Genomic DNA, 143,206 nt, shown 5'->3' on the forward strand with positions numbered 1-143,206 from the left:
CAAAAGAAAAGGTGCGCTAATACAGCCTTAACCAGTTTTCTAGCAGAAGCTACCCAACACTGAGTTCTCTTCAAAAAAAATTTACTAGTTCCATAGTGACATTACCAGGAAGTGAAGAATTCTTTCTATTACAGTGCTAAACCAGACTCTGGTCCACATGTGTTCTGCTGCTCCAGATCTACTGTGTAACCTAACCCTGGAATCAGTCATTTAATCCTTCAGTTCATCTGAACTATAAAATGAAGATCCCAATTTCCATCAATCTCACATTTCCAGGTTGTAAGTTCAGCAGGGCAGTACCTACTCCTTCCAAAGTAGTGCTTACAAAAGGCACTATGACAAGAATGGAGCCTAAAACCAGTACAAGAGCACAGGCGCCAGGACAAATAGTTCTGTGCTCCACAGGGTCCCAGACATCCACGCAGGATTTGAAACATTTAAGTTACCAGAAGATTTGGGGTATTTTGGTGAAGACAATCTTCAGCAAATAAGAGAGATCCCTGGGTTCTAGACAGAGATCCTCCTGCAAGAGCAAGATCCTTTCCACATAATAGTGAAACTCTGGAAATGTATATATGCTTTTATAATAACCTGAAGCCTTAGGCCATCGCTTTTTATATGATTTGCTATTCCCATACTTTTTCTCCCTGCATGGCAAAGATCATGCAACTTGTTCCCAGCCTAGAATCTTGGCAGTTAAAATGTATAAACAGAATTCACTGGTTTATCATATGAATTGCCAGGTATTGGTGTCTTTATATCAAGGAAGGCTTTTCCTGCTGTGCCAAGGTCAACCTGAGATATAATGAGAACAGATGTGATCAGTGAATCTCTGAACACTGACACAACACAAAAGGAAAAGGCGTTATATGCCCACTGAAGTACCCTTAAAGAAGGGACAAGGGCAGTGCAATGGTGGGCTACCTTTTCCACTGCAGAATATTTATTTGTATCCCACAGAAAGCAAAACTATTTCTTTTGAACTTGAGCATGCAATAGCTTGGGAAGAAAACTGTTGGATAAAAGTAATGGATAAGATAGAAAATTGTGATCAAGAGGGAATCATGATCAACCATTCACAATAATACCATGCAGGTTAATAACAGATACTCTTCTGTTTTGCAACTAGCTGTAGGAAAAGATGTTTATATTTAATCCCAATATATGTGAAACTCTAGATCCTGTCTAGGCAAGTACTCTGACCTAATATGCCAGATCAGGTTGCTGCTTGAATTTTCTGCAGTAAGCCATATTAATTTCGTTTCCTTTTAGAAAGAAATTTTATATTCTCCTTGTATTACTGAAAGCAAAGAAAGTCTACACCATTAGCTCTAACAGTGCTGGGCTGCTGTTGCAAAAAAACCCAAACAACAAACCAACCACAAAAAACCCAAGAAACATTTCATGCAAATATTAAAACAATTTAAGAGGTAGTGCTGAAAACTTGAGACCTTCTTCCATTAGCTTGTGAGCTGCATAAAAGTTTACCCTGCTTTTACTGAATTTTCTTTGACATCATTAGTACATTTGTTTGTGTGAGGTTATTAAAATTATAAAATATACACACAATTAATTTAACACACTGTCAAACTCACCAACTATTTAAGTCCTGTCATTACATAGCTGGAGATTTCAATTTTAAGATTCCCACTGGCTTTAGGAAACAAAAGTTTGAGAAAACATTCTTATGATTAAAACCACAGAATATGAAATATAATATTGTAAGACTTCAGAAAATAATTAGATTTACAGCTGAAGTAAAATGATCTTTTGGCTTAGTGGCTTCAGAGAACAATTACAATATACTCTGTGACTGGAATTTCAAATGCAGTTAACAGTAAGTGATCTGGTCAATGATCAGTCCTACCCGAAAATTGAAACCTATATACACTACTTGCAATAAGTAAGTTTTGGGTTGGTTGGTTTGGGGTTTTTTTTTGTGTGTGTTTTTTTGGGACCGTTTTTTTTTGGTTTGGGTTGTTGTTGTTTTTTTTTTTTTTTTTTTTAAAAGAAGTATAATGGTTTTCTACTCCTATTGCTTAACTTTTGTGGTAGTGTTCCTCAGGTTTTTAGTATCTTCAAGACACTCCTTCCTGCCATCAAACCACATCTTCAGTTTTTTCTGCATTAGAAAAAAATTTCTTTTAAATTACATCTGTAAATTATTGTAGAAGTTTACCACAACATAGTATTTATATATATGGAATTAGAGGAAAAAGAGGAAAAACCCATAATCTTATGGGGAGCATCATTCATGTTCAGTAACAACATTTGACCTGAAGTGAACACAGTGACTGCCAAATGTTATTTACACTGGTAGCTCAAATTTCAGTAGGCTAAAATACTGGTGCAGCAATATTGCTGCAAGGAAGCTTGCAGAGCTTCGGTGTATCTCTTTCTCTTTAGGAAAGAAATAGTGTTTTTATGTCTGAACAACAGCTAGCATGATCTCGTTTCTTTCAGTTCTATAACAAAGCTGGCACATCTTTCAGTGGAACCGACCTCTCCCAATTCACAATGCAGGATTTTTGAGAGGAGACAGAAAAATGTAACAGAACCCAACACAGAGATTGTGGAATCAAATCCCTACACAGAATTTTTTTCCAGCCCAAAGAGTTCATACAAACTATGTGCGTAGTTGTTCCCAGTCCATCCTACAGGGACTCAAATGTCAGCAATTCCAGATGGTCAGAGAATGATACCCACAAAAGCACTACTAGTTGTTAAAAAGAAATCCTTCATCCAGCAAATAAAGACCTAGCACAGAATGCCAATCAAAAACATGCTAGGCAGAGAGAACACTGTGCATTTCTTTCACTACAAGCATTTACAGCATTGCTATGTCGACTGTATTTCACACGCTTCCCGCTTAACACAGCGCAGAGGTGGCAGTTTTTTCAGAAACAGAGGTGGCAATTTTTATCATGCTACTTTAATCGCACAAAAAAAAGGGCAGAGGAAGAATACTGAGAAAATGCTAGTAAACCGTATGTCTTATTCTCTTTATGCTATGATAGGTCTGGAAGCAAATGACAAATTTATGTAACCTCGTTTTTTTCATGCAAGGTGTTAAGGTTCAGAGATAAGTGCACCATTGTTATAGTTGTGTGTCAAAGTCAGTTTTAAACTTCTCAAACGCATCTGAAATGGCAGAAGATACCTGAACATAAGCTTCCAATACTTGTTGAATTTTACAGTAGTTTGATGATGAATATTTGTACAGTAGAAAAGTTTCCCAATCACTTTTTTACACTAGTCTTCATGCCTTACAAATTTTGTTACTCGTTTCTGAAGAAATAATTATACTCAACCTGGTCTTTGTCACATTATGTATTCCATCGATGATACCCTGAATATCTGGTATACAGGTTCATTATATGCCCGTCTAGAGTCAGATGCCACAGAAGTCTTCTAGAAATAAAGAAGCTATGCAGCTGCTCCTGCATCACATTTTGATATGCTATTACAGCTTTAATTCAGCCAGATAAACTCGTTTTCATCTCCTGGGGCACAGAATGCCAGCTGCCACCACCACCGTACTGCAACTAGTAATAAGTTATAACACGTACTGGTGCCATAGTTGTAGTGCCGGGAGTTGGACTCGATGATCCCTCTGGATCCCTTCCAACTTGAGATATTCTATGCTTCTATGATATCTTTCAGGACCTTTTCCAGTGGCAACTCTATACCAAGCTAGAAGAAAACATTTCAAGACTCAACTAGTAAGATGCTCAGTAAGGACGAAATGGTCAAAGCTGAAAAGACAGTCATTACCATCACCTACTCCACTAAAATACTAACACTGCAGTTAATCATTGCATATTTATTAGGCTAGTTACCTCTGTAACAAAATAATTAAAAGTACATTTAAAATTCTTAATTATGCAAGTGTCTGTGAACAACATTAACTTAATTTTAGAAAGATGCTTTAAGCCCTTAAGTCAAGATGTACATTCATCCTATCCCATTCCTACAATTTACCTGGAGTGAAAGCTGTTTGCTACTTCTCATTCTGAAGAACCACCACATTTGCTAGAAACTGGAAATCTGGCAAGTCTAAACAAGTGCATAGGAATAACAATTAATGTCTCTCTTTCAATTTAGCATTAGCAAGAACAAAACCTATACTATTCAATATATATGCAAGCCCCATTGTTAATGCAGTCACCTGGAAAAAATAATGTAATTAATATTAGACTGTTCTCTAGCCTGTATATAAGGTTGACCTCTGTGCAGTTTTTACTTTAAGACCTTCAATTTGCAAATGAACATTTTCATATGTTCATGAGCACAATTCAATTACAAAGAAAGAGAAACTGTGGCACCTAAAAAACAATAGCCCATTATAGTATCCTATGATGGCTATGATGGACAATTTTAACTGTATTTCATCTATTGAAATGTGATACTACATGCTATCCTGTTGCATGCTTGGAAAATACTGCAGGCCTTCGCTCAATTTCACTGAAGTCAGCAGCAGGGTCTTATCCACCAGTGCAATCCTACACAGTAAACAAATAAAATTTGTAAACTTTAAAAAGAGAGCTAAGAGTGGTCAGTGAGCAAGCCCAGTAAGTCAAAGTACTTGCTAGCTGAGAAAGCATGTTGTGCAAGAGAAGTTTGTTACTTTGCAGCAAAGACTTTTTTTTTAAATAAAGAGGAAGTTTCATTACAGTTTTTTTCATAGCATCAAAGCTGTCAATACCAACAAACCATAACCACACTTACGACTTTACAGAAGCAAGGTCTGACTTCTGTTGCAGTCTGGATTGCTGAGCATTTTTGAGCAGGAGACTGGAAACTGACACTAGCTGAATTAATAATGTATGTTATTAACATATTAAAAGATCCAAACAGCTTAATAAATTCATTTTACAGTGCTTTATGTCATGACAGCCAGTGTTGCAACCATGATTCTTTCAAGCCAGCTATATGTTTAGTTGCCAGGAGGAAATGGGAGTTTTGGCAAAAGAACCACCACCAGTTAGCATACTAGCACTCAAAAAAACCCCAGTCTGGGTTCCAGACTAAAATATTCAGCTACAGCACTTTATCTGATAACCAATTTAGAAAAAGATATTTTGGACCATCTTTAGGTTTCAAAACAAATCGTCTATTAAAATTAACTGAATCCACGCTACAGAACTATCATTTCCAAGATCTCCACAGACATCCATTTGTCAGGTTATCCTTGCTTCATGTACTCAAGGTTACCTTCTTAACACCAGGGGGTTGGAAAGATCCTTGAAAAAGAAAACAGCATTTTTTGGGACTTAATTCTGCAACAAGGGACAGGTTCTCACAGAACACACAGGGCTCCAAAGGCAGCTAAACAAGATGCTAATTAGGTGGATGACATACACAATGGGGGGGGGGGGGGAAATCATTGAAAAGTTCTCTATTTTTCATACTGAAAATTCAATTCATCCCTACAATGAAAGATATGTTCCTAAACTGATTTCTGCAGTAAATTATACCAAAGCCTGATGTGATAAACAATTGAGCAAAATAAAACAATGACTGTTCAGAGCAATTCCTTACTTTCATGCTGTTTCTAATCAGAATAGTCTCTCCAACTTCACACACAAAAGGACTGTAATGAACAAAAAACAGCACTTCATCTACAGAGACCAGAATTTTGGGGTCACTTCAACTGCACCTGCTTACATCAGCAATAAACTCTTTATTTAAGCTGAAAGTTCACTTACAAAACTGAGAAACTTGAAGAATAAAGATATGACAACATTATATAGGACATAAGAATTTACAGCTTGTCAGACATGCTTTGATTTCAACATGAGTTTTACTTGCAGAAAAATGGAAAATATGACTTTGTTGATAGAAGCACAGTTTATATGCATTACAGAAAAATGTACTCAAGTCAAAGGATTCCTTAATAGAAGGCCAAAAACATTTTACAAAGTTATAATTATGCACTCATTTTTAAAGGTAACTTCACCAACTGAACTCTAATTTATAAACACGAACAGAAGTTTGACAGTCAGTACTGTTTGCACTTTGATACTTACGAGAGACACACCACATCAAAAGAACACCTTTTACTCTTGTCCAAACAATTAAAAAAAGGCATTATCAGAAAGCCATGAAGTTGCCTGAGGACTGATGTTTTTACTAGAGATCTAGAATGTTTATTCCAGAGCCTTCTCACCTGCAGTCTGAAATTCAGTAAACCGACTTCTGATTCCAAGTTGTTTGTAAGCTAGTTTGTTTTGTTTTCACTCTCTTAACAACTGAACAGCTTACTATTTCTAAACATATGTAAGCAGTACATTTTTGCAGACTTATCTGTGGTCTAGCCATCTACAGTCAAATTAAAGAAAACTGATGCAAGTCTTGTATTTTCACACATGTACTCAGACTATCAGAAAAAAGGCAATTATGTTAATACCAAATGGATATTGTGGTATGTTCTGCTAAAATATAATTTGGTCAATTTATCTGTCTCAAAATGGAGATGAGTGAATACTGGTAAGATTTTAAATAGAGCTGAAGAACTATTTCATTGAAGCAATATTTAGAAGTCTGAATTACTCCCGAATTAAGATATTTAGTAAATTCATCTTTGTCCTTTCTTCTTTTATTACGAAAACACTTCAACTAAGAGATATTTGAGCACTGCTATTTTCTCACAGTACTGTTTATGCACTTCCTAACTAAAGTATAATTAAGATACCATATTCCATCCAGTATCAGTTAAGCCTCTCATTAGAGTTATGAAGAGCTGCCACACGGTGGAGGTAGATGCCTACAACCTGAAATGAGAGGCAGACATGACGTACTCTAACATTTGATCTTCATTTTATGTTAGTGCACATGGATTACACAAACAAATATCACTCACTTTGAAAGTTACTAGAAAGCGAAATTGAGGAGGGGTGGGAGGGAAAAAGGAGGACAAAAATAAACACTATCTCCAAGTTATAAAAGTCTTTACCAAAAAAATCTGTTAAAATTGTAGTGAAATTACGATTGAAACAATACAACAAATCCTTCTAGAATTTAAAACTGTGCAGATCTATATACTAAGAGAAGTGAATTAGATCCCCGAGTAACATGCTTGTGATGGAGGTAGACAACAGAAAATAAGTTTTCGTGAGTTTTACTTTAAACTAAAGCCATAATCCTATGAAAAATGTAGTCCACAGTCTTACAAGAAACCCCATACAACTGAAACCAGAACTGAGTTTCATGAGTATGTTACACATCATTATCTGAAGTCCATAACTTTGGTTTTAATGTAAATCACACCTAGCTACAGCTAGAAGAGAATCCTTCCTTATTGCAAAGCAGCAGGTACATAGTTAACAAACGGGAAGAATTGGATTTTTAAATGCAATGCTACCTAACAACAGTAGCTAGCCTTGAAACTGTTTACTTGAAGACCTTCCAAGTGTTTCAGAGATTCTTCATACATGTACTTCTCAAAATCCCCTGCCCTTTCACACTCATATAATTAATAACAAGATTATCAGGAACACATTGCAACAAAGCTGTGCAGTGGCTTGTGCAGTGTGGGACTGTAATGTTCTCATACTTCGTAAGCCCAAAACATTGATACCAGGGTTTAACTAGTTCTTGACACAACATACTAAGTTTTACCAGTCGTCTTTACCAGCAGAAGCCATATGAAGATAATTTCTTAATGATACTGCCCAGAAGTACAGAGATTTATGTTCTAAACTTTCTTCTCCTATTTACTACCTCCAGAGCAAAGTAAACAACATCCGCTACTCCCAAGTGCTTTTACTCTACAGGAAGCTGCAATGACCTATTAGTAAAATCATTCCTAAAGTTATGAGAAACAAGAGACTAAGGTAAACAACTGGGGGAAAAAAAAACAGCTTAGCGCTGTTTTAAATCTAGTACTTATTGGTAAAATAGGTCAGCCAAACTACTGACTTCGGCTCCAAAGTATGTATTTAGCTTCAGACTTACTTGATCTAAGTTCAATCTTACTCTTCATCACTAAACTAAATCCTATACACATCATTAAAAGTCTGAAGCGCACCAGAAGTGTATTTTGCAGAGCAACTAGCCAAATAAATTTAGCTGAACTACCCATTTTCTTTCTGAAGTCGTCTGCATAACAAATATTTTTCACCAAGAAAAAGCCAGAGAAAACACATGCAGATATTAATTAGGTTTGAGCAGCTCCCTTTGATCAAAAGCAAATGGATGAGTAGCAAGCAATATTCCAGAAGCATAAGTCAGCAAATACAGTAAAATGCATCTCAAAAATCTCTGAATCTGCTTGCACGTAGGTTACTTCTAAAGCGTACAACAAAGCACAAAGTGCCCTGAGGTAGAAACCTGACTTCTCTCCAAGTGCTTTGGGGATTTTACTCAGGACTATTTCCAGCTTAATCCTGTAAACTGGATGCCCATTAGCATCTGAGGGACATTAGGCATGCTCCTGGACTAATCTTTCAATCTAGTTTCATCAGAGAAGTGCAGTTGAAGAACTTTGAGACCACACTGCAGTGTGAAGCAAAGCATGGAAATGGGTATGACTGGATATTCACCTGACCAACACACTATTGACCCAAACTAAAATGCTGATGTTGACCGACACCAACACAGCCACAAAATCAAAAAAGTAATAGTTGCATTTAGTTTCCCAAGTATTGCAGGAAAAATTGCTCTCTTCCCAGATGAAAGAGACCTTTATCTCAAAGACTATGAGCTTACATGGCACACATGATTACTTGAGAGGCTCACATCCAAAAGAAAACTTCAAGGGGGGGGGGGAGGGGGGGAGTTAAATTTAAAAAAACCCAAAAACATCATTCAGCCAATAACTTGGAGAAAATTTCTTAGAAGAGTCTTGAAATGAAAGCAGCTCTGGTCACTAACACATTGCATTTTTCTATTCAGCTATTTCAACTCAACATTTCGTAGCTTAGAATGCTACAGTTTGTTACCTGTTAAGTGCACACTGCTATAAAATACCCATGGAGACAACATTTAAACATTAGCTAGTTTTAACGCTGGTTAGTACTACTTCAGTAAAAATCAGCAGCATCGGCTCTGCTGATAACACTTTAATAAACATTAGGCAGCATCATACTTAACAGTTAAGAGTACTGCAAATAGTTTTTCCTAACAGAACTCATACTTGCTTAAAAAACAACCTAAGAGAAACTTAACTTTATTTAGCTTTATTAATAAAACAAAGAGTTAAAAGGCTACTGTGACATTTAGAACATGATGCCAGAGATAATTATAAACCAGCAATGAATCCTAATAAAAAAATTAAAATCACATATACTAAGAACAGTCCCTGTCCCTGGGAGCCAGCTGTGCATAGTGTTCTTCCTGCAAGTAGCCCATCACCTTTCCAGAAAAAAAAAAAAATTAAAGGCATCAGTAAATAAAGCTGCCATTTTAAACATTTCCAACTTACTGGGAAGTAATTCACAGAAAGTAATTACAGAGGAAAAGTCAGTGCTGATATTTTTTCTACAATCATGCAATCAGAGCACAAATGGGAAAAAAGCACTTATATTTACAGGTACTCAGTTTTTAAAACCGTGTGTACATTGCCATCATTTAAAGTGCAAGCTACATGTCTGCTGAATTAACTGAAGGCATAACAGGTGAGATATAAGTTAAAATACTGCCACCAGTAGTTATACAACTAACCACAGATGCCAGTAGCATGTTTCAAACCCTGACCAAGTTAATGTGTTACTTCCTCTTGTATATTACCAGCCGAACACATATTCCATTGCTTTAGATACAATACTTTCATCTTTCCTAGGAGTTTGCCTGTCAGAAACCACCTAGAAGGCACAGGGGAAGAGGAAGAGAGAAAATAAAGAGAATCAGTCAACATATAGTTAATTCTTTTTATACTAACCAGGTTTTTTTCTTTTCTTTTCCGAAGTGCTACTATATTTTGACAAAATATGTTTGAAATATTTTCAAAACAAGCCCTTAACCTCTGGAAAAGTGACAAGTCTTTTTTTTTTATTATTATTTTAGAGACTGAACAGACTGAGTTTGTACTTGAACCACATCTTTAAAGAAATGACAGGAAAAGATAAAGGCTAAGGGCATGCTGAAGTTTGTGTGTGTACAGCCTCATACAACTAAGGGGAGATAGCACAAAGAAACACATGCTTCTCTTTCCCTTAAAATACCTGATAGTCACTAGTGGAAGCTTTATATGCTGTTGCAAGAGGTCTCATTGTAGAAATCCTTGTAGTATTATTTGCAGGTTGTACTGGTGTGCCAACAGATTTTGTAGGTGGAGTGAAAACTGAAGACATTGAGGATGTAGAGCTTCTTTCATAGTTTTCCATCACACTCTTAAAAAGAGGGTTAATATAATGTAAACAAATACTAAAAAGCAGTATTTCAACCTTTATTATCTAGAATTATGTATTATCTAGAATTGTTTGATAAAATATGTTCACATCTCAAAGTAAGCAAAGACCACAGGTAAATTGCCTGTCAGCACAGAGCACACAAGTACACACCAACACCAAGCATTTTCCTCACTGCAATCATTTATATGTTGGATTATGCCATTGCAAAGTAGTGGAAACCTGTAATCTGTTCACTGTACATACTAAATATCAGCCAAGTTTGAAACAGTATAGAGAAAATAAATTGTAAGACTTGCAACAAACTTCAGGTAGTAACTTTTTTCAGGCCCAGTTGAACTGGGTAGCATAACATCCTCTTTCTAAATACTTCTGAAATATGTTACCTTATCCACACAAGACAGTCTCCAAGCCCTTACCAACCTGCAGCTTTTTGCTCAAGTTCAATTTGGCAAGGAGTTTAACTCAGTCTCCTTAGCAAATGCTAGAAAAGGAGTCAGAAGGCTCCATTTTCTAAGCTTACGTTTAGAAAGGAATGCATGTAGAATGGAAGAGGCAGAAAGTTCTGCAAGAACCCAGAGAAAACAAAATGGGAAATGACAACCAGCCTGGGAGACCCAGTTTGCTGCATTTAGACTCAGTGGAGCACAGCATTCAACCAGCCCAAAGACAGCAGAAATTCAGAAGCACATCTGGCAGGAGACAGCTATCCAAAATACAGGATACGGTTGGTGTCCAGCGTGGGTGGCAGCTGACACTCTGCTCAGCCCGTGGGGAACCCATGGAACTAACTGCTACTTTTAAATCAGAAGCCTAAGCATGATGTCAAATCTATCATATCTAGTTTTCAATTGCAAGGAAGTGTTTTACAGGCTAATGCCAAACCCTCAATGGATTAGTCTCCAGAAATCTCTCTTGCCCTCAACAGTACAGGTTAATGATTATGGGTTTATTTATTGATATTTGAAAGTGGACACTATCCACAAAAAACATAGTGAGAATTCAAAAGCAACAAAGATCAGATGCCTGACAATTAAATGTCTTAGATCATTACTTCTGGAGTTTCAGCTTATAGACAATTCAGTCATTGATACAAACTGGACACCAAAATAGTAAATAAGGTAAGAAGAGACTGGAAGCCTTACCATCAGAAGCCCAGAGAGGAAAGGGGCACTGAAGTACATTTGTTTCTGAATTTTAATCAGTATAAGAAATGTTTGAACTGATAAAAATTGAAGTAATTGCTAACTCAATTTCTAGGGCTGCCTTCCCCAGAATGGTTTACATTTGAAAGCTTACATTGCTCTTTAGTATCACTTATCCTTAGAGGAAACCAAAAAAAATAATCTGTGAACTATAAAAGAATGATTGTCATTTGCTTAAACTAATGTACAGTACCCAATGCAAAGTGCTGCAAGAATTAATGGTCAGGGCATTGTCAATGCCTAGAAACTAATAGCTCATGATAAAATTAGACTGAAATACAGCCATGCCTACCCCAACCACTACTTTCAAGAAAGGGACATGTTTCTGTGGGGGCAGGTGGGAGAATAGGATCAGGACTGTCTTGCTAACAAATTTTCAGTCTGATGTACTAAGATAAACTGAAAAGCCAGAATCAGATAAATAGTCACATAAAAAAGAGGGACGATTAGGAGCAATAACAGTCTTAATCTGCCTTCACATATCTAGGGTTCAGGCAGCCCCTAAATGCCACAGATTCCAGTCTGGGAAACTCTTATCTCAGTTGTCTCTTATGTTATGGTTTCACTTCATATCTTGTGCAGCAATATAATTCTGTGCATTCCTTCCAAGGAGCACAGAGATTTCCCATAATGATCTTTCTCAGCAGGCAATTTTGTCAAATACTTAAGAAAAACTCATGTAAGGTATAACAGAGTGTACTTATATAACAGTCTATGCTTTGCAATTCAAAAAGAAAAAAAAAAAAATCAAAGAGGTCAAGGAAAATAAAGAGGATGCCCAAAAGCAGAGTATTTTATATTTAAATAAGAGCCGCTGTTAACTTACTTTATCTATACATGGCTTGACACCAATCATGATAGATTCACCAAAAATTCTTCCATCTTTGCTTAAGGCTTTCCGGGCTTGAAGCTTAGACTGATATCGAATATGCATCCAGTTTCCTGTGTTGGACATCTGTATGAGATTAAGTGAAAATTGTGAAATTTAGCTTTTTAAAGAATGAGACAGAATGTTTTTAGAAATAAGACTCAAACTAAGACATACCACATGCTTTAATATGTTTCCATACTGAGCAAACTGTAGAAGAATATATGAAGCTGATGCTTGAGGAAATCTGAAAGACAAAAAAATGCTCAAAAAATTATAATGAGTAGTTTAAGAATTCTGGTGCTAAAATATAACCCTATGAATGGCTTTTAGAAATCCAAGAGAGATCAGTGTGCTACTGCCATTTTAGAAGCAGTGACTTGAGGAATATTATCTTCTAGGCATTTTTACTTCACCACACACCTCAATGGTAGAATGCTGCCTTTTTAACTTGAAAAAATTAAAATGTGGCTCAAGTAAAAGTGCTTCACTAAAATATATGCTTTTCCTGGCTTTAACCACAGTTGTATTTCCTGCAGAACCTAGGAACGCCAGTCAACAGCAACATCCAAGTCCTTCTTTCCATATGCTGCAAAGACTTCACCCATGGCTTTTCTAATACTTTGGAAATCAACTTACCCAAATACAGTTACCCATGTGTCATCAAGTTGATCTTCTGAAGTCAGGGAATCGCCCTGAGTATAAAAAGGATCTAGCTGAGCAGGAGATAGAGTAGTCTTCCTAGGCTGCCCAATACTTGCAGGACTGAACATACTTGAAGCTGTTAAATTGAAATGGCATTGTTTAACAAATTACTTTTGCAAGACAGATAAACTTAAGAGCCTATAAATTCAGTATCAAACATTTCACTTGTATATGGAAGAGTTTGATGGAGATTTATTTGCAGACACAGACAAACAGTAAGTCAATCCAAACTTCATGTCTGCAAGCATGCTAGTAAGTTTTAGGACTAGCAATGTAGCTTTCTCCTGGAACTCTACACACCAGCAGCTTAATACAGAAGCTAAATAGGAACAAGACAGCAGAATTAAGCTTAGCAAGAAGCCATGGTTTCATACAAGAGACAGGAAACCTTATGAAGATGGAAGGCGACCCATCAATCTCAGCTGCTTCACTCAAGTACAACTACCTCTGTGCTCAGTTCAACAACAAATTTTGAATAAGAAATAAGTAAAGTTGATTGAAATTCAGTCAGTCAGAGTGGAAAAGTATTTCCTGTTCACATACCTCTTGAAAAGCTAGTAAATAAAGATGCAACTCCTTCGCAAATTAGCAAGGAGTTGACTAGCTGGAACAGTGATGATTTTTGTGTATTAAGGAAAGCAGTAAGAAAGTAGATTATATATTTTGACAGGACATCTACCTGTTCCAGGTGTTGATGGCATAGTTCCAACCAATGGGCTCTGTGTCAGAGAAAAGCTGGCCTGCATTAAAATACAGAAAGTAAGAAATCATTCTTACAGGTACGCTTCTCGGATCAGAAGAGATCATTTTCAGGTAACTTAAGCATCAGGCAAGAATAATAACTGTTTGCCTTAAGTTACTCCTAACTTTTAAGAGTGAGAACAGACATTTACATGTATATTTAATACAAGATTATTAAAAGTTATTAATGAGAAGTTATTTGACAATGTTTTTACATTCTAACACACAGCCTAGCAGATAGCCTGGACATCCAGTAGGCCTCAACTATTACATTCTGGAATTTCCAGCTGATTAGTAAGCCTTAGAAGAGAATGCAGTTAACTTTCCTGATCAGAGGCTTAAATGCAAGTATCAGAGATAGTCTGGGAATGTAGAGCAAACTAAAGAAGGGAAGCACCACAAGCAACAGGATTCAGGGCCTGTCTACCATATTTTATCATCTAACAAGGAAGAGCTACTGGTATACAAGAAGAAAGCATATTTAGGCTTAGGGTGAGCTTTAGGTAATATGAACTGAAAAATCCATTACCTAATACCAATCACATATGCTTTGTGAAACCAGGCAGCTTTAGGTATCAACACTCAGAAATGTTAAGTTTAACTTTTTCAAAATAGGCATCTCACTATTGGTGTAGTATAGTAATTCACACATTCACATGCACACGCATGGAAATGATGCCAGTATCATAAGTTACTAGCATCTGATTTTCACTGTCTAAAAGGCTTAGAAATCATGGGAGCATAACCACTACTTGTATTCCTCATCACTAGACTTACTTTCCCTCTCAACTACTTAGTGCAACTGCACTGAAGGAAAGTATACTTTGAGTTTTAGCTGCTAGTAGTTACTTTCTTTTTAACATAGAAGAATTTCAATATCCAATTTTAATGTACTTTTAGCCTGAATCATGGTATTTCTTGGATACAAGATCAAACAAACCGGAGCACCTGCAGGTCTAGCAACATGCGTTCTGATAGCTACTCATTGTTTTTTTTTTTTTAATTTTAAATACCCAGTCCTTTAAGACAGTATTGGATTCTATCCTTCACAGAGAACCTGAACTTTCATAATAAACTTTTCAGAAGGCAACACTCAACAAAAAGACTGCTCATTCAATGAAAGGCCTTCTCCTCGCATCAGAAGAATCATGTTCACTGAAAAAGAACCTACTAATGCTTGACTGCTCAGTTGAGGTACGTAACGGAGCTTATTATTAGAATGACCTTCTAGAAATTTTACTGTTACTCTTTCAAAAGTAACCCTACCTCCCTGCCCAAATTTTGATTAGATATTTTACTCAGCACAAAATTCCTTCTATTTCAGTAAGTGCCTCTATTGCTGTCCTGGTTTTGGCTGGGATAGAGTTAAATTTCTTCCTAGTGCTGTGTTTTGGATTTAGTATGAGAAGAATGTTGATAACACACCAATGTTTTTAGTTGTTGCTAAGTACCCCGCTAGTCAAGGACATCCAGCTTCCATTCTCTGGAAGAAGCTGGGAGGGAGCACAGCCAGGACAGCCAGCCCAGCTGGCCAACGGGGTATTCCATACCATGTGACGTCATGCTCAGTATATAAAAAAGAGGCGTGTTCCAGGAAGTAGTGATCACTACTTGGTTATCGGTCAGCGCGGGTGGTGAGCAATTGCATTGTGCATCACTCATTTTGTATATTCTATCATCATTATTATTATTATTTTCCCTTTTCTGTTCTATTAAACTGTCTTTATCTCAACCCACGCGTTTTTCTCACTCTTACCCTTCTGATTCTCTCCCCCTCCCAGTGGGGTGGGGGGGTAGTGAGCAAGCACCTGCGTGGTATTTGGCTGCCTGCCAGGTTAAACCACAACAATTGCCCACTAAAAGAAAAAATAACACATATTTGGACCCTTCCGGCAACCAGCAGCCCAATAAATTTACAAGAAGGTGAAAAGCTGCAACAAGTCTGCATTTTTCATGTACAAAGCATAGCAGAGGCATGATTTGCACTCTTCACTCTCTACAGTATCGAAAATCAGTAATGACAGGAGATAGCTCCACGACTGCAGCTCTCATTTAGACAGGAACAGGCACACCAAACACCCAGACTAAGAAACAGCATGCTCTGAAGACTCACCAGTCATTTTGCTACAGCAGTTTATACAACCGAGTTAAAAAATTCACTGAAGCAGTGAGCTACCTCACATCTGCTAAGAATAGACCAGTACCTAAGCCACTTACTGGTCTTCTTGAGGTTAGAGGTGTTGATCCAAGGCCAGGACTAGATAATTCATCATATATGCTTCTAACTGGTGGAGCACCACTTTTATCTTTATGCGTAGGGACTACTGGTTGTGGGGGAGATCCTCCTGCAATTAAAAGGAACAAATGAAGAGCAAGAGAAAACCTGTAATTTTACTCTACTGCTACTTGTTCTTGAAACTTCAACAGTAAATTCAGCCATGAAAGACTGTTGGTCGTTTCACTGGGAGTTTGCAAAACTATCTGGCCTACCAAACTGTTCAGGTTTGAATGTTCGACATAAGAATATCACGTGTCAGAAACTGCATCCTTACACAAGTATCATCTAAAAATTTTAGACCTCTTATTAACCCAGTATATTCACTACTTTCATGCACTCGTTCTTTTTATGAAGTTCTGAGCATAGCTACACCTTTCTATTTTAAGGCAGGGTAGTAGTGCATTTTAATTGTTTCAGAGACTAACTTCCCTGTAGCAGAGATGCAAAAGCAAGGTTTTTAAGACTTGAGACATTATACATGCTAAAGAACCATACCAAAATGCACACAGACATTGCACATGCCGTCACATTCCCACTGTCCAAATTCCTTTCCTTCCCATGTAATTTCATATTAAATAAAAATGTAAGCTCTTGAGAGCAGGGACGAGCTTGCATTTAGACAGGATGAAGTTAAGCTAGCTGCTCTCCCATTTGGTAAACTTTGGGACTTCCAGTATAACAGAGAATTAAACTGACCGGAAGATCTTGACATATCTCTGAACTCTTTGTGTGGGTTTACCCCAGGGAAAAAAAAAAAGAAAAAGTAGTTGACTTAACAGTTTTCACTTGCAAAACATTTGGAAATTAAGCTTTTCTAGGGTACTTTTCCATCCTAAATTCTAGGCTTCAGGACTCCTCTCTGAACTGTTTAACACATCCAAGAACTGTTACAGTGTATTATATAAAGCACTCTCCCATCAAGGTTTTCAGTTTAAGTGATGTACTTAACCACTCATTTTGGGAGGCCTGTGTTAGTATGTTACTGTTTCCCCTTTTCTAGAATTGATACTCTGAGACTGTAATAAACCCTCTTAAAAACAATTAGGTGAAATTCATATGACTATTTTCAATTTCATAAATGTTTTCCTAAGAGGCTTGTATGTGGAGGGGAGGCAGGGGGGACGAACAAGAGCAAGAAGCAGGAGACCAAGAGACCACCAATCACAGCATATCTAAAGTCGGAAAGGACCTATAGGGATCATTGAGTCCAATTCTGCTTGAAATTGAAAGAAAAGAATATCTAAAATCATCTTGCAGTGCTTTAATCCTCAATTTCTCCTTCAAAATGACTAGCACACTAACACCATCAGACATTTGGATTACACCAACTGATTAATACAAAAGCCAAGATCACCCATGACATGAAATGAATCAATGAAGCTGTTAACTACTCACTCATACTTCTCAGAGAAGAAAACTGACGTATAATACCACCATCTTAAAAACATGGGTAAGGACTTTTTCTAGTCGGATCGATTAGGTGGTTGGAAAGAGATGAGCATCTACAGCTAGGAAAAGTCACTACTGCAGCCCAATTACAGCAGACATCAAGACTGTAAATACTTCTTAATTAGTGCCTAGTGGTTGTATTTTTTAGTTTTCCTCCATCCAGTTTTTAGAAGTCTGACAATCCGTAAGTGACTTTTCAGAATTCATTGCAATGAAATCAGCAGCTTGCACAAGCTGCATTTAGTTTGCCAGCAGACATCTCTGTTTTAAACAAAGAGAAAACATTGATGGCTCTATGTGCAATTGACTGGTAAAGAGCTGTAGAAATTGATTTTATATTAGGAAAGATTCATATTACCTTCCCTGTAACAGCAACCTTTCCTGGTAACAAAACTGCCATGTTTAAAACATTTATTAAACTTAAGTCTACTTTGAAGAATTTAGTCAAACTCCATTGAACACTCTCGAGTACACTGTTTATTCAATCAGTTGAGTTCATTTATACAAGTTATAAGAATTCAAGTCTGCAACAGTCATGTAGAGCAATAAGACAAACCAAAATTTTACTTTCAATTTACTTTCAATTACATTGAAATTTTTCAGCATTTAGTGAATTCTGACCTGCAAGTAGCGGAGACCTCATTTCCATGACACCAACTGAAGGGCCGCTTAAAGCACGTGGCTGCGGAGTCACTGGCGCAGGTAAATCGCCCATCAAGAATCCAGGAAGAAACTGAGCACTAGTTCCTGGTTTTGGAGATGTCGGGGAGCCAAGAGTCATTGGCTCAGCTCCTGGGTTAATGAAAACGAAATTTAAAAACATGGAAGATGCCAGTGATCTAGCCTTTTCCATCGCTTAAACAGCGGTCCTATTAAAGAAACCTAAAACAACATACAGTGAGTGACTAAGACCGTTCTAATAATTTGTTTTCCAGTAAGGAAAGTTTATCACAATCTTGCATTTTTTGCAGCTACAAGAACTGCCACGCTGAGACTTCATTCTTAAAACGCACTACTTTGGTTACAGCTGGATTTCTGGTTTTGAGGGCAATTATGGGTTTTGGGTTGTTTTAAAGGCCTTTCTTATGCAAAAGCAATCACGCCAAGGCGGGATTCTCCTCCCCCGCCGGCCGGTTCCGCGCCCCAGCCCGCAGAACGCGCTCCGAGAGAGCCCCGCGGGCTCACGCCAGCCACCCCGGGGCTTCCCCCGGCCCTGCCGCCACACCCCGGAGCTGCCCTTGGGTTCAGGCGCGGATCCTGTGTCACGGAGCACGGGCGCGGCGGCTGCTTGGTTTAAGCCCAGAGGAAGGCGCTCCTCCCGCGGTCTCCCCAGCCCGGCGGCGTCCGGACTCCCCCCAGCGCGCCCGCCCGCCCGGAGCGGGGGCCCAGCCCCGGCCCCAGTCTCCTCAGCAAGCCGGGGGAGCGCGGGCAGCGCCGCGCAGCCTCGGCCGGGCAGCAGCGACCTCTGAGGCGCCTCCCGCCGCCCAGCCACCCGGCACGCGCCCAACCGCCGCGCGGCGCGGCGCGGCGCGCGGGGCCAGGCGGCGCCCGGCAGCGCCGAAGGGGGCACGAGGCCGGGGAGCGGGGGCGGCCCCGCGGCCCGGCTCACCTGCGGGCGGCGGCTCCATGGCGAAGGCGGCCGTGTCGGCCCGGGCGGCGGGAAAAGGCCGCCACCAGCTCCGCCGGGCGCTTTCAAACGGGACGGAACTTCCTCCCGCCGTCACTTCCGACCCGCCCTCCCGCCATCTTGTGAGCGGCCCCAGGCGGGAGGCGGTGTGGCGGCACCGCGCCGCGGGGCGGGAGGTGTGACCTCACAGCGGGGCGGGGCGGGGCGGGGCGGGAGCGCGGCCGGGCCTCTCCCCCGCGCCGCCTCCCTCACCCGCCGCCGGGCACCCGAGGAGCGGGCCGGGCCCGCGCCTCACGGCCCCCCGGCGAAGGGCCGGCCCGGCTCCCGTCCCGAGGGTCAGGTGCCGCCAGCTGCGACGTTAGCAGGCGCGGCTGAAAGCACCGCAGCTGTCCGTACAAACAGCACGGTCCTGGGTGGCTTCTGCGGGCGGAGAACTCGCCAGCCTGCACCGGGATGAAGCGGGAAAGCTTGCTCGCCGCGGAGGGGACCGGCAGTCATCGCCCACGTCTGAAAGGGGAACGCGATGGCCCGTTCCCCCGGGAAACGATGAGCACGGACCAGCAGCCGGATGCGGGGGGTAACCCTCACCTTGCCTTAGCGCTCGGCGTGAGCAACCGAGACGGAGCACCGGAGACGGTGCAGGTGACGCGCAGTGACATGCCGCAGTTCAGACTAGCGGTACGGGAGAGAATACCGTATCAGTTCTTGAAACCAAACCTTTCCAAGCACTTCAGCACAAAATTTACCCAAGGAGGGTGTTCTTTTTATTTGATTGTATATTAATATATCAAACCATTTAGAACTGGCATGAAGGCCACAAAAATACTATTAAAATCTTCTACACATTTTTTTTTTTTTTAAAACATGCCATCTTAAGACAGTAATTCCAGCCCGAGATCTGTCAGGAGGGTCAAAGTTACCTATCCTGTGATGTCTGTTCTTTATACATGATGCGGAATGGAGTGAGGGGACAGCAAATGGGGACCGAATGCAAAGAAACGGCAGTAGCAGTCAGTGAGAGAGACGTTGTTATAAACATTTTTCATATCTCCACCAAAATGATCTACCAAAAAACCCTGATAGCCTGGTTCCAGCACTTTGAAAACATCTTGTTAGTGCACTTGAATTCGCTACTTGATGAGAAACAGTAGAAAGACATGAAGCATTAAAGCGTCCTACGCATTTTCAGCATCCTCAAAAGACCATCTGTTTTAATTTCCAAAAATATTTAATGGCTGGCTAGCCCACAAAATTCAATAAAATCCTCTTTAGTTGCAATATAAATACAAAATCCAATATCAAGGTACTTTGTTATATGAACATTTTATTACCTAGATTTTACAACCAACTAGAATGCATAGATTTAGTTTAGTATTAAAGTAAACAGGGCAACTTATCTCAGTTATTTCCTTTCTCTATTGCCTGCATTTTCTGATGGTTCAATAAAAAACCATCATTCTGTTTTTTTCTAATATTTCAAGGAAAATTGAACTTTATCTTTTTATTAGCACTCTAGGAAGAGCTTGTTCTTGGGCAAAATAATCTCTGAAGTCAGTGGAATACCATTTGGCCTTTACATGCTGAAAAAAAGGGGGTCAAAGGGGGGTAAGAAAAAAATATGTAGAGACTTTAAAATGCACATGTGAAAGGGGACTGCAAAATGACAAATCCAAGTACATACAACATCTGTTACTGTAGAGTCAAAACGGATTGTTTCACTTCTCCCTTTTGATCAGTCGTGATCATTTATGCTTCCATTTGCCTTTATATTCTGTTCTTGGTACTTGTGAAGCTGCTCCATGAAGCCAGGATTTGGACAAGCCGCAGGCCTTGCGTTTTTCACCAAGGAAAAGGCTCTAGCAAAACTCAGTCCTTCTGAATTCATCAGAAAACCAATGACTACTGCCGCTGCACGGGAGACTCCTGCATTACAGTGGACCATTACCACACCACCCTTCAAGAAACAAATGAAACATAAGTTGGGATATTCATTAAGTAGATAGCAACAAGTATTAGAAACTTTACACAAAAGTCTATTAAGACTTATTAAAAGCTCCCTGCTGAGCTCAAAGCAAATATTTACACATACAAGTAATTCCAAACACAGATATATAAGCCTCAAATTGAGTATTTTTCTAACCAAAGCCACTTCATAATTATCAAATACTTCAAACCTAATTCATACCTTAGAACTAAAAAACATTCCTCTCTCCCTTTCCCCAACACCGTGAGGAGCCCCCTCACATAAAAACCAAATCACAGATGTCTGCGATACTAAGACAGCTGATCTAACTGGGTGCCACTTTTAAAATAGATTTCATTTGCAATACGGAAAGGAACTTGACTGTATCTTGTTACGAGGTTAAAAACATAGCAAGGCAGCAAACAGCTAGGCACAGGGGCAGATTTTAGAACACCTTGTAGTTTCAGTCGCACGCTTCTTGCGTACTCTGGAGTTCCTCAGTGAAGATTTTGGGTAAGCAGGATCGTGCACAGGAACAGAAAAATCAGAAAAGATATCGTGTGATTTGCAACAAATCTCTACCTCCCCATCACACCACTGGTAGAACTGTAGCTGGTACAACTAAGGTCCCTTAACCGGGGGATTAAGGTGCAAAATCCAAAACTACTGAATCTCGCATAAAATCACAGATGTTTCTCCTGGGGTTTAAATTCAGGCTTATCCTGAATTATCTATAAAATCAATGTTACTATCCTACTTAAAACATTTCCCACACAATCTTTGAGATACCTGAATGACTCTTTAAAAAGACGCTGCAAGTTTCATTAAGAAATAACGGGCGTGATTTAACACAAAGACTAGACAATCTAGTATGTCTGAGGCGACATTTGCAAGGCCCGGGCTTCATGATGTTGTCATGTTTGTACGTCAGACTACAACCTGGAAAAGGCTCGGTCCAAACTGCCTGCCAAATGCCACTTTCACAAAAAACAACCCCCAAGCCCCTAGCATCTCCATATTCTGAATAAAGACACTGAAACATGACACAATGTGCTCCGATACTTGAGGCTAAACAAATGTATTCTAGATATAAACAGCCTGCTCTCTCTGCCCTCAACAGGCACAAATTATTCAATGGGCATTTTACCCAGAGGAAAAAAAGACCTTAAAACCGCCAGGGTTCCTCTTCAGGAACTTGATGGCTTGTGTTACAGACCTGGCAGTTGCAATTATCTGGTATATTAATAAACACATGGAGCAGAAAATGGTTCCTGCTCCAAAAATCTTCCAGTTTAAATAATAAGACAAAGAAGTATGAAACTGAGTGTTATCATCCTTGTTGAAGAAATGCCAAGCTGAGACTAGAAGAATGACTTGCTCAAGTTAACAGAACAGGATTATGGCAGAGCTAGGAACCGAATCTAAGCTCCTGCATCCCAGCACAATGAGTCACAATACCACCCTTCTTTGCAATGGAAATCACATCCCCTTTGCACTGCCTGCTGGAAGTTGTAATCTTCATTCCCTTTCTCACATTCACAGGGCCATGCTTCCTGATCACACTGACTACAGCAGAGTGCAAAGCAGACTTGTACGTGTATTTCAGCTACCTGGAGAAGTGCCAGGGGTGACCTGTAAATCCATTATCTCCTTTATAAATAATAATGACATTAAAATTATGACATTAAAAATTATACTTGTGCCACGGCTAATAAAGCAATTGCTGAAGCTTATCCACTGTAGATCTGGAGTAGTTTTAACTGATTTAATGGGAGTTATTTCAGACATAACATACCATAATCAAGATGAATATCTAGGAGTGGCACTGAGGGTAAAAAATAAGCATTGAAAATGATCCTTTTTTTTTTTTTTTCCTTTGTACAGTTCATGCTTTATTTTCCTCTTTTATATTTCTTTTAAGTTTTGGGGTTTTTTTAATGACTGTTCTGTTGTACATTGCCAAAAATTATATAGCGATATCCACGGAACAGACCTGAAAATTACTGAACATGAATGAATATGGGCAATAACATTAAACCAAATTTAATACTGAGAACATTTATCTTCCCTTGCTAATCCCCATTGTTTCTTTATACAAAGATGAATTTGGCATGTAATTCTTAACTAATTTTGTATTAGATATGAATACAGAATAAAAGTGAGAAACAGATTGCAGATATGAAATTAATCTCTATTTACCAAGAACTCCTTGCTCTGATCCTGACAGCCTAACTTTCGCCTACCCAGAAATCGTCCATGGTCTTGCAAGAACCTCTTAAGATTCAAGACCAAGTTGTTTTTTTAAAGTTTTTATACAGAGGGAAGTAAAATCACCTTCCACCAAGAGAAAAGGTGATCATACAGTGGTTATACACAGTGGGCAAAAAGCCTCACCGAGGAAAGAAATGAAAAAGAAGCATAAAGCTTTTGGTGAAGAGCCATGGGCTAATGTAGTTCCTTAGGGATCCGCTTTACTTTGCAGTGGTGCCAGGGCTTTTTCTTTAGGAGTTACAGAGGGAGCAATAAGGAGAGATGTTCATGAATGAGCTAAGATTTCCTCCCTGGAAAGCCAAGATTTTAGAGATTTTATAATCAGATATTAAACAGAAAAATAAAAAAAAAATCCCTCATTCTCAGCACTACGATCACCTAACATGTCATGGAAAATATGCCTGCCAACATGGAGCCTGGAAGAAAAGGTGAGCTCTGATCAGTATCAGAATTTGTACCATGGTGTCTGCAGACTCGAGCAGCTACAGTTTTAGGGAAGTCAGTCCTGTTACAAGTACCGACTGACAGTGACTTACTGAACAGTGCAGGCTTTACTTGCGTTCTCAAACTCAAGTGCTCTCATACTCCTTCATCAAGTTAACCCCGTTACAGTAATCATTTCGCATATATCACGCTCTCTCACGAGTGAACATCTCTCCCTCCTCCACATTAAGGAGACGAAACAGTAGTGTCTCTTTGTGATTACTTAAACAGAAGAGCACTTCATGATACAATTTATCATAAGCTCTTTTAACACTATTTTGACAAAGCGAATAAAGTGATTCAAACCACCCAGAGATCTATCTCTGCATAATACTATCACACGGTTCATGAACTGATCATGGAGAACAGCTATTCCATCAATTACCTGCTCTTTTACGCAACTTTCCCATTAAAAAAATATTAATATTGCTGTAAAGTTTTCAGGAAAACTCCTTAGCTTACAAAATAGTAACTGGAACATAAACACCAGAAAGCCACACTGCAGTTATGAATGGCAAGTCTTGTTTAGAAATGAAGTGGAAACTGTAACTAGAAACCTTGAAAAGGTCATTAAGTGACAATGCGTATCACATAGCTTGTAAATGATAAATGAGAGAAGGAAAGAACATTGTGTGACACAAAGAAAGCCGGGGCAAGACTACCTTCTTTTATCCCAATCTACATAAATAATGAATATGGTAGATATGGTGGAATAACGTGCAGTAAGGTTTGGTTGTCAAGTCACGGTGTTGATACCAAAGAAATGGTTGTCAGGAATTACACACTAAGCCCGAATTTAACAAATAGGGGTCTTGGTTACAGACAGGGCTGCCAAGCAACCCCAGAAGAGTCCCTTCACCCCATTCCTATGTCATGTCTTTTTCAGCATTGTGTTAGCAGTTAAAAATCACTGGTTGGCTCCAAGACTTCTAACACATTCTCTGACAGTCTTGGTACATAATTGCACGTGGATTCGTAGCTCAACGTGTTGCCTCTTCAATGGATGATCAAGGAAAAGCACAAGGATGGTGGATGGCTGCTGACAAACCACACAGATCTGGAAAAGCCCTGTTAGGCTTGCTTCTAATCCAAAACAACATCCCCGATGGATGAATTATAAAAAGTAAAGTTTCTCCTTTTCCTTCTGTCAGATGTAGTGACTTGGACTTACGATGGGATTTCTTTATCTAAAGTCAGCCACCAGTCCAACTGTATTAAAGAAGCATTTCCCTAAAACATGCAAGGTGGTCATTCTGAAAAAACAATACTGGAGGGAATGGGGACTAACAGCGGTGCCAGGTCTCGAGGAATGCCTAGAAATTGCTTGGATTCTCTATTTAAAATTTTAAAAGGCAATGGCAAAACTGTTCATTTGGTACCATACTTTCTTTTGACAAAAGAGGCTGCTTTAGATTTTAAATAGTGTAATAAATAATCTAAACAGGATAACTACTAACATTAATTATTGATATGCCGTACCTGGATCTTGGCTTTCTCAATAAACTCAAAACATTCTGGGAAATAGGAGGTAATATCAGTTTCTGGGAGGTCCAGGATAGAAATGGTCTTGTATATAAAGTCATCGAGGAAGGCATTTTGGACTCCGTATGCCACATTTAGAACATGAGTAACCTAAGTCCAAAAAAAAAAAAAAAAGGAAAAAAAAAAAGAAAAAGGCATTTTCTGAAGACAGCAAGCAAAATGAGCAGTAGCAAAGGTGAATTATTCTTTAGGCATATATAGACTGTACCTTACACAACTGCAATGTTCAGTTTTACACATGTACGCTGTCTATGGTATGCTTTTCTCCAAGTAAAGTTTTAATGCGTGTTGAAATATATTGTGATAAATTTCAGTTTCCTTGTTTTTTTGAGAGGAAAAGACCTGTGCTCAACCAAACACAGACTAAAGTAAGGATTTTCAACAGAAGAGGGAGTTATCAGCGCACAGATGGAAAATAAAAGAGAACGCAACAGGAATGAGAGCACAGACCACCCAACAATCCTCCAAATGTCAAGCCTGCCCTAACCCATCATCTTAATGTCCCTCCTCCTGAGTTACCAGCACCATTTGCTGGAGCAGAAGGATTTCAGAGTAAACTCTACCTGCACTCGGCAGGCGAGACCACCCCTGGCCTCCTGCCACCTTTGCTCGGTTCAGGCTACGGCCAGGTTGTGGGTTATTTTAACCTACAGCGCAGTGACATTGAGATGGCACCAGATGCCAGACTGGTGCACTCCCTGTCCTGCAGAAGCACCACTGTCCGAAGGCCTTATCACCCCATTACTGTAACAGAGAAGAGTAAAAAGACCAATCGTCGGGACAGACTCAGGGCTGCTGCTTTCTTTTTCCGTTCCACCCGTCCCCGTAGGCGAGGAGGCCTGTGCTGCTCGGTGGCTGGAACGGAAAGGTGTACGGCAGTGCGGGAATCTGTGCCGGGGAACAGCGCCAACCGTCAGCGGTCCTGCAGCGAAGTATTCCAGCCTCCTGTGACGCTCAAAGGCACCCACCCGTCTGCCAATGGAGCAGCCTTTTAAATGTGCGAATACAACACAACTTTTCTTAAATTGAGAATATTCTAGACTTTTTCACTTGAAAAGGAAATCCACTAGCAAGCACTACGCCAGCTGCGTTTTTACTTCCGTGCAACGTTACCTTGTGCTTCCTCATCGTCCCCAGGTCGTGAGCAGCGTCCTGCGACCCTGAAGAGAGAGCGAGCCGGCTGCCACGCTGAGCCCCCGCCCGGCGGGCAGCTCCCGGCCCCGCCGCCCCCAGCCGGCGCCGGCCCCGCGGGACGAACCGCGGCCTTCCGGGCCGCAGCGAGGCGCCCGGCGCCCCCCGCCGCCGCCCCCGGCCCCGCTCACCCAGCAGCAGCCAGGGCTTCACGACGCCGACCTGGAGGTCGGCGCTGAGGTCCTGCACGAAGCCGCCGCCCGGCGCCGCCGCCGCCTCCTCCACCTGCAGGCAGGCGCCGCGCCACGTCTCGATGACCCTCCTGCCCGTCAGCGTCGTCACGCGGGTGCGCTGCTTCCGCAGGTTGGCCCTGGAGAAGCCGCGGATCTCCCGGGCCAGGGAGTGCATGGCCCGCGCCGCCGCTCGCCCCGCGCCTGAGGGCCCGCCCGGCCGCCGGCCGGGCCCCTCGCCTGCCCCCGGCCGCTGCGCCAGGCCGCCCGCCATTGGCCGAGCGCGGCGGCCCCCATTGGCTGCCGGCCCCTCGGGGGCGGTGCCTCGGCGCGCGGTGGCGGGGGCGCGCGATAAAGGTCCCCCGGCGCGGTGAGGAGGCGTGAGGCGGCGGCGTGAGGCGGTGGGTGCACGGCCGGTTCGCGTCTCGCCTGGCTTCGCTGTGGGAGGGCGGGCCCGGGCCGGCCGTTACCGGAGCTGGGCACCGCGGCCTCGAGCCCGCGGGACGACAGGTGTGGGAAATAGCTGCCTGCGAGGCGTGCGGGTGGCCCGAGGGAGAGGGGAGGGGTCTGGTCCCTGGTCAGAGGGGTCAGCCGCAGGGGGTTTGCCGCCCTTTTTCGAGGCTGACGAGCCGGGGAGAAAATTCTGGGTTCACCTAGAACTTCGGGGTTTTAATTGTTTGTTATTATTTGTGGGGTTTTGGTCTGCCAGTGAAGAATGCAAGTGTAATTAAAGGAGCCTTTCAACTGAAAATGCCTGCTTTTGAAATAAGTGTTGCTGTTTTGAAAAACAAATGCAGCAATGTCTGTCTGACTGTAATTGGGACTTGCTTCATGGAAAAATACTGTAAGCAGTTAAATGGAAAATATTAGAATTAAATACTTTTTTTTCCCCCCAGAGTCATTGGGCTAGTGACCAAAGGCTAAACAAAATCAGCTGCTTATGTTTTACCAAAGAGGCAAAATAGGAAGAAAAGGGAGGTAAGGTGAGGCTGTTTTTTCCCTTATTCCCAAGCCACTTAATGCCCATGTTTTCTATAGACTACTATTTGTAGTGTTACACAGCTAGTATGTAAGTATGTGAAATTTCTGTTTGTGAAGTTAAATGGTAATACTGTTAACTTAAATTGTGCCAGAAATATATTTCAGTGTTTTAATAATCCTCCATGCCGGTTGCAGTACTTCCCCTCTGATTTTATAATATTCCTCAAACCTGTGCTGGCAGGATATGGTGACTCTGAAAAGATCCTTCTGATGGTTCCCTAGAATGCAGTATGAAACAAAGGCAACTTAGTTCCATGTAAAGAGGTCTACAAATGCCTTGTCAATTCAAGAAGCAGAGAACAGTGTTAGGAACTGCAAGAGCATAAGTTATTTCTAGGAATGCCAGAGGCAATCTTCTGACAGGAATTAGACATAAAATCAAGTTCATCTGAAAAAGGCAGAATACCCCATATGCTGTCTGGAAAAGCAAGAGTTTAAACCAAGAGAGAAAATCAAGGAAGATCCTTAAGACAGGGAGAGGAACAGAACAGAGATCTGGGCTGGATCAGGGATCGAGGTAACAAAGGTGCCAGACAAAAGGCTCCAGGACAAAACATAATTCTTAGCAATCGTCTTCTGCAACAAAAATTAAATTTTAAATACAAGTAGGAGGTTTCGTAACATTCTGCATGGTAGATGTGTATTCAGTAGCCTCTCTGAAAGTGGACTGTGGCTCATACCAGTTAACTTAATAATGATGTAGAAGTTGATTCATTCATTTTTGTTAAGGCCTACTCAATAATTTTGATGCAATTGATCATGAGAAAGCAATGGAGAGCTCTAGGTCTGTGGGTTAAGCCAGCAATTGCATAGTATTTCATGGCTTTTTTTTCAAGCTGCATTGGCTTGCTACAGCTGCCCTTGTGAAAGACCAAGAACAGTAAGGTAGCCTACAAGAATGCGGAGAGCCTCATGTGTCAGGAAATTGGCAAGACCTGAGCAAAATTTGCTTGCAGTCCAGACCCAAAGCCTGCCATTAGAGTAGCAAGGCTGTAGGATGTGCTTTGTAACCAACTTCTGCCCCGTACAAGTATGGGCCATGCTGCATAAGCGTTTGCAAGACTAAGCTGTGACAGATCTGTAAGACACTTACAATTAAATGTAATAATACAACTACATGTTGTTCCTTAACCTCTGAGGAAGTGTCTGCAATATATGTGGACATGGAGAGGCAGCTGATTGCAAAAATAATCGATTCATTTTCTGCTAGGGATGTTGATCATTGTTATAACTTGTTATAACCCCCTTAAACACTAGGGGTCACTACTGGACAAAATCTGTACTATTGTTACCTCTCTGAAATCCAAATATTCTGCAGGTGTTTATAAGCAGAATTAGTATATTATTATTTAATTAATGTGTCCATATCATAAGCATTAGATCTAGCCTGGATATTCATAGACACTATTTTTTTGTGATGCAGGCATTTACATGCTGCTGTCAAGTTCTTCATACTTTCATTTACAAGATAGAAGATAATAGATTAGAATTTAAAATTGGGATCTCAGTTCACAGATGAACACTTCCACTTTCACGTTTTTTGGGTAGAAGACTGCTCTAAAGACAGGGCAGGAGCTGGGTGCTGTCTCCGCTTCATTGGTTGAATGCATTTATGGTATTGCTAGATCTTCAGGTTTTGAATAAGCTACCTACCAATGCAAATGCAGTAGAGTTTTGTCATTTTTAAGTTCATGGTTCTTCTGTTTTGTCTGTCAAGAAATTCAGCAGAACCTGTTCTAGTGGGAATAAACTAAGAAATGTTACATAGACACTAATTATTACAGAAAGCAGCTTGTACACATTCAGAAAGCTCATATGATGATATGTCATCTCTCTGTTGTATTTGTTTCCTTCCACTATTTTCGTCTAGGTACTGCTTGTACTTACCAATGCAAAAGAGCTAGCTTCTATCAGAGAAACGATAACCAGACATTCCGGATAGCTGACTTTCAGAAACCAGCCTTGCATTCTGAAGAATGCATATGTTAGAGGGCTGAACCTGATTGTAAAATGCACCAAAAATTGAGAGTCGATTGCTTATGTCAGTAATTTAACTGGAGAATCAAACCCTAATTAGTACACTAATTACATCACATTTCAAACTGCAGTAACCAGATGACTTTTAGGAGTAAGAGAAATGGGGCAAAAACCAAAATATTGTCAGCTAATATCTAACTATCTAATAAAAGCCTCTGCTGCAGACTGTGCATTCATTAGTTGAAAATAACTGTGTACACCAGTTGGTCACAGGATGACTGTGAATCATGAACGTAGTGTGGTGATGAGAAAGGCAAGCGTGACCGTAGAATGCATAAGGAGGTATTTAAAATAGAGAGAGGGAAATAATAATGCTATTGTATAAAGTTCTAATAAGCCTTTTCGGAAGTGCATTCTGCTATTTGGGGATGACAGTATTCAAGAAAGATGATCTTGTACTTGAAACAAGTGCAAAGAATAGCTTAAAGCTTAAATTGCACTACATGTGTTAGACTCTCATCAAAGCACTCCGTGGTACTTGGACCCCTTGGGACAGGCAGCTCCTGGCCATACTGACTTGAGTGGGAGTAGCCCATGGCATAGTAACTATTTCACCATTTATGCCAACGGGCATATAAGTACTTCTAGCAATGACTTGTCTGCCTCATACGCTCCAGAATGGTGTGCCCCACACAGCGTGGAGACCCTTACCTGACACAGAGTCTCAATTTCAGCTTTGCGAAGTTGTCAAGACATGATGCCTACTCCTGCTGTCTTTCCTATTTCTGAAGAAGTGAGCAGTTTGGAGGCACAAGCTCAGGATCATTCACACCCTAAGCAACAGGGAAGATGGTACATGGGAGGATGGCTGGAGCATGACATGCTAGAGGGGGGGGAAAAAAAATCATGCCCTTCAGAGGCATTTGCTTTGGCGTGTGTCTGTGCTCCATGCCATTTCCCTCTTCTAGAGAGGTTTTGGCTGAGAGACAACCACTCATTTGTTTTTATCCATTTGTTTTCCATTCTTCAGACTTGTCTACATCTGGTAGTCATGGAAAGAATATTCTGGAAGAAAACTAGAGTCCCGGCCAAGTGAGAGTGAGGTTGGTGGAGAATGACTTGTCCTCTTCTACAGCCTGATGGTGTACCTTTGTCCCATATCCTGAATAAGGATGCAGATACTACCTCTTTTGTCCTGGTATCCAGTAGCATGCCTCAAAAATCTCTCTTAAGTGGGATCCTGACTGGGAAGTGAAACATATGACCTTAAAAAGCTATCAAAGTGTAGACAAAATCTTGAAATGTCATTTTATGGGGAAGAATGAATTTTCAGCAAGGCCTCTTCTGGAACTGAGTATAGTGAAGAGTGAAAAGTCAGCAAGGATTCTCAGTTTTGTGTACTGAAATGACTACATTGCTGAGGTGAGCCATATAGGCCGAAGAAACTGTAAGTTTGCCAATTATTGTAGTTTTTTTTTTTTCTTCTAGGATGGCAGGAAGAAGGGGTGAAGGCAGGGGCAGATTGTTAAGTATATGGCATTTTAAAAGTGTTGCTGTAGTAGTTTGTCCAAATGGAAGCACGACCACGCTGAAGGCTGTATACAGAAAGTTATCAAAACAAAAAGTTGACAGGGCATTCCTGCACATATTGCTGCAGTTACACATACTGTGAGCTGGTTGTCAGCGAGCCAAGCTTCAGTGTAAAGTGTTAGCTTGTTTCTGGCTCTGCCAGTTTGTAGCGCATTAGAAGCACTAGACGCCATCACTGGGCAGTTACTTGTGTGTGGGAATGGGGTGACGCCAGAGGTGGTGGGAGTCATCTTGAAATTTTTTTGTGCTTTGGTTCTACGTAATTGTGGTGCTCATTTACTGCTGCAGAGGGTTTCCCCATTGTAGGGGCTAGTATATATCCTAAGCACACATTTACATATCCTCTCTTCCCTTACCCCTTTAACATACAAATCAAAACATCCATTAAAGCTATGCTTCTAATGTATGCTACATCATGCTTGACCAGCTTTACCTATGTAGTGTTTCTTCAGGTGAGAGCAGAGGATGCCTCTTGGTCAAGCCCAGAAATAGAGCCAGCTCTTCAAGTCTTTCAGTCTGTAGCCTGGGAGACTGAGTTGGTGATCTGACTCTGACAACGTGCATATGAAAGCCCAGTCCATGCTGCAAAAGACTGACAATCAGAGGCCCAGTGGTTGCTCATAATAATATTAGTAATGTGGACCTCCTCCAAACACTACCTTCTATCTCTGGCCTGAAGGGTAGGCAGCTTCTCTTTATTTATTTATTTCAAGCAGCATTGTTTGATCGTTCTTACAAAGCTAGCCTGAACCAGTGACGTTTCCACTGGCATATCTCCTCATATGGCTGCAGGGAAATTTCCCCAGAAGCAAAGCCGTGCCCGTAACCAAAGGCATGGCCCTACAAACACTTATCAGGGCATTCCTCTCTGCTCTCGCCGCACTTTGTGAGCAATCCATGCAAATGAGCAGGCTGATTCACTGATCTAAAGATGTATATTTTGTAGTGTGTCACGGATTATGCTGAATAATGAGCACTGCGGAATAGGTAGAATGCAAAGCCGAAATGTTTAATAGCCATAGGGAGTATCCCTGGGGACCTGTTGGTGTGAGGAAGATCTGGCACAACTCATGTCTGTGTTACGTAAGTGGGATCTGAATTCCACTCCCACTTGTGCTCAGGTTTCTCTTCTCCAGGAGCACTTCAACTTGCTTCAGTTGCAGTCATGTGTGAGCAAAGATATATATGTGTGTGCATATATATACATTACATATATATATGTAATGTTCATGAACCTTGGTGTAAAAGCAGGTATGTCAGCTTAGTAGTAGAGACACAGGCAGAGTTAATCAGGGAAAGGAACGGTCTATTAAGAGACTACAAAAACATGACCCATTTTAACAAAAATGTACACATACAAAACACCTTCCGTTCAGGCTAGCTGCTCTGCAAAGGAGTCATGGTTAACTATACAGTTAGCACAGACTGTCAGTCACCAAGGCAGTTGTTCTCCACCATTTGTGTGTTATTTTGGTTTAAGAATACCTTCACTTCAGAAAAAACGAGTTAAGAGAAGTTAACTTTGCAGTAAGACCTGAAAAGAACCTGTAAGGCTCTTCAAAAAGAGAAGAGAAAATCTGAGCTTTTCAAGAGAAATTATGTTAACATAGGTGAGCTGCTGTAATGTTTTCAAGTCCTTTGAAACCCAAAGCATGGTTTTCTTTTTCCATTTTAGGGGGCAGGGGTGAAGTAAAAGGTAAAATTGTGATTTTTTTCAATGGCTGACCGTTATGACTACTCATGATTTGTTTTTTATCACAACACTCAAAAGAGCAATTTCCATTCTGCACTTCAGCTTCTGGCTGAAGCCTACTTCTGCATAAATGCAGATAATGTCTCCCAACCTTCCTGTTTCTCTACAGGTATATTTCAGTGGTCATTCAAAGACATGAGAGCTACCTTAGAACAGAAGTCCCTAAAAGTTTCTCTTGCAGCAAAGACCAAACCTACAGCCTCGAAAGTTAAAATTAAAGAAGGTAAAATCAAAGTTTATTTCAGAGTTCTTGTAGCATCTTATGTGTAGCTTTTGCTTATGTGTGGCTTCCACAGGCATAATAAAATATTAATGTTACAATTTGTACCAGGATGCATAGCAAGTTTTTCTAGCTTCACAGAGTTCAAGAAGGAAACCATTATAGCTTCTAGTCAGAATCATAAACCGAATGCAGTATGAGAATTATTTTGTAGATTAGCTTAGTCAGACATGGAAGTAGGACCTAGTCTTGCTGTTTTCCATGAAGGGAGGCCTTCTGTAAGTAGGGGTTAAGGTGAAGTGGAACATGCATAAGCATAGCATCTCACTTCCTGCAAAAAAAAAAATTGGAGAATACGGATCCTCTGCCTGCCCTTTTCTTGCCGTAGCATATTGCTTATATTGCATTGTGCTTGCATGCTTGTGTGTGGGAAGAAGTTCCCTGCAGGCAGGGAAGGAAAATGAAGCTATCTGTGCCCTATCTCATTCTACATCTACAGCTTGATCCAGCCAGCCCAGAGCTTCCTAATAACTTCTGCCCCACTAACGAGGACAGATCTAATTTTCCTTTCCCTCTCAAAATACAAATGTATTCAAGCAGGAGCTGGCCTACGTTATTTCTTCAAATTCCTATATACAAGACACAATTAAGCTAAGTGAGCCTTTGCTACAGAATCCTAAAAGTTTGCATGGGTTCAGAAGGCAATGGATGCATTCATAGAAGAGAAGTAGATCAACAGGTATTAAATGCAAGACAGTGTCTGTGGCTCACAAAGCCCCTGTTGGAGTCTGGGAGTATATACTGCAGAAGCAGTGGTACGTGCTTAGTCTGTTCTCACACTCTTCCTTAGTGCTCCATTCTTTGGCCACAGGATAGAGACAGGACGCTGAGCTGGATGGGCTTTTGGTCCGATCAAGTTCTTATGTTTTTATTTTCTCTCTGGTCAAGTGAATAATAAAAATGAGTAAGCTTAGATCTATAAAGTTTAAACATTGCATAAAATCACTTCATATTTTAATTACATAAAATCCCTGACCCCAGAGGCTGTATCTGTGAACTGTAAGAGAATACAAATCGCAGGTGACAGAGTAAAGCCTTACTAGTCAGTAGTGTTGATGGGATAAAAACCACTATCATAACTAAGTTTGTAATGTGATATTGCAATGTGTATCAGCAAAGAAAGCGATACTGCTGGGATTTATTTTTGCTGTGAGGACTGAGATATGTGCATCTATCAATATTTGGGGGATAGCTGAAAGTATTTGAAAACCAGGGCTTCAAAAACAAGAAGAAAGCTGATAACTTAAGGGAAAGACTTTTCTAAAAAAAGAGGTGACATCCTGGAATATACGCATACACACACACATGCACTCTCAGAAAAAAATAATAATTTTTGGTATAGTGCAGTCAAAGAATGACCCAGATTGACCTAAACTGTCTCTTAGTTTTTAATATTTTATTCTTCAATAAGCAGACAGACTGAAAGGTCAGGGGTTTTTAACTGTCTTCTCTTTGAGTATTTCAGTAAAGAGAAAGTACAGAATCATTTTGCTTCAACTCAAAAGTTACTCCTAACTTTATCTTATTTAATCATTCCTTTTAAAGTAACCAAAAGCTTCCATTCTGTCTGCTTATTAAAATAATTGATTATGTGATTATTTTTATATGGAATTCATTTTTACATGTAGACCATAAATGAAGTTCAAGATGACATAGCAATGTTTTCTGATTTACTTTAGAAAAAACATGTAATTCATTTAGACTTAGACTAATGGTAGAAAATTACAAATTTGGATGTCAATATGAATACATTTGATGTAATTAATTTACTACTTTGATAACATCTTAATTAGGAAGATTTCTTACCTTTGGGACTATCTTGTCAAAACAAGTCACGACCAGCATTTCCCTTTCTTCCTTTTCCCCCGAGTGTTTTAACCACACCTTCGAAATCACCAAAAGCTTACTGAATAACAGTGTCCTTGAATGTGAAAGATTTCCATTCAAGTTTGATTGTCAGGACAAATGTCCTACCAAAAAGGCTGTTTAGTATTTCAAGTACCAGTCAATGACTTTTTGTGAGCAGCACTGAGAGTTCTTGGCTTCACCTTAATTTTGAAACTTAACAATTTTTCATAAGATGGAATAGCTGTTTTCTGTCCAACCTTAAAACAATGAGCTTCATTAATTCAAGCAGATGAAATCTCTGATGCTACTTTGCTAATGGCATCCCTTGTTACTGGAACATAATTCAGCAAGTTGAACGAGAGACTATTTCTGACATGAGCACTATCTATGAAGAGAAAAGATTCTCCTGAATTAGAGATGATTATTTGTTGTGAGTAGCACATGCTTCATTATCAACGTCACAAAATATTGCAGGGAAAACAAAACCAAAACCCAATCCTGGAAGATAGATATAATAAGTTATACCTATAAGCCAAACTTTTTTCAAACATGTCAAAAGATATTTAGGGGAACATCCTTTAAAAAAAAAAATTAAAAACCCCCATACACTACAACAGCAAAAACCTGAAAATCTTACCACCAAAGGAGAAATGTATGTGAAAAGCCCTAAATGGAATAGAACTAATTATCTATGGAGATCCACTAGGAATAAATGGTATAGATCTTATAATTAATGATTTTATCACCTTTTAGACATCCTTAAAATTGTGTTTATATTACTTCACATTCTGCTTTATAACTCTTTAAAAGTATTACTTAAATTGAAAAAATATTTTAAAATACACAAAACTTTAGTTGTTCAACTAATCTATGCAAGCAAATACTTTGATATCTAGTCGTCCACTTCAGTGAAGGCAATCATGCAGTGTTTCCCTAGAGAACAAATCATGAGGAAATAAGTACTTTCGAAGTACTTATGTTCCCTGTAGTAAAATTACCATACCTGGTTTCCCCATAAGCAAGATTTTCTGTATCTTATTTCAAAGAAGAGCTCAACAAACTAGGCTATTTGAACAGCAAATGTTAAGATGCAGAGTCACCCCATCTGTTTTTTCAAGTGATGTAAATTTGAAGTGATGACCACATTTAATTTTTATCATAGCAATCTTAATAACCACTGAACTTTAGTTCTGAGCTACAATTATTTGAAGTATGAGCACTCCTCAGTGTTCACAGCCTTATTGTGTCCTGCTACCCTTTTCCACATATAGGGATTAACACTGCACACCAGAGATAGACTTTTGTCATACCTATCACGGTATTGTTTCCATTTCTGTTTTAAGCTGTATGTTTCTGTGCTGCGTGGAACAACTGTTGGGGTTTTTTTTATTACCCTCAAATGATTCGTATTTCTTTGTCAAGTGGAGAAAACATTACAGATGGAAATGTGGAAGATAACTGTAGTAGTTTTTCAAATTTTTTTTCCCCGGTTTGATCATAGCTCATGGGTGTGACAGTTTGGATGATGCGTGTGTCATCCTTCTCCACTAGCTTGCTTTTCTGCACACGTATTTTATCTATAAAAATCTACAGTTGGACTGTTCTGTCATATGTAAACCTCCAACTTTTAAAGGAGACATTTTAGCTTGATTTTTACTATAATCAGCATTCAAGATCCCCACTGATGGGTAAATATGATTCCTAGAAACAGTAGGGGAAAACCCTTCATTCTCTGGGTGTTCCTTGGCTAAAATTTTCTTCCCCTAAATGTAGGGTAAGTTTAAGGCAGAGGGCTTCTTCACTGGATGGACCGTAAAAGCTATTGTATTTAAAGAGGTATGTGCTATTCCCCTGGATTCTTATGCAAGAAAGGGAGAGGAAGGGAGGAGACAAAGAAAACTATAATAGGTTATTTTTGTACACTTATAACTGTAGCCACACATTAGTCCCTGGTGCTACCCCATTTATCTAGGACAGGAGGAGAAGTGTAAGAGAGCCTAAACAAAGTAGGTCAGAGCACATAAGCTTGTATGTGCTGGCCAACGAAGGCGCTGTAGGTAGATGAAGATACTGAAAAATGTGGGGCCAACAGAAGCCCCACAATTTTTCTGTGTGCAGGACCACCTTGATGGGTCCTGTTTGACTAGCTGGCATCTGTATTCCAGCATCAACGCACAACTTTCTGACCACATCCCAGTTTCAAAGAGGACAGAGATCATTCTTTGATCACTCGTCATTTATTCTGGCCAGTGGGCAGTTAGCATAGGCTAACTCATCTTTATGATGGAGATTTGCAAGCCCGTTAAGCATTCTGTCTCTATTTAGTGGCCTCACAGACATCTCGGAGATCACTGTTGGTTCTTCTTGACGACTCAGCCTGCAAGGAAACTGCAAATAAAATGCCCTTTCTAATCTAGGTGGACTCCTAATCCAGTGCCCTTTCTGATTTCAGTATTTACCAGGATGTTTTTAAAGCCGGTGATGTAACCCCTGCCTAGAAACCTAACTTAAGGTCTACACCCATATCAGTTCAAGACCTTAATTTAGTTGGGTGACTCATTCTGACAGCCCTCCTAAACTTTGTTTGATAGCCAGTGAGAAAACTCTTTAATCCATTTGCTCAATGGTTTCTGCAAGAGGTAATTGTAATCCTAACTCTGAAACTGAACAATTGGATCAAACCTACCATCTTGATTCCACCTCTGTTCTAAAAGTAATCAGTGCTTCAGGCTGAAACAAGCCAAATCTTAGCCCACCAATACTTTCTAAGCTTGTTCTGTTTAGCCATGCTGATAGCTCACACATAACCAATTTTCTTCCTGCTATCACAAACTTCCATAGCCACCAGGCTGATATTTGGTTTGCCAGTTAAGCATTACTGGTTAGTCATGGACCTGGGACACACCGAGAAAGCTAGCTCTCAAACGTTGATAACTGATTAAGGCTCATTCACATAGTGTCGGACTAGAAGTTCTGGAGCAGGCTCATCATACTTGTCCCTCCAGTATGAGCAGAAGTGCTCATGTGTTCTTAAACTGGCAGGTTTCTGCAGCGCATGAGAGAATAGCTGCTATAGTATTCATCATCTGTTTCAAACGGGCTTTGCTTTTATGTCCTCCCTATCCAATGTTCATGTTCTTTTAAGTTCAAAGGCCTAGTATCTCTGAGCAACTGCTGTATGTCATATACAACCTTGGCTAGAAGGACTTTAGAGACATGCACAAAATTGAACAGGGAGCTGGCACACATATGAGCTTGCACGTTAGTGAGGGAATAGATTAAAATAATGCCCAAATAACTTTAAAGAGAGGACAAAAAGAGAACACAGGAAATTGCAGACATGTTGGCTTCATGACTGATTAAATAATGAAAAACGTTTGGATTAATCAAGAAAATTGTAGATTAAAATGTAATTAATCTGTCAGCTTGGTTTAGTGAGGATGATAGGTCTTTTGAACCTGTTGCTCCTTCAGGTAAGATTAAAAGTCTGTCTGAACAAACACAGTTGCCTTTATCAATGCTATTCATTATTTTTATAGGTCATCTAAACAATGGTAATAGCCTTTGTATGGTAAAGTTTTCAGCTTGTGTGCTTTTTCATGCAAGTTTAAGAATGTAATAAATATTTATGTATTATTAACAAATAAATACTATGGCATGACCCAAATAATTGGGATTATGATGACCATTTAAAAATTCTGGTCTGGTCAAATAACAGTTTGGCTTTGTGTTTTGAATTGTTTGTACCTGAAAAGGAAATATTGAACAAAACGAGTCTGTAAAAATTGCTTCTTGGCTTCTGTTGGCCAAATGGGCAGAAGTCATGCAGTGGACTGTGCTAGATCACTTATGGAGAGTGCAGCTCCTGACGACTACCATTTCACTGGAACTCCTCGTCGTGGAGTTTTGAATAGTCCCCAAGTCAGAAGTTGTTAAACCAAGGAAAAAAATGCAGATAGGAAAGGAAATATACATATAGAAATACTTCTAAAGAAACGTAAGTTAGAAGTGTAGCAAAGACTTAGGTGGTAATACAGTCTACTCTGCAGTAGTAAATTGTCTATTACATGTTTTATAGTAGCAATGCTAGAAAAGTATGCATACCATTCACACGCTTCACTGAACACCAGGTGAAGTTGATATATATGGAGCTACTTGGTGATTATTCTTTTGAAGCTTCTCAAACAACATTTTCATTACTGTCTGAAAGCCCCATAGTGAATAGCACAATTAAACCCTGAACTGAACAGAAAATTGACTTTAAAAGGCCCAGAGCTGAGCTCAAGCCAAACCTAAAGTGCTGTTTGAAACTTGCCCTAAACTCGTAATTTTGGAATAAATATAGAAAGCCGTTTAAATGTTAATCATTAATAAATCATCAAGCAAATAGTAATTGTGTGTTTTAAAATAATTGTTAGCCTTATTCTTCCCTTCATTTCATTTTGCCACACCTGTAAGAGCTATGCTGTTACTGACAAAGCTTGTATTTCCACTTTATTGTTATGCTTGCTGCTAGACTGGTGAACCCAGATTGTACAATGCAGACATTTTTATAGTCTAATATGCAATAAATCTTCCTGCCGAAAGCCTATACATATTCCTGCAGTTTCTACATAAAGTTGCAGCAAAAGCAGTATGACAACATGAGCTTTACCCTGCCGCCATTAAAATCAATGACAAAACTGTTGACTGCTTAAGTACGTGCATTCACCTTAACCAAGTTTGATCTCTGTGACATCTGCTTTCTGTCGTTGTGATTTCTCCATTCACATACAGCAAAGGTTTCTGAGTCTTTTTGATCTGGCTTCTATGAAACCTAACTTTTCAGCTATACCCTATCTTCCCTAGATGTGCACATTTTCTCCTTCTAATAAGCAGTAAGTGTTTAAAGGCAAGAGGAAAAAATGCATGTTTTGTAGTTCCAAACTTGACACCAGTCCTGACACTCAGGTTAGCAAGATGCTGCCAATTATGTGATCAGCGGTATCTTGTGTCTGCGTGGGCAGTAACATCTTCTATCACTGAGTTTTGAACTGGCCTTTCATGTCTTTCTCTGAGTTGAGATATGGTACTCTTCTCTAATCGGGTCTTGGCACCTCGCTGATACCTTTGCTGAAAAAACCCTCATTTTGTGGAGGGTGGTAAGGGACACTCTGTACTTGAAAACATCTGGTCTACTTTGTCAGGCTCTACTTAAAAAGGAGATTATTTTTTGATTTAATGTATCTGCTTGCATGTTAGAAGAGTATTGTTAAAAGTCTGTGACTAAGCACATTGCAGTGATAATTCAGATAATTGATTTAGTATTAGGTCTGTATGGCTGCATGGTAGTAAAGATTCCTTGTATCAGAAATTCTTGTTTACTGATATTGATCCTTTCCCTATTCCGATATTCAGTATGTTTTCAAGAAATGCAGCTAACTCAGCATCATTTGCGTTAAAAAAAATTATAGCAACCAGAGGTGCTCCTTATAATACGATCTTGTTAACAGCCTCATAAATAGTGTGGGAGTTTAAAAACAGGATGCTCCACCATTAATCCAAAGGAGAAAGAGTCAGTCATTTTTCCCTTCTGTGCCTCAACCTGCTATCTGTGCAGTGCGGAGAGCAACTGCGATTGCTTTCATGTTGAAAACTACGTTAGTAGTTACAGAGAGCTTGAAAGTTCTCCAGCGAGCTCTGTAAGCGCAAACTTTACCAAAACCAAGTGACTTTGACTCCATTGTAATCCATAGTTTTTCTACTAATTCCAGAGGAAGAAAGATTGGGGTATGAGATCATAGATGATTCAATATGACGCACAAAAACTCCCAATGAACTGTCATGATGTTTATATCATTCCACTTGGTTGGCTCTATATAAATTACAAATTCTGTGATTATTAATGTTTGAAACTTCCAGAAGACTCAATATGGCTGAAAAATAATTGAATATGGAATTAAAAATGGGCTGCTGTTGTTTTAGCTGTAGGTGAGAAACAAAAAAATTGCTCTCGGCAATAGTATTTGTTCTTATTTTGCAGTGCAACTATGTGGGAAACATCTTTATTGCAACTAGAAATACTATATTTGATATTTTTTAAAAATTAATTAATAATAGAGGGAAGATACCTTGTGTAAAAATATTACTGGAGATATTATTCATGAAATACTTTGAAATTACATAGCATTTTATGCTTTACAAATTTAAATAGCGATTTGAATGTTTCTGATGTTTTCCAAAGACTCCAGTAGTGAAAGGTCAGGTCTAACCTAATTAATCATTTCGACATTGTTGCTAGGTATTCCTGACGCTTGGACACAAAGCTGAGGCAGAAAATCATCTGATAAAGGCCAAAGAATGAGTCAGTAGCAGACTTAGGACTGGAACTCTAAGTTCTTGCTTCCCAGTTTCATTCTGAATCATAAATTATCTTGTAGCTGCTAAAGTGAAGAAGGAGGTCAGTAACCATTTAATTACATTTAGGCTTCTCACATTCATTTCTATGCTTTCTAAAATCTATTAGTTTAAAACCGCTAAAAGACTGAGATTGTCCGATTCTGATTTCTAATGTGCAAATGCAAACTGAAAATTAAATAGAAGTATTAATATGCAAAAGAGGCACAGATGGCAGTGCCATTATAAAAAAAAGAGATTAGAAGGTCAATTCTTAAGCCCGTCTCCCATTAACTAGGCTCGGGAGCCCTGCATCCCAGCTGGTTGTGCTGGCCGCTCAGCAGCGCGACCCTCCCAGTAACAGGTTGCAGGAAGGGATAGCTCTCGTGGAAGCCTCTCGTCGACATTCACGGCACGGAATTCCCACTATTCCTTAAAAATACATGCTTTCAATTCCCGTGGCTTCAAGAGAAACAAATAGCAGGGGTGCGAGTCATCCAATCGGCGAGGCGGTGTGTCTGTGAACTGGCCGTACATGGGTCTAGAGCAGGGGCCCAGGGCAACGGGGCCCTCGTCAGCGGCTGGGGCCGCGGGCTCCCCATGGCCCCCACGCCATGGGTGTCCCTGCTCCCCGAGCCCCGCCGCAGGCGCGCCGGTGGAAGCGCCCTCGGAAAACGGGGGTCACCGGCGATGGTAATTGTGTCAGTATACACCGTGCCAGGCTCCTCCGCGCGCCAGGCCTTGATCTCAGTCGATCAAGTGAAAACATGGGGTTTTGTGGCAAGCCTTGGAGACAAATGAACGGTCTTCGTGCTTTTGAAGCACGCCTTGGGATTCCACCTGAAATGCAGCCCAACGGGTCTGCTCTTCAGCACACAGCAAAAGGAACCCGCCAGAAGACCCGCCACCGCCCGCAAGCGCACCTCACCTCTGCACCCGCGCTGTTCGGCGGCGCGGCTGCGGCAGAGGGCGGCCCGCAGCCCCCGGACGCCGAACTCCCTCCCGCGGCGGCAGCCGCCCGCCCGCAGGGGGCGGCAGAGAGCTGCGCCACGTGACGCGCTGCGCGGCGCCGTGGCCACGCCCCGCGGAGGCAGCAGCGAGCCAGGCCGGCGGCGGCGGGAGGCAGCGCCGGGCCGGCGGCCGCGCCACGGCGGGGCTGCGAGCGGCGGGGCGCGGGCCGGGGGCGCGGAGCGCGGCGGGACAGGATGTCGCGGTCGGTGCTGCAGCCGAGCCAGCAGAAGCTGGCGGAGAAGCTCACCATCCTGAACGACCGGGGCGTCGGCATGCTCACCCGGCTCTACAACATCAAGAAGGTGCGGGGGCCCCGGCGGGGAGGCGGGGGGAGGGACCGCCCCGGCGCGATCCCCGCCGACGCCCGCCCGGGCCCCGGCCGGCCCGGCGCTCCGCCGCCGCCGCGCGGCTTGCAGCTCCCCCGGCCGCGCCGCGGCCTAGCTGCGGGGCCCGAGGGGCAGGGCGGGGAGGCGGCGGGAGCTGCGCCGCCGCCGCCGCGGTCAGGCGCTCCGGCCCGGCCCGCCGCTGCGCCTCCTGTGGGCCCGGCGGCGGGCCGGGGCTTCCCGGGCGGCCGCCGCCTCGCTACCTGGCGGGAGGGAGGGAGGCCCCGTGCTGCGCGGCGCCCGCAGGCCCGGCGCCCCCCGCCGCAGGGCCTAGGCCCGGCCCGGCCCCCGCGGCAGCCGGTGCCGCCCGGAGCCGCTCCCGCCCCGCCGTGCGTGAGTCACGGGAGCCGGGAGTGGGCTGCTCAGCCCGGCTTTCGCACGCCGAATTGCGAAACCTGTCTCTACCGAAGGGAAGGGTTCGGGGTAAAATTAGTAAGTTTAATTTCAATAAGTTCGAGGCGCGCGGTTGCTTAGCAGCCCCCGGCGCGAGATGGAGCAGATGTTGGAAGCTGTCGTGGGTGCCAGAGCTGCTCCCCGCCTTCCCCAAGCGAGGAGGATGGGTGTCGGCAGCGGCGAGCGGTTCGGCGGCGCGGGACGCTGCAGGTCTCGGTGCGGACGGGCAGGACGGGTTACGCCTCCGCGCGCGGCTAATTTCCCTTCTGGAGGAAATCGTGGTGCTTTCCGATGTGGAAGGACGTCGTTCGTGGCCACCCCCGGCTCCGGGCGCCTGTTGTATCCGTACCAGCTTAATTTTCCGAACGTGCGGTACATCATCTGAACGTGTACGGCTGCTCAATCCACTTCCAGTAATGAATATTAGGATTTTATTGCTTTGTCTTGAACACAATTATTTCTGAGAGGTTTTTCTTATTTCAAAGAAAACGTTAGCTATCACATTCAAGCAATGAGCATACCTTTGCAGGTTTAGCACGTTAAAATTTCTGTGCCATTCGTGTGCTGGGTTCAGCTGACCTGCGCTGCAGCAATAGCAGAGGGAGTCTGAGAGTTTTAGGTGCTTACTTGATCACTCGGACTTCTGAACCCCGGTTTCTGTCAGGAGTCATCCTGCCTATCAGATCTGAGCTAAAGGATGTGTTTTGTCAAATTGTTTTGCTCATATGGGAGATTTGTACTCTAGAAGTAGGAAGGGCTACTTGGCTGTGCCAAGTGCAGTGTTGATTTTAATTAAGGTCGTGTTTCGAGGAAAAGAACCAAATGATTGGAGTATTCAGAAGTCAGTGTTGATCCAAAGCAATGTCAGTAGATACGCATTCGAGTGTTTCTGCAAATCTTCACTGGTGTAAATAAAGCATTCTAACTAAACTATTGGAAGTTCCTGTATTTCCAAAATAGAAGTGAGGTTCCTTTTAGTTTGCAGTTTTGTATGTTGGAAAATTGCTTCAGCTTAGTAATTGTAACAATATAATCACACTTTTAATTCAAAACAGAAATTCCCTATTTATGGGGAAAAGCATCAAAAACGGGAAGGTGCTTGTTACGCTTTGAGAGAAGTATACCGGGGAAAAACAGGCTAGGGGAATTTCGCCTGAGCATAGCGGTGTGCTTTGGGGGCAGAAGGCAGGAAATGAGACAGGAAAAGTTAAACCTCGTCTTGACATACAGCTATGCCTTACCCATTGTGTGTGCGGACTCTGTTTTCATTATCAGTGTTCCGATTTGGGGACACTTACTCATGTTAAGCGGTCCCGTGCCTACAGACACGGTTCCGCTGGCATGTTTAGATGGCAGAGTCCTGAGCACGTTTGCCCATATGGTGGTGGTAGCTTCTGCCATTACTTGCATTAGCGAAGTGATGCAAGTGGCTAGGTTCTCGGTAGGGGAGTATCAGCACTAGAGGCGATGCCAGTTTTTCCTGCAAATGCCATGAACTGAGTCCAAAATTGCGTAGGTCTTATATACAGAGAGAGAGGAGGCATGTCCAAGCGGCTTGATTATTGTGTGACGTATGGTTTTGTAAATCTGGAGATGTCCCAGACACAACTCTGTATATTTGTATAGTGATTTGTGACTCAAATAGTTGTTTTCTTAAGCCGCAGCAAGTACTGCTTGACAGTGGTAACTAGCTAGCTCTGGTGAGCCCCAAAGTCTTGGGAGTGACTACTGTGTTTTATTGCGGATCTCTCTTCAGACCAGCTGCAGCATAGCTGGCTGCTTGGAGCACTTTATTTTTCCTTATTTCTTTTTTTTTTTTTTAACTTTTCCCCTCTCTGAAAACAGTCGATTCCAAACCTGCTGTTCAAGATTCTCATAGCTTCCTCCATTGAAGATGATATCGAAACTCAGATTAGTAGAGATAACCACACAATATGTGGTATTGCGGTTAAAGGAAATGGTTAAGACTATTTTTTAGTAAGAGGAAGTGAGAGGTGAAGTATTTGTAGCTGCCTTGCAGATTGCTGTAGATGCTGTCTAGGGAGTAGAGATTTTAAAGGATTAAGAATTTTCTTGACTCTTAGAAACAAAGCAGGAAAATTTTACTTCCCAAGGAATTACAGAAGTTGTTAAAGGCAGTTAGAAACTTGATATTTATACTTCATCTTCCTATATAAATTTCAGTTTTGATGCCATTGTGCTTATAGCTGTTAATTGTTCATCGTTTCCTGTTTAATGACCTTCTGTGCTGTTGTTGTCTTCTGAAATAGTTTAAAGTTTGTTGTTTTTAAGATAGAGTATCTGAATGTATGGGGTTTTGCCTCTGAGAGTGACATGGAAAATACGAAAAGTGGAGTTACCAAAGTCGTAGTGGATGATGAGACAAAACTTGCATTTGATCAGTATGGAGGTGGATTTTTTGTTGCTGCTATTATTTTGAAGGATGATCATTTTGCTTGCTGCTTTCAGCCGTCTTTTGTACTGGGACCAGTATTAGTCCTGAACTTGGAAATCTTACCGTTGCGTTTTCTTTCCTGGTTTTTCTTCTACTTTTTAAGAATTTATCCTCAATTATCCAGGCTAGCAGTTGTGTTATTCCTTTTCCATGTAACTCTTTTGTTATTACTTGCCTACAACTAAACCTCTATAAATCAAAGACAGCAGGGGTTTTTTCATGCCATCCTGGCTCACGTGAAGCTTGAATTTTGTGGTTACCTTTCAGAGCAGACTGAGACTGTGTTGGTAAGCTTTGTGTAATGCTGCCAGTACTGTCAGATAACTGTATTGTTCAAGAGTGGTGGCAGAGAAATAATTTTGTTTTCTGTGGGTGTGTCTTTTGTTTGTTTGTAAAGCCCTTGGATACCGGGAAGTATTTGCAATAAGAGTTTTCATCTTAAAATACCTGAAGTATAGATTTAGCCAGAGCAAATCAAGAGAGTGTGATTTTGATGAATGTCGAAGCAGTGCTACTGTAAACAGAACTGCTAGGGATAAAAGTTAAGGTTTTGAATTATTTAGAGTATATGTTATTCAAACATGAGGAGACTGTTATTTAGCATTAATTGCCTTGCTAGCAGTATTCTGTTGTTCTTCACGGTACAGGTTTTACATTTGTGTGCAAAATTTTTTCTTTGGTGATTACATAGTATCTGAAAAATAAGAATTTTAAACCAATTCTTAGATACGAACTGCATAACCAAACCAAAGTCACAGATAAGGAACAGAGTAAACAAATTCAGCTAAAGCCCCTGCAAATATCTTTACTGTTCCAAACTAAAAATGCGGTCCCAATCCTTTTGTGAGCACCACATGGCTTAGTATGAAGCCAGATTTAAAATCACTTAGCAGGTGATTCATTGCCATTTAGTTCTTTAAAGGTGCAATAGTGGGAATATTGGATTTTTACCTGTATTGAGCACGTTACTTGCTACCATTTTAAAGACTGAGTACTTTTTATTTTCCCTATTTTCTCTTCTACAGCAGTTAAAGTACATACTCTTTTCAAAAGAGCAAGAGAAAGCATATGCTGTGAGGGAAAGAGGAGGTCTGCATCAAGTCTCCCATGGTAAAACGATGACAAGTTGACCAGATCAGCCAAGGCTGAATAGAGGTCAGATCTTACTTCATCAGCCTTTTACGCTGCTCATGAGATTGTGGTGAGGAAAAAGATCCCAAAAGCTCTGAAACTGGACTGGAGAAGACTTGACAAAGTCTAAACATTGCAGGGGAGAGTTGTAAAAGCCAATTGATAAAGTGTACTGTTTTGCTCAGGCAATACAGCGGTTCTTGAGGAAAAAGTAGGAGAGATTTTAGGTGACTGGCAGAACATGGAGAAGTTTCCAATCTGAAGTTTGGAAGGGTGTAGGATTAGATCACCCTTTTGACACTGAGCTCTGTGCTGGAGTGCAGAGCTTTGAGCTGAGAGGAAAAGCTCACAAATAATCTCGTTTTGAATTTTAAGTTTGGTATCGGAAAGAACAGATAATGTCTTCAGGTCATCAGGAAGTATCTTGGGGTGGAGCAGTATTGCTTCCAGTGCTTGATAGATGTCAGCAGTTCTTTAAAGGTTAAGATGACAGTATATGTTGGTCTATTTGTGTTTGTGATCTTGGAGGAATGTTCAGAATACTGTCCCGCTGATAAGAAGATGAGGATACCCCAAACAAACTTACAGTCAGTGCTGGCAATAAAAATAAATTAATAAAATTCCTTTGCTCAGGAAGCAAACACAAACTGATGATACCATGTCATGTTATTTTTTTTAACTCAGAAAAGCAACTAATTTTGTAAAGAAACAATGAGACTTCCTAATACAATATAAAAATATCCCATGATATCTTCTAAAATATACAGAGAGAAAGCCAGGTGGATTTATCCTTTTGCATCAAGTGTAGACGCCCAGAATTATCTTGCATTGTTTCTCTGTTTACAAATATGAATTGCCTAGCCCCAGTTCCTGTTCGTTTGCCCTGCCATATGTTGACACAAAAACAAATCCAGTTTAGTTGCAAGAGATTTTTAAGATTGTGTGCAGAGGAGAGGCAGCTAAAAAGTCTTAATAGCTCACATTTTAGATTCAGAATAGTCAGGGAATTCCCATGGCCTTGCTTTCTTTTATTAAGATGTTACTTTATAAATTACATTTAGGGAAAGTTTTGTGGCAGTGAAACTTCTCTGCATTTTTTTTTTGTGCGTTTCACCCGCCCCATATTTGATTAATAGAACCAAGTGCTTACTTAAACAGGTGCTACAAACACAAGAGGACAATGTGAATTTATCACTGTGCAGATAGTGTCAAACCAAGCATATTTCTTTCATTGACGAGGTGACAGGTCACTCTAGTATGGACAACTTAGTAGAAATTTTACACCTTGACCTTGGCGAGGCTGCAGACATTATCTCATCTGATTGTTCTCGTGAACAATCTAAGGAGGTACAGTCTGGGTGAAATTGTAATGATGAAAGCAGATGGATAACCATATTAGGGAACGGTTACGAAGACCTCATCGTCAGATCGCGGTTCAGCAGGGTCTCGTTGGGGCGTGTCTTACCTCTGCTTCCAGTCACTCTTTGTAGTGACAACCTAGATAATGACTACAGTGTGCTTAATAAATTTCTAGGTAGGAAGCTGGGAGAAGCTACAAAATAATGAAGAACCTAATTGGAATTCAGTTTGAGCTTAACAAATTGTAGGTATGGTCTAACAAACGTGGAGGTGGCTGAGCAAGTATGGTTGTAAGCTATTTTGTGATTAGTGAAATTTAAAATACAAAATGAAAAGTAATGAGATGGCAGGTCTGTAGAAAATAGAGGTTAGGGACATGCCAGGGCAAACTCAGTTTTGCTGAAAAAAAATCAGGGACGACATGAGGTTTTATAAATGTGTGAGCAAGATAATCTGAAAGTGAAGGAAGTAATCCTTTTGCTCTACATGGCATGCATTGAGACTCATTAGAAATGTATCTAATTCAACACACTTTTCAAGAAAGATGCAGACAAACTGGAGAAAGTCCAGAGCAGAATAATAAGAAAGACCAGTGGTGCAGAAAATTTCACCCATTAAGAAAATGGGACTTTTTTTTAAAGTCAATTAATAAGTGATACAAGTTTTTAAGTATTTAGGACTGCTGTAGAGAGAAGGGGAATAGTTTGTGCAATTCAGTATGGCCACAGAGTTCAAGAAGTGATGGATTAAATTGTAGCAAGAAAAGTTCAGTTTAGATCTTAGAACTTTCTAACGAAAAAGATAGTTAAATATTGGAGAACACAGTGAGAATGTTTTTGAATGTAGCCTGTTGGAGACCTGTAAGTAAAGATTTGGCAGACATCTCCCAGGAGCGACATAGATCCTGCTTTGGAATAGGAAAGTAGGGTAGGCAATTTCTCAAGGTCCTTTCTAGCCTTTCCTTCTGATTTCACATGAGTTTACATATTAATGGGTTGGATCTCTGAGTAGAGATACACTAGGATTTAAAATAAAGTATATACTTTGGGATTCAAGACCCGCCAAATAATGAATAATGGTGGGGAAGATGTCTTGCTTAGCTCTAGGAAACATTGGACTGGCTTTTAACACCTTTAATTGTAGTTTTGAATTAATATGAAAGTGCATTATCTTTCAAACTTTTGAACCTTCATGCATGAAAAATGCAATAGCTGTTAAATTTATAGTAATTTTGAGCCATATTTTGGATCTGTCCAAAGCCTTTAGAAGCTGTCCAAAAATTAGTTAACTAGATTTCTTCTGATTCCCGATCCTGATTGGATCATGGGAACAATACAGTTCTGAATCTGTTAGCATAGTCTATGTATAAAAAATACAGGTTTACCTTTTGTGCAAGTGTCATTTATGTAACCGCAAACATCGGTAATGTAATTTACTTGGTACAAGATTACCCAGGTGATACTGGTGTAGGACAGTTAAATTTTAGCCATCGAAAGTATTAAACTATACTCCAATAATTTGTCCATGTGTGACCAACTAATTCTTGCATCTGCTTGCATAGCTGTTGAGAGGGACAAGGCTTCATTCACAAAGCTTATCTGGGACCAGCCTGTACTTAGACTTCCACAAAACCTAAAATACAGCAAAGCAGCTGTGGTAGGCTTCATCAGAGATGTTAAGGCAAACGTAGTCTGAACTGTTTCCTTACGTATTCGCCATTCAAAGCAGCGCTTTATTGATCATTTACCTCTCTCTCCTTCTCAGGAGTTTTGCTTTTTCAAAATTAGAGTTTGTCAGTTTGTAATCTCATTATTTTAAATACATGACAGAAACAAAGAATATATAATACGTTTTATCCTACAGAAATCTAGAGTTAGTGATGAACCTGTCTCTTTGAATGTTTCTTTGCCGTGTATTATTTAGTATAATTTATAGGATGCATAGCCGCAAACCAGGCATTCAAACTTATAGATACATTCTAGGGTGAAGTCTTTAATGTCAGCAGCTATTACAAGGGAAGAAGATCGGTTTTACTGTGCATGCCTTTCTTGCATGTCAAGAGAATGTGCTGTAGTAAACTGTAAATGGTACATACAGGAGTTTTTCCCATTTTTTTAATACGAGAAAACTTAGTGTATTTCCATTTACTAATGAAAGTTAACTAGCTCAGGGGGATGGCATATTTTTTGCTGTTGTTAAAATTCCATCAATTTTCTGGTTAAATTAACAGAGTTTTTAAGTGCACATTCATTTGTAAATGAAACTTGAAGGTGAGGTGATTTGTTGACTAAGATCTATTTCAGTATGTTTTGTCACAGTCCAGTGGAACTGTGCTCAGCAGAGTTTTATCTCAAGTCCGCAGTAACAGTAAATCAAGATCTCTTGAAGTAATAAAAACATGTTAAATTGCAAAATATGGCTTGTTTTATGATCATCTTCTGGTGCAGGAGGTGTTGGGGATGAAAATAGGAAATTACTGATTCAGGTGGCTCTGTTTCTCTTGTATTGGGAAACAGCCCTGCTAATCATTTGGAATAGGTTGGGCTTAGCATCAAAAAGAAGGATGTAAAAGGTATTTCCATAACACAGTAACATATTTAGGCTTTTTTTTAATCATCCTACACCATGTAACTCAAATAATATTTCCCAATGTTCTTACTCAAGGACACCTGGCAGATTTAGGTAAAAAGCATGAGTGAAGTTTAGGTTTTCTAAATGCAAGTTTGCACCCTGCGCATACTGTGCAGTGGCACTGGCTCTTGACAATGATTGTACCTGAACAAAAACTTCCCTTTATTCATGTCACATCAGCTGGTTATATGTAATAATTTTGTTGATGGGTGTTTTTTTGTTCTCATCCAATATCCTTTGTCCTCAAGTAGGAAGTAAAATGTTAGGCTTTGATTTTTGCAGTGATAGCTGTAACTGTATTGGGGCAAAAGGTCTCTTTGCTGTATCTCTTAATGTTGGAGTACTCTGGGCCAAAGGCAGTTGTACTGGATTCTGTGTTCTTCTTTAGAGGCTACTTATCTTAAATGTAGACCTTAAGCAGGTTTTTGTTGTTGCATATTTTCTTGTTGGCCGCTTCTGAATGAGTACAACCTAGAAAGTGAAGCTATGTAGTATTCTTCATTTTCAAAGTGGAAATAGCATAGAAGAACCTCATAGTATCAAGTGAAGACTGGAGTTTGCATTTTTAAAAATAATAATAATCTGGTTATCTAGATTATTAGGGTAGGTAGGAAAATGCTGCTTTAATTCAAAATGTATGGCATAGTGACGCATCTCTAAACAGTGCATGTAGTCTGATCTGTCTTACCTGAAGTTTGATGGCCTGTGCATGTGATAGCAAAGATGTATTCTGAATAAGGAACCTCTTAGCTACAGAAATCATGTTGTTCTTGTTAGAGTTGGATGCACAGAATCAGATCAGGAAAATATGTTCACTTAATTGCAGGGTACCATTCTAAAGTGCTGAGGAAAGAAATGCTGTGTAACTTGGTAGAAATCCAGTGTAGGAGTCCTTTTTAGGTTATTTTTTTTAATTACTTAGATTAGTCTCTAATGGTAGCTTTGCATCATCCTTTTCAGCATAACTGCTTGACAGCTGTTTAGTAGTGTACAAAGGAATTTAGAGATGACTGCTGGGAAATTCTTTCAGTATAATATTTCAGGGCTGAAGCAGCTGGAATCCCATAGTTTCAGAGCTGTTTTCCATGAATATTGCACTAGTAAGAACATTTTTAATTCTTGAATTTCTTTTTAATGCTCAAAAAATGTAGCCATTCTGTGTTGGTTTTTTTTTTTTGAAGATAAGAAATGAAAAGAGGTTATTGCAGCCCATTTAGGGGAAAAAGTGATATTTGAGGCTGATTGAGAAAGGGCTGCTGCATTTGGCTAATTCTCAAAAATCTATTTGAATGCTGGAAAGCTCTATATGGCAAAGTGATCTTTGTATGTTGTACCACGATGTTCCTGCCTATTACAGTACTGACAAGGGATTTTGTATTGACTAGTACAACAGTGAAAAGCAAAAGCTATCTTTCTTATCTGTATTCTAAGACCATTGCCCTCAATGTCTTTGTTCTTTCTACAGTGCAAAATTGTGGTTATGTGCCTTATCACACTTTCACACTTGTGCGAAAGCGCTAGGATTGGAGTTTGTATTTTCATTCTTCTATGCTTTCTAGAGTAAACTGTGGTGAGCTTGAGCTTCATAGGTCTGTTTGCCATTTTAGGAGAGGATTAGCTTACGTAGACTGCTTTACACGCGATGCTGAATGCAGGTGACAGTATGGATGAAAACTGTATTGATGCAAGAACAGCTAGTAATCAGATAATACCAGTTCTTAGAAAGGAGCCCAGATGTGTGTAATACGGGAGAGGGAAGGAAACAGCATTGACCCACTCGTTCGGTGGTGTCTGTTGTCCTCTTTCTGTCCAGTCCACATAGGTAGGCTTGTACAGCTTTTTAGAAGCTGGAATTTTGAAATGTATGAAGGATACCTTTAACACTTCATATCTTGCAGCAATTTTCTTTCTTATCTAATGATCAATCTTGTGTAGTTTATTAGTAGGAAGAATTACAGTTGCTTTAAGTGTGATGTTAGCAAACAAACAATGGGAAGGAGCAAAGCTCTCTTGCATGTTCAGATATATTCAGGGGGATTGCCAGTTAGACTGAGGATAATATTCGTCATCTCTGGGAATTGAGTTCCTGAAGCCAAACGAAGATGTGCATGTTAGTGTTTTCAGACATCTGTTTCTGTGTGAATGATCTGTGTGTAAGGGCCTGGGTAGAACATAATTTTTAGTAAACATTTTGGAGAGCTGATTTATAGGAAGAAAAACATGTGTTCCTAGGAAAAATAAGGAGTGTATGTGGAAGTAATGTTTCAATTCAGACTGAAAACATTGGGAAGTCAATGGTGGCAGATATCTCATCTCCTATATAAGAGCAACCATATTGGATTTTAATAGGCCACAAATATATGTTGTCCATTAAGCTGTTTTCTTTGCTTGTAATCCTTCTGTTAGTAGAGAAAGTTATATAATGTGTGGCAAGGACAGAAAATTGAAGTACTCTGACACAGATTCTGACAAACCCATGACATCTAGTTAGTTAAAACTTCATAAATTTGAAGCGTGCATTGTTTACTTTTTTGACGCCTGTTTACAGTCTAATTTTTACTTTTGAAATTGTATAAAGGCTTTAAGGTGTGTACAGAATAAAGCTTCTGTGGCACGTGTTGTTTGCTGCTGTAAGAATGTCGAAGCAACTATTTAATATCTAATTGATAATGTGGATGTTGCTGAATTTATTTTCATTATAAATTCCTCTTGGAGCATTATAGATGTCACGTTTTAATAAAATTTAGTATTTTTGTGGGAAAATTAGGAAATGTGAGAGTTTTGGTATTAGAGTAGTACTTTAGCATACATCATGATGGTCATATACTGCTGGTAGGAGTTTTAGAAACTTACAATAATGACTCTTTTGTTTTTTTTTTTTCTTGGCTACCGTTTCTTTTTCAGGTATGTAAAACTTCACTGAGTTTCTCTCCTTTTTTCCCCTGTAGTTGCATGTGATGTTTGTTAACTCCTTTTTTTTCTCTCCCTACCTGAACTTAGTTTGGAAATACTATTAGAAATTACATGTTTCAGCATCTAAGCAGCACTTTGCGCAATACTAAAATTCTAATAAGTACGTGTAAAGTTGTTTGTGAGTATTAGAATAATCACCATCCAGTAGAAAGTATGCTGCCTAGAGTAACAGATGATGGTAATGTTCTCTTGGATCTAGGTAATAGTGTATTAGTTCACTGAAATGTAACATATTTTAGAAATTAAGAGTAATTTGTTCATATGTAATTTTTCTCTCTTTTTATTACACTGCTTTCCCAGCAAGGACAAGTTTGGAAGGTTTGCAAAGCTTTTCACCTTCCCTTTGCCCGCTTGCCCGCTTTCAGAATCGGTCTCATACTCCATGACCTCTGTCTCTACAGTCCACAATTCAGTCATAGAAATCAATGTGGAAAAGTTTTTAAATGAGCTGTCATTCAAGTTCACTATGTTGCGTAGAAATGCCTAGCATGTAATTTAGTTTTGCATGAGACACGAAACTCCTTTGCAAATCCCTATGAGGACTATAAAGCTAAATGAATATTTGAGACAAAATACAATTTGAGCACAAATTTTGTCATGTAAGTAATGCTGCTTTTAGTATGTTTCTCCAAACCAAATGGTGTAGCATGGCTCGCTAGTCAGAGTAGTTGAGAAGGAGTAGTGTGTCTGACAGCATGCACTGTAGCTGGCAAAAGTAGGTGCTTCGTCAGTCGTTCGTCCACAGAAGCTGTTCTGATGTGTCTATGTAAGTTATTTGAGAGACTTAGCGCTTAGTTGCGACTTCTGTTCAAATCAAAATTTAATGAAATTTCTTGATTGCTGCTTTTAAAGCACAGCCTATGCTACTGTAGGAGTAAAGAAAACGATCAAAACTTGAGTTCTTAATCTAAGGAAATAGGATACTTCACGCAAGTACTGGTGGTTTTACTGTGGGATGGAAAATTGTCTTGCAGTTAACAATTTAAAGAAACATTAAATGCAGATTGGTGGTGGGGCTTTTAGTTTTGTTTCACAAAGGATAGTTTAATCATTTGATGTGCCCAGCACTGTCCTCCACAGATGATGACATGATTGAATTTTCTAACAGTTTATTAACTCCAGATGAATACAACACTACCTCAAACCAGGAATAGCATTAAAAGGAAACCATTTTTTTTCTCCTTCTTTTAGGATTGTGTTATTTCCCTCACTGCTGTTCTGCACTAACTGCTTTGATACTTCCATGCATCTTTTTCAGTAGAAGAGCATCTTTGTACTGTTTCCCATTGCATATTTCAGCTGTGACAGTCCCTGCACTTTGCCTTTCATTTTATCACCTGCTTACTAAAAACAAACAAGCAAAAAAAGAATCTTTCTAGTTTGTCTTCAGATTTGCAACTATCACTTAGCTTTGGATGGATGATTGTGTTTTTACTTCATTTTTTATTGTATTTTTTTTATAGGCATGCGGTGACCCCAAAGCCAAACCGTCCTATCTTATTGACAAAAACCTGGAATCTGCTGTCAAATTCATAGTCAGGAAGTTTCCAGCAGTAGAAACACGCAACAACAATGTAAGTAACTAAATGGCTATATAAGTATTTTTCTCAATACCCTTCAGCACTCGTTGTTCAAATCTGTGAGGTTTTATGTGTTCTTACAAAGCTCATAAAGTATTGATGCTGACAGTTGCAGTTGGAATATAGTTGTTGATTCAAATGTCTGACAGGATACTTCAGAAAGAACTGTCTCCAAAGAGACAATATTATACTCTAATTCTGGATTGGTTTTGTTATGATAGGACACTTTCTGTTTTTCTTTTTGCCTGCTCTCTTCTGTTCCATTTCAAAGAATTGTCATTGGGAAGTAATCCTCAAAAAAAATCATGCCTTACTTTGATAGCAGAAATTCTTGGTGACCAGACTGATTGCAGAAGATGGAAGTTGCATAACTTTATTTGTGATGAGACCTGACCAGCAGATCAATAAAAGGCACCTGACTGCAAAGTGGGAAAATTTGTACTTTACAGGTGCTCGTACCTTACAGGTGCCCTTGCTGCTGGGGTCAGTCCCTGTGGGAATAAAGAATGCTTTAGTATATAAGGAGAAACCTTGTGAAGTACAAGAATACGGAAATATAATTGTTTCCTCTTGAGATGTAGTGAGTTCAGTTGCAGTAGGAAATTATTTTTCACCTGAGTGATCCAGTATTGCTGAATTTGACTTTTGTAGCCTTTTAGAGATAATTAAGATTATTACAGGTAGGCTTTTTGGCAGGTGATGTACACTTGTTTCTCTGTTTCAATTTGAAAGTCAAGGGAAAGATTTTTGTTTTACCTGCTTATATTTCTTTCCAAAGGTGGAAAGTGGAGGTAGGTGTTGGGTTTGCATGTTCCCGCATGCAACTACTTGCATGTGTGCTTGAGACGTTTAGGCTTGCTTTAAGCATTCAGGTTTCTGCAGAATGGTAGTGGTAATAGCAGTGGGAATAACTAGTTTCTTTTGCAATGCCATCTAGAATTTCTATGTAATGTCTCCAGTAATACTAATGAAAAAAGAAAATCAGAAAAACTTTCCCTTACAGAGGAAACTATTTCAGTAACAATGCTTCCTCACTTTAAAATTTGTACATGTTTTGTACTGTTTAATGTTGCTCATCTTTGTATTGGATTTGATTATGTTAGTAACAACTATGGCAAATTCTTTATCAAAGTTACGTAAAAATAGTAAATCCTTTAAACCGAATTTGGTAAATGCTTCCGTATTCTCTAAACTTCAGTGGGAGATCTACTATTAAAAGTTAAAGATTATGTACGTAGAATTTGTTTAATGCAGTTGCATGTACGCTCTATATGTCTTCCAGTTGTTGACTATGAATTTGGAGCTTAAGTAATGATAGGTATTTAAGGATTTGGTACTGTGAAGTTTATGGAAAGAGATCAAAGCTAGCTTGATATGTTTTGACAATCACAGTTTCTAAAATAGGACGTGCTCATAATGTTTTGTCATTGCCTTGTGTTTATTTACCGTCAGCCAGCCAGGCCTGTGTTTATTAAGCACAGTTATCAAAAGCCTACCCTCTTTATGTATGAGCACAGTTTAAAGTAGGGATTTTGAGTTTTAGCAATAGGCAGCTGGGGTTTCCCTCCCTGCGGGCAGAGCTGACGGCAGCTTGCTTGTCTTAGTTATTTACAGATGTTTTTCTGTAGTGTGTCGCATCTCCCAAGAGAAACCTTTACCCATAACAGACAAAAGCCATGTCATGTGCAGAGAAAGTTCTAGTTCGATGTAAGATAAATTTTTGTTTGTAAACCTTAGCTTCAGAAAGGCATAAGCATCTGGCTTCTGGTCAGGAAGATGTTCCCCTCCTTGCTCTTCCTCTGTCTCCCTCCTCCCGCTGGCCAACAACCAGCTCACCATATATTAGGAGGGCACACCAGTGGAGTGTGAAACGGGTGATCAGAGATTTAAAAGGGCAAGAAGCTTATTGGAACAAGGACACATCAATTAATGAAATATTACAAAGAGTTAGTACAGGGGAAATAGTTGAGAAATCATAACCTGTGCTTCCTCCTTGAAGTGAAAATTCCAGGACAGCCTTTCAGGGAGGATTTTGGATTTTGTATGTTCAGCTGCAGCGGTTGCCATAGCTTAGCATTGTGCATCTATACAGTTAGTAATATCTGTTGACATGGCAGTAGGTGACGTTGCTAAAGAAGCTTGCATGCAGTGAGGGAAGCAGTGGTGCTTGCTTGTTGGATTTTTTTGACCTATTCTTAGCTGCTAGTTTGTTTTTTCAGGTGCCATCGTTTACATTGTTTTGTGTCTCAGAGGTGAACAACACATTTTATTGAAGAGTATGAGCAGCCTCTGCTGTAATCAGAGAGATACCTGATCTTGAAAAGCCTGCATTTTTAGTCTTTTGAATCAAGTGATTCTGTTGTGTTTGCTATTGATAGCTTTATTCACCGAAAATACAGCTCCTGGTTTTGTTCCTCCTTCGGTGTTTGACGTGCTGAGTCAGACTAGAGCGATGTCTGACAATCGCTGATTCCCAATATTGTAGCAAGAGTGAAAGTTTATGAGCGGTTCAAACAAAAATGAAATGCCCGATGAATCCTTGCTGACCAGGCTGAGAAATAAAATGGAGTAGTTCATCTTCCAAAGGATCGATTGTAGATAACTCTGGACCTCATCAGTTCATAACTCACTCTCTCCCGTTGTCCGAGGGCAGTCCCTGTGATCTCTTACACTTGCCCTTTCTTCTCCAATCACCATCATGAGCCATATAACCTTGAAAATGTGCAGTTTGAAGATTGAGCTCTTAAATCAACTATTAATGATGTTGGCCAGCAATGTAGTACTGCTTAATAGTGTATGAAACACCTGCAAAGGAGGGAGTGTATGTAAACAAAAAATTTGAAGGATTGACAAAGTGAGAAACAAACATTTTAGAGTCCTATTTGAAAAGGAAACTATATAATAATAAAAAGTATCTATCTGCTGTGTTTGGGAAACCTTAGTATTTATATTTATTTTAAATTGACTAAAGCTTTGCTTTCAAAAAGCCTTCTAAATTGGAGAAGCCTTCCAAAAAGCTTTATAGCACCACCGTTCTTGGTCAGATCAGTGATCTATCAGGATAACATTTATTTTTCCTGAATTTCATTGTCTAGCTGCAGGAAGTACCAAAATAAGGGTTGCAGAAGCAGCCTGATTTTTCTGAAAGTTTTTTAGACCTCATCCTCTTACAAGGCATACAGGCAAGGTTCTCGCCACAGGGAAATCGAAAGAGAATATACCGAACTCCGAAGAGATGTAGTAGGACCTAAAAATTACTCTCTTCTCAGTCAGTGCTAACATTTAATGCCATTGTAAAACCAGAATAAAATACTTCACGATGGGGAATTGGAGATGCAGGGAGAAAAGACACAGATTTCTGTAGATTGTGGGTGGGGTCTGAAAAATCTGCTGCCTGCACAGGTAAAGCTCTGTGTCCGTGTGTGATGGAGCTAGCCTCCTTTCTACTTTCCAAAACACCACATACGGGAAGTAGTGAGAATATCTGCCTTCCTTTTTGAACATATGTTTTTCTTTTACTCAGATTGCTCCTCAGCAAATTCCCTGTAGAAAAATTTCCTATATTTTTAAATGTCTGCTGGAGAAGTTGAGGCTTAGTCATTGCTTAGCGGTAAGCAGACCGGTGAAACATTACTCAGAAGTTTGTAAGTGTATGGTTAGTGGGAGAAATGTCCACGTTTTCCACATGCTGCTAATCTTCATCTTTTAGTAGCTCTCTTCTCAGTATTGTGCGTATTAATTCCATTGTGTTTTGTATTGACTACATATTCAATTTCCTAGGAGATAGTATTTTGGGGGGTTATTTCCCTGATTTAATTGTAATAATTTTCTGCTGTATTATGTCAGCAGGGACTGGAAATAAGATCGTGTGAGAGGAGAGTACAAGCGATGCGAGCATTTCCAGCCTGCCTGGGTTAGAATCTGTAGATACGAATTAGCTCACGTTACATTTTTACTTTTTCTTCATGGGTGTGTTGGCTTTTTCCTCTTAGATCCCAGTATGTATGTTTGGTCTGCTTACTGTGTCCTTCACAGTTTCACTTCATAGTGAGCTGGTTGCATAGCAAATTAGCTGGATGTGGGAAAAGTGGTGTGGGCACAGTGTGGCTGCACCTCCTTGGCCAGAGCTTATTAGAAGACATCAATGAATGCTTTTATTAAGTGCTTTCTTCTATAATAAAAATATTGAAATATGCAGTTTATAACCAACCTTAATTTTTAATTTGTGATAGGTGCTTCCAATAATTAGATTTTTTTCAAAACACTTAACTAAATACAAATAATCATTTGCTTTTTGAAGTATTCCTTTCAGCCCTTGCAAGGGGTACAATGTCAAAAGGAAAATGTCGTTCATTTGTTTGCTTATTTCTAATGAAGCTTTTAGTATTGTAGTTTGCACAGTGCTAGTGAAGATAATTTAGAAATTCTCTTCCAAGGAAAAATCAGGGTCTCAGCCATGCTGCCTCATGTATTGGTAATTCTTTTTCTCTAAAAAACTTTTGAGGAAATGATAGGGTAATTAACACCTATGGCAGCAGATTTCTTAAGATTAACTTAAGCAAAGTAACTTAAATCCCCAAATTCAGTAAATTTAAATATTTTTCCCCAGTTTTCTGGAGTTCTAGATCCCCCGAGTCTGGGAGACTCGATTTTTCAGACACCGTATTGCTTACCTAAGCAATAAAAACCCAACTCCCTATATTCCACCACAAAACTAACTGGGCTGCTTTTCCAGGTAAGAGGATGCGGTGCTTTCCTTGCACGGCTGCCTGTTCAACTCTGCTCACTACTGCTCAAGAACTTAGAGTGCTGAAGGGGCTGCAAATGAGATAGGTTTTCCAAAACTCAGCAGGGCAGTAGTTTGGTTTACAGGAGATCCCCCTGCATGAGTAAAGCCAGCCGACAACTAACTAGTCTCTGTTCAGCTTTGTACAAGCAGTTGAGATTTCTTATGCTTGAGAATAGGATGTACTAAGTTTATTTCAGAAGAAATTGCAAAATATCTGCAACAAAATTTTACCTACATTTTTACTAAAAATCATTCAGAATTGAAATTGCTTTGGTAATGCCTTGCTCCGATACAACCATGCTACTGTTCTGATTCTGTACGCAGTAATATGTCTGATGACTTCAGTTGTTGCTTGCATAAGACTGACTTCACAGCTTAAAATGACTTATGCTATAATATAATCAGAGAACAGTATTTAAAATTTTTCAGCCTAACAGACATTTGAAAGTGAGCATTTTTTCACAGCGATTCCAAAAGGTAACGTGAAACCTTGAAATCTCTTTAAAATGTCACCAAACAGAACTGTCATAACATAACTTGCTTTTTTCAAAATCGTAAGCGCTGTCAGCAGTGATGTTTATATTCGTGGCTTAACCCTTGATTGTGCATGAATTTGAGGTGGAGTAGCATCCAAAAACAATTTAATTTTTATCATTATTTGTAATAAGTCATTGTAGTACACTGCTGTAAGTCAGGTCCGTCCATACGAGTCACTTACCAAGGTAAACCAAACTAGTCATGTGCTTGGTAGTGTATGCGATACCTGCAAAGGAGTGAATGTTTGCAATACTTAACCTGTTTTCTTCATCCATTAAAACTGAAATCCTCTTTTGATTTGATGATTGACAACTTAAGAGCTTAAAGAAACAAAAAATAAATACCTCATTAATACCTAAACAGTATTTTAGTTAAGCAGTGTTACTGAGGTGGCATTCCAAAATTAGTTTTCATGCATTTTAAGTAAATAGTTCTTTATGATTTCATGACATAAATGTAAGTATGCAGGCAGCTAGAGATACATGTCCAAAACATTTTTATCTATAGAATAGCACAGGCGAGACTCTTATTCTGTAAATAGGTGCCTTGGAGATGTTAAGACCTGTGGCCAAAGCTTGTATGATACAATAATATGTAATTAGCCTAGTGTAGGAATTACCGTATGAATTTATGTAGAAGAAAGTGAGAGAATGAGGAATCTGTTCCTTATGACTGACAGGTAGATCAGTTTTTAAGAGGAGCCTCACTACTCCCGATTGTTTGCCATTATTAATAACATGGTCAACCCTGGGGACAGTAACAGTTGTGGAGGGTTATGGGTGGGTATTTCCTTTTCCAAAGAGTTAACTTAGTGCTAGAAACTTGAAAACAGACCAAAAATAGATCTTGCAGTAGACACATTAGTTAGTAAACGTGTTAAATATTCTATTACGTCTTTTTATATGCAGCGTGTCACTTCAGAGGCTGCTTTTAATTGGAAATAACTAAACCAAGGACATATTCATCATTCTACAGTTAATTTACAGAACTTAAAACTAATTTTCTTCATTTGATTAGATCCTTTTTTCTCTCCCCACCGTTCTGCTATGGATTTTGTAGACACAGAACTTTGTTCACAGGAGTTGAATTTTTAAAATCTTCATCTTAAGACACTACAGGTGGCAAGCATAGTGAGTGTAATAAATGACCGTAAGAATACTGACAGTGATTATTTACCCCTAGCCCCAGAATTTTAACAGTCAGAATTTGTAATACTGCTTTTTGGGGCTTATATTCCAACTGGTAAGATTAAGTTGATGGTGTTTTCTCTGAGGACATTGTAATATCTATGGCGTTGGTTTGTAGAAAACAAATACAAGTTTTTAATGATCATACTTGCAGGAAAAATACCACAGTGATGTAAGGAGGAGAAAATTCCCCTACCTCCCATCTATTAATGGATGGTGAAATAAGACATTTATTCACATACTACTGCTACCAGTCAAATGAATATGATAATAGTTACAGAAGTACATTCATCCTCTGGTTTTCCACACATGAAACTCTCTGAACAACCTTTTCTAGTTGTCTCGTATTTTTCCTCTGCCTTCATATTAAATACGTATTTATTCACCATGTTAATACGCCAGCGTCTGTGTCATTACTTTCTTGTCTCTGAGCCATTGTGTTCATGTAAGCTTTAAGTGAGGCTGTCTTGGACTTTCTGATTTGTTTTTTGCTTCTTTTAATGTGCTTCTTTTAATGTACTTTCTCTGTGTATGTAATCAGTTGCGTAAAGATTTTGGGGGTTTAACATGAAGAAAGGACGGGACAAGACAGCTTGGTAAGGATCAGTTCCTCCTCTTGTAGATAGCATACTTGACAAAGTGTCAGCTTCACTCTCTGGCACTTAAAATCCCGATTTATAAATAATATTCAAACGTGATTGGAGATGTGATATTTTGTTTAGAGACAAAATAAATGATTTCAGATAAATTATTTCATTTTTTTTGATCTTGCTATATTATGGTAAAATTTCTACAGCTTTTCGTATGTCTTAAATCTAATTCAGCTCATTCAACAAAAATACTGTTGTCCTTGTTCGTATTATTTGTTCTTCAAATTCTTTAAGAATAAATAAAACAGTTATGTCTGACCAATCAACAAGGCATGGTTAGCTATAGTGAAAATAATCTTTTGATGCTAGTAATGTTTTAAGAGTTACTTCTTCAGCTTATCCTATTTTAAAACTTCTGTTGAATATTGGAAACGGAGATATTTGCTGATAAATGGAATTGCAGGCTAAGGAAAAAAGCCTCAAACCAAATACAAAACGATATAGCACCAGCTATTTCTTAACAGCTGTTAGGAAATCAGTAATGGAAATTTTTGTTGCAGTGGGTGTGGGAAGAGCTACACCCACATTCCTGAGTGATAAAAATGCAAATAAACATCCAAGACCCTACATGCTGTAAGCTGTACTTATAAACATCACTGATCAGGCTGTGCTGTATGAATTGAACTGTTGGCACCATACTGATTTAACAGTGATTACAGTTGATACATTGTTTTACTTTGATACATACATTTTAAATAACAGCTTGCTTGCTCAACACTCAGAGTTGAAGAATGATCACCTTAACTCAGTACGAAAGTTTTAGCATCATTTAAGTATAAATATTTCTGGGAATACAGGTAACTGGTTAACAGTGCACAGCAGTGATTCCTTAGTTCTTGAGTGTAGTGAATATCTCCCTATATTCTCTTATTTCATGTGCAGCTTCACAGAATTTCTGAAAAAAAGATTATTTCTTTTGCAAGCACAGTTCCCAGCACCGTCTCCCTTTTTGCCGTATCCGCCCACTTCATGTATTGTGGCCCAAATGTGTTGTGGCTTTGAAACGGCCGTGTCCCCCAGAAGCGGACGCTCAGTTGCTGTTTGTTACACCGCACACAGCTCTCGCGTACAGCAGCCTATAATCTTGATAGTCTGCCTGGGCATTGCACCTTGTTTCGCGTGAGTTAGGATCGCGGTAGGAAATGGTTGTTAAAGCGTGCGTGCAGTTGTAATGCGAGTTTGGTTTCATTGTCTTTCTGCACTAGAATTATTCCTATTTCTGAACGATAGCACGTGGTCTGTTCCTGAAAAATCATGAAACGAGTCGTCAAGTTCATCCAGTTGACACTTGTGTTCGTGGCAGAGAACAAACGCTATTTCTGCTTGGTGTTTGAAAAACGAATCACTTGCAATAAACGGTGTAAACGACAGGGTCAGGATGAAGATTAAAACCAAGCATCGTAGGCGATGGATGTTCGTCGCGTAACAGCTGTTGAGTGGGGCAGCAGCCCTGAAAGGACGAAGGGCGCTTTCCTGCGGGAGGTCCCGAGTACAGATGCAGGCTGGCCCGAGGGCTTGCTGCTGCTGTGCAGACCCGCGGGAGCTCCGGGCTCTGCCTGCGGTGGTGCTGGATGCTTCATTCTCTGAGCACAAGGCAGTTACAGCTTAAGGTACACGCTGGGAAAGGTAGTAGCAAATTCATACCGAGGATCAAAATACAATTCATAGGACTTAGATTTGAAAGCAGCAGCAGTTTAAATGGAAATAACCTATTTCCTAGTGCATGAGATGACCAGGACAAGTTACAGAATAAACGCATGTACTTGCTCCCACTTCTCATTTAAGTCCCAGCTGATGACTATGTGAAAGAAACTTAGATGTTACATAGGGCAGGCATTCAAAGGCGGACCTTCAAAGTTAAATCCTTTGCTCTGGTTTAAAGGTAGGCAGGAGTATTTTATAATGTAGCCATTCCAGTTTGCTTGTAACTCTGTATATGCCTGTCACCCTTGGTTATAATGGAAGTCTTTTGGCTCAAGGCTTCTAAAAATCATAATCGCCTCTAAAAATTCAGAGGAAAGAAGCAAAAATTATCTTATATAGTGGTTCAGCAGTAGTCCAGGCAGTCTATTTTTTGAATTTGGAGGAATTTCAGTGCTTTACATGAAACTGAGAACACAGAGCACAGCTTTATAAAGAGAGGGAGATGAAGAAGCATATTCCGTTCTAACCTCTCATATGAAAATAAGCTAACCAATTTGAAACAATTTAATCTTTCTTGTAATTGATTGCTCTTGCTGAGAAGACAATCCTATTTAGCTTGATCAGTCTTTAAAATCTTGCAGCTTTTTGGAGGGCACTTTTTCATATTGAGTGTTATGACTGCTTTAACTCACTTCATCTATCAGGAAAGAGACTTAATTAGTAGCTGGATATTGTGAGTTAAATAATTGGATTCTTGCAGTGCTGTGAGGCGGTAATGCATAGATAAACAGAATGGCTGTTCAGTAACAGCTGCTTTTTTTGTGTTCTTAATTGTAATTAAGTGATCTTTCTGGTTCCTCCAGAAAATTTTGAAAAATACAGAAATTAAATGATACTTCATTGTCTGTTTGAAAAATAAAAAAAAATCCATGTGAACTATTTTATGCCTTTGTATTCACATTTGCCTCTTCCATTTTATCCACCAGTGTCTAATGCTAGTGTTTTGCTTCTTTTTTGTTTCTTTATTTTGTTGCTTTTGTTTGAATGTATTATTGTGTTTATATGGAACTGGTCAAAGAACCGTTACTGTATTTTATGTTTGTATCTACATTTTATTTTGCATGCTTAACGTGGCTTTGCCTGGATATTCTTTTTGGTAAGTTCAGAATTTAAAAGCATAATGTTTTTCTGTAGTAAAGTTTGTAACCTGCCACCTTCTTTTCTCCCACCTCAAGTAACGTCATTGGTTTTTTTGTCATACTGATTTGTGCTCACGTACTGTTCTGCTTTTGCTAATTATACATATGATAACACTGTTTTCCTAACTGCCCATTTTCATCTCTAGCTGGGCTAAACAATATGGCTATGATTACTAATGTGTACTAATTTGACTTTTATCTTCAAAGTATAGTTGGCAGCTGTTAAAATGATCTGTTCTGAGAACTCTGTGTGTATTTGAGACATACAGAACCTCAGTCTTAGAAAACCATGTTAAGGCTTCTTTGCATAGCCTGGTGGTTACTCTGCGCTTCACAGGCATTATTTTTCAGCAGTCTTCTCAAGATCTTCTAAGAACAGTGTGCATGTTTATGTTTCTCTTTTAGCAACAGCTTGCTCAGCTCCAGAAAGAAAAATCAGAGATTCTCAAGAACCTGGCATTATACTACTTCACTTTTGTTGATGTTATGGAATTTAAGGTAAGGTATTGCAAATGTGTAAGTTGTTCTGTCACATCAGGTTTCTGTCTTTTTATTTATGGAGTAACACCATAAAATGAAATAGCTGAACTTGTAGCTCTGTTCTTTAAAAAAAATGAAATCAGTCTCCGTCACTAAGGATAGTAAAGTCATTTACTTAGATCCTTTTAAATTAAAGTTATTCCTTTGTTTTTCAAGGACCATGTTTGTGAGCTGCTGAACACTATTGATGTTTGCCAAGTCTTCTTTGATATTGTAAGTTTCTGGATTTAAACTTTCAAATGCCACTTAAAATTGTTTCTAATCAGAGTCCTGTGTGGAGAATTAGAAGGACTTGTTTATGTTAGCCCAAGAAACATGACATCTCTAGTTATAAATGCAAGAGAAATAAAAATACTGTAATCTTCAGATCTCTAACTTTTATAAATAGCTTGAAATCAGAAGACAGACCATTTTAAACAGGCTATTTATAGATAGCAGTAACAGCATTGTCTGTTACCAGACATACAAATCTTTCTGTAATTTTTACTTTATTGTATCTGCAAGTTTATTCTCAGAGGTTTACTGTCATCTATATGCTTAAGCCACGTAGGCTTACAAAACAGGAATATTACTGCTGTCCTTATGTGAGGAGGTCACTTCTGATGTTGGCTAAAGCAAGTACAAAAGCAGTTAAAAGTGTTACATTTAAAAAAACAAACAAACAAACAAAAAACAAAACCACCAAACACCAAAAAACCCCAAAACAAAACCTCAAACACCTTTTCTTTTTGGTTTCAGCTTTCTTTTCTAATGTTCATAATGTCACCTTGCTAGTTTTAGTCATTATTCTAAATTTTGGCTTACTTAGTTTCATACTATGAAAGCGGAGCAGGTGTATATTCTATGGAATGATCTTACCAGGCCAGTGGGATATATGCTAGGTTTTTACATTACAGAGTCTTATTAAAATATAATTCGCAGGCCAAGGCACTTAGTGACTGCTTAGTAACATCCAAGAAAAGTTTTCCTATCTGTCAGCTAACCTGTGACACTTGAGCCTGGAAAGATTTATTTGCGTGCTTGCTTTCATGAATACCAACAGTTCTGGGGATTTGAGTGAATAAATTAAGATTATACGAAGTCTGTATGCAACCAGAACAAAAACTTCGATCAAGACAATCCATTGTATCTAAAAAATGCTGAAAATTGGTGGAAAGGTAAGGAAAAAGTTTCATACTTGTTTCTGAAAGTTTTAGAATGGTAATTTACTGTTTTTTATCTCTAGACTGTAAACTTCGATTTAACAAAGAACTACCTAGATTTGATTATAACCTACACAACTCTTATGATACTGCTGTCTCGAATTGAAGAAAGGAAGGCTATCATTGGATTGTATAACTATGCCCATGAAATGACACATGGAGCAAGGTAAAAATATGTTGTGTAGGAAGTGTGTTTAATAATAATAATAACAACTACACCTGAGTGAATTGTTTGTTGTTGCTTTTAGTGACAGAGAATATCCACGCCTTGGCCAGATGATTGTGGATTATGAAAATCCTTTAAAGAAAATGATGGAGGAATTTGTACCTCACAGTAAAGTATGTAACTACTTTTCACAGGAACACAGTAACCTTAATTGAGAGAAGCAGAGATAAAAAAGTAAATATGCAAGAGTTTGTGTGGTCAAAAGCCACTAGGTATAAATTTTACAGGAGATTTTACTTACAATGGATGTCTGGGGTTGGGGATTGATATCCTATTAAATAACAGAACCTGTAGAAATACAGGAATGCTAAGACCCCTTGGTAAGGTTCTGTTTTATTCACGGATTTTAGGATATTTAGGATATTTTAGGATATTTAAGGATTAGAAATTGATTAAAAATCAGTTGTAGATCATCTGAGAATAGCTACGTCTGTGTTTTGTTTTGGTTTGTAGCTTGAAATGAAGGAGATTCCTACTGTTTCTATGTTTTGCTGGTTTACCATCCTAGATGAATGTGTTTATCTATTTTGTAACCTAAGGGTTTTTGCTTTGGATTGTCCTTAAACTGGGGATGCTGAATATTGCCACTGCCTCTTTAATAATATCTCCTGTACTCAAAAGCTGACGTTGTGTACCCTGCTTGGTTGACTTCGCTAAGTTAAATGAACCCCATTCCTTCAGCCTTTTCTATACAAATGTTTTTAAGCTTTTATTCTTACACAGCTGGTTGTGCTGCAGTTCTGTGATGATTTATCTAGGCTGTATTTTCATATGAGAATACCTTGGAAAAGTGACAGAAGCCTCACCAAAGTCAATGTATATCCTGTTTATCACTTCCCATTTGTCCACTAAGCTTGCTCCTCTGTCAAAGGAAACTAGATTTGTTTGGTGGGTACTGACCAACTGTAATTTATAAAGGTGTTGTTTTCTAGGTGCTTGCAACCTGATTGCCTAACAACTTACTTTGGAATCTTTGGCAGGAGTTTAAGTTGAATACTAAGTTATTGCCTGAAATTTTTAAGGTTTGGGGTTTCTTTTTCCCCTGTTTTGAAGTCTAGATGCTGGTTGTGTTTTCTTCTCTAGTCCTCTTGAGATTTTTCTTAATTTTGTTAAACTTTTGAAGATAGTCACTAGAAGTTCAGAGTTTTTCAGCTACTTCTTTAAGTGCTCTGAGGTGAAATAGTTTTGAATACTTCTCATTTGTCTAAATAATCTGTAATCTTATTTTTGTTATACTTTCTTCTGCACAATTCCTGTCTTGTTAAGACTTATTTGGCTAAGGATCTCATTTGCAATCAATCTTTTCTGGTACACTTTTTAGCAAAGATGCTTCACTTTTCAGTATTATTTTTGTTTATGCTTTTTTATTTAATAGTGGACCAATCCTTTCCCTTGAAATGTTTTGTAAAGCCATTTTTCAGTCTAATTGTTGCTCTTCTGCTTATTCTGTGCTAGAGGTATAAATTGGGGTCAAGGATCCCTTCAGGCACCATGCTATAGAAACAAATACTTAGGTTACACTCTCATGGAACTGCGCACTTAAGTTGTCCTTCCATCATCTCACTACTTTCCAGTAAACCTGACAGTTGTTTAGTCCTTTAAATTAGCTTCAGCAGATGACTTTTTTTTTGCCTGGGTGACCTTCTTTGCTGGCGTAACGCTTAGACCTGGGTCCCTGAGGTCTCATACAAGCACCAGTATTGATGCAAAAGACAGGGAGAAGGTGTAGGACAGCACTTACTTGGATAAGCTTAATCTGCTATGAAGATGCTCCTGTAGAGAGTATCTGCTCAAAATAATTACAAGTTGCTAGTGAAGAGGGAAGGACATGCTAAATGAAGTGGCAGAGAAGGGAATAACACAGTAATTGGGATGCTTGAATAAATAATGAACAACTTTCAGTTGTACATGACAGATTTGTTGTCCCCTATTGATTTTTTTCATGTCCTCTCATTCTGAACTCAGAGTTTTATAACTCTAATTAAAAAATATTAAAAAAATCAAAACCTCCTGCTTCTCTTCATCCCTCCCTTAACCTGGAATAGTCTTTTGTATGTGAAATAAACTAGATGCAGTGGGTTTTAACCTCAAGGTTAATTTCAGAACTAGTTCAGTAAAATGTTTTGATTATTGTTAGTAGTATTGCTGACAAAACAGCACTACTGATAAAATAGTACTTAGTGTCTGTTGTGCTTGGAGTATGGCAGTGTCAATACACAGTTCACAACATGAAGTAAAGAACTTGGATATTTATTCAAGACTGAGCCTTGAGGACATCTTCAAACTAATCATTGGTCTTGTTTTTAGTCCCTTTCAGATGCTCTGATTTCACTCCAGATGGTCTATCCTCGAAGAAATCTCTCAGCTGACCAGTGGAGAAACGCACAACTACTGAGCCTCATCAGTGCCCCCAGTACAATGCTTAATCCCGCACAGTCTGACACAGTATGGCCTTTTAATTTGCATTATATGATAAAGTTAAGCAGGGTTTTCCATAAAATAATGTCGGGGATGTTTTATTTTCTATTTGATTATCTTTATGTGGCTTTTAATCAGGGAAGTAAATAGGTTAGTTGGGAGAGCTGAATACTTTAGTATGGGGGTAAAAGTTTTCTCGCATTAATTAGAGCTTCTGTTGGTTAGCTCATGCCTTCATTTCCAGTATTTGATAATCAAAAGATGAAGAAGTTACCTTCTGCAGTGCAGCAGGAAGGAATCCTGTGTACTGTCTCAGGTGTTTGCGGGCCAACAGACTGAAAATCAGAACTGATACTTCCTTAAAAATTTTTACTGTTCGCATTTGCTCCCTCACTTGTGATGTGAATGATCATCTTTCTGAAAAAATTCAAGTGTTAATAGCTGTCAGGTTGTGATTAGTATACATCAAAAGCCTTTAGTTCTATAATATTCTTAAATACAATGTTTGTTGAAGCTAAACGTTTGTCAGAAATTGTTCGCTGTTTTGTTCAAGGTATTGGAGGATATGGAAGCTCGTTTAATGTTTAAACCCTCAGTTTCTAGAGGGAGGAAAAAATACCCTGTTAGTAATCAGAAGCAGTCTTCCATGATTCATAAGCGCTTAAGGCTTTATTTGTACCTTTTTTCTAAAAAGTGCTTCTCATGAAATGTATTGTCTTTTGTATAATTAGTTTGCTACAAATTACTGTTTTTTCAACAGATGCCATGTGAATACCTCTCTCTGGATGCAATGGAAAAATGGATCATTTGTGAGTAGAATCTTCTGAAACAGCTTGTGGTTGTATTAAAAAAAAGTTAACATTTAAAAGACTGCTTGCTTTTCTGTACTGTACAAAAGCTGTTGTATTCAAATTAGATTCTAAAGAACTTGATTAAATCTCATTTGTATGTATCATACTTCTACATACAGTGAAGTTAGAATTCAGCATATGCTGGAATGGAGTTGTCATCAATTTATTCCCCTTTGAATAAAAATGAGGGTTTTAGTAATTCTGATGAACATAGCTGAGTAGTATCAGGATTAAGGAATTCACGTTACAAAAGTAAGCTCCACTAGAACAGCGTGGGGTATTTTTTTGTATATAAAATTATGTTATCCATTAAACAGTTTACCAATGAACTATTTAAGAAAAATGCATAATAATCTTACTGTTTTCTTGCTCTCTTTATGCATTGGGTTTGTGAAACGTATCAATGTAAACTTTTGAAGTTGGATTTATTTTGTGCCATGGAATCCTAAACAGTGATGCCACAGCTTTGAACCTTTGGAAACTTGCACTTCAAAGCAGCTCTTGCTTGGCTCTGTTTCGAGATGAAGTATTCCATATTCACAAAGCTGCAGAAGACTTGTTTGTAAACATACGAGGGTAAGTTTTCGTTCTCTTTTTCTCCTTTCAGAACCTCTCTTAAAGTATCATTTCTGTTTTGAAAATGTTACTTCTACTTCATGTAAGTTCTGCTTCAGGATAGTCAGTACACAAACATTTTTTTCTTAGTATCTTGACTATTTCTTTAATGCATCACTTGCAGGAGCCCGACTTCATAACCATCATGCCTTTTTTTATCTCAGTTCTGAAAAAGTCTGGTGAATCAGTCTCTAAAATGACAAAAGTTAAAACTAATGATCTCGCCCACAAATCTTAATCTAGTGAAGAGAAATGATGTCACGAATGCAGAGTTTGCTTGGAAAATTGCATGTCTGCCACTGTTTTTGCAATATATCGTATAAAAATGCAGACAGAAACAAAGTTGAGCAGTCTACCAGCGAGCACTAGGAGCACTTCACTAGAGAGTATTTTTGGTTTGGGTATCCAGTTTTAGCATTTAGCTCTGATCGGGGAAATAAGTCTTGCATGAGCTTTTTGCTGTACCCTGCTTGCTGTGGCACTGCAAGTCCCGCTCAGCTCTTGCTAAATTGTGCTACTTACTACCGTATTGGATTGTTTTTCACTTGCAGCTACAACAAGCGTATTAATGACATCAGAGAGTGCAAAGAAGCTGCTGTTTCACATGCGTAAGTGTCTTGCAAGATTTTAGTGTTGGTTTTCTTAACAAAGTTATAAAGAATGTATAAACAGGATTTGTTGAATCCTGAATTAGTTGTGCCTGTTCAAATGGGATCATGTACTGATTGTTCTTTTCAATCTGGATTTGCTTAATGCCGTTATCAATTCAACTTCCCAAGTTATAGATTATTTTTCAAATTTTCAGGATGGAAGCATTTAGTTTACTCTCCAGTTTCTTTTTGTCTAATTACTTAATGCGAATGCAAATTAAATAGAACTGTTTTAGTGGAGTCAAATGCAAATCACAGAGCAGGGGCAGAGAACTTGGGTTTTAAATTTAATCGTACTTCAGGAATATACAGCGTTGGTCATGGGGATGCCTATTTTAATTGAAGCACATCCTTCGAGATATTGAAATTGGTATGATATGAGCTGCCTATGCTTGGACTTAAGTGTTTGGCAAAACACTTAGTGATGATGTTTCGGTTTGTTCTTTTGATGCAGTGGTTCAATGCATAGAGAGAGACGCAAGTTTTTACGTTCTGCACTCAAAGAACTGGCTACTGTCCTCTCTGATCAGCCAGGCCTGTTGGGTCCCAAGGTAATTACAGTTCTTAAGTTTTGCATTTATGCAATCTTACTTTTCGTTTCTCAGTGATAATGCGACATTTAGTTTGTTTGGGGGGAAAAAATCTCACACTTTGAGAGAAAACCTACTTAGGTTTTAAGATTCTTTGGTTTTAGAGCCCAGTTGCCTCTTGGTGTGCACAAGGTGTCCAACTGTTGTTCACAAGCTTATAGATATATACGATTTTTCTTTTTCAGGCACTTTTTGTATTTATGGCATTATCCTTTGCTCGTGATGAAATTATTTGGCTTCTTCGTCATGCAGATAATATGCCAAAGAAGAGCGCAGATGATTTCATAGATAAGTATGTTAAGAATTTTTAGTGTGATACCCTAAATATTTATGAGAATTTCACAGATGAAATGCATTTGAAAGCAAGGGACTCTTGGGAAAGGATGGCTATATGGAAGAGTTGGGACTGCTCAGAAAATCTTTACCCGGGAATCCCAGAAACTGAAGCACATCAGTGAAAGTTTGTTTTCTCTAGAAAATGTGTTTGTAAAATAAAAATATTTTATAAAAGTTTCATGCATTTTTTTCCTTAGAGAAAGCACAACAAAAAAAAGCTTTATCATGTGTCTTCAGTGTTACTGATTTGCATTGAACAAATCAGTGTGGGGGGAAGGAAACTGTCAGAAAGCTTGATTTGTTGATTTGTAGAATGTCTCCTGTATTGTAGCAACACTGTCTTTTAAATCAGGTAGAGTTTATTTATATAATAAAGCTTTAGTGTCATCATAAACAGAAGGGAAAAATGAGAAATGGGTTTAAGAGATTTATGAATACGGATAGGCAGAAGGGCACTAGTTGTCTTTGAGTTGTTCTCAAGATTATTGAACACAAGATGGAACTGAAAGTCTGTGTATTGACCACAGGAGTTTAAACAACAAGTGACAATCACAAGGCTATTTCTACAGTTGGAGTAGGAAAACCTTGGGGTTTCTTTACTGGACTACGTGCTAGGGATGGACGTCCCGCAGCCTCTCTGAAACAATCTGTGCAAGTATTTAATCATCCTCATGTTTTTAAAAAACAAACAAACAAACCAAAACCAACCCAACAGAAAAGCAGTTATTACAATTGTATTTTTCAGATTTAACCACTTTTTGAGAATTTTTTTTTTTTTTAAATTGAGCATTATAGAAGGGCTTCTTCAAAAAATAAGTGGATAGTTATACAGACCTTTGAGGATTACCATGAGGGCATCCTGTTAATTTATTTCCTGTTGAATGGATTTTACCTTGCAGAGAAAATTACCTATGTAAACTCATTTTACAACGTGAACAAATATTTTCATACAGAAGTTGCCTATTAATAATAAATTTTTAAATAAAATAATTAATAAAATAAACTTTTAAAAGCAAGATATAGGAGGAAACCCCCGTGAGCAGCATTCCACCGACAAAAATTGGTTTTAATATTTTGGGTGTTTCATATTTGTAAGCTTTTCCTTGTCTTCTTGCCTAGACACATAGCCGAGCTAATATTCTACATGGAGGAGCTCAGAGCACATGTGCGAAAATATGGACCTGTGATGCAGAGATACTATGTACAGTATCTCTCTGGCTTTGATGCAGTAGTCTTAAATGAGCTTGTTCAGGTATGGCAAGACTGTGGTTTTGGGTTCTCAAATGCAAACTTTAAAAAGGGCTTTTTATGAAATGCATCCTGGTTTGTGGATTTTGATGAACATTATGGAATAAGGCAAATTAATTTAACTTGCTGTTGAATTCTGGGATTTAGAGTTTACTTTTGGTGGCTATATACTTAAATGTTACTGAACAATGTTACGTTTAGAGACAATGAAACGGGTACTGCCACTGAAGGAGCATTGTAGAAATTATTTTTCTTATTTAGGCTGACAAAGAAATGATAGGCTTTGGGGTTTGATTTTATTCCCTAGTGACCACTAGATGGAGCCCAAATTTTGTGACTAGGTCAGCTACTCAAACTTGACAAATTTGTATTGTAAGCTTTCTTGTTTTCAAAAATTAAGTTCACACTTCAAGCATTACATCAGTTACCCAAAGGCGGAACTGACATCCTTTACTGTTTATTTAAATGAACTATTTGAACAGTTTAAATATCAGTTCATACCACTGTGGTAATCCTTGCTTATAACTCTATATACTTACACGTTAACAGATTTGGTAGTGTGACAGAATGATATATTTTTGAGATTTGTCGTCGATTCCTGGGAAATGATTTCCTAGATTTAGTGAATGACTTCTAAATGCTGTATAAGTGGCATGAATGTTCTGTGTTTAGACAGGATAATCCTTAGGATCAAACTGAAGTGAGGAAAAAAGAATTGGCTTGAATTTTAGTTGTAATTAATTCATAACAAGTATCAAGCACAAGACTAGACAAATGATTGAGTGATAATTTGGATTTTTTTCAGCCTTCAGGTCAAATGTATGTCGGTTATAGCTGGAATTATGAGAAACTTCTGTACTGTATTATTTAATAGGAACATGATCTTATCAGTTGCTGAAACTGCTTTTTCATGAACAGTTGCATTTTTTAAAACTTGAAAACTTGATAGCCCATCTTTCAGGTGGTATAAATCATTCAAATCTGTTAGTAAAAAAACTGTTGAGAGAGGGTTTTGTGGGAAGCAAAATGATGCTGATGTGGGCTCTGTTGTATCCTGCCATGGCCAAATTTCTATGCAGGCAGATCAGGTGCGTGTAGAGGTCAGAAAAATGTTTGATGTCTGCTGTATAACAGGAAAATGTTTGGTGTCCATTTTGTAAATGACTACAGCCTGAAAACGCGTGGGCGCATTTACTGACAGATTTTCCTGTTTCGAGCAGATGTTGGTTTGGAAGCAAGCTTTTCTAGGTATTTGTCATGAACCAATGAATTACAAAGTGAAAGTTGTTAAATAGCACTATTTGAAATATTCCATCGATTAAGTTACCTTTTGTAAATTTTTGTACATTTCAGAGTAGAGCTGATAAATTGGGCATGAGTATTGACATTGTTTCTTAAGCCAAGTTTGAAATAATAATAGCAACAACATTTATTTTAGAATCTTTCAGTGTGCCCAGAGGATGAATCAATCATCATGTCCTCTTTTGTAAACACAATGACTTCACTAAGCGTGAAACAAGGTAAGTTTAAATGAACTTGGGAAAATGGTAACAGAATGGTGGATTCCTCTGGAAAGCTTCATCACTTTTTGTTTCATGCAATCAGTAGAAGCAGATAACTTGCACAAACTGAATTTGTTCCCTTGTTTCTCTCTCGTTACGGTATCGACTTCTTGTTGTGTGTCCCCCTTCCAGGGCAGCTCTATACAGATAGAGCTTTTGAAGAATGCTATTGGGAAGTAATCCTACCTTTTAATTTAGAAAGCATATTACACATATTTTCGTCTAGATATTTTAATTCCTATTAGTATGGCTGTGCTGGGTTGAAATTCTTAGGTAAAAGCATGAGGTTCGGTACGCAAGTAATTCTTGAGTACTTTGGGGTTTTTTAGAAGGTGTGATACAGTATATCTGAATTTTTAGTTGTTTTCCTAAAGGTTTTATGTTCTGTATTTTTCCCTGGTGCAGTTGAAGATGGAGAGGTATTTGACTTCAGAGGAATGAGATTAGATTGGTTTAGATTGCAGGTAAGACTTTGTAAATATGCATGACAAAAGTGACTAACTTAAAACCAAAATGTTTAATAAATTACTGCTCCTCTGGATTACTTTCATACTGCAAGTGGATGACAGGCTATCGAAGAATAACCTACACTTTTAAAATCAAACAAATACTTAAGCAGATAATTTGCTACATTTTGATGTAACTTTGCATTGCATACTTTTTGCAAATCGTTCTTTGGGGTGTTTATAACAGTTCAGAAATAGAATGTGTTGAACATGAGCAGTTTGCTGGCGGCTGTGCACTGTACGGAGTGTGATTCAGCCTGTGCAGCCAAGGGAAGGCAGAGGCTGTTCGGAGAGAAAATAATGTTCAGTGAGATCACTTCTGTGCGTTGCAATAATAGTATCTTCAATTGACTTAATAAAGGGAGGAGTACTGTTTAGACTGTAAATCAAGATTAGATAGACATGCTATTTTGGTATTTGCAAAATAGGCATTCTTTTTCTTGCTTTCCAAAACCTGATTGTTAAAGGAGGGTCACAGGTGCGTGTTTGTGTTTTGTCAATACATTTGTTCTACAATGGAACAGTTTATATGTGAATTGGTGTCATATTCAAATGACATTTGGAGACTTCACTGAAAGGCAGTTTGCTTTTCTTAAGCTATAGTGGAAAGATAAAATAGTCTATCCACGGTCTTTAAGTACACAGGTGTCCTACGCATAGCATAATCAGTATTTAACCTTTATATCGGGCGATGGAATTTGCAAAAAAGCAGCTGTAGATATAATGTAAAATTTTTCTTGTGTCTTTCCAGGCCTACACCAGTGTTTCTAAAGCTTCGCTTAGTCTTGCAGACCATAGAGAACTAGGAAAAATGATGAACACAATCATTTTCCACACAAAAATGGTAGATTCTTTGGTGGAGATGTTGGTTGAAACCTCAGACCTTTCTATATTTTGGTATGTTACTAACCTGACTGTAGACGCTTTTTATTATTTGTTTGGCTTGTCCTTGCAAGTATAATTTTTAAATAGCAAACTTTGTAGGAAGATAAGCCAGTGGGAGAATCAATTAGAATTTCTGTTTTCCATCAGAATTAGTTTGATAAAAGTATTTCTGAAGATCTGTCAGAGAGATTCTTCAAACAGTCATGTAATTGATTTGGGGTCATATGCAGATTCTTACTTAATACATTTTTGCAAAAGGTGCAAGTTTTTGCAGTGCCTATGTGGCAAACATCAGAATAAAAATATGGTGGTAATAATAATAATAATAATAGAGATATGCAAATAAAATGCTCAAGAAGTGAATGCAGAAAACAAACTTTGAAAGCATGATGCAATTTTTGGTATAAGTTATAACTACAAATCTGACACTAATAGCATATTTGATTCGTGTGAAGTAGACTTTATTTGCAGCAAAATTATGTCGGTATTCCATTTAAATGTCTATTTCTGATCAGTTTTTATAGTCGTGCTTTTGAGAAGATGTTTCAGCAGTGTTTGGAGCTTCCCTCTCAGTCAAGATACTCAATTGCATTCCCACTGCTTTGTACTCATTTTATGAGCTGCACCCATGAACTATGCCCAGAAGAGGTAATTTTTAAATATATTGTCTTAGTTATTTTCATCTCTCGTTTAAAGTAGAGAGGACTAGAGCTGAACACTGCAAGGAGGTGTTTGTTATAGCAATGTAAGATTCGAGGGAGGAGAGTAGTAAAAAGGGAAGTAAAACAAGTAGATACCTTCTTACGTGATTCTTCACCCAAATGAAGTAGATCTCAAGTAGATAGAATAGATGTCAAAATCCTTTTCTGAAGTGAGTAAGTATTATCATCGTTGCTTTAAAGAGGGATTAGACTAAGGTACAAAGATTAGATGACTTTTCTGGGGTCGTTCAGGCTTAGATGCTAGTAAATCCCGTATGCCTATTAAAATTTACAAGCAACAGTGTTTCTTTCAAACGGTTTATAAGCTCATAGTTAGAAAAAGGAAATAGGGAGTTGAGAGTTCTGTATGGTTTGTTATAAATAGTGTTTCTTCAGTAAGATTAAAAAAAAAAATCCTAAGTGACAGACAGTATAATGCAAGCATTCGTTTTGGTAAGAACTGGGTAATGCAAGCCCTCTTTGGTTAGAATTAGAAATTAAAAAATGCAGAATGTTGCTTAGAGAAATGGACTCTTTGTTAAAGGAAGTAGTTTGATTCTGAGGAAATTCTTTCTATTTTTATTGTAATGAAATAGATTCTTTAGTACATTTCCTGTATGTCCATTGACTTTGGAATTACTCCAGGGGTTAACTTGGCCAATTTTGTGTAGTGCTCATGAAAGTGTGTTTTCGTTCTTAACAGTGCTCATCTGAAACAACTAGATGAATAAGATCTATTGAAATATGCACTATGTGTGTGTGTGTTTCTTATTTAAACATTAAATCCTCTTCTGCTAAACTTCATCTCAATATATGTCTGTATCATTATTTTCCCTGTATATTTTGCTTTAAACAGCTGCAAACTCTATTTATATTAGACAACCACTAAAAAGTTTCCAGGAAAGCTTCCCTTCAGGACAAGAGATGTCTTTCAGAACAATTACAGTAACACTAAGGAATCAGTAGCCCAAGTCCACTGTACACTAGTTACTGTAAATTCAGCTGCAGCAAGCACATTTCGCCACAGCTGGCAGAACTTTGAGTTCAGTATCTGAATTGTGTGACTTGTTAACTATTATCGTTTTGGAAAAATAATCTTCGCTGTACTGTGTACAGTGTGGGGTAGTGTGGCTGCTAGAAAATAAATAAACATTAGTGGTGAAAGAAGGATTTAATTGAGACAGAAGGCTATGCTTGTGCAGATCCAGACAAAGGAACTGAATCCAGAAATTAATTTAGTAGAGCTTCGCTATTGACTTTTTCAGTGGTGTGAATGACACTGTGCTTTCCCTATAGCTTCAGTTGCATGCTTTTTTTCCCCTGTTAGATTTAGTACTGGTGCAAATTAATGAAGAGGACATTCACGGCCACCTTGAGTATTGGACACTTCAAAGTAAATTCACTCCAAAATTAAACATGAAAACCTACTTTTTAAAATTTATTTTGCCTCCTTTTACAGAAAATGTTTTACAAAATACAGTAAGCAAAATATTTTTAATTATAATATGCTGCTTTAACTTTGAATATTTCCTGGTTCAAGTTGCTTCAAAAAAAAAAAATATCCTGGAGCTGAGACTGTTAAGGACTAACGAATTTATTATTTCTCGTACCCCAGTTCTGTGATTTAGTGAACCATTAACTGCCGTACAGTGTGTGTATTGTCTTGAATATTGTAGGACTAACAGGAAACTGAAAATGAGACTTCCTCTTTTTTCCTCTCTAACAGCGACATCACATTGGAGATCGTAGTCTTTCCTTGTGTAACATGTTCTTGGATGAAATGGCTAAGCAAGCTCGAAATCTTATCACAGATATTTGCACAGAACAATGTACGCTGAGTGATCAGGTGAGTGTGGTTGTGTCTATTCTTTTAATTCTCCTCTGAGATTTTCTAGGTTGTTCGACTTCCTGAATTTTTATGGGTTTATTTCCTGTTCACCTTTTTTCACTGTTTTGGGGAAGTTTTCTGTTTATAAAATGGAAGGTGGTTTGAGGAAAACTTTTTATATTAGAATTGTGTAGCTAGTAGTCAAAGGAAGAATGTGTTACTTGTGTGATGAAGTCACCTGGACCATAAACTTACTTTGTGTTTCATGGCTGCTAAGAAGTTGGATTTTTATTTGGGGGGCTTATTTTTATCTTCTACTAGTTGCTGCCAAAGCATTGTGCCAAAACCATCAGTCAAGCAGTGAACAAGAAGTCAAAAAAACAGACTGGAAAGAAAGGAGAACCTGAAAGGGAGAAACCAGGAGTAGAAAGCATGAGGAAAAACAGATTGGTTGTGACAAAGTAAGCCTCTTCTATTCCTTTCACCTAGAATCCCAAGTCAAAACGTGTGTGTTACATATTGAATGCTTCTTGCTTAATTTATCTGAGTGAGTTTAACTGACTGTAAATATGACGACTTTGTAGTTTGTGAGCATATGATGCTTCTGTAGTTGTATAGAGACTGAATTCTGTTCAGTAGAGCGATAGGAATGTGTATCTCTTGAATTTATCCCCTCGGCCGTTTCCTTTCCTGAGCAGAAAGGATCCCTGTGCTGTAGCTAGGTTTCCTGTATAGCCATATGAATTGTTCTGGAAGTCCAAGGAGCGGGTGACATCTTCGCTTCTGCCTTGCTTTAACACTGTTAACTAGGGAAAGTAGAGGCTGGGCTGGAAGTTCTTGCTGCCGAAAGGCTGTTTGCTGCCTTCAGCTGCTGGGGTGGAGTTGAGGCTCCAGTGCCTGTACCAGCTGGGGAAGGTTTCCTTGTTAGTGGCTGCAGAAGAATTGAAAGCACCAGCAAATAAAAAACAAAACCAAAAAACCCACCTGAAAGAGAAAACAAAGGTTAATAAATACAGTTTGGGGTATAAGAGAAGATAGGGGAGGAAAAGGTAGAAGATAATTGTTGGGAAAGGTCACAGGACAAGATGGTAGAGTGATAAAAGTATGAGGAGGAAGGAAGCTAAGAAAAGGAAACAATAAATGTTTAGTGTTGTGGCTGGGAGTGGCTAAACACACACACTGCTGAAAGGGAAGTGGTTTTGCTACAGATGCAACAACCAAACATCAGAGAGCTGTAAAGATTAGAGAAGTTGAGGGAAAAGAACTTGCTTGTAGCTTAAGATTCCCTCCCCCAATATATTTAGGTTTTTAGTACTGGCTGGTGGCAAGCATTACTTGTGTTGCTTAGTTCAGTTAGGAAAGAACCACCTTAAAAGACTGTTCTTTTGAGGGGAAAAAAAAATGTATATGTATATATAAAAATATGTACATATCTCTCGCATCACTGTGTGTGATGCAGATCAGTATGCAGTTGTAGGATGTGTTCTTACCCAAAATTCTGTTTTTTAAATAAGCTAGAAAAATGTCTCAAAGCGGAAAAAAATAATGAAAGGAAGAGTTAGAGCTGTACCTGCTCTTGAGGCACATTCCATCCAGCATGTGCTTTCCATGATAATACATACTTACGTTACATTAAATATTTTTCTTGAATTCTTGTTGACTGTTCTTAAAGCCTGGACAAACTGCACACTGCACTTTCTGAGCTCTGCTTCTCAATCAATTACGTACCGAACATGGTGGTTTGGGAACACACGTTTACCCCAAGAGAATATTTAACGTCTCACCTGGAAATCCGCTTTACCAAGTAAGAAATATTATAAAGTTAGACATATTCATACACAAGATAAGTCTTTGCTGATTTGATGTTGGAATTATTGTATACTTACTACATAAAACTAGTTTTTCAAGGTGGATTGCGAAACTGGTAAGTCAAATTCTGACTAAAATGACAATTAAGTTGTATGTGCAGACATACACAGTTGTTAGTTCCTGTTTTAAAACAAAATGTATTGAAATGAATATCGCCTATTTAACAGCCTGATCCTGCATTCCTAGTCCTTTGTATTTTGTAGGAATATCACCAATTTGACAGCCTGATCCTGCATTCCCAGTCCTTTGTATTTTGTAGGAGTTGGTGACGCCTATTTTTAGATATTTATAAAGACTGTCTTCCCACCGTTCTTTTGCACAGTGCTGGATTGTTTCAAGTGTTTGAGTTTACTGGCTTGCTGAAAGGGAAATCTAAAAATCAGAACTCAAGACCTGACAAAGTCAATTGAAAAGATATTTTAATTACCTTTTTTCTTAAAATAAAAGGTATTGCCACTTGATATTCCTGTCTGTTCTACCTTGATCTTCCCATCGTTGTTTACAGAAATAGGCAAATGGCAACTTCTGGAGAGGACTGCATATTAAAACAGCCAGCTATCCTGGTTGTATTTAATGCCAAGGAGTACTGATTATGTATTCCATACAAGGTATAAAGACTTAATAAAACTTTTAATCATCAAGACATAAGTCTCTGGAGCCCTCCATCTTTAAAGTAAGACAAGGTGGCATAAAAGTAAAGATTACAGCTGACTTCTTAGAGTCATGAAGTTATGTTCAGGTTTATGAACCTAGGCCAGTGCAGGTCATATTTTCTTATTTTTTTTAATTTGGGGGGGGTTGGCTTGTGGATTGGGGCTGAAGCCACAGGCAGGTGGCTTTCAGAGTCTACTTTCCTTTTTCTTGCCTCATGAAAGAAATGAGACTTGTTAGCCAAACAGAATAAATGTTCAATTTATAATTGTTTTTCAGATATTTGAGTGGCATTTCTTCGAGGTTTGCATGTTACCTTTAAATAAAGTGTTAGTGTTTCAGTTTTTTGTTTACTGTTTTAACCTGCTCTGTTTCATATGTGATTGGACTAGAGCTTATTATTATGCCACTTAATCTTGTAATAATACCAATTTTGAATTGGTTTTAAAACAAAAGAGAGACTGTCTCAGAAGTAAACCTGTGAAAATAGGCTTATTTTCACATTTCCAAGCAACAACGAAAATGTTACTTAAATAAACTGATGTCCTCCTCCAGAATAACTCATCCCGTTCACCTCTGATGAAGGTAGTGATCTACCCATTTTTCTTTTGTGTTTTTTTTTTGGTTGCTGTTCTGCCTTTGAGAAGTACATACCACTCAAAAGCTTAGCTCTGAAAGTCAGACTGTTACAGCCTAAAATGAATACTGCAACAAGTATTTGTTTCCTAAGAGTACTTCGTTTGCTTTAAGGACTCCCGATACAGTTTGCTTGAGGGCCTGCTTTCAGTGGGATACTGGGTAAAGTTCATTTATGTTAAAAGAGAATATACAGTCCTTTGTGCAGTTCTGATCTAGCTTGAAAGCTAGCCTGATGTATGAGACAGCAATTATTAGAAGCCTGGCTTTATTTATAGTGAGAATTTGGACAAATCAAAGGATGTCCTGCAATTTCTTGACTTTTTGATTAAAGATAGAAATCACTGTGTTAGCTAAAGGGAGATTTGTTTTTCATTAATAAGATTCCTATTTATTTACTTAACATATACCCAAATTTTTAAAATTGTATATACAAATATAACTGAAGCTTACCTACCAAATGATGTAAAAATATTTCCTTTTATCTACTTACAAGATAATTGCTGAGAGGCATTAGCTGTTGAAAGCAGAGCTTCTGATAACTTTCTTGAAAAGTTATTTAAAACAGTTAAAGTGTAATTTTAAAAAAAAGGTAGGCTCTAGGAAAGCTATCTGTATTGCAAAAGAGATGAGATCTTTCAAGATAACTTTGAGATTTTTTTTAATCCTGTGTGAGCTGAGGCAGAAAGAAGAGAGATTAAATGGTATGGTCTGTCTTGCAAAATTTAGGCACTTAAATACAGTAGGCATAGTTAATATCACAAGATAATCAGGTATGCCTTTAAATACTTACACAAAGCAACACAAGATAGAAATTTTGCTTTGAGTATTTTCGATTCATACTTAATTATAGTTTGGTTTTTTTTAACAGGTATTTCAAACTAAAACTATGACAGCAACTTTGGTCAAATAATTTTTGCCTTAGTTAATATGCTTTGAACACTTTAACACATCATTGCTCTTGCATTTCCTGGAAGTTTTGCCTTTTAAAAAACTTTAATGTTAATTTATTTACCAAAGTAGTTGTAATATAAGTCTTCCTCATTGTGGGTTGCCCTTATGTAGGGGGGGGGGGGGAAACTTTATTTTAAAAATACTTAGTGGGTATTCTTAGTCTTGTGAAATTTTTGCTGGAACCATGAATATTGTTGCCTTTGTCATATAGAATTATTTTTAAAAGTGCTGGTATAGTATTTTCATTGATTAGAGTTTTATACTTGCAGATTGGAAAAGTACTCAGAGAAAAGCTTTGAATATAAAATCATTTTTATAGTTGCATCTTTGTTTAATTTTACTAATAAATGCAATTTATTTGTTTCCAATTTTTTTTTTGTTTCCTAAAAGGTCAATTGTTGGAATGACTATGTATAATCCAGCAACACAAGAGATTGCAAAGCCTTCGGAGCTGTTAACCAGTGTAAGAGCCTATATGACAGTCCTCCAGTCAATAGAAAATTATGTACAGATCGACATTACACGAGTATTTAACAATGTTCTGCTTCAGCAAACCCAGCATTTAGATAGTCATGGTGAGCCAACCATTACCAGTCTCTATACAAATTGGTAAGTAATTATCTGAACACTTTTTACAAGTTTTTTAATTATTTTTATTTAATTAAAACTCTGGAATTGCAGAAGTGGATTTGTTTGAAATTTTCTTAACTTTCTGAGTTCAGAAGTTTACTTCTCCCAGTACCTGATAAAAGCACTTTAAAGTTTGCCTATTGTGAAATTCACTTTTTGTAAGGGGGAGATGTAGAGTAAGATACAAATATCGGTTGAACTGTGAAAGTAAAACTTCAGTCTATAGGCTATGCTGTCCCTTGTCACACAAGTATACTTTATCTGTATAGTATATCTATGAACATTTGTCTTTTCATCTAAAAGTTTTTCCCTTTCTGATAAGGTATTTGGAAACTTTGCTACGGCAAGTCAGCAATGGTCACATAGCCTATTTTCCAGCCATGAAGGCATTTGTGAATTTGCCTACAGAAAATGAATTGACATTTAATGCTGAGGAGTACTCTGACATATCAGGTAAACTTCGATGTTTCTACTGAATGTTTGTGAGGGATAGTTATCGTACGCTTGAGTAATTGGAATAACAGCAACTCTTAGAGTGTTCTATTATAGACAGCATTTGTTAACCTGCAGTAGTATTTTAAGTACTTATTCGTGCTGCCTCTATACCTTGAGAGAGCTCGCTTTTCCTATTTTTGGTCAAAGCAGGGTTGTTGCGTTTAAGCTACAGAGGTAGGAGTATAATGTGTTGGTGACTGCTGCTTCAGTTCTATTACCATACAAGTTCTCATAGCTAAAGTTATATTTCATGGTAAAATATTTTTGCAATTAAAACACCATTGCTAGATACATGATAAGCATCAAATAACTGAGGAAGGAATGTTTGAAGTAGAACAGTTTGTTTTATTTCTCAGAAATGAGAGCCCTTTCTGAACTTCTGGGACCATATGGCATGAAGTTCCTCAGTGAAAGTCTGATGTGGCACATTTCTTCACAGGTCGCTGAGCTTAAGGTAACCTTGGGAAACTGGTGGGTGGGAAGGCGGGTTGCTTACTGTGTAAGCTTCCTTTAGGATATTTACTAGCTATGCTTCTGCATGCCATCTTTTTGAAATGACTGCATCAAACAAACTTATGAAGTTGTGAATTTTACTCTTATTTTGTAGTACATTTGCACATGTAGTACGTGTGTATCCCACATTCTTCAACAGCTGAATGGGCAGGACTTTATGCAGGCTGTGTTGATTTTTATGTTAGATACTCCTAAGTTAGGAGTCAAATCTCTTTCTGTCATCAATGACAATTTCAAGATCTCTCTGCTTGCAAAGCGCTTACCCAAATCTGTTGACTCTCAAAACTTAGCATGAAAATCTCAAATGTATCTTGGTCAGCTATAAGGACTTTCTTCACCATGTGTGTTAGCATCTATTGTTCAGTTTACGTGGATGGGAGACTTCAGGTCTTTTTTCTTTGTTAGTTTTCCTTGGTTTTAGACATATCTTTCCCTCTGGCTGAACAGTATCCATTTATTATAAACGTCTGTGTTCTGATAAATAAACCTCATACCTACAGCAACACAAACAAACAATAAAGTTGGTGCCATGAAAAAAGTTGGAAATACGGGCATCTCAAGGAAGCTAGTTGCATGTATATTCAAAACAACGAGCAATGACAGGGGAAGCATTCGGTTGCCTATGTAATTAACTCTTTCTGGAAAGAGGTTTTAAGAAATTTAATAACATGTACTACTTTCCCAGGATAGTCATGCTATTAAAGTGCCACTAATTGGCATATATTTGCTTTTCATATGACTTACTCTTTTAGTGTCATTTCCAAATTTAATTCCAAGTTGTTATTACATCTCATCATCTTCAATTTATTTAACCACTAATTACAATAAGGATTTTTTTGTAACTATTTATGCATGCTGTGTTATTTTTAAAAATGCACATGAATACTTGAGAGATCTAAGGTAGTTTCATTTCTTTCAACAACAATTTATTATTATTAGCATACCAGGCCTTTAAAAGTGTGTGTTTTTAATACACTCCATGTTATAATTTTGGAGATCTTGTTCTCCCTGTAAACATTGTGGATTTTGGTGCTGCTGAGTTGTGAGGATGTATGATGCCCTAAAAGATTTGAAACCTTTTATTCAATGTCACTGCTGAAGGAGAGGGGCTGCTCATGCTTTCCCAGCTGCTGCAAGAGCATGCAGCAACCCTGACCTGAGTGGCCAGCCAGGCAGGGTAGTTGATTCCTTATGCCCATTCCAATTTTTGAGTTTTAGGATGAGACATTCCAGATGAGAACGCTATGATTTTAATTAATTATGTAACTCCTGGCTATGCACAAAGTGACATCTGTCAACATTCAAGTAAAACACAAAGCCACCAGGCAGATGTTTGTTGGTTGCTGCTGTCTTTGCCCACTTACTGTGGAGTTGTCATACTTCCTCAAAATCAGCACAATTGATATTGTAGCTCTGTGTATTTTTTTAAAAAAGCAACTTTAAATTGTCTCTGAGATTTGTTGTTTTCTGATACTGCTAAGGATAAGCAGAACATAATGTAGGTCCACATGCACATGACCACATATTTGGAGGGAAAAAATAAAGTAATAAAATGTTCATCTCTTTGGCTGAGATGCAGTTGGCTTAGCAAGAGAGCACTGAGAAACATCTGTGTTTGGGGGAAGGAAGCAACAAGAGGGATAGAATGGGGAATTTATTAAGACTAGGGTTCAACATGCTTGCTTTGCTTCCCGCAGTGGGACCAGGTGTTGGTTTTATATCTGAAGTTTAAGACTGGGGCGAGGAGGGGAAGTTTGCCTCATTTGGGTAACTATTTGAACTGTATTCCAGCCTGTTCCTTTTAAATCTTAAACTAATATGCTGGTTATTTTTTGTAAAGCTGAAAGCTTGACTCAATAACAATGTGCGTGGGCTATTGCCTTCAGTCTTGCATTCTAGAGAGCTTTGAGGGATTTAAATTAAAATGACACATATCTGCCAAGTTCTGATACATCAGTTGGTTTAAAATTGCCCATCTTGATTTCAGTGCAAACCAGTCTTGCTTTGGCTTTCAGCACAGAAGTACATCTTGTGTGTCTATGTGCGTGCACATGTGCACACATTCGTGGAGGTAGTTGGTTTGCTACATCTTGTATAGCTTATTTCTTTCCTTGCTTCTCACTGAAGATAAGAATGAAAGTGAGAAGACTGAGTGGATTATGGATAGACTTGAGGTTATGGAAATAGCACGACCATGAGACAATGTAGTTGAATCTGAGAGGTCTAAGCTGTTGGACAGATCTGCTTTGCACAGGCTACTTGAGTGGGTGGGAGGAAAGACAGGCCACCATTTATATCATAGCAGCATTCTAGTTTAAGTTGTGCTGGTTTCTTCTCCTCCTGTGGTCACAGGAATATTCGCTCTGAAATTTAATTTCCCTGCTTGCCAGTTGCTATGTTTTGCCCTGTTTTCAGTGTGGGTTGAAGCAAAGTAAAATAAAACTATTAAAGCACTTAGCAGAACTATCAAAGGTGAAATGTTCTTGGATCCTTAGCAGTAGGTTCCTGCAGGTATGTCTCTGAGATTTTATATGATATATCTTAAATTACATCCCAGGTTTAAATGGCCTACATGTTTGATGAATAGTAGCTTTTCCTGCTCTCTCCTCATTGCTCGTTTTGTTTGTGCTGCCTACTAAATAAGGGGGAATGGAATGCATCCACTTGAAAAATAAAACTATTAATAATCACTTTAGAAGACCACCCCTAATCCAGAATATCTTGTTTTCTTCCTCTGTCTTTCAGTTCTTTTCTACCTTGATACTGTTTAGTATACAAAGCACTAAATTAAGTCTTCTTTAGAAGTGAAATGCTTTCTTTGTTTAATGTTCAGAAGCACACAAGATATTTCAATTTTCTTAGCCGCTGGTTGTCCTCTACCTAAAGAGAGATAAACATGTTTTCCATTTCTGAAATAGGGTACTTTGAATTCAAACTGCAAAAATATTTTTTGTGAGAATAAAGTACCTATTTCTTGCTTGAAGAGAGTTTAAAAATCCTACTTGGCACAACATAAGTTCCTCAGCTAGCAAGAAACCCTTTTTGGATCTGACATTTTATAGATGTGATTATGGAATCTCTGTAATTTAAATTTAAATCTGATACATATTTGGAGAATGATTTCAGGAAAGTTATTACATTCGCCCTAATGCTACAAGTTGCATGTGTGAGAGCTGTTACAAATTAGAAACAGACACACATTTTCTTTTCTTTTGGTCAAACTGATATGAACAGTACTGCACTTGAGTTTAACCCTCAGGCTAAGGTGTTGGGACTTGAATGAATGTCTTTGTTTTTATTTTATGTTACAATGGAAGAAAGTATCAAGTAAACTGCACCAAGATTTAACAATCTGACTCTTACACTCTTCATTCCGTTTTTCAATTTTAGCAACATTAAATTTCTAACACTTCAGCATTAATTAGTGAAAGGAGCAACCCAAAAGAATGGATTACTTTGTGAATCTGCATTTTTATTGATATAGGTATACTTTTTTTATAAAAAGCTGAATAGCATGAAGAGCTATTGTCTAGTTTTACTGTTTTATTCCCTTGTTTTAAGAAGTTGTACACATTGCTGAATATAAAAATCATGTTCCAAGGGGTATCTAATCCTGTGCTTTTTGATTCAGAGCTTGCTTTTGTGTAGAGTAGTGCCTGATGATAATACTGATATTGTAGTCCCATTAAGAACATAGTGGGTACATCTGTATTCCATGAGTTTATTTGCCTCTCTGCCAGATTGAAATATCCTAAACCACGCATTTATCCTGTTAACATGCTGAAATCTATAGCTGACCTGAATCCTTGCTTCTTTTTAGAAGCTTGTGGTGGAGAACGTTGAAGTTCTAACACAAATGAGGACCAGCTTCGACAAGCCAGACCAGATGGCAGCACTCTTTAAAAGATTATCATGTGGGTAACTAGCAAGGTCCTACTAAGGATATAGAATTGTTTTTTATCTTTGTCTTTGTAAAGAAAATGAGAAAAATTAATTTCTCTCTATTAAGTATACAGAAGTAGCAAAATGTATGTGAGCTCATATAAACTGATGCTGCTTTTCAAAATTTTCCAGTCGTCTTATGTACAGACAAAATGAGATTTCAGTGTTAATTAGTGCATGGGCGCTATAGTAGTGATGAGCTTTGAGCGTCTTTTCTCTTCAGGGATGATTACACATAGCTATAACAACTGGGTGCATAGTCATAGAAAAGAAAACACAGACTTTTTTGACACACGTTTCTGATTTGATTCCATCACAGTGTAAGTTATTGCATTCTTTGGAAGGATTTTTACATGCAATTAACATAAGTAATTATTTTTAACAAAAATAATAATTGTAGAGACACATTTTTGGCCTCAGGAAAACACAGAACTAGTGTTAGCATCCAATATTGTCAGCTGTGTGTAATGGGGTTCATTCCATGAAGTGGTTAACAGGATACGTGTTCTACTGAAAATCCCATTGCGAACTCAGCTATAAAAACCTGCTCAAGCACTGTTTATTTTGGCTCTTTTAAGGAATGCCATTGTTTCAGTACCTTGCATTTTTCAGTATTTTGTTAAATGTTTTCTTTCTCATTTTTCAAGAATTGAGCTTGTAAACATCAACAGGTTCTTGTTCATTATTGTTCTCGTTTCTCTTCAGCTGTTGACAGTGTTTTGAAGAGAATGACGATTATTGGTGTTATCTTGTCTTTTCGGTCGTTGGCACAGGAAGCACTTAGAGATGTAAGAAATAACTGAATATCTTCCGAATAATTTTTATTGTATTTAATTTAGTGGAATGATAAGGTATTTGAAGCTTCAGTATTTAGAAATGCTACCTCTTAAAAGGTTGGCATGTGGGTAAAATGGCAATACTCAGTCATAACTGAACTTTGAATTGCAAGTTGGGCGGGGGATGTGTCTACTTTTTGAGTAGTGTTCAGAGAAATGTTACATTAAAACATACAGGTTTTAATTTCAGCATGCCTCTCAATGTTTTCTGTGTTTATTACATTTTAAAAGCTTTCATTTCACTTTGTTTGCAAACAGCTTGATTTTGAGTTTATGAGGCTTTAATGTCTTACATCTGCAAACAAATTCATATGCATAAAATAAAAACTCATTTTAAAAAAGCTAATAAGTCCAGTAAAATAATGGTAGTGTCTAATTGATCGTTAACATGGGAAGTACTTTTTCTCATTCTGTATGTGTTTGTGTCTCTTAGGTCTTGTCCTACCACATTCCTTTCCTTGTAAGTTCCATTGAGGACTTTAAAGATCACATTCCAAGAGAGACTGACATGAAGGTAATGTTTGGCCCAAAGGGTGATGGAGTCATTTTTGGAGTTTACTGAAAATATGTGAGGGGCAAGACTCGCGTGCCTAGTGTGAAAAATCCAGAAACAAAGAACATCCTTTTTTTTCCAAAGAGCTAAGTAGTTGTGCATCTGCAGCCTCCTAATGTTCTGCGGGAAAAAAAAAAATGAAAGAAACAACTGATAGGGTAAGCGCAAGTCTCTATCTGCCAGTGATCACATTTGAGAACTTTCATGGAAAGAAGTAAGAACAAAATTTATCCGGTGTTAAAACATGACTAAGTGATAAAGGGAAGAATACTGAGCTGCTTCATAGTGTGAGCAGTATAACTGGTAAAACTAATGTTTCAAGGACTCTGTGTGCAGGGTTGGAGCTCTATGCGTGTAATAGCTACAAGTCTGATTCTGACCTTAAATTGAAAATTCTTGTGAACCCACGGTCTGAAATGCTTGAAAAAAGTTAGCAGCTTAAGTAAGGTGCCTTGCTTCTGAATGGTAGTATGTTTCCATCCAAAAACCCTTGTCAGTACATCCCGTGGCTTCTGGACACATATGCACAGTAGCGGCAGCCTAGCTGTTTTTTTAATCTCTCATTGCAGCTTGGAGCTTATGAAGGTTTGCAAGCTTCTTGATGGTATTGTGGCAATTTGATTTGCACAAAATGTGTAGTGGGATATACATTGCGCAACTGTTGATTCACTTTTACAGAAACAATTTTCAGAAATCTGCTCTTGAGCAAAGTATGGTTTTTGAGGGCTGGAATATGTTGTTATTCCTGAACTTGAAGTTTACATTTTGCCATTTACTCTTGAGGAAAGAAACTTAAGTTCTGTTTTGTATGAAGATTCACTAAGTTAAAAAAAATCCTTCTCCTTTTTAAAAGTACATTACAAGAACAGTTCAGAGTCCATTATGGTGGGCCTCATGATTTCAGAAGACATGGTTTAGCAGTTGGTCTGAAAATGAGTCAGAGCTTGCACGAAGAATATGAGAAGTTACTGAAATTTCACACATATGCTATTTCACTCCAAAATATAATCACATGCTCTCTGAAACTTGCAATGCTGATAAACCAGCCATGAATGTTTGATGTTCCAGAAAACATTGAAATTCATACAATAGAGGAATTCTGTGAAAATGCTATGGAAAATTACCTTCAAGGATACTAGCTCATGATAAAAATTATATCAAAATGATGCAAGTTGCCTTTGCACTTCTGAAGAAAAGCCTTTCTAAAATTCTCACCTATAGTTACAAAAAAAATCATTGATCACCAAAGCATCATGTTCTGTTATTGAACTTGAGGAATCAGCATGCAGAAGAGATGAGGAGGGAAGTTCGCTGCTTACTTTGCCTGATCTTTTCAGAAAGCATCTTACAGCCTCTGGTATCAAAGGGGTCCTGAAAAATAGGGTAGGACAAAGGCTGCAACAGTAATCATTGAAGATGGTATTTTACCATTGATATTTTTAAGCTGATGATAACAGATCATTTTAAACATCGCAATGGATCGCTAAAGACATCGCTGAACTCATTTGTGTCAGCAGATAGAAGAAAGCCTAGTACTTGCTGCTTCTCTTCTGGAAGTCACTGGAGTAATTTGGAGTCGCTGGAATCATTGGATGGCAAAAAAAGCTATCTATTGCTAAATAAAACTATGCTGAAGACTGTTCTCTGGCTCGTGCCACGTAGCACCACCTAGTTGCCTTTGCTTCACATAATATTTGGCTGTTGGCCTTCTTTAGGCCTGCTGGAGTTCCACTGTGATTCTTAAATATACCTATTTTGTATGTGTGTTTTTCTAGTTCAAAGTGTCTGAAATAAATTCCAAGTGCTGTGGTACAGTCCACCGTGCTGGCGTTCGCATGATACCAACCGTAGATGTCACGTTTTGTGGTGTGGCGTGATGCCATGTGTAGGCTTGTTTGAGAGTACATAGCTTGCCTGGATAACGTTGGAGGACTGTGCATGGAGATGGAGCCAAACCTGTGTAGTCTTGTCCATAGTGCCTACTGGGAACTCTGGCGTGTGCTACCCTGCAGCTCTGCCAGAGCTTTATCCCGAAAACAGCCTGGAAGGGCCAGAGCTGTGCCATGAGCCTGATGACAATTACGCCCTGTGGACAATCAGCAGCTCATTGTCTGAGCTTTCTCCTGGCCTTATCACATACAGCAGTGCAATTGTAGGCAGCAAAGGCTTCTTTTGGGACAATAAGGCAGACTACTTTTTCTTAAATAAAGGCATGTCAACAGGCAGATCTTTACAGTGGGTTGGGACAATTGTCCAACTGGGCATATTTTAGGACGTAATAACATAGTAATTTCCTATGTACTGAATGTACCAAGCAAAGCATAAATAGCTTTAAAGCTGTTGATGAAATAAATACTTATTATGAAATGTTATTTTTATTTTAGTATCCCTGAAACTTATGATTTGGGGTGACTGGCAAAATGGGGATTTGTTCTCCTTTTATTTGGTTTGTTTTTTTTTTTAATATTAAATTGTTAGGATGTCTATACAGGCTTTTAGAAACAGGCTTGCATTTGTTCCACTGTTGCGCCGTAACCAGTTTGTTGCGAAACAGCTCCCGTCCCAATGCTCTGTAATTTTTTTAATGCAGGTCTGTACTCAAGCTAATACCATATTGTTGTTCCTCAAGCGGGGTTCGTTACCCGGTGTGCAGTAAGCCAATCCCACACACAGAGCCGAGATACTTGTTTCTTTCCTGTCAGCACAGAGATGGGTGCTGGGTGGTAACTCCACAAAGCTAGCACACCAAAATACAAAACAAGTCCTTATTTATATCTTAAAATCGACTAACTACCACCCATTCTACAAACAGATTGGTTATTATAATTTTCTCATTACCATTTTGCCTTGTCGTTCTCAACATCAACGACGCGTGTTCAGTGGGTAAGGGGATTAATGTGGTCGGGAGAGATTTCAGCAGTGGAGGTGTGGTTTTCATGTTGTTATTAGGATAGGTTAACTTAGGACATGATCTTTGAGGAACCTGGCACAATTTTTACAGTTTGAAAGACACTTCATTTATCTCAAGTTCATGCCTACTGGTTCATGACCATCCGTTCCTTTCTTGTTCTAAAAATCAGTTTATCAAATTGTTACAACAATTCCCATAGGATCTTAATTAAACATTTACAAGATTCAGCAGCTTCTTCATGTAATCTTACTACAGCACTGTGCAAACAAAATTCAAAACGGAACTTACCCTCGGGTAGCCAGGCTGGAGCACATGGATAAGGATAATCTGCACGATATCCACTACGTGCAGCTGACAAACTATATGTGAGAATTTATGGGCAAAGGGTAAAACTTCTCAAATGTTAATGGCACTAACACACATTGCTAGCATTTCCCATAGTCCTTTGTATTTGGTATAAATCTGCTTTTGCAGAGATTCATCTGAACTACAGCTTCAGATACTTTGTCCAAAGAGAGAACAACTGTGTTGAAAGTGTGTTAGTGGCAGCCTGGGACAGGCTGGAAAATGGAATACATTTCAAGATGTTCTTAGTTCCTCCAAGTGTTAGGGCCACTTAGAGTCTAATTCTTGGCGCTTGGAATCACCGGACACTGAATCTGTATCAAATTTGACTGTTGTAAGATTTCTTTTCTGCCTTACTCTAATATTTCACCAGATTGTGACTTTTGGCTTTTGTCTAAAAATGCTGTATTTGCAGATGTTAGCTGATACTTTAGATCTGGTAGAGAAAATCTGTTAGTTTCTTTTGAACAGTAAAGCGAGATGTAGAAACAGCTAATTGGAAGTCAGGATGTTTGCTTTGTTTGGCTTGTCAAAAAGACATTCTAATTTAGCACACGAAGTACTGACCCAGCTGTTCAATGCAGGTTAGAAACAAACAAAAACCTAGAGTCTCTCTATCTTGTTTTAGCCAAGCCTTTGAAATTCCTTAGTGCCTCAGACTCTTAATACGAACATTTTAAAAATGACAGCAAAACTGTGCTTCATCACGTTTACACAAAAAGCATTAGTGTTGTCATTTTTGTAATTGCCTTTCTTCTGGTCCTCAGGTGGCAATGAATGTATATGAACTGTCATCAGCTGCTGGATTGCCTTGTGAGATTGATCCTGCCTTGGTCGTAGCACTGTCTTCCCAAAAATCAGGTAAGAAGTTACAACTTCAAAAATGTGTTTAAAAAAAAAATTTAAAAACCCCAATAAAATAGAGGGAGCAAAAAAAGAAATGCACCCAGGCATGAAAGTGTTCAAAGTGCTAGGAGGAGACTTTTGTATCTTGGGTCCTTTGTATTACTTTGATGAACTTCATAAATGGCATAAGAACATGAATTATTTGTGCCTGCTGCCTACTGATGTGTTAGCTTGAGAATCTTTTCAACCACATATGAATTAACTTGTTGACCTAGAAAAGAATAACGAATAGATGTTGAAGGAGTTTAATAGCTAATGGTGAAAACTGCTGTAATTTAAGGACAATGAAAATAGGACTCTTGTGAACAACTACGGACATGATCACTTCTGTTGTACAGATCTGTAACAAATCTGTGTCACGTAGGAGCTGAATGCACTTCATGAATTTCACAACATTGCATTACCGGTGTGTTATACAAGTGTTAACACGGAGCTTACAAGGGGAAACATGGTAAAATAAACATGTTAATGTTCTAACATGTGTAGTGCTTCCTCTTATTCGCTTTAAAGCACCACTGTCTAAGCTTTTCAGTTTTATTTACTCTGGCAGGTTTGAAGGCATGAATTAAGACTCTTAAGTGCTTTTTGACAGTCTTCAGCTTTTTTCCCTATCTTCTTTACTGAGCACTTTATTGCTTTTTTCCCCTGTGTGTAATGGATAGTTAATGTTATAATCAGATCATGAATATTTTAAATGTTTTTTCTTGCTTTAATAGTAGTTCTTTTGGGAGGGGAAAATACAGCTAATTCCAAGGGACATTTTAATATTCAAACTTAACTGTCAAGCACAATTTCTTTGTAGACCTTAAAAACCCCAAAACCCCACACGTTTGCTTTATATATATGTATTATATACTTAGGTATATCTTTGGAAGATAGGTAGTATCTGAAGTGGCATTTTAAATAGACTATTTTCATTGTGGTGCAGCTGTGAAATGTTTAAGCTGGGTGAACAAGACAGCGAATTTATATTTTCATGATTGGTTATGATCTTGTATTTTGATTCTTGACTTTCAGTTTGAAGTATTTTGCTTTTAGTAATTCGGTTTGCACACATATAAGTACTGTATTTCGCCAACTGTTGACTTTTTTAAACTAATCTTACGCTAATGTGTGGTGATGCTGCTGTTTTTGAAAACGCAAGGGTTTAGTGTGAATTGAGGTGAGTGCACATCACTTTCTGCGCATTTACAGAAGGGAGAGTGCAAGAGAAGCTCTCCTCACCTCAGAGCAGTAACTGGATTTACATCAGCATGTAAAAATATATTCCGCTCAGCAGATTAAAGTCTTAGTAACTAAATGGTTAGAAGTGATAGAGCAGCAGCAGCTTGCCTTTGTTCTTGTAGATAACAAACTGGACATTTTGAAACTCCATCCTGTGTCTTTCGGCAAGACTGACATAATATTCCTCCTTTCACAACACAAACAGTGAGTTTGTTGTTGTTGGGTTTAAATTTCAGTTTGGTCCAACATTTTACATTGTAAGCTACCTACAGTTGAAAGGAAATGTTTTAAGATGACTTTTTTAATTAAGAACTTTATTGGTTTTGTTTTTAGAAAACATTAGTCCAGAAGAAGAATATAAAATCGCTTGCCTTCTCATGGTCTTCGTGGCAGTCTCTTTGCCGACTTTGGCTAGTAATGTGATGTCTCAGTATAGCCCCGCCATTGAAGGTAATGTAGAGTCAGCAAATACTTGCTGTGAACGCTTTCTTCATAATAATCCTGGTAGTTTCTTGAATACATTTGTTTAAATATTTACTTACATTTTGTAGCGAACAAAATTTAAAAATCGGTTATCCCTAATCCAGGAAAGTTCTTCTGAATGTTACTTTAAAAAGCATTTACTTAACTCTTGTTTGAGAGAACTTTCTATGAAAAATGAGTCTCCTACTTGAGATTTTAAGAACAGTTCAGATACTGTAGGGGGCAATCTCGTCCTAATATGTGGAATTGCTAGAGCATACATTCTACATTAATTAGTGTGAGACTTTTATATAATAGTATAGATGTTTTAGTAATCTTTACATTGGCTTTGGGCCACTCATACAAGGTGTCTTTTCTATATTTAATATGCTGTTCATATTACTGAGCATAAAATTTTGAAAACAGAATCTGGAAGGTGTAAGCTGTGAACAGAATTAGATCCTACGCAGTAGTTCAACTTTCTTATTTAAAAAAAAATAAAAATCTTTGCCTCAAGGAAATTCTTTGCATGTAATCCACAAAAAATAAAGTTCTCTTTCAGACAAAAAAGCTGAAAAAAAAATGACTGACAGAACTGTTCCAACAGATACAAAAGTCAGCTTTCAGCTGTTCAAGCTATTTCCTTTGTGATGTGTAGCATGGCTCACAAAAGAGCATGTTTATTCTGCATCCATTTACTGGGTACAGCGTGTTTTTTCTTTTTCTTTTTTTTTTTTTTTAAAGTTGCATTCTTTTTAATCCGGTCAAAACTTAACTCACAAAGAATGTCTAAACTGACTTCTGAAAATTTAAAGTGCCAGGAAAAAACCAAAAATTCTGAAGGCCTTCTGCATCACTTAGTGTAGTATGCAAATCACATTTTTTGAGAGACCCAAGATTGTTGTTTTAAATGGGGTTAATTAATGTTTTCTTCAATTTTGAGAGATTAGGGATTTGTTAACTCTAGTTTCATTTTAAACAGATAGTGTAACCTTTTGCCAATTGTGAAAAAGTTGGATAAATCTCTGATGCAATGAGTAGAACTTGAACATTGATTTGAAAAGTTACAAATTTTAAAGTTAACAGCCTTTTCTGATGAATAGGGAGAACAATCTGTAACCCGCAGAGTTGTTTCATGTTATCTGCACTCACAGTATTTCTACCGCTTTTTGCGAGCTTTTTCAAAGTCATGATGGCTGAATGAAAATCTCAGAATATAGGCAAGAGCAGGGAATATCAGATGTGGTTGGTGAGGGGCACGGGTAGAAACTTTCTTGTTGAAGGACAGTCAGGTTGATTCTCCTAACTCAGTCCAAATGAACTTGCGTATGTGTGTTTAAGACCACATCTCTTAAGTATTTCTTTTTTATCGTTTCGCAAAAGAAACCTTCTGGAAGCACTTTGTGCTACCAGTGTCTCCTTCGAAAGCGTCTTACCTAATGTAGAGTCTCAAAACTTATCCTACAGGGGGACAGTACTAAAAGTTTTTTAACGGTGTTTTCACATTGACCCCTCTGCAAATTTATTTCTAAGAACATGAGTCAGGCTAGCTAGAGGTTCTCCAGCAGGTTAGAGCTCATGCAGGTTTGCCTTCCTCAAACTCCCCTCTCTTCTAAGGACCCTCTTAGTCCTCAGGTTCTTAGCAGGCTGAAACAACAGATAATTCTTACCTTCTGCCTGTTTTATATCATGTAGCTTAAATATTCCAGTTTCTGTGATTTCATTCAGTAACTCTAAAGATGAAGTCAGGCAAAGCCTTGTTTCGAAGTCAGTTCTTAAAGAAAGTACGGTTAATAAGATCTCATAAAACTGTAACTGAAGAGAAGTTACATCTAGAACTCAAATAAGCCCATATTAGGAGTTGCTACTGATTTTATGAGATGTGGCCTCTGTATTATGTAATTCTTTACTGAGTGGGCTCTTTTTTATTGAGAGGAAAAGAGTCTGGCAAAAGGAATACATAAAATATGTTCACCCTGCAAAAATAACTAAACAAACAGAATAGACCTTGTCAGTCCTGCCTTCCTTGCATAATACTACTTTTTCTTGTGTTCTGCCCTTATTGTAGAACATCTGGCTTTAGACACTTAATATAGATGCTATTTCCAGAATGAGAACTTAATAAATACTGCTTTTTATGAAGTAAATTCCCTGGGCAAATCCTGAATTTATCCATCAAGAAGTCACAGATTTGAGGGAGTTTCAGCTTTTTAATCTGGCAAGACATACCTCCCAAATACAGACAGTTCTTGGACAGTTTAGCAATGTCTGTGTTGTCTCTACTTCAAGATCAAGCCTGTTTCTTCCACTGGCTCCAGATAAAGGCTCAGACTCGATCAGGCCTGTACTTCTGTCCCCATTAAGAAATCTGAACTGCTAGTCAAATATCAGGCTAGAGGAGTACTTTGTTGTCTAGGGCCTAGAATACAATGCTAGTCTGCAAGAGACATAGCCTTTTCTAAATACTTGAAACCTGTCGCAGGTTGGAAGACAGCAATTCCTCAGTTGAATTCCCTTGCTGATGCTTTTTCTACAGTCTCCGAGACACAAAAATAAAGTCACTTCAAAAAACCAAGCCACTTCAAAACCAAATGTAGACTTAAATCAGCAGACTTAAGCAGAACAAATGTTCTTGACTGATGTTCAAGGGAAGTGGTGATCTATTCTTTTTTTGGACTAGCGTATTCACACAGCAATATTTAATTAAAAAATAGGAGATGGAGTAAGAGTATCAGCTCGAGGGAGCCTGCTGGTGGAGATCCACAGGGATCTTTGCTGGGACCTACTAGTCAGCATATTCATAGACCACCCGGAAGGGGGGGTTGAAGAGTGAGGTGAGAAAATTTTCCTATCATGTAAAGCTATGGAGGGTATTAAAGGAGTAAAGAGTTGCGGATAGATATCATGACTGAGTAAATTGGGTAATAAAATGACAGATAAAATTCATTTTAAGTAAGAATAGTGATATGCATGGGGGAAAAAATTAGTTTTTCTCATGTGGAGTGATGGGATCTAGCTGACCTTGCTATTCAGGCATGACCTTGGAGTTATGGTAAATGAGTGAATGAAAAAATGAGCTCGGTGCTCAGCAATGGTCAAAAAAAATTGGTAAGAATCAGCAGTGTTTGCATGCTTGAATGCTTGCTAACTCCTTCAAAGATCACCTCCTTTTCATATGGTAGCACTTTCCCAAGATATTTGCCCAGGTGTCTATTAGTTTTGTTTTAGAGTGGTAGATTTAACTTAATTTGCCTAGATGAAATATCAGGCTTACTGAGGAGCAGTTCTCTTTGAAAACTGGTGTCATTTAATCACCTCCCAGGCCTCTGAAGCCTGGGTGAATTTTAGGCAAGATGTTATGTACAGCAATTAGCAATTTGACAGTTTTGTTCTTGAGTTCCTGTAGATCTCTTGGGTGAATATTGTCTGGGCATGATGACTTGTTCATTTACACAGAGGGGAGAAAAACAGCCAATTAGCTTGAAAAAATCCTGCTTGCGCATGTCTTTTTAGCCTAGTCAAGTGGGAATACTCTCAAGTTTTGTAGAAACCAAATAAACTTCCAGTATATTCTTTGTCCTTATTTCTGAAAGCCACAGGGATCTTTGTCAGGTTGTTGTGACCATTACAGCATTCCGAAGGGAGATCTGTACTTCTGGTGGCTTTCCTGATACCACGTTCAGTGTGGAAAAGTACTTTGCTCCCATTGTGTAAGATGCTAAAAGTTGATGTTTCATTGTGACAAGTCTATTTACTCTTTGGTGATGTTTTCCACAGAATACTGTGGTTTTCAAACATGACGCTGAGGTAATTTGTATATGTTTTTGTTTAGGGCATTGCAACAACATTCATTGCTTGGCAAAAGCTATCAACCAGATTGCCGCAGCTTTATTTACCATCCACAAAGGAAGCATTGAAGACCGTCTTAAAGAATTTTTGGCCGTACGTATAACTTCATTTCTAGAGTTAGCCCCTCTAAAAAGAGGGGAACTCTCATCCCCTAATGCCCCTCAATCCGTTTGATACATAGTTTAGCTCGCACAGTGCTGTCATGAAATTATGAATGTGTTTGTCATTGCAAGTGTTACCTTTACAGTCACAATCAGCCATGAGTAATCTTAATCACAAGGGCATACTATAAAGATTTAGATTAGTATGGATGAGTATTGATTAACCAACACTTTTTCCAATAGCAATATTGCTTCATAATGCTCGTAACGTTACTTATTTTCCTGTAGTTGTAGATTACAGAGAAACTAAAGTTATTGTATTACAATGTTGATTTTGATTAGGAGAAAATCAGGTGTGGGTAAGTTACTTTTTGAAGTCTAGCAACAGGTTAAAATTCGTATCTTAACAAGAAAAATAGCTGTTGAATTCAGGAAGTATTTTCAAATTCAGGTAGAAAATTAATATTTGGGATGCAACGCAATTGATTTCATATAAATCTGGTTTTGGTGCATAAGAGAGAAAAGCATATTTTTAATACAAGTCTACATGTAGGTTAAATTTAGTAGTAGTCCTTTAGCAATAGTCAGCGGTGTGTGATGTTGGAAAGTAACAGTAGTAAATCAGTACAAGTGTCATAATTTTTTTTCAGTAAAATTCTTAGTGTTTTAGCACATAGCATCTCTTATATTGTGTGGCCCATGACTGGAAAAAGAAATGTGCAATGCATATAAAGTCAAGATTCTGTCTAGCAGACTTTCCCACGATGTGTTGGACTCTTAGTTTATTTTACCTTTTCAAAGAAAGTAACTCCAGAGTGGCTTTTGAGTTTTACTTTTTGACATGCCTGCCCTTCTTAAACAGTAACTGTCTGATAGCGGTATGTTACAGGGGTATTTGGGAAGAGGAATTTTTATGCTTCGGAGTAGGTTGAAGATCAAAGCTTCTGAAATCCTTAATGATGCTTAGAAGAAAATCAAAAGCCCTTACGTGGCGGTGATGCATTTTAAATACATTTTGGTGTGCTGCTCGAGTAGAAATAGAATTTTTAAAGTGGTTCTTAATTAGTCAATACTTGAAGGGAAGCTAAAGGCTAAAATGGCAGCTTTACTTTAATTTCTAAAAATTATTACTGTTTTTGAGTGATTCTTGATTTTTGCTATTTGGCCTTTAAATGTGAAAAAATATCCCCTCCCCCCCCTTATTTTAGGTGCCTTACACACTTATGGGGGTGGGATAATGGTAACTTTCTGTAACTAGAAGTCCACAGAAACAGTTTTTCTTTTTTTTTTTTTCTTAAAAGGATCTTTCACTTCTGGAAGTTCATTGCATTTTGTAAAACAGAAAAAACGTTTGGCCATTGACCTTGTCTAATGCAACTGCTGGCTGTAAAAGATGAAAGAGAAATGGTTGTGTCAAGTTGCACACATTTGACAAGTGAAGGAAACCAGTATAGTTTCATGTGATAAAAACACTTTTGGTATGAGGTTTGCATTTTTCCAGTGTTTAGGAACTGGTTTCAGACCACTGCTTTTACTGCACAGACCATGACTTGGTGGTTCAGATATTTTGTTAATCTTTCTTTTCTAACACCTTTTGTATATCACTTATTGTTAGTCTGAAAGAAAAACATTTCTCTCAAGAAGAAAATGTGCTGCTGGAGATGATCTGCTTTCCTGTCAAAGTTAATTAAATACGGAAAAAACTTACTGGGTTATTTAATACTGATGAGTATGTGCTAAGTTTCTTTTGAAGTATGCATATTCACTTTATATTACAAATTGAATTTAAAATCTAAATCAATATTCCTCTTGAACAAAGTTAATATTTTAAGTTAAAATCCATTTCTGGTAAACATGTGGTTTAGGCACACCGCCATTGCTCGGTGTGCTCAGGATTACTTACTTTCCTTTGTAGTTATTAGTACAACGCAGTGTCGGTTGGCTAGGATATTGATTCTTTTAGAAAGGTTTTGTGTGTGTGTAACAAAACAGCAGAAGCTGATCAATGCATTGTTTTATTTATTGCTTTGAAATACTCATTTTCTGTAGCTTGCATCGTCTAGTCTACTGAAGATTGGCCAGGAGACGGACAAAACTACTACAAGGAACAGAGAATCTGTTTACCTACTGCTAGACATGGTAAGCATTTGTCTGTTTTGTGTTACTAACTTAAGGAATGGGCTCCGCATTGCATCGTTCCATAAGGGGTTTTCGGGTGTCACCTTGGGTGTTGTAGCTCATGAATCAGTGGAAATCATCTTTTATGTCACTCTTCCTGGCATTCTAATGTCAGGAATTAATTTTTTTCCTTCCCCCAACACATGCACACATTTTTACCATCGTCCTTTGTTGCCTAGAACATTGTATCACATTGTTCAGATCACTTTCATTGTTCACTCAGTACATACAATATTAAAATGAAATTTCACATTAAAGAAGCACTGTTCAGAGTGTGTGGGAGAAAATCCTCTCTGCTCAGAGGTTTTCCTTTCAGTATTCTGTATCTTCTGGAAATGGCAGGAGTGCTATATAACTATATATGTAGGAAAGCTAAACGACTAGCTTTGAGAAGCCGTGAGTTTATAGCGATGTGTTTCTCCCCAGCGTTTAAACTTTGTATTATTTATTTTTGCTATGAAATACGTGAGTGGTGTTGTGGTGCAGACCAGAAGTATCTACATGAAATAGATTATCAACAGCGGGCAGTAGAAGGTGTTCTGCAAAACCTTGTGTTTCTGGTATTTTTCAGATCGTGCAGGAGTCTCCGTTCCTGACAATGGATCTCTTGGAGTCTTGTTTCCCGTACGTCTTGCTGAGAAATGCATACCATGCTGTCTACAAACAAAGTGTCACATCCTCTGCCTAAGTATCTACTTACTGGAGATAAGACATAGCACGCATCTATGTGGCCTCAGTTTTATCTGTAAACTGTGGAGCTATTTTACTTTATGGCCTGATGAACAGTTTTGTGGATTATAGACTTTTTCCATAAAGTTGTATTTCTGATCAGTGGTTTCTTAATATGGTTGTACTACAATATAAGCTTGGTTGATTTTAGGTTGCACATTCATGGAAAATCTTTTTTCTCATTTCTTCCTTTTTTTTTTTTTTTTTTTAACTTTAGAGCATCAGTTATGTTTAAAAAATACTACTTCTGCTATATGTTTTTTAATATTGATCATGCAAAACAAATTGCTTGTTTATTTCCCAGAAGAAAAATGTATTTAGTGATTATTTTAGATAGTGTAGCTTTCATCTGTGTGTAAATTATTTCATATAGGGAGAGTTATAATCTTGTACCTATTGTTCTTATTGAAAACAAATATTGGATGTGCATTTCTGTGAAGTAATTACAGCATTTCTAGTTTTATTTTGAAACATTCACCAATCTACATACTATGACACTATCTAACATTAAAAACGTTATAGGACTGCTTATCCTTCAGACAGCGATCCTCTCCCAATACTCTTAAACAACAGCAAGTGGTGTTGTTTGTATAAAGCATAGTGGAAATTTTTTTTAAACTAACTTCTGTGGTGCCCTGTTGGCATTAACACTACCATTGTACCCTGCTGTATAATAAACATTCTTACACATTTATCACATGTTGATAAAATGTTAGCCCTTAACCACTTTTTATATGTTTTAAATTTTTGAAATTCAAGTGTACCTTCCATAACATACAATAAACACTAGACTGTATTATCTGTAGGTGAATTATTTTTAATATAAATGTTATCCTAGTATTTTAAGCTTAAACTGTGCTGTTGTGCATTGATTTACATCTCACAGTTCATTAAATATCAATCCTTAGAGCTTTTATGTGAAGACTTCTTTTAATCCTTCACCTTTTGGCTTCTGCGATAGTGAATCTTGTAAAAAGTTGGAAGAAGGAATTAAAAACAATGTAAAAAGTGTCACTTTAGTGCCATTATCCTTTAAATCTTAATTTTACATAATAAAGCGAGAAAAGCATTTATATAGTACGTAGCGATGCCAGTTGTACCCATAGAAATAAGTGTATTGTAAAGTATAAAGTATAAAACTTGAAATAATGATAAAACAGGAGAGTGTTGCTAAAACCGTAACATCAGGCATTACTGAGACAGATGTATAATAGGCCTTTTTTTATCAATCGCGCAAATTGGCATGCAGGATAGCATTGGCTCATTTAGCCTGAAAGCTGACCAGATGGTTGTGCTCTTTAATCCACAGCGTATAAAAGCTATGTGTTTCTCAACAGGCTCTGGACATTGTATAGAGCCCCTGTTCTTGATGCAACTTCGGTGCATGCTGGTAACTTTTTCTATTATGAAAGAGCTGTTGTGTGCTCAGTTACAATAGCTTCCTCTGTCCAGAGGAAAAAAGTACTGGAATAAAATTGTCCTAAGGAAGTAAGACAGTACATCTATATTTTTCCTAATTACGCATTTTGTGTTATAACCATGGAACTGTTTTTAAATTGATAATTTAGTACCGTAACGAGTAGGTTTGTTCATAAAGAAGTTAGGTCGAATGCGAGACTTTGAGTTCTATTCTGTAGTATTTATAATCTAATACGTTCAAATGTCTTGATTTTAATTAAGATTTTTATTGTAATGTAGCCTTTTGTGGAAAAATAATGCCTATTTTCAAGACTGACTCTTGAAAAACTCAAGTTTAAGAAATAACCTATTTTGTGTCTTTGATCTTTTTAAGTACAAAGCAGTTGTATTTGACTGTTTACCTCGGATCCCTGTCAGCTTTCCACTGAGGTGTTACTGAACTAGGCCTAGAAAATAGGTAATCTCTGACAAACAGCGAGTGCAGTATCTCTGCAAGAAGCTACTTCTGATTAGATTGGATTAAATCGGATTAGATTTCGTCGTGAATGTTTTAGACTCAGTAGTTTCTGTGGGAGCCCTTACATGATTGTGCTGTGCTGTCTGGGACACAAATGTCCGAGATGATACCTTTTTAACTACCCTTCCTGCAAGGACTCTGAGCAAGCTCAGAACCAAACCAAGAACAGGGAAATTGGGGAAGAATTATGTGGACTCATCCACGTATTGATTGGGTTTTGGAGCGGTTTGAGAGGGTTTTGGGTGGGGGTGGGAGGGTGTCCTTGCTTTGTTCTTGCTTGTCGTATTTCTATTATTTCTGGTTTCAGCTGAGCTACTACAAAGCTATTTAGGGTTCAGCCTGCTTGTGGAAGGCAGAGAACATCAAGCATAGTCCTCAAGGCAACCTGTGTCCATGCACTACACAAACCGTAATAAGCCTGTTGAACCAAGTTTGTTGGGGAAAAAGGTAGAGAAGGAATTCTTCCTCTGGAGCCAGCAACACCGTGTCCGCAACTTAGTAAGTTCAACTGTTGACGTTGTATATTGAGTCATCTCAGGTGGCCTTTTGTGCATTTCCAGAAGTGTTTGTAATTCCTGGAGCATGAAACACAGACGGCTGAGCTGGTCCCATCTGGAGCCAGTTTGGATCAAATGTCTAATTCGCGGGGGAGGGCTCTGCCTCATGCGAGAGAGAGCATGGAAGAAGAATGTCCTGTTGCTGCCCAGAAAACTATTTTTATAACTTAAAAAGATGTGTCCATCAGGACAAAAGATTACCATTGAAAACAAGGGCCACTGTTAAACCTTTTTTGTTGTAGCAATTTGTTTTCTAGATAGGAAAAGGAATTGGTAACCAAACTTGACTCTTGGAGTATACTAGTTTTGATGCACTGGAGAATGGCATTCTCCCCCAAAAATGTTGAAATTAGGCCGGTGATTTGAGGAAAGATATGAGCCTTCTTCGTGGGCTTGTATGACTTCAGAGCTTATTCATTCCAGATTCAAGAAATCTCGACCATAAGTAAATACGCCTTGCCTCCAAACTGTATTTTTGCCAAAAGTTTCCCTGGTCCTGGGATTCAGCATTGTGATTCATACTAAAGAGTGAACTCTCAGTTACTTACCAGTAACTATTATAAATTCTGTAAGTTTGGATGTGTCTGAACGAATGCTGCAACATTTTTTTGGTGAATCGCTCCGTCAAGCCGAACCAAACTCAAAGCTAGGTTTATAGGTGTAGCCAATTATCCTGTTGAATCGATAAAAGAGTTTTTTAGACATAGGCTTCAAATTGTTTTCATATTCAAATTCAAGCATCTTTTATCTCCATAATACATTTTGGATACTATAGAAGTAATTTATTGTAGTTGTATTCACTACTAAACTTGGCTGATAAATTACGGACTGAATGAATACAGGGAAACTGCCTTCATTGCAGTCCTTGTGGCTAGCCCTGAAACACTGACACGGCTGGCTGTGCCAAGCAAGGTAATTTAAATGACAGCTACACACATTTGATTTGGTTTCGTGGATGACGACCACCGTTTTCAGTGTTGTCAAATCACCAGTTTTCAAAGATACTGAAGTTCTGCCTATTTTTTTCTTTAAGTACAATTTTTGAATCATTTTTATGATAAAGGTAAATCTTCCCCTGAAATGACAAAAGTTTTTTACTTGAATTGACCACTCCTTGTATGCTTTTGCTATTCGTCATGTTATAAAGTCTGTAAATATTTGTACTAACACATAACAAAATCAAAATGGCCCCCTGACCTGTGGCCAAAACCATATCTAATTTGTTATTTGTCATGCTGTTTCTAGTACTACTAGGTCAAAGCGACCTGCTCACTGGATATAGTGTCAGGGTGTCTTACACCATTCAGTAATAGAAAATGTTGGTATTAAAATCGGAATGAAAAGCGTATGTTGAGCTTAGCGTAAAGCAAGGGGATTTGAATAGTTTCTGGTGTAGGCTTTCAGGCTATTGCCCTGTTTATGATAACAGTAATCTTAAAAAGTGCCTTCTCGCAAATAACGAAGGAAAATAATAAAAAACTATACTGACACCTGTGTGAGTACAGATGTGAGCTGCAAAGCTATTACAGCTGAATGTTTAAAACCCTGATGCTAGTAAATCCAGTTCATTGTCCATTAACTACCTAATTTCATGTCTTGTCAGTACTCACTCCAGGTGGCGACCCGAAGATGGGGAAGGCATTAGCGCAGGTTACCTGCAAACTCTTCTGCTCTTGCCCTTCCTGCCCTTGTCATTAGCCTTTGAGTTTGCTCAAACTCGATGGCAGCCAGTGCAGAGAACAGAAGACTTGCGTTTGGCAAGAGCAGTACTGTTTATAAATACAAATTAAATGATAACTTTTTAATAATAGCAAGGACACAATAGCAACAACAATGAAACCATTCCTTGCATAGGCACACAAAGGAAAGAGCAGTAAAACGAAGAATGCACTGTAAATTAATCTTAGGCTAATTATGGTGACACAAAAGAGGAGTGAAAAGAAAAGGGAGGTAAGAGAAAGTGGTGATCACAGAGTGCTCAGAGAAGTTGGGAAAGACATTGCTTAGTGACTCTGAGTCCATTTTGTAACTCTGAAGTCTTATTTGGCACTTCATGGATTAAATCTAGATTGTATCTCACAGACTAATTCCATTTAAAAATTTCAACTGAGGTGTCATCTGTTTTCCACTCTGTACATGGAGCAAACTTGTCCAGCTTCAGGATCATTTGTAAATAAAGGATGCTTGAAAGCATAAAACTTTGAGGCGTCTTAGTATGAGCATATGTTTGCCAAGACTGAGTCAGCAGAACTCGATAGGAACATCTCTCTCGCGCCTGTTACAGTGAAGCACTAAAGATGGTCTGTGCTGTTTGGATTTAGTTTCTTTAAAGTGAAGATATCGGGAATGATGTTTAGTGTTACAATGAGATCAGGTAAGTGAAAGAGTTCATCTCAGCAGTTTATTATTTTGGATAACAAAGCACTTCAAAGGGCTGAAAAGCAGCTGAGAAAATGGGCTGAGCCTGTGACACTTGCTTTAGAGGTAGCTTTATTAGGGAAATAATTGCACCACTATTTTCATAACGATTTTTGTTTGAATGCCAAGAAAATACGTGAACTTTTATCTAGTAAAAGCTCAGAGGGAAACCATAGTGACAAGACAGCAATAATGCATTTGAATTTTATCATACCATACTAATTGTTTGCTGGCTAATCCGTGGCGGCACAGGTGCCAGTTGAAAGTGGTCGCAATCATTTGTTAAGGGGTGCGTGGAATCAGAGTTCATTTGGTTTTAAATATGTCTCTTCAGAAATGGACACCGTCCCGTGGATTTTGTTGGCCGAGCTGACACTTAGCATAGTTGCAATAGGTATCACATGCCTTTAAAGAAGGATCCTGGAGCATTTTAAACCAACATCACCTCGGACCTTCTCAAAATCCCTGTTACTGGCAGTAGATCCAAGCAGCAAAAAAAGAGAAGTTAGGTATCGTAATTTTGCAGGTAGGTGATGGGGACGGAGAACAGCGCATAAGGACACAGCCTCTGGCATAATGTCAGGGTGCCTGGACCTCAACTTGTAGGTCTACATGCTGTTAAGCACTCGGTGACCCTAGTGTGAAGGGGGAGAACGAAATGAAAGCCAGTGATAACCACTGAGGACCATTTTAAAACCACCATATATGCTGCTTGAATCAAGTGGGACGGGGCTGTGAGGATGTGGGTAGTTTGCAAAAGCATTGGAGCTGCGATGCAAAGCAGGCGAAACCCCTGCCGCCTTCTCCCTAAGGAAAGCTACCAATAAAAAATCCTGTGGTTTTGGAAAATGTCTTTTTCTAAACTTGTATTCTAATGATTCCAGCATGGTGACTGAGCCCTGCGAACAGAGGACGGGCTCATCGGGTATTTAATTAGTCCCTAGGGACCAGGTAAAATACGCAAGCTTTTCTAAGTCACAAAACCTTGATCAAGTTTATTTCTGTCCAATTAAACTGGCAAATAGTTGTGTGTGCTTGTGAGCTATACTGCTAAAAAAGGATTTGTGTTTCCAATTTTAGTAAGCAAGCCTGTGGCTTCGGGGAGAGGAAAAAAGCATCATTGTTGTATGAACAGTCTATAAATGTGGGGGGAAAAAAAACCAGCCTGAGAAAAGCTTGTTGGGAGGTTAGTTTTATGGGTCTTGTGAAAGAAATACTAGGGGAGGCAGAGTGAAATGGCCACACTTAAAACCTATATTTTCTGGAAAAATGCCACTAGCTTTTTCCCTTGGTATTAGTTGAGCTATGGAAGTTTGTTGAGTAGAGAAGTAAAGCAACTTTAAAACATTTAGTAATCAACACTCTCATCCCATTATTTCACCTTTTTTTTTTTTTGTTAGAAAAAACATTTTTAATATCAGGGAACTGGAGGAAGATAAACATGTTAATAATTTCCTGGGCATGATTTTTATTCTGCAACCACCAAAGTATGTGTGGAATTAAGAACTATGATCTGACAGTCCCAAAGTTCCCAAAATATCCCCCAAATCACTTTTTTGGGGGGGAAGAGCTTTAGCATGGCCCAGTGCATACTTCGAAGGGATTGTAAATCACTGGACATACTGAACGCTGTGGACTGCTGCAAAGGGCTAAAAGATCTGGTGAGCAAGGAAATGGTTCTGCAGAAAAATAAGATTTTTGAAGAGACTGGGCACTTACTTTAGGCTAGGCTGTGGATTATGTTATCGTGTAACGGGTTCACACTTAAATAACGTCGTGGTATTTGTGGTTATAGGCCACCAGCTCTTCCTTAATTTTTGTGAATCTTTCTATACCTACTTTCTACCATCATGACTATCTCTCACAGAAGTAAAAATAAAATGGCAAAACATGAACACCCTTGCGAAGACACAGCAGCGGCTGCAGCTTCAGCAACTCTGCCCAATTTTAAAACTTTTCAGTAAATCGGAAATGGGACAAGAAACTGAGCTGTGAAGTTAAAAATGAGCGTGGAGGAGCTACTCATCTGGAAAGCATCGTCGGCAGCGCGGGCTCACTGCTGCAAGGGGTCTGGCGGAGCAAGGGTACGCTCGAGGCGTACGCGTCAGGCAAGGGGGAATCTTAACCTGGGAGAGTTACACACTGCTGCGTGTGGGTGGACTTCTTAACCCGAAATTGTTTTTACAGGATCAGATTTCATAGTTTTCGGCTTTCTAGAGCATCTGCTGTTTGTGTGGCTCGCAGGTGTGTTAGTAAAAGCTCTCAGGAGAGGCGATGTTTCTTTTCCTAGACTTGCTGGGGTTCCCATACAGAGCCCTTTGTGATCCCACCAGTAATTGCTAAAAACACGACTAAAATACACACGAACTGTGTTGGCTTCTATGTATAGGTAATACTTGATCCCAGGGCATGTCAAACCCAATCGGCTCCCACTGAAATCAGCGGGGCGTCTGAGTTTCAGCACCTGGCAATATTGGGCTGTTACTGTAAAACTCAACTGTTCGTGCAGGGCTTATTTTTAGGTACGGGTGTGATTTTGGTACTAAATGCTGCTGGGTGCTGCTAATAAATCTGAATAAGCGGGAGCAGAGGCAGAGAAGGGCCGTGCAACCGGAGAGGCTGTAAATCTGAAATAGTAAATTTATGGCTTAACAAAATTAAATTCTGCGCAGTTACAGCCTTTAGGCTAGTCATCTCAAATTATTTCTGCAGGGGCCAGACTAGAAATGCTGCGTAATGTATATGGTATTATAGAGCTTTGCAGGTTTTTTTGCCTTAAACGCTCCATCTGGAGGCGATTGTAACTCGGAGAGGGTTCAGTGGATTCTGTTCTGTCTCTAGTACGGCCCGCCGTGGGAAGGAAGGATGTATTTTTCATTATCTGCATGGTCATCGTAATAGGGTATAGCAGTTTGTCGCATTAGAATTACGAACTGGATGCATATTTAAATTGAACATCTGTACATAATACTACCATGGAGGCTATCTAGCATTCATCAACACTTGAGCAATAGTTTCAAAAAAAAAGAAAAACTTCTATGCCAGGAGGCGAAGCCGAGGAGCGTCCTCCCCGCGTCCCCTCTGGTGCAGCAGCAGGTTTCCGCCACGGAGCAAGAACTGCCCTCGGGACAGTAACTGTGCTTCAGCCAGTACAGCTGGGTGACTGTAGACGGTTGGTCTTCATCTTTGCACTGGGGAATTGCTGTATTAGCACAGACTGATGAGGAACAGTGGCATGAAAGGAAGATGGAGCTACTTGGCTCCAAAACAAAGGCAAATGCTTTCCCATTCTTAAGTCTACAAGCCCGAGTGCTATCCAAGCCGACTGTGCTTTGGGGGTGTGATCAGCTCGGCTCCCTTGTGCAGTTTTTGTAATGTTTTCCACAATGTAAATTGATTTTGCGAGTATCGAGAGTATTGAGACAAACATGGTAGTCTTACAGCACTCGCAGTACTGTTAGCTGGGGGGGGGGACCTTTGTGGAACTGGGGACAAAGTTTCTGTTCTTAATGCCTCTGAAAAATAGGCTCTTCTCACATTTCTTAGTTTCCCTGTTGGAGGCTTTTGCCTTATTTTCCTATACTTTTGGTGATAAACTTGTGTGACTGAAAACATTCGGATATCTTCGTATGAGCTCTTCAGTGGAAACAGGGCTCTATGTGTGGTGGTACATCAGAAGTACTTCTGCTTTTCTGTATTTTGAAATGTGAAAACATTGTTCTGAGTGTGATCACAGGCTTCAGGGATTCATTTACAAAGGAGAGAATTACAGTGGACATGATATTTAGATGATTTTAAAGATCTGGAACAATAAAAAGCGCTCTCATATTTTGAATTTTGTGCAGCGGTCACGAATTTGAGCAGCTATAGATTATAGATAGAAAGCATTTATTGCCTCTGGATTTAAGATGTGCTCTCCCAAAGGAAAAGATGGAAGTTCCATCCATTGCTTTACTCGAATGTGCACTTAATGTGTGCACAACCCAGGATGAGGAAAGTTGCGGACATTGTAATCCCAGCTAAACAAGAAACAGGAGCATTTCTGTTTCCACTGGCATCTCTTGTGCTCAGATTTGCACAATATATCCCCTCTTGCACTTAAAATGAGCTGGGAGGATTGTCAGAGGAGGATTGCAAAGACACGTCAGGAGGTTCAGCTTTTTGTTTTCTGCTCTAAGTCTCTTCAGCATGGCTGAGTGCTTTGAAAAGCAATAAATCGCTGGCAATAAATCTGGCTGTGCTTTTCTGCAGGAACACTAATACAAGTTCCAATGTCCAGGTGGAAGATCAGCATGGCAGGTAGCAAACTTCAGTATTGAGAAGCTGTAAGCCCTGACATGGCCACAAAAAGCTGGGAAAATCCCAAGCAGCAAACAAATTCACCCTGCAAAATGAGACTTGTGTGGGAGATGTATATGAGTGTGTGTCTATGCTGATAGACTGAAAGCCTACAATAGGCAATATTAAACAGAATGGCTATTGGCATCGTTTTCCTTTGAAGTGCACGTTAGTTGGGCTTCTTGGTGTTTAAAGCTAAAGCGGCATTATTTTTCTAGCTGTACTATTCGTTTTACCAGTAACATAGGATGCAAAACACTGGGTGAATAGGTTTCTTTGCTGGGACCTCAGGAAGACAGGTAATGTGAGCAAATATTAACATGAAAAAATTTATTCTAGGAGGCATGCAGACCCCGAGGGCATGGGATAGTTAATAATGAGCTGTCTAATAAAAACAGCCCCAAAAATTACAAGTCTGAAAGAGACTGCATTAAAAGAACCTTTTCTTCTTCCTCGCTACTTCCAAGTCATCTATGTAGAGGCTTGAAAGATTATTAAAATAAGTTAATAGTCCCCTGTGTTTTGTCTACCTGAGGGAGCTAAAACAAGGCCCTGGCTGGAACAGGAAATGTACAATAAATCCCATTTTTATGACTCTGTAAGTCAATGATTTTATGGTTTTAGTAACAGCTGTGTAAGAAGTATTTTAGGGTTTTGTTTTTGGTGAGTTTCTTGGTTGTTTTTAAGGCAGTGTATATAAGCAAATTAAATTGTATGTAATCCTGAGATTGCTATAGAAAGGTTTGGGAAAATGAAAACCTGTTCTGAAGAAGTACTTTTATTTCAGCTAGTTTTCTGATTAGGAACAGCCTGAATAGATACGGCCGTGCTTGCACTTTTTTTTCCAGTTGTTATGGGCAGGAGCAGACCATAAAACATAGTACCTGGTTTATAAACAGCAGCCCACTGTTTATAGACGATGGGACGGTGGGAAGCCCACCAAGCAGAGGATGGGCCTGCGTCTCTCTGAACGCTGTCGCAGGTTGCTGGTCTGAGGGGTCTGGCAGCACGTGCAAACTGGAGGGGAAAAGGTGACTTGTAATAACGTCACCTAGAGCTTACAGCCTAACGCACGCCGTTCCCTACGGTGCCAAGGGGGTTTACGGTACCTAAAATGTAAATGTGCCGTGCAAGATGGGCCCTTCCTCATCGGGGTAGTTGTTGGACCAGGACAAACGACACATCTGTTCTGCATTTTTTTCCTGATCTTTGCTCTAATTTTCCCTTTCTGAATTTCACCTCTTCCTTGTGAGACACGTACTCATTTCTCAACAGGTGGTAACGGACTATGGAGTTGCATGCATCCACAGTATCTACTTAATATCCTCCTCCTTGGAAATGTAAATACAGATTTGTTGATCTGCTGAACTCTGCCCCAAGCCAGAGTAGGTGCTACCTGGTTTGAGCTGGGCTCTCGTCCTCCCTGTGCCTCCTGGCCTATGAACACCCCCTGCCTCATAGGAGTAAGCTGCTGAGGATGTTTTATATACCTGAAGGGAACTATAGCACTTGAGGATAGAACTGATGCTAAGAAATGCACTGAGGAGTGCCTTGGCTACAACCCGTTCGTCTTGGCCAAACCCCTATGCATTTCTTACTGTTGCAAAGGCGGCTTACAAATTTCAGTTTTATTTTTAATAAGGTAATATTTCTATTCAGTGATTTAGTTCTTCCAGCTTAAACTTAAAATATATACATGTACATGTTTTTAGCCACGAAGTGTTGCTAATGTCCAGTTCTAACAGCTGAGCTGGACATCGGAGCATCTCAGAAAGCCAGCCCTTGCTTCTTCAGCCCGTTGCTGTTTATCTGACTCCCACGAGAGAGAAACAAGCGGGGGGCTGGGGGGAATAGACACTATGTAAGGAAAGAACCAACAAAGGAATAAATTAATGCCAGCCGTCTGGAAGCAGTTCCTTACTCGGCTTCCTTTTGGGGAAGTGTGCAGAAACAAAGCCCTCAATCCCTTTTCGTGTTCTCTGCAGCCCCCCTCATGCTGCCGCAGCTCTGGACCCCAGGGGAGTCCCTCCGCCGTCCCCAGAGCTGCCAGGGTTATCCAGCGCCTCCCGCTGAACTCCCTCCTCGCAGCACCGCCAGGCCACCGAGTTATTTTTCTAATGGGGTTATCGAGGAGTAACTGAGGGCAGTTTGGCCTCGGGCTGTCTTTTGCACTGTTGTGGGTTACGGTGATTCTTGCGGGGTGTAGTAGCAATAACAAACTTTTTCTGTAATTTTCGTATGAGCTACTCCAGGGGCGAATCCTCGCCTTGGGCCTCAGCCCCACCGAGGGCTTGCTTATTCTAGGAAATGACTGTGTGACACTACGGGCTTAGTATTGTTCTTTAAATGTCTAGGTCTGTACCAACCCCTGACGGCCCTCCAGCAAGCTCGCAGGCCAGCAGTGCTGATCCCAGACCGCTGCCTGGGCACGCTTTTATTAAGAAATTCCTGCTAGCCATACATGACATCGAGCTGATGTAATGATAATACCATAACTTGACGAACCCCTTTTGGAGCTGCACGTGGTTAGGAACCCCCAGAGGTTTAACATTGCCCTTGTTGATGCAAGCTGTAGAAGGGGATTTTGTTTTCTTCCTAAATCTCAAGAAGGTGGCAGGAGAGAAGGGGATGAAATTCCCAGCGGTGGCGCGGCGGCAGCCAAAGTAAAAGCTACTTTCCTGCCGAACCTTTTTGATTGTATATGAGCTTTGGGTGAAAATCTGTGCGTCGTTTGTGCGGTCATCTGGAAAACGTGCACCCTTGGGGCCGCGGGGTGCAAGCACCGACAGCCCGGGGAGGGGTGAGCGACTCTCATCCCCTCTCCCATCGCAGTCCTCCCTCTGCAAAAGGGGGGGTGGTCTTGGCCTCTCTCATACAGTATTTTGAGAGTGGTGGCAAATTCTAGATATCACAGCACTTTGTTCAGTTAACGTATGAACTCCACCCTCATTTTGAGTATGTATGTGTATTTTAGTTTCAATTAGCAGTTTCAGTGGTTTGCAGCAACTGCATGTGAAGACAGAGAGCGGGTTGTTGCTTTGCTCTCTTTCTCCAACCATTTTCCGTTCCCTCTAGCATAACCTCTCCCTGTGCAGGACAAAGCTCTGGGACCACACTGTCATGGCACAAAACCACAGCCCTCCTCTTCCCTGTCCCTTTTCCTCCTTTCCACCTCCTCACCTCTGTAAAAGGTGGTGAGACTGGCTGGAGTGCAAATGGGGCTGTTGCTTCTGTAGAGGGTATAGATATCCTGTAAAAATAACAGCGTTTCGGGTCAGTGACCAGACTGCCTTTGCCAAGTTTCAGCCAGAGGTGAATTTTTGCTGATTTTTACTGGAAAGGCTGAGGGGTAATTAATGCCAACAGCCCCCCCATCCCGCCGGCAGCCGACCCTCGCCTGGGCGCTGGCACGGGCTGCGTCCCCAGGGCAGCAGCACGAGGGGCTTGCCAGCGGAGCAGGACGGTGGGCGATCTCGGCCAGCTAAATGCATACGAGCTTCCTTCACACCGACGCTGGAAGACTTAAAGCCAGATCTCATGGGAACGTCGGCTAGTGCTTGTGAGTTTGGGGGGATGTTGGCATTTGCTGTACTGAGAAAGTATTCACGGTATTTCTACTGTTTAAAAAAAAGAAATGCGAGGTCATCTCATGTAGATCGTGACTTGGGATTAAAAAATTAAACGTATTTAAGTGATAGCATTATAGCACGCATAGGAATATTCAACACATCGATGCTTTTTCCTGCAAAGCACAGGAAATTATTTTAAAGCTTTTCTGTGTAATTATCAATTCTCAAACAGATTGGAGGTGATCTGAAAAATTATTCCCAGAAATAAAATACAGACGGGGGGAAAGTAGGAACTAGAGGTCATTCATGTTGCTGGTTCTTTGCATAGCTCTGGCCCATCTTGCGCGACTCGGATACCCCGGGATTCGCCACTCCCACCTCCATCATCGCTGCTGCATGAGGTCCCGCAGAGAAAGCCAGTGTATTCAGTTCCCAGCCAGCTGGGTAAGGTTTTTATTACACGGCATACTTTTTAAACACGTATTTTACGCTACAAGAGGAAATTCAAGCCTCAGGCTTTGCTATGACTTAATCTGAGGAGCCGAGAGGGCGAGTCAAACCAGATCTGTCTTCAATTCCCCCTGCAGATGAACAAGCTCCCCTTGGCATACCCTCATCGCTACTTTGCAAACCTGGATGCAGGCTCAAGGGCATTGGGCAGCCTGTCCGAGGGCTCCCGAGGCTGGCACACGTGCACGCGCGTGTGGGCCTTTCAACTTGTCTCCGAGGCCCACAGTTTCTTCTGGAAGCGCGGGGAACAGTTCAGTCCTTGAAATGAGCGCCTGATGGCAGAGGTGGGCAAATAAAAGGCCAAATACTTGTGCGGAGATGCTGAAACATGGATGTGGTACCTCCACTGGCTTTATGGCCAGTCCCTGTTTGCTCGATGCGTGCCTTCGCTGGAGCCAACAGGACTTTGGCAGCCGAGTTAGAGGGATCAAGGTTTCATCTGCAGTGATAAGTTAAAAAATGCAAAAAAGCCTCCCCAGGCTTAGGACCCTGCGTTTCTGAGCCTGTATCCACGGCTGCTTTCATAGCCCATCCAGATGTTTGGTCTGGTTTCCAAGTACTGGCTTCGGGTAGGTGTGTACCTACTCACAGGTTTGATTTAATGGCAGAAACTGAAATAATAAACCCGCTAATGCCACGGTAAAGCCAAACCAAACACACAATCAAGCAGTTGCCCGATACCTTTATAACTAGGAAGAATTTATTCAGTTAATAAATGTTAGTTTGTTTGTATCAAAGCTCTTTTTTCAGATCAGTTAGGCCACCCTTTGTCATGCCACTTAAACATCAATATATGGCCTTTTTTTTACCCTTATGAAAAGAAAGCACCTCTATCAGCCCGGCTGAATTAACCCGTCTCTCTTTTTAAGCCTCTCGCCATTCTTACAGGCTCTCCTCTAAAAACGGTCACCCATCACCATTTCAAGGCGACTTCTCCCTATACTCTCTCTCTGCGCGCAGCCCCTTCTCCAGCTACTGCACAGCTATTGTTCAGGCGTTTCCCAAACGTTGTTTGGGAATTATTAATCTCCGGGAGACCGAGGTTAATGCGTGCGTGTCCGTATTCGCCGCGATGTTTTCCATTCCTTCCCGAAGCAGACGTTCGCCTTTCCCCGCGGACGGAAGGACTTTCTTTCCCTCTCTTTCTTCTTTCGTACATGCGAAAGGGAGCCGTCCCGCCGCCGGGCTCCCCTTTGTTCGGGGCGCCCCCCGCCCCGGCGCCCCCCGCCCCGGCGCCCCCCGCCCCGGCGCCCCCCGCCCCGGCGCCCCCCGCCCCGGCGCCCCCCGCCCCGGCGCCCCCCGCGGCGGGAGGCGCGGAGGGGCCGGTCGGCGGGCGGGGCCCCCGCCGCAGCCCTGCCGCCGCCGCCGCCGCCCGAGGAGCCGCCCCCCGCGCCGAGGTGCCGGCGCTCGGCCCCGGGCTCGGCGCGGCGCGGCGGGGGCAGGCCGTCGGGGCGGGCGGCGGCATGTGGCGGGGGCTGCCGGTGCTGGCCCTGGCCGGGCTGCTGGTGCTGGGGCGGGCGCCGGCGGGGCGGGCGGCGGCCTGCGAGCCGGTGCGCATCCCGCTGTGCAAGCCGCTGCCCTGGAACATGACCAAGATGCCGAACCACCTGCACCACAGCACGCAGGCCAACGCCGTGCTGGCCATGGAGCAGTTCGAGGGGCTGCTGGGCACCAACTGCAGCCCCGACCTCCTCTTCTTCCTCTGCGCCATGTACGCGCCCATCTGCACCATCGACTTCCAGCACGAGCCCATCAAGCCCTGCAAGTCCGTCTGCGAGCGCGCCCGCGCCGGCTGCGAGCCCGTCCTCATCCGCTACCGCCACGCCTGGCCCGAGAGCCTGGCCTGCGACGAGCTGCCGCTCTACGACCGCGGCGTCTGCATCTCCCCCGAGGCCATCGTCACCGCCGAGGGCGCCGGTGAGTGCGGGCCGCGCGGGAGCGGGACGGGCCGCTGCGCCCGCCGGACAATGGGCGCCGGCCGCCGGGGGGGCGCCCCGGGAGCGCCGCCTCCCCTCCGCTCCTCCGGACTCTCGGCCCCCTCCCCTGCCTCCGCTTCCTCCTTCGCTCCTCGCCGCCCCCGGCGGCCGCCTCGCCGCCGGAAAAGTTTTGCGGTGGGAGGGAGGGCGCGGGACGAATGACAGCCCCGCCGTCGCGCCGGGGAACGCTTGAAAGCGTGGGAGCGACAGCCCTCGCTCCGCGTCCCGACACCCCGCTTCGGTGTTCCCTTGGCGGCGGCTGCCTGCTAAGAGGGCAGAGCCCCCCGGGACAGAGGTGCCCGCGCTCGACCCCAGGCCGCCGGTTCCCCCAGCGCCGCTCGTGGCTCATCCCCAGCCGCTCGCTCTCCCCAAAGCGGGCTGCTCCCCTCCCACCAAGGCCATCGCCCCCCGGGCACAGCCGGCAGATTTTTGGGGCAAGAGCCGTGCCCAGAGGGGCCCCGGGCAGGAGCTGGGGGGCTGTGGTCTCCCCAGCCTCCTCCCGGGCCGGCGCTGGCACACGCGCAGCCGAGGGGGAGAAAACAGCCCCGAATCTGTGGTTGGGGTTGGATGCCCGCTCACTGCACGGGTCCCCGTCGGGTCCCCGGGCTCACGAGTTACGGTTGTGAGAGGAGCGCAGCAAAGGTGCAGCCTTCCGCTACCTTTCATTCCCGGCGTCCCCGAGCGAGCCGAAGGCTGCCTCCAGCACTGAAGCAGCTCCAGCACAGCGCTGGCGGTACCTGACCCCCATGGCCTCCGAGGGGCCGTTGGAGCCCCTCAGCTTTCTCGCTGCGTCCCGTTTCACCGGCTGCGCTTGCTGGGTCCTGCAGGACGGCTGGCACTGGGTGTCTGGGGGTACCGGGGAGGCAGGAGCATCTCTGGGCGATCGGGTGAAGGCTGCTGACCGCTTTGGCCACCACGATCCTGCAAACCTGCTGTTGCTCAGGGACCCTGCTCTGCTAGAGGCGCGCTCCCGGCACGGCTGCCTTTGGGCTGGAAGAGTTCGCAGGGCACAGCTCCAGCGTGGCGAGATGAGCACCACAGAAATACTAAATTGAAGGAGCTATTGAATAGAACATTAAAGCCAGCTGGCGGGTGGTTATCACGGGTGAGGTTTGACCTTTACAAAATGACCGCAGTTCCTGTCTCACTTGAGGAAAGCATTTGCTGGGGGAACCAAGCTACGTTTCCTTGCTGCAAAGTTGCAGCGTTGGTGGCTCTGCCAGACCTCTCCGTCACAGGAGCGGGAGGGCAGAGCTGGGGCAGGGCAGCAGCTAAGAGGGCTTGGAGGCTGAGGCAGAGCAGCACCCATGCACCCCATGGGCTCGTCGTGCTGCCGTCCGGCTCCTTCGGTGCCCGCAGCTGCAACGTTGGGTTGTGGCATCTCGCTGACGGGCAGCGGATCCCACCTCTCCGTCCTCCCCCAGCAGTGTCCTGTGAATGAAAGGGGTTTTTTTCATGCTATGCTCAGCACAGTATTTGACTGTGCCTCTGTCCCGTTACCAAATGCTTTATGTATCCCACTGCCAGCAATGCCAAACACTGCAATTCCTGTTTTCCTCTCCTAAGGAAATCTCATGCTTTGGTTTCCTGACCCTGCTCCCTGCCTTCCCAGGTGAGCTGCTCTCTCCCCTCCTCCCCATTTATTTGTAGGCCAGGCTAACCCCGCTCCTTCTCTGACTCCCTCCAGTTACTCTCTCCACCTCTTGAAATCTCAGCTCGGTGACCATACCGATATCTCCGGTTGTTACTCCGATTTCTCTCTAACCCCTCTAATTGCTCCCCTCTCGTCTCCCCGTCCTTCCTGCCCCCCGCAGTTGTCCCCGGCCCGTGAACCCAACCACCTATTTTTGCTGCTGCTGCTCCCTGGGGGCTGCAGACCTGTGGGGTGGCTTGGGGCGGTGGGTTTTGAACACCGAGCGCCTTTCTCCACAGCATTGAGGTGCTTTCAAAACCTTAAAAATGGCTCCAAACTGAGCGAGCTTCGCAGGTCTGCAGCAGTTTGAAAGCAATCGCATTCAAATCTGGAGGGAGGAAGTTTGGCTAAAATTGCCCCCGAGTTACCTATTTCTGAGGACCTCAGCAGTACAATAACCTCTTTGAGGGATTCCAGGGCCGGATCCATGAAAACTCTCTTTCAGTGAATGAGAACCTGATGACATTCTCATTTCTGGGCTGAAAATTTTGAACTGATGCATTATGCACCAGACTGAAAGAATCCTTCTTGAGGGAATAAAACTGCTCCTTTAGAGAGCAGAGTGAAGGATTCCTGTTCTAGGAAGAGGTAAGGTGAACACTTCCAAATTCAATTCTCCAAATAAAGGATTGCAGCCAAGTAGAAGACAGGAATAACCAACTGCCTAATGGGTAGCATGCAGAATGCTTGCTCTTATTTTATCTCCTAAGCACTCCCACCCCTTGTGCTGTCTGTAAACTACGTCTAATAGGGCAGGCAGAAATGCAAATCCATTTTTTCATGGGCTTCTGTTGTAGAAGAGGGGTTTTTTGTTCTTCAGAACGGAAATCTTGATTTTTCTTTCATTTTTTCCTACCTGCAAAGTAACAGGATTCTGCTGTTTCCTTTCCTCTTGCAGTCTCTGCATCATTCCTGGTGAGGGTTAATGCATTTGTCTAGTCCCTTCCGTAAGGCAGCAGCCTGAAGGATGACATGGTCAGATGTTTGTCCTTATCAGAGCAGGAACAGGGTTCGGAAAGCCCGATTTCCGTTCCGTTTCCAATATTAGACCATGCAGCTTTCTTACGAGCACACGGTGCAGCTGGGTGCAAGGGCCCTTCTGACCCTCAGGACACACTTTCTTTGGGTTGAGTCACCTGCAAGAGGCTGCAGGAGGTGAACATCATGCTGGGTCAGTTATCGTCTGCTCTTCTGCAGCCGGGAAGAGCTTGTATAAACGCTCGCAAAAATTCCCTGTCACCATTAAAGTAGTTTGTCTTGACTCTCATTTCAATGATGCCAAGTTGAAGATCATTTGAAGTTCACTTGACTTTTTTCTTTGGCTGACGTTGCAGTAAAAGATGAGAAATGCCTCTCCGATCAGTCGTATTCCCCATGCCCAGTAGACTGTGGCTGTTGCACAACGTGGAGAAACTGTGGTTAGTCAGGTCTGTGGCAAATCCCAGTAAGAAGTTCACTTTCGGTTATTGAGGTTATGAGTCCTCCACAAACACCTTCTAGGACCTCTTTCCACGTGCAGCCAGGTGGTCAGGAAGATCTAGAGGCTTCCTCTTCACAGGAATGAGGGAGGAATTTGTGTCACTCTCCTGATGTTCTTCAGGGCTGCTGACACGTTGAAGGGATGAACTAGCTGCTGCTGTGTCTGTGGTGGAGGAGGCTGGTGAGAACAGTGGAACTGCCTTGTTGAGGGCTCAGTTAGAGGAGAAGCTCTGCAGACCCCCTGGGCTTGTGCTGGTCTCCAAAGCCGGAGTGTGAGCTGCTGTACCACGCTGCTGATGGAGGTCTGAGGTTCCTCCAGCTAGAGGGACCACCTTCAAACAGGTGTCCTGTGGGAAACATACCCTTCTTGATTTGTCATTATCTTTGGGAGACACCTGGGTTCCTGTACACCCGGGCAGCAGAGGGACGCTCCGGGCACGGTGTGGGTGTTCTGGAGGCAGGTGTGATGCTGAATATTTTGGCTTTTTGTGGAAGATCCTACAAGTCACAGTCCAGGATGGAGGGTGAAAAAGCCTCTTGCCAATATGTTAACATCCGAGATGTGAGGTTAGTGCATGCTCGTGTCTGATGTATGGCTTTTATCCTGCACCCCCGTCCTTTGCTTTTTGGGGATGGAAGCGGTTCTGCTCGCAGACATCGATACAAGCTGTCTTGCCTATGCGGGAGGTCCCGCTCATGTGCTCCACATATTTCGGTCTCCTTGTGCTGGGTGGTGCATACGCTGTCTCTGCCTCACGTCTGCAGGTTATCTGCTTCCTTCGTTCAGGGTCCTGTCACATCTTCTGTCGTCTGCGAAGCAGCAAGAAGTGCAGATAGACCCAAACTGTCTTGAATCTAAAACTTCAGTAGTGGGACCTGTCTTTAATAAATGACCTGCCTGACCACAGTCGCTGCTGGCGCTGGGGTGCTGACTCGGAAAAGCAGCTCAGCGCATGTGCCTGCTGCTGCTCTCTAGCAGAGCGTTCGTGTCTCGAGTGAGGCGTTCATTCCTGTTCTGAAGAGGGAACTGGCAACAAAAGGGGAGCGGTGTGATGGGTACCATGCGTATCGGAGGACAGATCCGTCGGTTGTTTTCTGTCTCATCCTATCTTATGTAGATAGAAAAACAGCTCAAAGGCTTGTTGGGTTGTTAATGAGATGTTGGAGAAAAGAGAAGCATCATCACAAGGTATCAGCCATGTGTAATTAATGTCTGAACTGTTTTGGGTGATTAAAAGATGGCTGAGGAGAACTCTGAATCTCTTAAAAAAAATACCATGTCTTAAACATTAAAGAAAATTAAAGATTATTCAAGTGATGGAGACGTATTTTCTTAGATCTTCTATGAACCCATGATTTCTCCGTGTAGGCCAAGTCCTCCGTACCTGCCTGCCTGGCTAGATGAATTCATAGTAATCCAGCATGTGAATTTGGCATTGTGTGCTTAAAAGAAAAGTGAAAGAGCCGTTTCCCATGCTTGTTTTTCATGTTATTAACTTCATTTCTAAAACAGTGGTTTCCAAACTCCAGATCAAATTTGCTGTGACTCAGACTTTGCGTCGCTCTATGCATAGCCGGCACGCACAGCAGCGTTAGGAGAGTTCCAGCCTGTACCAGGGACGAGCAGTCGTGCCCGGGCTGTCATTTTAACGTTGAGGTTTGGTTTAGGTGTTTGCCCACAGGTCAGAAGCAGCCTCATTTCTTAGTGAAAGAACAAGATCATTACAAGCTTCAAGCCTTAAAGAAGAGAGGAAAAGTAAGTAAGAGTATTTAAACCTCAGGAATGATGGTACCATTGATGGTGGTGTACTGTCACTTCAGTTTGTCTGCCTTTGTAGGCGGAGTCCCCTCGAATGGCTTGTACGGTCTAAGCATCAAGACCTAGGCCGTTAAATGTCATCAAAACCCAGCAGGATTCGTTATGTGGAATAATTCACTATGCGGAGCGGCCGTGTTGTCCTGTTGCAGGCTGCTCTGCGGCTTGGACTTCAAGTGATCTGTATCAAATTTTAATGAGGATCAATTTTCCTTACTTTGCTTCGCTGTGCATGTGCGTGCAGTCAGATTAGCAAAGATCCTCTCTGTGTTACGGCCTCACGTAGATTGCAAAGTCTGAATTCTTGCGTATTTGAAGGTTTCTTAATCAATGGGGCTCACAGATGTCTCCATCTGAAGAATGGAGCAGCGACCGCTGGCTGTGGTTTTGTCCTTTGGAGCAGGGTGCCTGGCATGGCTTCAGTAATAGCTGGGCCATGCTCTTTTCGTCACAGTGACGGTCAGGATCGTGTTACTTTTGGCTCTTTCTCTGCTTTTTTTTTGATTTAAACTGTGATATAAGTAAGATGTGTGCTCAAAACTAAGTTTTACCAACTTATTTCCTTTTCCCAAACCTCTCATCCAGATCTGTGATCCCGGCATTGTTATTTTGCACACTTCAGTACACAAGTGGCTGTTATTCTGCTCTCCTTGTTAGTGGTTTGGTTTTTTTATATAGCATCCCTCTGAAAAGCGATTAATTAAAATGGCTTATTGGAAAAATCCGTTTGGATTTTTTCCCCTGCTCTTAAACAAAATTTAGAAGGAAGCCTTTGGATTGGAGCTCTGGATAATATTTCCTCTTTGGCAGTCCTGCTAATCATCGCTGACAGATATTTCTTTCAAAAAGATTGTTTTGCATAGACCAAACTTGGCACAGAGGTCGCCTCAGAAGAGAAGTGGAACAATGGGAAGTCGGTTGTTTATTTTTAAAAGCAGCTTTTTTTCTTTTTTTTCTGTCTGCATTGCGGCTGGAGGTCTAAGCAGTGTGCATCTCCTGATGGAGAGAGGTCTCTGCCCGTCGGACCGCGGGGTCAGGGGGTGGGATTTCGTGGTTGCTGATGCCCACCTAAGCTCTTGCGAGTGGCTGGTGGCAGGGCTGGCCCAGACCCTTTTTCCCATCGCTTCCCCGGCAGATGAGAAGGGGCCAGGCGATAGGAGCTTGACCGGGGGAAGGATCAGGGAGATGCGAAGCCTTTCCCGAGATGCGTTGTACCGTGGTGGAGGTCTCCGGTCCCCTCCGGAAGCCCATGCTGCTCTCCGTCAGTAGAGACTGCTCATCCCTAAATAAGCATGGGTGCCCCGGGAAAGATAAACATCAAGGCAAGGTCAATACTTGCGAGTGGGGAAACGAACCATGAAGCGCCGTGGCGGTACCTGTTTACTCCTCCCTTGCTCGTTGCCAGAGACCGTGCTCTGACCACAGTTGCAGAGCACAGCGCGCTGCGCACCGCGGCCTCCGTGCAGGCACAGAAGTGGGAGCCGTTTCCATCAGTAGCTGCTCCGCGCGCCTCTGAGTTGCTCTTGTTGCACAGCCAGATACCCGCAACCACTGCTTGGGGTAGGGCAAGGGACCTGGCGAGTGAGTGCAGAATTAGGAGCTGGGTTGAGGTTGTGGTGCGTTGTAATTTGGGAAAAATAAAGTAAGTTGTGGACTTGGGAGTGGTGGAAAGCAGTTCGGTTCCATGTTCGTTTGCAGGACCAGGTTTGTATTGGGATATTGAGTGTTTGCCAGCCCCCTTGCATCGCGTGAGTTTGCAGGACAGTTCCTCAGCCGATACACGTGAGCATCGTACCCCCGAGTGGGGCCAGGGAAGGCTGCGGACCCCTTACCGGGCTCTGGTTTACGTCTAGTTGTAATTCCAGAGTGAATTGGACTTGGTTTGCTCAAACACCACGAAGTCATGGCTGCTTGGACCAGCCCTTGGTTTAGGAAGGGAGAGCGCACTTCAGGGCTTCTTTTTCCTTCCCTGTTCCCTCCATGGATGTGAGGATGATAAAGTTCGACCTGATACGGCCCTTGCCTCCTCTGCTGATGAAAAGTCTTTCTGCCCCCAGTAACAATTTTGTTGGCATAGGGAACGTGCTTTGGAAGCGTGAATGAACCATCCCTTCGGTCATAACTGAAGTACCTGTTTTGGCAGGACTTGTAGCTTGCCGGGCCACGTGAAGCACCAGAGAGTTGCCTCGGGGATGTGCAAAGCCAGCTCAGGTGCAAGGCAACCTGAGGAGCTGGCCAAGGCAGCAGAGCGAGGGGGGCAGGGAATCCGGAGAGCTTTCTTTGCTGGCCTCTTGAACGCCCAGAGCGCGGTGAAACGTCCCCGGCCAGTCCTAGGCACAGGGGGAGGCAGAGCCACCTCTCCGTGGCTGGTGGCCGGGAGGCTTCGCGGGTGGGAGCAGACTCTCAGGCTGTAGAGCCGAGCGCGCTCTGTGCTCTTACCACCTCGGAAGGAATCGCAGGTTTAAAGCGAAGCACTGGCTAAATGAGCAAGACAACAGAGGGCTGGCCCAGGAGAGGAAGAATGAGAAGAAATGTGGTCATCCCTTTACTTAACCATTTACAAGAGCAAGACCATTTTAATTCCTCTTTCATCCTGTCCTGGAATACAGGAAAGCGCTTGGTACAACGTAAAATGCATTTAAATTTGATGATCTCTTTTTTTTACCATATACTATTGGTAGGGGTCACGATCTTTAATTACCACCTGAGAACAACAGCTTTTTCAAAATTTGAGGATAGCTGAGGTGAATAATGAAAATAAAACACGTAAGTAAGAGTCGGCCTGGGTAATTTGACTTGCAACAAGGCAGCACGGAGAAGCCCTACAGCTGCTGTGGAAGTACCTGATAACCGAAGACGAAAGTGCCTCCATGCGAAGGTTGGGTTTGTTCTAAAAGCTGAGATCCTGCGGTAGTTTGGAACTTTCTTTGGCAGACAACGGGTGGGATTTTTACTAGCAGCGGGGTATTGGATGTAAAAGGGCGTCTATTCAATCTGTTCTATTCTATGCTATTTTCTATACCCTTTGCTCTTTATATTGGCAGGAATAATTGCTCCTCAAGTCTCAATTTTTTGAAGTTAATTATTATGTTAGTAAGGGAATTAGTTGGTTTTCAGATTTACTCTTGCCCTGACTGTCATTTAGCCATAGCCCCATTTATGTAAAGGAAGTTTCATGTTGCTGTGAGAAGTATAAATATGCATTACGGTGGCGATTTTTTTTTTAAAAAGGATGGCCAAATTAGAATATTAACTAAGTAATATTGGATCTCTTGTGAACAGGTATTTTAAATACATATTTACAGAACTTGTGATTAAATAGTGGCCCCAGCCCTTAAAATTTAGTCCACACATCTGAACCCTTCACCTGCAGTGAATCTGATCAGTGTCCTGGGCTGTATTACAGCCAGATCCCTCTCAGCTGCAGGAGAGGAGCTTTCGTGACACGGTCTTGTATTCATTTGTTCTATATTGTGAAAGCAGTGTTGTATCCATGATAACCTAAAGATATTTATTAAGATGATGTTTGTATGATACCACCTTCCACAGTTGGAAAAGCTGTGTAAATGTTTGGGCAAGCAAACTTAAAGAAGGACTTTTTATTTGAAAGCTCACTTGTTTTTCCATTTTATGTGTCATTCTAATAAAGTGTACTGCCTCTCTCCCAAGCCTTTTTTCTCTTGCATTTATTTTTTCCTTAACTTGTATAACATTATACGCAGCAACATACTTGTTTTTCATGATTAAGTATGCGTATAAATCCATTAAATTGTGTGATTTAAAAAACAATAGGTTTGAAATCATGCATTTTACTGATATGGGACACATTCCACTTATGAATGTGTCTAAAAGCAGTTCTGTGGGCATAGTGCCTTATTTTCTTTCTGTTCCTTATCTGTCCTTCAAATAATCAGTATGTTTTTAAACTGAGGGGAAGGGTAAGGTCTGAAACATTTGTTTTGGCATTTGCACAACGATATGATTGTGGTTGGTTGGTTTGCTTTCCTCAGTAACCAAAAAAACAAACCAAAAGTAATTTCTCCTTCATCATCTAATTAAATGCAAACAGTACGTGTCCTTTTTGTAGATGCTCGTAAGTTTATGCCATAAATTTCCACCCTCGTCCTAAACCTGCCAGCCTATGCACCGGTAGCAATGGGATATTTAAGCTGCTTCAGCATTTAACATGATGTGCTGCATTCGGGTGAAGTTCAGATAAGAAATCTTTTAACAGGCTGGCCTGTAGAACATTACAGTCTGTTGGTTAATTAAGGTATTAAGTTTTAATATACTAAATATTAGAGAAAGAGAAAACGTTGTAATGTTGCGTGTATTGAAGTAATCCAATATTAAAAATGCTAACATTTCTTCACATATTTTACAAATCCGTGCCAGATTTCCCTATGGATTCTAATAATGGCAACTGTAGAGGCGCCGGCATTGGTGAGTACACTTTTATAAAACTGTATAATAAGCTATAGCCTTTCAAATGCTTTTAATACTTAAGTAAGAGGGGTGCTAAGTGATGTTTAAATCCTCTGTCTTGTCTTGGAATCCTGTAGATTGTGCTTTTGCATCCCGTGGGCAGGTGGGATTTGGGGCTGGTCAGCCCGCGGACCTCTCAGCTGGCAACTCAGTTAACTCTTCAGCGCGTCTTTTAGCGCTCTCTCTTCTGCTTTTGTCAGGGCAAAACTTCCATCAAATCAAAAGGACTGTGCTGATTTCATTAAGTTTTGTCTTGAACTGTGAGAGTGATCATTAAGTGGATTTTCACTGGGGAAAACAGTGAAGATAATGGTTCATTCTGACTTCAAAGTTTGCAAATTAAATTCTGACCTCTTTGTAGGTAATGGCAAAACTCCCGTTAACCTGAGGCGGTGGAGGCTGAGACCTTCTGCGACTGATTTTATTCCAGCAGGTCCCCTGTCGCTTTTATTTTTGTTTTGGTTTGGTTTTGCTGGAACTGAGTAAAGCCCCTTGAGTGTCAGCACTAGTCATAGGCAATGCAAAGAAGCAGAGCCCAGACTGGTAGCTAATAGGTCACAGAAATGTGAATTTGTTGCTCGAGCAAGCCAATGACTATAGGTTTCCTTGAATTTTACTACCATTCCTTCAGAAGTTTTCCTCTTAGGCCTTTGTCAGAAAGGAAAACCTAGTGTTGGCCATCGCGTCCTTCCTTCCCCAGGGGTGTCGACCAGCTACAGCACCCGCTGATGCTCAGTTTATTATATAAACGTCTAAGATGGTTGTGGAGCATAAAATTAGATGCCAAGTTTTGGTAACTTTGGCATTAATCTTTGTGACCGAATTGTAAAAAGGTATCGGTAATGCCCAGCTTAGAATGCAGTTTTAAAATGTGATCAGTAGGTCCCAATGTGAAAGAAGCTATGGGGAGCAAAATGTTATTTAAATCGCAGTGCACATCCTTCAGAAAGCCAGCTGCAATTAGAAAAACCTGAGAAAAGTAAGCCCCTTAACAAGCTTCACTTTAAATGGCCTTGAGCACGTCTGAAAGACTTTCTAAAGATTTTTAGTGCTAATATTAGTATCTTTCTAGTTTTAAGCCATTTTCAATTGCGTGGCATTGAGAAAGTATGGATTTCGTGCTCTACAGTGACTGCATAAAGAACATACAAGCTACACTTTGAGTATGAAGGTAAAGCTGGATACCTTCAACATCACCTTATAGGAAAAGTATTAAACATATCCTTAGCACTGCTGCTCCTCAGGGATGCAGGCTGCATGCAGTACCAGTAAGCAACCCTGCAGTGGAAGAGAAGAGAGTAAGACTCAGTTATACCCTTGCTGTCATGATGCTTTTCAACTAGCAAAAGCAAAATGAGACCTAAAAACGTCCCATCCAAAAAATAGGGTGAAGATGCGCAGAAAAAGGGCTGATGAAAAGGAACGGTAATATTTTTATCACTGCTTTTCACTGTAGAAACACAATTTCTGGTTCAATGCACTACACCTGTTTCAGCTGACAGACACAGTTTAGCCACCTAAAAGGCTGTGTTTCATAATTGCTCCATTTATACGTTCAGTAAAGTAAATTTGTAATTTTGCCATTGTAAATAGAATTTTGTTTTTTGGAAGTAGCTTTAAAAAATCCTGGGCTCAGCTCTGTGGTTTCTGGAGCATATCGCACGTGCTGCGGTGTGCGGTTGCAGTGAGAGCCCTCGTGTATTGCCCCTCTTTGAGGCACCTTGGTCCCTGGCAGTGCCCGCTGGCAAAACCTTCCCTCGGAGTCTGCAAGGGGGTCTTGGGGGGAGCTGGTTTGCCTCCTTTGGCAGTAAACTGCATTGTTGTCTGCTTCCTCAGATGCTTTTCAAGTCACTTAGAAGATTTTCCAGAGTTTTTTTATCCTTAATTTATCAGAGAAGCATTTGCCAGGTTTGAGTGCTCGTGCTGATCCCTGTTACAGCCAGGCTTTAGGTGGTGCATGCATGTGTATTTAAGATGGCACGTTTCTTGGTAGCCATCCCTGCAGAAAACCCTGCTCCCATGCAGTCCATTTGCTTTGGCATTTATAGGGAGAAGTTTTCAAAGGACTAGATGTTGAGCTTTTGTTAGTCCTACGCTGGCTTGTATTAAAAAGAATGTTTAATGGCAGAGTTAGCTGAGGTCTCAGTCAAGACTGGTGTGAGCCCCTGCTGCCTGTCTCGGTGCTTGGGATATAACGTTGTTGTGGTCCCAGAGCTCTTCTGGTCATTCTGGCAGCCTCAGAGGAGGCTGTCGTGTGAGATGGGACTTTCCCTCAGCATCAAGAGACGCAGTACCTTTTTATAGCCACCTTTTGTGGGTGTTCCCACTCCCTGGGGAAAGCTCAACTTTGCAAGACACATGCGCCAGTCAAGGTGTGCTTCCTTTGAAAGCCACTGCAGCAGGAGCTGGGGGAGAGGGATGGTCCTAGCTCTGCCACCGACTTTACAGCTGACCTTGGCAGGTGCCCCTCTGCTAGTTTCTGTATCTCTAAAGAGTAGTTAGAAATAATGCAGCGTTTTGTAAGTGTCTTTGAAATGTAAATTTGAAAGGCAGTAGGGTGACTGGGAGATACCCGCCATTGAGAACATCGGCAGGTCTATAATTAGTTTCTAGAACAAGGCTAATAAAATCTGTTCCTCAAATTAATAAAATAAAATAATCTAATACCGTCTTAAAATTGAGGGAAATGTGAGGCTATGTATTCTTGTCTTGTAATTTAGACTATTTTATTCTACTTGTGCCACAGAGCAAAGTACTGTAGAGCAGAACGTTAAAGTGCATGACATGTTGGACACGAACGCCGAGATGCCTGTGTGAGGGTGGGTCATAGGAGCACGTCTTTTATGGCCTGTTTCGAGGCAGCTTACAAAATGGGCCATAATTTGGCCTAAAGTATGCATGAGCTCCCACAGGCAGGAGGGAAGCCAAAAATCACTTCCCTTCTCTGCCTTTATTATTTTAACACAGTCTCATGCAAAAGCTGAAGTCTGTAGGACTCTATATATAGATTCCTGAGGATGTGTTTGAAATTCAAGGAAACAATATCCTCTTCTTTTGAAATGTTCTCCTCTTTCCTGTTTTTTTTTTGTATTTTCAACTACAAAAATTCTTTCAACACAAAATAAATAAAGATTTGAGAAGTCCATAACCATATGATGCCATCTCTTTTTTTTTAAACGCAGAAATCTCATATAGCAAATAAAAGCTCTTTTTCAAACTTTTCACGTTGGATTTAACTAAGTCACTAGCTATATGCATTGTTATTTTAGAATGATGGTGTATAGAAACAGGCTGCATTATGTCTACTTCCACTTAAATGCCGAGTCAAATGCCAAAGTAGATGACCACATATACCTAATACTGGGACCTGCTGTTTGCAGTGGCCGCAGCGGTGGGCTTGGAGGGGGAGATACCAGTCAGCTGGGCTTGGCCACGCGACTCCACCAAACTCCACTTACACACTAGCTTGAAATAAGTAAATATTTGCATTAGAACAACCAGCCGTGAACTGTCAGTGGTGTTAATGGACACATGGGTCTGGAGCTTCAGCCCCAGCACTCCCTGGGCACTGATGAAAGCGTTTTTACCTCTGTGGTGGTTCCCAGCTGTCTGGAAGAAGCTGCACCGCTGGAAACGCTCACTTGTATTATTGTCTTTTGAAGGCCATCCTTACCGCCATAAGGGCTAGTGATTTCCCTATGTTAATTAAACGTGACGTTCTGGGTCATAATTTTATACAGCAAACCCAGACAGCAGGGTGGCTCTGTGGCCCGTGTTCGTCACTACCTGTGTCTCAATTCCACATGTGTGGCACGGGCTTAAACTGCACTCAGGTCTGATGATCCACGGCGTAGGTTTATCAGAAGGGTTGGTGGTGGCCTTCCCAGGCAGCTCCACTAACCGTGGGTTTGAGATGCCTTTTTCGGTTTGTTTTGTCACAGAATTGGTAAGATCAAATGCCAACCTGCCAGTGGTTAATATTCTCCACGTAGTGCTCCAAAATCTCCATCTAGGTCAGTCCTGGGTAGAGCGCGAAGCCGTTGGGTCAGCAAACCGGCCAAGTCTGGCAAAGACTAATCTGCAGTTCAGGAAAGGCCATTTGCTCAAGGCTGGCTTTATTAATTGAGGGAGAGTCCAGAGCAGGATCAAAGGTAACACTAAACACTTGCGGTAGTCAAGTGAGGCCCTTCGCCTCTTAATCTTAAATTTAATCAACTTAATCTCTCTTAAACCTCCTGCCAGACACCGCTGAAGAAACGTGGTTGACGTTTCGTTTTGTCGGGACCGTCCCAGAAGCGGTCTGCGTGCCGGGAGCTACGTGCCGCTTGGTCCCACCACCCTCTGAGGTGCTTCGTCTGGGGACTGCCGCTCTTGGACACCTGTGGTGGGAGGGGGCTCTGCCACTGTAGGAAGTCTTACGGTGCCGTTCCAGAGACGGACTGTACGTTGAGAGTTAGCCACAAAAACGGTGAAGGCCTGCTAGCCAGAATATCCCAGTGCGTTAACCTGAGCTGAGGTGTGTAGTCTCCAGTCGAATGTTAAATGGTGCCCTGTTGTCGTGTTTTCTTCCTGTGCCTGTATTACAGTCTGTGTGATTAACGGTGCAGGAAGGAGGGCCTTCAGTACGTGTAGTACAGAAGAGAGGACGGCGTTGTAAGGATATGGGATCGCAGCACCCGTGAGCACAGAAGAAACCAAGACTGAACCTGAATTGGCTTAAAATGGAAGATCTTGCCACTTCAGACTCCAAGTCCTTGTGTCTTTGTTGTTGTGGGGTTAGTTGGTTGTAGTGGTTTTGTTTTGGTTTGGTTTTTAAATTTCAGCATGTCAAGTTTTCTCCTAGAAACCTTTGAGATCTCGTGGACAGTTCCAACATCTTCTAGCAGAGCAGAGCAGGAATACCCTGTGGGGTTTAACATTTCACTTGCCTGTAATAAGTCAATTCAGTGCTATTTTTGTTAGGTGTGAGCTTGGGGTTTCGGGGAGATTGTCACTGAACGTACGCCCTTTTCTTTCTAAACAAAAGTTTCTGTCTTCTAGAGCGCTGCAAATGCAAGCCTATAAAAGCTACCCAGAAGACCTATCTACGCAACAATTATAACTACGGTAAGGACAGCTGCCTGGCCAGCTCCTAGCGTTTTTACGGCTAAAGTGAGGGGAAACGTTTTCATTAAAGGAGCCGATGGGCCCAATTACTGATGGTTAATCCCATAGCACTTACTACAGAAGGAAGATGTGGCCTGAAACGTTCCCAGATTAGAAGGGTGGAGGGGATTAGCTTAGTACGTTAGTACAAGAGTGTCTTTGTTGACGTTGAGTGTTACTTCAGCGTCAGCGCAGGCACCTGGGGTTCCTGCCCTTCTTCAGCGTGGAAAGCGATGTGGCAAAAATGACGTTGTGGGCCGCTGTGCCGGAACTGCCTCTTCGATTTCCAGCTCCGACATGCACTGCTTTCGCAGGAAAGGATGGTTTTACTAGCTTTCAGGCCTACAAACTCGCCATGGGATCTAACAGGCATACTAGGTTCTTTTTGCGTATGGAAGCCAGCAACGAGCGTCTTGCCGGCTGTGTCGTGCTGTCAGTAATACCCGTGAAAGTGCACGGCGTCCATCGGATGTCCTCTCTTGTCCAGATTGTCCTGCTCTTCAGGCATGTCACAGGTCCAGGCTGCTACTTTTCTTCATACCCTTTGTTTCAAGCAAGTCAGGCTGGTGAAGCCGGGGAATAGGACAGTTGGGCCCATCCTTTTTCCCATTACTCATGTGAATGGCCTTAGGCTCACTGAACTTAAGGACTTCATTTGCATGGTAGTAACTGCATCATATTTGTTAAGATTATGCATTTATACAACTGTTGTCCGATAAGCTGCTTTTAAAAATAAATCCCATTAAAAGCTAAAAATTATAATTGTATTCAGTCAAACATCATTGGTTTTTTTAGGTGACTGGTCGGTTTTATGTTGTTTTGATGGATTTGTCTGGGAAATCTTTACAGAGTGACTGTTCTCGGGTGGGTACCACACCTGCACGGGGTGGAGAGTCGCTGAGCGTGCGACTGCCTGTCTTTTCAAGCTTTTGAAATTAAAGAGGTTTCAAAATGCATTTGAAAGAACTCCAAACTAAAGCAAGATTTTGTTCTGAAAACTTCAGAGGTTTTAAGGAGGTGGATCACTTGGGGTAAATTGTGTATGTTAAATGCATGACAGCTATTAATTGTTGGCAGCGGTGTTTAATGTGGCTGCAGCGCGTGCTGGCTGATTGTCTTTGTGGGCGATGCATGTGAACAGACGTGTAAGTCTGTGGTTTTCTTTCTTCCGTATTACCTTTTTCACACAGGTTAGAAGAAATTGGGAGGCCAGGGAATCTGCTGTCTGTAATGGAGAGGGACTCTTGTTTGCAGCTGTGGAGGATGTGGCGTTCTCTAGAGCATGACCTCTGGGTTGGCTTTGCATTTGCATGTGGTATCCGTTCAGTGGTCACCATGGGAGAAAGGAAGAGCGTTGCCTGTGAAAGGCAGCTTTCCCTCCTGCGCGACTTAAGGCAAAAAGAAAGGGTGAGGGAGGAAACAATTAGGCGGGTCGTCAGGTCAAGATCAGGAGCGTTTGGAGTTCATGAAGAGCAGAGCAGATTGGTGCTGGGTCACTGGAGAGAGAATAAAAAGTAGGGGCCTGTCATGCAGCAGAGGTGGTGATACGAGGCGTTTTAATGCACATTCACACTTCGTGAAAGGTCGAGAGCGACAAATTAAGTTCGGTCATCTGCACTGCAGGTAGTCAGAGAAGGAGCAGTTACAGCTTGAGGGAGGAGGAGAGCATGCAAGGAATGAATCAAATATATAAAGTGGAAAGGGTGAAGAAGAAGGGATGCTAAAGATTAAGCCTAACTTAAATAGGGTGCACATCCCACTGGTACGTAACTCCTGCTTGTGACCGTGCTATTAGGAGATACGCTGAGCTACCTGCACCCTCTTGGTGGAGGATGAAGTAGTGCAGTGAAGAGGCGGGGGCAGGGACATTGCTGGAGTTCAGCTAAGCTTCTGATAGTGGACCATGCGAAAGACTAATCCCAGAGGTCACCAAGAACGGCTTGCGGGTGACCTGCATTATCTGCTGCTGCTAACTATACTCTTCGTGACTCGTTCCCAGTCATTCGGGCTAAAGTGAAGGAGGTGAAGACTAAATGTCACGACGTCACTGCGGTAGTGGAAGTAAAGGAGATCCTAAAATCTTCCCTGGTGAACATCCCAAAGGACACTGTAAACCTTCACGCGAACTCCGGCTGCCTGTGCCCGCCGCTCAGCGCCAACGAAGAGTACATCATTATGGGCTACGAAGACGAGGAGCGCTCCAGGTAACGCTTTCTGCATTACCCTTGGAGCGTATTTGCTGTTGTTTGTTCCCCTGCCCGTAAAGCTGAACTTCAGAGCCACCAGTCTGGCCTGTGTTGGGTTGTATGGCTTGTGCGTGTCTGTTGATGGCGGTTGTCTCCGTTGTGTAGGTTACTCTTGGTGGAAGGCTCCATAGCCGAGAAATGGAAGGATCGTCTCGGTAAAAAAGTAAAGGTAAGAAAATAGCTCACCGAGTGTTGCAGATACCATGAAACATCTACCTAATCTTGCCAAAATAAGGGAAGAAAATAAACGTGCTGACCCCAGTTAATTAATATCAAGTATCAAAAATGAATTTGGTGTGTTATTTGCTATATTACTTAGAAATGTATGCCGAATAAACTAAAGGGATACAGTGAATTACCCCAAAGTACACCAGTGTAGCAGCAATCAAAGCCTCCCTCTCAAAAAAGCAAACAGTAGGAATGTTTTAACTCCGTAGGCAAACTGTGCTTTCTGCAACACACTCCTGCGTAATTGGGATGGTAGTACTAATTTAAAAAAAGAGGACTTTACAAATGTTTTCCAGACTAAGTCAGAATTATACTTTTCAGATTTAATGTTCTTTAAATACAGTTCTCTTACCAAATTGTGTGGATTAGCGACTATTTTAAATTTACCTTTCTGGCTTAGATGAGGGAGGTGCATGATAAGGAAGTCATGTCATAGCGAATTGGAAGCAACGAGCGCAAATGCAAGCAATATATGAAAATATATTCTAATGTTTTCTAATTCTAAATGCATTCTAATGCCTTCCAAGTTCTGGAAGGATTGCCTTTTTATGTTTTGATGCACTGCAAAGTATCAGTGATTTCAGCATTGTGAGGAGTGTCATTTTACAGAGAATATTCTTATTTTGACACAATTTCTCAGCCGTTGGTTTGACATAATGATTGTGCCTGTGCAAACCAGTCTCTTCCACTCAACACTTTCTTCAACAGCCTTAACGGTGACTGGCAGGAGGATACTGTTCTGATTACAAATGCAAGTTTTTCTGTGCACATTTGCCACATCCGGAGAGATTACATGAGTGGAAAGATACGGGGATCTTATTCCACGTTGTTTGATTTGACAGAACTTGATGAAATCCAGTGCTGTAACGCAAATACCACATTACTGCCGTGGGCTGACTTCTGCTTAGTTCCAGTTCTGGGGTGGCGGTGTCGTTTGTCGGGGTGTTTTTGGGAGCTGACTTACTCTCTCACTTACTTCCTTGACCCGTCACCCACTGTGCCCTGCCCTCGCGCCCAGCCCGGGGCTGCCGAGGACCGCGACACATCGCCACCCGCTGCTCGTCGCAATCTCCTTTTCCAAAAGCGTCATCAGCTATACCAGCTACATTTGTTACGTCTTTTTGTACTGCGGTTGCTATCACCTGGAAAAGTAAAAATAAATAAATTATAATACAATTTTTTAAAAATCAACAAAAATCACTTGACTGTTTTTCATCCTGCTTCCCCCAGAGGTTGCACAGATAGCTGCATTTACATTTTATTATGTAGAAGGTGAGACGCGTTTCTGCTGAAGCCGTTGCGCCTTGTATCAGCCCCTTCATTCACAGAGGCTACAAGAGAGCCAGGAAATGGTTTTTCTTTTTAAAGTGACTTTTACTGATAACCTCGCATTCCACCATTTGAGCCCGAGGGAGGGTAACGTGGTGGAAACAGCGACAGCTTTTGGTTTTTTGCTGCTGTTTCTAAACATGTGCTGTTGTTTTACATATGGCTTATATCTTGTTCTGTCATCTCTTTTGTAATTTCTTTGCCTCTCAATGTGCAGCGCTGGGATCAGAAACTCCGCCACCTTGGGAAGGGGAAGGGAGAGCCCGGACACAGCGACTCGGCGCCGAAGCCCAGCAAACCCCGCAGTGCCCGACAAGCACGTAGTTAGATGTGGGACGCCGTGCCTTGACTTGCAGTGGACTATCTACCAAGACTTCGTTGTTGGAGCAGCAAAGGAGAAATTGCACTATTGCACGTTATATTCTATTGTTTACTACAAAATAATGTTTTAGCTTATATTAGTTTTTATTCTCCCTCTTGTTTTCTGCCTTTTTTTTTTTTTTCGGATGTGTGCAAGCTCTGGAAATATATATTTTTTTCCTGTTACTAAGAACTGTAGAAAACTGCCCTTATGAGATGGGGAGAGATAAGGACACGCTGAATTTACCATTTTATCTCCTGAATCTTCTTAGGGGGAAAATTCTGATGCAAGCAGGAATGAGATCTGGCAAAGACCATCGCTTAAAGTCATGACTCACCCTGGCGTCCCCCTTTCGCTCTTTCGTGGTCCCTGTTCGCTGAAACTTACTGTGCTGGGGGGAGGCTGTTGCCTGTTTTTAAGTGCATAATTTTTTATTCTGAAATATGATTCTGAAATATATAAAGAAGTGATGTTAAGAGAACTGTTTTAATCAGTACACCTTTGTTAAGTTTTCTTATAAATAAACCACTTGCGTAAGCCAAAGTCTTAATTCAAAATATTTCCTGCGACAAACACGGTGACCTGGGTTTTCCAGTGCTGTGGACCTCGCAGGAAAGGTTGTATAGTTCTGTTACCGCAGGACGTAATTTATAATATACCTCTTCTCTTATAAAGGCAGTTTTTTTCCCCTTTTCTTTCTTTTCTCTGCCGAGTTGTAGGAGTAGACTGACCTACCAGGCCTGCTTCTCAGTACAGGTCTGCACTTTATCCTTTTGATTTTGTGGTGTTATTCTTAAATCTGTGCCTACATAAACAAGTGTTCAATGCTCAGTAAAATATGTCCAATAAAAGAATTGTAGTTGTCAACACAGACCTTACCTGAATTTTGAACCAACGTCTTATTTTTTATATTACTGTTCAAAATATAAAAAGAAAAAAAAAGTTCATTTTTGTGCTGTTATAGAATTCTTTGCAGATAGTGCCAGCGTACTTGAAATTATCTTCTGTTTTCCTATTCTCTCATGCTGAAAAGAAATTAAAATGGGGTAAATAAAAACCCAGTCCTCCTCGCTGGAGTCTACAGGGGGGGACCCGCTCTACTGAAGATGCAAATGGCTGTTGTGTTCTCAGCTGTCAGTGTTGTCTTAAGTGCATTAGGGCTGAGAAAACACCGGTGCAGTTGTTAGGTTCTTTGAAAATATGATGATAATAAGTAAACACAGAAATATTTGGGAATATTTATAATGATGCTATTTTAAGATTTCAGTTTATAACCAGGGGTCTCGGGGCAGGATTTCCATTGGGCTGGGTACCAAGCAAGTTGAAACATAGACCTGTTTGCTGCAACACTCAGAATCTTTTTTTAATGAAAAATAAAGGGGTAGTTTAGGGGAAAGGTTGGCTCTGAAGGCTGGCAGTGGAATATTAAGGCTCCAGCTAGTTCAGTGTTTGCTCAGGGTACTGCACGGGCAGGCTTAGAAGCTGTGAGGAAGCTGAATTAGAAGGATAAGAATCATTTAAACAAGAAGGCTGTTCCCATTGGAAAACATCACTCTGGTGTATTTTGGATGTTGTAGCGTGGTGCTTCTGTTCTCATCTGCTCTGTTGCCTGGTTCCCGTGCTTTCCAGCCACGCTGCCAGCGAGCAGGGCTCTGCCTGTGGTGGTCACGGTCGGTACGGCAAGGTGAACATCATCACTGAAGCAGCAAGTCCTATGAAGCCCATCGTCAATCATATTTAATTATTTGGCTTCGGACTTTTAATTTTTTTTTTAAGAAATCAGTGAATAGCAGGTGGCCAATGTGAGAAGGAAAATCTGCACAAAAAGCCGAGAAAACCAAACTTCTGAGTAATCTTGTTTGCTACTGTCCTCCTGTCCCCGTTTTCAGAGCTTTCTGAAGAAAGCAGTTTCTTGTTTTACATCTTGTTTAATTAGGTCTCCGTTCGAGACCCACCTAACCTCTCACGTAATTTAGAATTCGAGTTTACGGTGTGAAAATACCATTTTTTGTCTTCCCCAAGTTGTGTGGAGCTTTGCCTCGTGCTTCCCCCTCGCTGTCGCCCCAGCCCTGCACCCGCAGAGGTCGGCGTCTGCTGACAGGCAGCGTTTTACTCAAACGGTTTGATGGTCCTCCTTCCAATCCAGATACTCTTCCGTCGTCTTTTAGTCCCCCTAGCTAGGGTCAAAAGAAAATAATGCTCTCTGGGGACAAAGAAAAGGAAAGAAACAGATCTACTTCATTGATTGACGAGAACCGGTTTCTGATCGAGCCCTTGATGTTCCATTTGCGAGGCTGAAACTCGCCCACTCTTCCCGTGCTCAGCAGCTGGTGGCGTGCGGGGGGCAGCCGCTCCGGTCAGCAGCGTTCCGGCGGGGAGCGGAGCTCGGCGGCTGCCTCTGAAGCAGAGCAGAGGTGCTAGCAGGGTTTGCTCCCCTCTGCCCCGCGCCAGCCGGGAGGAGCGGCTGCCACCTCTCTTCCCTCCGCTGAGGAGCAGCTGAAGCTGTAGAGGCGGGTTTGCCTCTGTGGGAGCAAGGTCTTGCAGCAATCACCCGAGGGCACCTCAGATGGGGTGAGCTGAGCAGCGATGCTCGTGGGTGAGGAGCATCCTGGGCTGGCTGGGGCTGTTACATGGAGGGGTTTCCAATGGAGCAGGCGCTGGCGTGGCTGGGAATCCACGTGGACTGACGATGCACCGAGCCGTTTCCTTTAGCTCTCTGGATCCCAGCTTGATACTGAAAGTATCCGTTCCAGAGGAGCACGGTCTGGAGGCAGACCTGCTTCTGCTCACGGCAGCGAGAACAGCACCTGAAGGCGGGTGTCACCAGAGGTGAAAAGCAGCTGTTTGTTTTGCGCCCTGCGCTGGGCAGCGAGGTGTCAGCAAGTGACGCTGCAGCGCGGGCAGGGCCCGTTCCCGCCCGCGGCCTGGCTCCGTCGCTTGCTCCAGGGCAAAAAGAGCTGGGGTGGCTGCGGGGCGGCACAGCTGCGCCCGAGCCGCCGGCACGGGCTCCGGTGGTGGGTCCCGTCGGAACGGCCATCCGCGTGCTGGAGGGAAAGCTGGCTTCCCTCTGTTTCGCAAGCTCATGCAGTATAGAGACAGCGTATAGCTTTTAATCTTCCCTTTTTACCTGCAGTGAAACTCCTTGAGGGTCATGCTCAATCTATTATGAAAACCTTTGTAGCTGTGGAAAGAGTGCGCTGTAACGATTAAGAGTATTTACTTGTTTCACTTGCAAACGCAAAGACTTTCTTTTTTCAGAACTAGTCTGTTCGGAGGCAGCACTAAAATCCTATAAAAGGAGCTCTAACAAACCCGGCTTATTTATATAAGGCAGCTTATTAATTGTGTACAACGTGGTTATTTTACTGGGTGATGCACATACCTACGTGTGCACATGTGACCAAGCGTCATGGGACGTGTAGAAGGATTGATTAAAACCATGCCTTTCCCACATCTGGGTTGTATTAGTCCGGAGAGAAAAATATGCAGCTTAAAATCTCTGTGGATAATTAGCCTGGCGTTGCTTATCAGAAGGCACCCTTTGCTAGCGCAGCTCGGCAGATGAGGAGGCAGGAGGAATAAACAGCAAAGTTGCTTATTCGCAAGCAACGTCTCTAGTCTGGCAGGGGTTGACTCACGGTTTTAATAAACCTGCTCTGGACGTGTTAGCAATGGCATGAAAATAACAGAGCTTACTTTCAGCCTGGGTAGTAGTATTTCAGTGTGTAATTCCTTCCGTTGAAGCCGATAATCAGCAGAGTCTATATGGTGAGAACAACTCTCACATTAATGCGAGCGGGAGCAGCGTAGTTCAGTTGGAGAGGGTTGCAGGGAGAGCCAGGGCCGGGAGCCGTAGAGCCGGAGGGCCTCCTGCTTTCAGAAAGCCTTTGTTCGGAGAGAAATTCAACATCGGGATCCTCGGGGGGTGCGGCGGTGGCGGGGGCAGGCGGAAAGGGAAGATGTCAGCGTTTTTAAAGGGAGGATAAGATATCAGACTACAGAATAGGACTCAACTGGAGTCAGTTTTTTTTCTTTTTATAAGGCTCTAGTGTATCGAGCCTGAGAAAAGCATCAGTCAAGTGTAATATCGATGATGGGATGAAATATGTCTGCTCTGAGGTACACCCTGGGTGAATCAGAGCCTGCTGGGAAGAGGTAGGCTGCGAGGGTCCCCAGCTCTGGGGGGCTGCCAGGGCCATTTTCTGGTTCTGCTGCACATTGCTGCTGTTCTGTAAGATGCCAAAATCCATACTTTCAAGAGTTTGTATATCATAAATTAGGCAGGTAAGTCAACGAGATAGTAAGAATGAATGAACGAACGTTATTCGCTGGGGAATAATACAGCTGGGGACGCTTAAATCCAGCTGTGTGGAAGGGATTTACTGGCTACTATTGTTTCCCTTCCCTCGCGTGAAATAACCCAAACCCCAGCCCGGCTGGGGACGGCTGCTCAGGGCACAGCCTGGCAGTCTGCGGAGCGCGTGGAGCCGGGACCCCTGGCTTGCCTCCCCGCTCTGCCAGTGCTGCTGTGTAACTTAAAAAGAAAAAAGTCCTTTGCTTCGTCTATAGGACAGTACAATAGCTCTGTCCCGCAGGAGAGAGCTTAATGAGTCATTCTGCCATCCTTTTCATTCCCTCTGTAACATAGTACAGGGTGTTTGGTTATTATTCACGTCGGACAGTGGTGTTGGAGCAAGGGTAGGTGCAGACTCTGACGGTTGCTGCACGTGAGCCATGGCTAGCGTTTTCTTTGCACTTCTGTGCTTTGCAAGCCTTCAGCAGTAAAATGAATGAAAGAGGAAGGAGAACAAAATGTAACCATCCTGCAGTGCAGTTGCCCTTTCCTGACGATAAGCAGCTAAGCCCTGTCCATAAGGTGCATTCCTGAGTGGTCGCTGCACCACAGTATTAACGAGGACAACACCAAACAGCAACGTGTCCAGAAAGCTGTCTGTAACCGCGTCACCCGCGGCGTCACTGGCCAGGCACCGCTAGCACCGAGACCAGCAGCAAAACTGCTTGGGCTTGACCCTCTGTTAAAATGTTCTCATTCTCTGTCTTTTGGGGGAAAAAAAAGCTTTGTTCCCTGTAGGGTTCTTGGGAGAGATGTACTTGCCCACCCCTCGGACCCGTCACCCCGGGGATTGCAACCCCCCTCCCCTGAGCACTGGGTTAATTGGTGCCTGGTTCTTCCCACGCTTCCCAACTGCCGGGGAGCACCAGCCTGTGCTCCAAACCTGGAGCTGCCTTGCACGAGGCTTCCCAGATGTGCAGCAAACCTCAATTTTCAGCTCGTGCTGGAGAAACGTATAGATGCAGAATTGTCTACGCCACGAGCAATAGCTGTTTTGATGGGCGGCTTCTCTGTGGTTAGGAAACAGGGCAGATGAGGAGGTAGGAAATCCTGAGGCTGAATTACTCCCTCAGTAATTCCCTACGAATGAGCCCACATCATGCAGTGAAACCCAGGGGAAAGACCCCACGTCAGCGCCAACTGAGCCCGCTGTTGTGATCCGAGGTGGGGCATGGAAAACGGTGCCACCGCTTCGT

General features: G+C 40.7%; 4 protein-coding genes across 7 annotated transcripts; 2 read left to right on the plus strand and 2 right to left on the minus strand.

The window, feature by feature from the left end:
- Positions 1-2,011: 2,011 nt before the first annotated feature.
- NUP35 (nucleoporin 35) lies at positions 2,012-19,313 on the minus strand. 3 transcript variants are annotated; one of them, XR_012674168.1, is made up of 10 exons: positions 19,205-19,313; positions 18,217-18,387; positions 16,086-16,213; positions 13,807-13,867; positions 13,062-13,203; positions 12,600-12,669; positions 12,381-12,509; positions 10,164-10,331; positions 9,664-9,803; positions 6,723-6,773 (listed from the first exon to the last, which is right to left on the minus strand). XR_012674168.1 is itself a non-coding variant. In XM_075153699.1 (9 exons), exons 1-9 carry the CDS (start codon positions 19,221-19,223, stop codon positions 6,711-6,713), a joined length of 951 nt encoding a protein of 316 aa, XP_075009800.1. In that variant the 5' UTR covers positions 19,224-19,313; the 3' UTR covers positions 2,012-6,710. The 3 variants fall into 3 exon arrangements, 2 of the variants coding, with proteins under 2 accessions (XP_075009800.1, XP_075009799.1); XM_075153699.1 differs by lacking the exon at positions 9,664-9,803 and having other exon boundaries at positions 2,012-6,773; XM_075153698.1 differs by lacking the exon at positions 6,723-6,773 and having other exon boundaries at positions 9,164-9,803.
- A 638-nt stretch (positions 19,314-19,951) lies between these two features.
- DUSP19 (dual specificity phosphatase 19) lies at positions 19,952-27,084 on the minus strand. The gene is made up of 4 exons (XM_075153700.1): positions 26,804-27,084; positions 26,595-26,641; positions 25,419-25,571; positions 19,952-21,176 (listed from the first exon to the last, which is right to left on the minus strand). The coding sequence occupies exons 1-4, from the start codon at positions 27,018-27,020 to the stop codon at positions 20,955-20,957; spliced, it is 639 nt and encodes a 212-aa protein (XP_075009801.1). The 5' UTR covers positions 27,021-27,084; the 3' UTR covers positions 19,952-20,954.
- Positions 27,085-42,834: 15,750 nt separating this feature from the next.
- On the plus strand, positions 42,835-104,479 carry NCKAP1 (NCK associated protein 1). 2 transcript variants are annotated; one of them, XM_075153701.1, is made up of 31 exons: positions 42,835-43,019; positions 55,506-55,616; positions 66,034-66,126; positions 66,325-66,381; positions 67,394-67,536; positions 67,619-67,709; positions 69,904-70,041; positions 70,775-70,823; positions 71,285-71,441; positions 72,032-72,088; positions 72,585-72,681; positions 72,906-73,012; positions 74,176-74,308; positions 75,743-75,824; positions 76,272-76,330; positions 77,124-77,269; positions 77,773-77,905; positions 79,685-79,804; positions 80,108-80,247; positions 81,459-81,590; positions 84,287-84,505; positions 84,849-84,979; positions 85,378-85,475; positions 89,355-89,448; positions 90,182-90,264; positions 90,746-90,826; positions 94,889-94,982; positions 96,585-96,701; positions 100,546-100,655; positions 102,713-102,802; positions 103,413-104,479. In XM_075153701.1, the coding sequence occupies exons 1-31, from the start codon at positions 42,912-42,914 to the stop codon at positions 103,527-103,529; spliced, it is 3,387 nt and encodes a 1,128-aa protein (XP_075009802.1). In that variant the 5' UTR covers positions 42,835-42,911; the 3' UTR covers positions 103,530-104,479. The 2 variants fall into 2 exon arrangements, with proteins under 2 accessions (XP_075009802.1, XP_075009803.1); XM_075153702.1 differs by having other exon boundaries at positions 66,040-66,126.
- A 13,854-nt stretch (positions 104,480-118,333) lies between these two features.
- Positions 118,334-138,529, plus strand: FRZB (frizzled related protein). The gene is made up of 6 exons (XM_075153703.1): positions 118,334-118,815; positions 128,258-128,305; positions 133,388-133,453; positions 135,492-135,696; positions 135,844-135,907; positions 137,513-138,529. The coding sequence occupies exons 1-6, from the start codon at positions 118,362-118,364 to the stop codon at positions 137,621-137,623; spliced, it is 948 nt and encodes a 315-aa protein (XP_075009804.1). The 5' UTR covers positions 118,334-118,361; the 3' UTR covers positions 137,624-138,529.
- The last annotated feature ends 4,677 nt before the right edge of the window (positions 138,530-143,206 follow it).

Source organism: Calonectris borealis, chromosome 6, assembly GCF_964195595.1.
Source record: "Calonectris borealis chromosome 6, bCalBor7.hap1.2, whole genome shotgun sequence".
NCBI classification, from domain to species: Eukaryota; Metazoa; Chordata; class Aves; order Procellariiformes; family Procellariidae; genus Calonectris; species Calonectris borealis.

Excerpts from the sequence above, each read along its gene's own strand:
- NUP35 (XM_075153698.1), bottom strand. Across the intron at positions 13,204-13,806 it reads GCCATCAACACCTGGAACAG|CTTCAAGTATGTTCAGTCCT; the intron begins GTAGATGTCCTG and ends TCAATTTAACAG. Across the intron at positions 12,510-12,599 it reads GAAACATATTAAAGCATGTG|ATGTCCAACACAGGAAACTG; the intron begins GTATGTCTTAGT and ends AATCTCATACAG.
- DUSP19 (XM_075153700.1), bottom strand. The coding sequence starts at position 27,020 with ATGCACTCCCTGGCCCGGGAGATCCGCGGCTTCTCCAGGGCCAACCTG. Across the intron at positions 26,642-26,803 it reads GAAGCCCTGGCTGCTGCTGG|GGTCGCAGGACGCTGCTCAC; the intron begins GTGAGCGGGGCC and ends CTCTCTCTTCAG. Across the intron at positions 21,177-25,418 it reads TTGAGAAAGCCAAGATCCAG|GGTGGTGTGGTAATGGTCCA; the intron begins GTACGGCATATC and ends TGTTTCTTGAAG.
- NCKAP1 (XM_075153701.1), top strand. The coding sequence starts at position 42,912 with ATGTCGCGGTCGGTGCTGCAGCCGAGCCAGCAGAAGCTGGCGGAGAAG. Across the intron at positions 74,309-75,742 it reads TCTTAAATGAGCTTGTTCAG|AATCTTTCAGTGTGCCCAGA; the intron begins GTATGGCAAGAC and ends CATTTATTTTAG. Across the intron at positions 89,449-90,181 it reads ACTCTTTAAAAGATTATCAT|CTGTTGACAGTGTTTTGAAG; the intron begins GTGGGTAACTAG and ends GTTTCTCTTCAG.
- FRZB (XM_075153703.1), top strand. The coding sequence starts at position 118,362 with ATGTGGCGGGGGCTGCCGGTGCTGGCCCTGGCCGGGCTGCTGGTGCTG. Across the intron at positions 135,697-135,843 it reads GAAGACGAGGAGCGCTCCAG|GTTACTCTTGGTGGAAGGCT; the intron begins GTAACGCTTTCT and ends TCCGTTGTGTAG. Across the intron at positions 135,908-137,512 it reads GTCTCGGTAAAAAAGTAAAG|CGCTGGGATCAGAAACTCCG; the intron begins GTAAGAAAATAG and ends CTCAATGTGCAG.